Raw genomic sequence first — 113,669 nt, forward strand, 5'->3', positions numbered from 1 at the left:
GATAATCGACTGAGCACAGCAAACACGGCATGAATTAAATTCTTTTGCGCTGTTTTTGTTAGTACAATCTATCTTTTGCAGTCAGCAAGGCAACTAAGGCTGTCTATATTTGTGGCTTATGTATGATTAGTAACAAACAGCCACTAAATATATATGCAGTCATTTATCTAATTCTAATACTAAGATGTTTATTGTGTTATGTTTGACTTAAAAAATTGTATATTGGTGTGTACGCTGATGTTTTCTACTCTAAAACTACTTCTACGAGGCTACATTGCTTAACTACCATGTAATGCTGATACTGTAATAAAAGCAACATATATGTTCTTCTGTAACACTGCAAGTCTTTAGTCAGGTTTTGTAACTGAAGGTCTATTCTAGAAACACACCTGTTTGTTCTAGCCTTAGTTTCCGCAACTGTGAAGCTATCTATGCAGATCCCATACTGAGGAAAGCAGCTGAAATTTGGAGCTCACTCTATGCACACCAACAGCATAAAGTAACCATAAAGTAGAGCTTAAATAAACCTCAAACACCTCTTTGACCTTTTGACCTCCTCACAGAGTTTGTGTTCTATAAACTCTATTGACTAACAGCCATATTGAAGGTACTTACATGTATGTTAACTCTAAAGTCACTCCTCTACTTTCTATCACATTTCACTCTGTCTATACTTTCATGATTTGCATATATTTACTGCTACCCAGTTTTTAGTAGCCTGAGTTTGTATATTTAAACCGATTATATCCTATCTATTAAGACATTCTATCATGTTCATAAGAATACCAGTTTACTGCCTGACTCATTCATGTTTGATGGAAATAAACAGCATGAAAGGTTATATTTGTTAAATATCTGACATGAATGAGTAAATACTAGCAGCTGCTCAACAGAGATAAAATGAAACTTTGACTAGTTATTCTATTGTGTGACTCAAGACATTGTTATATTGGTGATATCTGTATACTGCATAAAATCAACCCTATGAGTTGCATTAAGATAAGGAGTTGTAGTGGATCTTGTATTGAGATATTAACTTTACATAACTGTCACTAGAATGGTGGAAGATTTACTAAAGGCTCCATATGTTCAATGCTATACAGTGTCTTTCATGGTATAGTTATCTGATATGGTATAGTTTCACGCTCTCTATAGTTTCATACTGTATGACATGAAACAGAGGCAGCAGCTTCCTGTTAGGCAGCAGTTGATAAACTGATAATATTGTTAAGCATGGCCTTGCTTGCTTTCATTAGCACAGCCTGCTGTATTTGTACATTGTAGAGGTTGTGTACTTACCTATTCTCCTGCTGTGGTTAATAGATATTATTGGTAGACTCAAAACCTACCATATTCCGCAACTAGGCTGACATGCTAAAGTAATATTGTAAAAGAGTGTCTAAAACTCTGTCTAAAACACTGTCTAAAACACTGTCTAAAGCACTGTCTAAAACAATGTCTAAAACACTGTCTAAAACACTGTCTAAAACACTGTCTAAAACACTGTCTAAAACTCTGTCTTAAACCTTGTCTAAAACTCTGTCTAAAACACTGTCTAAAACACTGTCTAAAACACTGTCTAAAACCCTGTCTAAAACACTGTTTAAAACCCTGTTTAAAACACTGTCTAAAACCCTGTCTAAAACACTGTCTAAAACACTGTCTAAAGCACTGTCTAAAACACTGTCTAAAACCCTGTCTAAAACACTGTTTAAAACACTGTCTAAAACACTGTCTGAAACTCTGTCTAAAACACTGTCTAAAACACTGTTTAAAACACTGTCTAAAACACTGTCTGAAACTCTGTCTAAAACACTGTCTAAAACCCTGTCTAAAACACTGTTTAAAACACTGTTTAAAACAATGTCTAAAACCCTGTTTAAAACATGGTCTAAAACACTGTCTAAAACAATGTCTAAAACCCTGTTTAAAACACTGTCTAAAACCCTGTCTAAAACACTGTCTAAAACCCTGTCTAAAACACTGTCTAAAACACTGACCAAAAACTTGCTGAAATGCTAAAAACAGCACAAAATGTAAGTTAGTTATAAACCTATCTATAGTATTATGCCCAGATCTGTAAAAGGGAGCTCAAATATGAAACTTAAATTGGCAAGAGGAGACAATTACAAAAGTGTTCAAAGATAGAGAAGTGCACTAGGACACTATATCAATGTATCAAAGACATTGTTTTTTTGTTTTTAGTCTATCTTTACTTGTTAGAAATATGTTTATTACTTACTAACTATACAAGTTTTAATATTATACGTATGACACAGTATACTATACATCAAAGAGTTGCTTCTTATACATTGTACCGCCTCTTTTCTTCTTAAATTGAATTTAAATCTTGCTGCCACATGCTTCAAAAAACATCAACTTGGAGCACATTTCATATTTCATCATAAAGTTTTGATGTTTTATAATCTGCATAAATCATATCTAGTACTTAAGGAACTATGGGGAAAATAATTATTTTAGTTTAGTATCCTGCAGAGCAAATACCATGAGCAGAATTGCGGTATCTGTATATGTTTTATTTACCATTTAGCGAAAATATTGTGCTGAAGTTTTTCGTGTCATCACCTAATCACCTATATTGATAGGAATACTGTCACCATCTACTTCTGAAGTTCCCTGTGTCATTCTCTGCAATAATTATTTTCTACCAACCAATCAGAAGAAGCTTTCTGTTCAAGTCATGTGTATCCCTCCCAACATTCCTCTTTACAATAAAAGGTTAGTTTTTCTTCATCTGACATTTTCTGCATGTACAACCTGCACCAGTTGAAGTGAGCTCTATGAGAACATGAAGTCAGCAACACTCACAACATCTATTGCTCTTGTTGTACTTATTGCTGCTGTAGTATGTACAGGTAAGATATGTGTGATCTTATTTTAACTTGAAATGATAAGTTTAACAACTCACAAACAAACATCCTTTACAAATACTGATCAACTCATCCAGCTAATGCGTTTTTCTGTAGACACTCGTAGAGGCAGCTGCACCAGGCATGAAGAATGTGATGACTCAGAATGCTGTCTTGCAGAATTCAGACTCAAACGTTCCTTTGTACATTATACATCTAGCACTTGTCAACCACATGGGCTGGATGGTGATGGTGAGAGGATATGCATTATACTTTCAGGAATTTTTATAATTACGGTTGCTGGGTTATATTTTTTCTCTTACCATATTTCACTCTATAGCATAGACTGAGCTCAGCTACTAACATTAAACACATCCTCTTTACTTGTTCCTCTCACTTCAAACAGTCTGAGGCTATATACATCGTCTATAGTAGAAGATTGTCAGACTTGTTGAACACTCATATGGTACAAAAACTATTAAAACTTTCTATGGTGTTTTAGTATGTTTTGCACAAGTATTTGAGCAGAACCCACATCTCTTCGCTTGTCCCTGTCACCAAAACTACGCCTGTTTTAATACTGATGGATTTGAGGTTCAAAATGGACAACGAGGTTAGTGAGTTTTTGCTCATGTAAATTTGCTGCAGTTACTCTAAGCTTGCTGTCTCTCATAGCGACTTTTCTCTTATTACAGGTCGCTGCCAACCACTCTGAAGAAATCATGGAGATGACGAGAGTTGTCACAACCTGACATTAAAGTTACACAATTTGTGCTTCGTAATTCGCTAATCTTCACTGACTTATTAAGTGTTGAAAATTTTGATGTATCAACAATAAACAGCCTTCAGATGAAAAATTTACAATTCACAGCTGGTAACTATTTTTAAGTACTTATAAGAACTTCTCTCCATTTTACATCGACTGCAACTGAAGTAGCAGCTGAACTAGAATATGTTCACCAAGGGTAAAACATATAACCTACAAGAATACAAGCATAAAACTCAAACATTCCAGACACCATTTATCCACTGTTTATACACTCTATAGACTACCTGTAACTGCTGCAATAACTGTTACCTTTACCTCACTATTTAAAAATATAAGAAAAAAGTCTACAGACATCACAATACACGGATAAATGAGAAACAGTAAACTAAACTGAAAAGGACCTTACAACTTGTCAAGGTAAATAGATGGATATTAACCTTATTTACACCAATGCAATGCTGTTTAGAGCAAATTAGACCTTGAGACAAAAACAAAAAATAGTAAAGTAAATGATGTGTATTGAAAGAGAAAGCTCTTTTGCATAACGCTGTTCTATAATGTAAATTGGTAAGGTGTTGGTTTCTGGTATGAGGTGCAGTGGTTTTCTGGGGAAACAGGAATGTAATAGATAGTCAGGCGGATCGGAGATACGATTTGAATATTTAAACAGCAAATATCTAAGAACACATTTAGCTCCTCAGCAATAAGAGCATTTAGACTCTGATCACAACTGTCCATATCAAGGAGCACAACTCTAAAGGATAATTTTTAAAGCGTTATAATTTTTCTTTATCAGTTTTTGATACAAAGGAATACCAGCTTGGAGCAGCGTAAGACAAAATGGACGATATATGATTTTGATAAAAGAGTAATAGGCCTTTGGTTTCACACCTATTTTTCTGATCTGTATTAGAGCATGAGTTGATGGTCTAGTTTTACAGATAATAAAGTCGACATAGCTTGAGAACCATAAATGATTGTCTTTTTGTATGCTCAGAAGCGTGACACTGTCAGAATTTTTCATGTTCACAATATTTGTAGTAATAGGAAAGGCCAGTTTAATATCTAATAACCAATTAAAAGAGCTACAACGATCTCTTGATTGTAACTTGAATAGCATCCAATGTATTGTATAGAAAACCACAGAAGATCACTTATATATTAACATGCCTGTTCCTTTACTTCACAATAAAAGTTACCTACTCAACCAGTTTTACTGTATAACCATAGATTATGGCTACAGTCACATCACACACCCTCAGACAATCATAAGAGTCATATTGCACACCTTCAACATCCAGCAGGTATGATGAAAGTTCAAAAGTGACATCTGACTTTAATAGACTTGGAGTAGTTTATATACCAAAGTACCTTTTACTAGATTATAAGAGGTAATTGAACAATAGACTACTATTACTAGGTCATTACTAACTAATCATGACATGAGATCTAATCATGAGATGTAATCATGAGATGTAACTTTTAATGACTAAAATATTATACGCTCATTCATCAAAACTGAAAAATCTCATCAAATGTACACAACCAGTCTAAGTTTGTAGAACAAAACAATTCATTTTACAAATACATCTAAAACTTGTGATATAATATATAGTTGAATTTGAACCCTAACTATAACCTGTAATATTTGTGTATACAGTTTGTACCAGCAAGTTCTTAGGCTATAACTTGGCTATATTTTGTCATACAAAGGCTAATTTAGCATGATAGAGATCCTGTTAGTTTTGTATATGGTACATATTGTTTGTACTAAGTGAGAGCAGTATGATTATAACATATTGTAGTTATTATCAGAGCTGTTTTACATGAATAAGTTTATATACTCAAGGAGTTGAGAGATCATTTACTGTCCACTGATAATAGTTTCCACTGTTTATAGAGATCATGGTAGTATCATATTTTTGTACCTGTATTTAGATAGCTGTTAAATAAGACTTAACTGCAGCTGTGAAATATCATATTTTGGTTGAAGTTGCTTTCTTTCGCAACATAGTTCCATATTCCTCTAAATATATCAATATTACATTGATGCATCATTATAAGTATTGTAATGGTCTTGTATACTGGTTTAGTATACAAGACCATTACGATACAAGGTGTCAGCCATGAGTTGCTGACACCTCTCTACATGAGGAAGAAATAGTGCTTGACAAGCACTGGCAGGTTGACAGGAGGTTTTGTATAAAACTATGAGCAATTGTCTCTGTCATGTTATGGGTGCCTTATAGCGAGTCAGCTGGCTGTATAGTAGTACCACTAAAACTAGTCAAATAGGTAATGAGTAGATTGCGATAACAATTGTACACCATCATACTGGTTTCTATTTGATAGTACAAATGTATCTTTTTGTTTCTGAATATTAATCTGTTATTGTGAAACTCTCATAGTTTAATTTTTTTGCAAAAAATATTCAGTCTTTTCACTGCATAATACCACAAATCCCTTATTACAAAAGTCTGAGGCAATAAATGATTTTTTGTTTCATAGCTTTGTGTGTTTTTCCAATCATTGCGCAAAATTAATGATAGACTCAGGTTGTACTCTAAATAATAATCATAGAAAAATATCCTATTTAGCCAAGCAAATGGTTGAATCATATGCTGCCTCAGGTGAAGAGCTGAGTGTTCAGCCGGTGTCACAGCTCTGTGCTGTCTTAAATAATTGTATGTGAGCCAGTGACATACAATATAGGCTTAGAGTTGGCAAAAGGAAATGATTCCAAAAGTGTTCGAAGATACTTAAAGAAGTGCACTAGGACACTTTATCAAAGACACTTGATCTATTGTCAGTTATTATCTTTGATCTACCTTTACTGGTAGAACCTGCTGAAATTATGTTATATACTTACTAGTTATACAAGTAATAATATTATACGTATGACACAATATCCTATACATCAAATAGTTGCTTCTTATACATTGTACCACCTCTTTTCTTCTTAAATTGAATTTAAATCTTGCTGCCACATGCTTCAAATAATATCACAACTTATTTTCATATTTCATCTTAAATTTTTGTTGTTTTATAATCTGAATAAACCATACTGGATACTACAAGTAACTCTGAGTAAAATCAGTATTTATTTTAGCCTTGTATTCTGCACAACAAAGACTTTTTGGTGACAAAAGCTTAAGATTTCTGTATCTGTTTACATTTTAGTAACTATTTAGCAAAAATATGTAGTCAATGTTTTTTGTGCCAGTACTTAATCATTGCATGTTAATAGCAAGGGTGTCACTATCTACATGTAAAGATCAGTATGCCACTCACTGTACCAACTATTTACTTCCAACTTATTAGAAGAAACTTAGTGTTTCATAATTCACCAAAGAATTTTGATGTTTCTTATAATCTGAATAAATCATTCTGAATACTGTAACTGTAGGAAAAATAATTATTTTACTCTTTTATCCTGCACAACAAAGACTCTAAACAGGAATGCTGTATCTGTATATGTTTTATTTACAGTTTAGCAAAAATATTTTGGTGATGTTTTTCATGTCAGCACTTAATCACCTATATTAATAGCAATTGTGTCACCATCTACTTCTAAAGATCATTGCATCATTCTCTTCAACAATTTTTTTCTTCAACCAATCAGATGAAGTTTCCTGTGATAAGTCATGCTTATCATCCTTTGATAACCTCTTTACAATAAAAGGTTGGTTTCCATTCGTCTGCCACCTTCTGCATGTACAGCCTGCACCAGTTGATATCAGCTCTATGAGAACATGAAGTCAGCAACACTCACAACATCTATTGCTTTAGTTGTACTTATTGCTGCTGTAGTGTGTACAGGTGAGACATGTGTCATTTTAACTTGAAATGGCAGGTTCAACAACTCACAAACAAACATACTCTACAAAAACTTATAAACTCATCCAGTTAGTGATGTGTTTTTCTGTAGAATTGTCCAGAGGCAGGTGCAACACGAATGCAGATTGTGGCTGTTCGCAATGCTGTGTTGAATTAGTCAGAGGTAAACGCTTTGTCCCGTTTGTTGGAGCTGGAGTATGTCGACCACTCGGACAAGATGGTGATTGTGAGTAGATATGCTTTATAGCTTTATGAATTTTTATAATTACCTTCACTCTATCAAGCACTACCTTCACTCTATCAAGCACTACCTTCACTCTATCAAGCACTACCTTCACTCTATCAAGCACTACCTTCACTCTATCAAGCACTACCTTCACTCTATCAAGCACTACCTTCACTCTATCAAACACTACCTTCACTCTATCAAGCACTACCTTCACTCTATCAAGCACTACCTTCACTCTATCAAGCACTACCTTCACTCTATCAAGCACTACCTTCACTCTATCAAGCACTACCTTCACTCTATCAAGCACTACCTTCACTCTATCAAACACTACCTTCACTCTATCAAGCACTACCTCCACTCTATCAAGCACTACCTTCACTCTATCAAGCACTACCTTCACTCTATCAAGCACTACCTTCACTCTATCAAACACTACCTTCACTCTATCAAGCACTACCTTTACTCTATCAAGCACTACCTTCACTCTATCAAACACTACCTTCACTCTATTAAGCACTACCTTCACTCTATCAAGCACTACCTTCACTCTATCAAACACTACCTTCACTCTATCAAGCAGTACCTTCACTCTATCAAGCACTACCTTCATTCTATCATATATTATCTATTACAATCACATATATGTAGGTCTGTTTTCATATAGCTGAATGCTAAAAGTCAGCCCGATGTAAATATAGAAAACAGGCTATAAATACAGAAACTCAAGTTATAGTTCACACTAAGACCAAATGAGTGCTGAAGTATTGTTTTATACAGCTATATGTGTAATGTGTATAATAGTTACTATATAACCCATACATCTGCATATCTATATACATATGTCTCAAAGTTTGTGTGTCGTTCCAGCTCTGGCTATTAAAACCTTAGAATAAAGCATTCGGATCGCAAAATATTTGATCTTGAACCTTTCAGTTCACCATTCTGACACCTTACCAACTCCACCACACAAGCTTGATACCTTAAAGCAATATATGTCGCTATATGAGAGCAAATACGCCAACTCTTTTGGTCACGACGCAAAGTTATGGCGTAACGTCACAGGGAAAGGGGTAGCTCTTATTAGTAAGCTTACTCAAATTATACTTTGGAAAGATACTAGGCTAATAGCATGGGGCAGGCAACTCTCATTACTTCTCATTGCTTATAAGCTTTTTTTTAATACACGAGCAATGCCGGGTAGCACAGCTAGTATAATTATATGGTGAAGCAATATATAATTTAGTTGCAATAAATGTAGCTATGAAATACAATAAGATACTATAACTTAACTAGTAATGATGCAGTCACATATTAATATGGTACTAAAAGGTATAGTGCTCTCTAGTTACTTGAGCAATACACAATGACTAAGAAAACAGTTATGCTTATCTGTTAGTCTGTTGTCTATCTTCAGGAGGGTCATTTTATGTGTAGGCATATATAAACTGTATACATATATAGATAGGGTATATATATATATATACTGTACATTTGTTTATGTATATGCGTATGTACATGTGTATGTATATGTTTATATATATATACATATGTCTATATATTATATTTATATATTATCCCACGACCAAACAAGTGCGAAGCGATTGATTGGGAGATTTATGATAAATGCACATGTGCACACAACTCCCGAAAAATTATCCGTTAACGGCCGTCACCAAACCCTTGCAACGAAATCCTATCAACAAATTTAACTATTTTTCAGTAAATTCGTTCAAGTATAATAATGATACAAAACGCATGTAAACATATTTAAATATGTTACCAAGCCTTTGAAAGGTTACCGCAAATTCCTAAAACTAACCCATCTGATCGGATTATACATAAATAGACAGATTAATTTGGACGAAAATCGCCACCAAACGCTTGAAAAGCTTGGTTTAATAAAGGTTAAGACTGGAAATTGAAACGCCGAGCGACAGAGAATAGAATGATAAAGTCTTGCGCATTTCACGAAAAAATAACGTGCACTTTTCACCAGTCTATAGCATTGTCGAATTGCCGAAGGTTTCGGCAATTAACATAGGAGTACAGAAATCGTTTCATTTTTGCCGATTTAAATTTTTTCATTTTCATTTTCATTTGCAGGCACATTTGAATACTTTCGTATTCTAACTGATGTCCAACGCAGTGTAAGTAAAGCAAATGACGATGATATTTTTTTAACGGTTCTTATGAGATTATTACAATAATTAATTATAAGTTTGGATAACTACAGAACAATGATTACGTAGTACAGATTTTCTAAAAATCTAACGCAGTGTAAGTAAAGGAATGACGATGATATTTTTTCTAACGGTTCTAATGAGATTATTACAATAATTAATTATAAGTTTGGATGACTACAGAACAATGACTACGTAGTACAGATTTTCTAAAAATCTATATAAATATCACAACTTCGTGATATTGTTAGCTATGACGTTTTGAAATGTAAACAAAATTGTGCATTGATTTTATATTATTACTATATTAATAATATTGGTTATTCTAATAATATCAGTGCATTTTACTTCTAATATTGGCCAATATTGCATTTCTCCTATTGCAGGGGAGAGATATAAACATATAATCTTTTCTTTTCATTATTGCTATTTGTTGTATATAATAACACCCACACCCAGTACATTACAGCTATCATTGCAGTTATCCTATTTGACTGCTAATATTGCATTTCTCAACCGTCAGTACCCTTTCTTTTTTCCAATATCACTTTGGTCGTGGGCTGTATGACAGTGGAATTTCTAGTATATATATATATTATATATATAACTGGGCGCAATTCCTAGGTCTCTGGTAGAAGACCCGAGTTAGAGCAGAAATTACCACCCACATGGGTTAACCGGGGTGAGGAAACAATTTATATATATATTGTATATATATATTGTATATATATATTGTATATTTGTATAGGCATATAAACTATTTACAAAGCTTTGCTGAATTCTTCAGAAGTCAACCGCACATTCTCACTTTTTGTAACCGGTATATGTTGATCACTCAGATAGGATGGTGAGAGGATATGCATTATACTTTTAGGAACTTTTATAATTACCGTTGCTTGGGTATATTTTTTCTATTTCCATATTTCACTCTATATTATAGACTGAGTTCAGCTACTAACACTGAACACATCCTCTTTACTTGTTCCTCTCACTTCAAACAGTCTGAGGCTATATACAACGTCTATACGTAAACACTGTCAGACTTGTTGGTCACTCATATTATACAGAAATCAGCTATGTCAAAAATTGTTTTAATACTTTCCGTTTTGTTTCAGTATGCTATAACCGAGAGCCTGAGCAAAACCCACATGTCAATGCTTGTCCCTGTCACCACAGCTACAAATGTATTGGTACCGGTCGTCTTGAGTATCATTCTGGAATTTGGGGTTGGTGTGTTTTCTGCTTGTGTAAATTTGTTGCAGTCACTCTGAGCTTGCTGTCTCTCATAGCCTTCCTTATCTCATTACAGGTCATTGCCAACCACTTTGAAAAAGTCATAGAGACGATGAGAGTTGTCACAACCTGACATTAATGTAACAAGTTATCTTCGCTGACTGGTTAGCTGCTGAATATTTCTGTACATCCATAATAAACAACCTTCAAATAAAGACTTTATGAATCACAGCTAGTAATAACCTTCTTTTGAGTACTTGCCGGAAAATTCCCTAAAATTCCTTTCAAAAGAACTTCTCTCTGTATTACATCTTCTGCAATTGAAGTAGCAGTTGAACTGGAATATGTACATCATGGCCAAAGAATATAAGCTATACAAGCCACACATTCCAGACACCATTTATCCACTGTTTGTACACTTCGTAGACAACCTGCAACTGCTGACATAACCGCTAATATTTTTTAATATCTTAATAGCCCAAGAAAGAAGTCTACAGACATTACCATAAAATGATAAATCAGAAACACAAAAACTACACTTCACTTAACAACCGGTCAAAATAAATGATGTTTTTAATTTCTAAGAACCAACTAAAAGAGCTACAACGATCTCTTGATTGTAACTTGAAGCTCATCCAATGTATTGTATAGAAGACCACAGAAGATTGCTTGTATATCAACATGCTTGTTCTTTTACTTCACAATAAAAGTTCCCTACTCAACCAGTTTTACTGTATAACCATAGAAAATGCCTCTGGTCGCATCACACACCCTCAGACAATCATGTGAGTCATATTGGACACCTTTGACATCCAGCAGGTATGATGAAAGTCCCACAGTGACATCTGACTTTAATAGACTTAAAGTAGTTTATATACCAAAGCACATTTTACTAGATTATAAGAGGTAATTGAAACTAATCATGACATGAGATCTAATCATGAGATGTAATTTTTAATGACTAAAATATTATTCGCTCATTCAAAACTGAAAAATTTCATCAGATGTACACAACCAGTCGAAGTTTGTAGAACAAAAAATTCATTTTACAAATACATCTAAAATTTGTGATATAATATAGTTGAATTTGAACTCGAACTAAAACCTGTAATATTTGTAGATACAGTTTGTACCAGCCAGTTCTTAGGCTATAGCTTGGCTATATTTTGTCATACAAGGGCTGATTTAGCATGATAGAGATCCTGTTAGTTTTGTATCTGGTACATATTGTTTGTACTAAGCGAGAGCAGTATGATTATAACATATGATAGTTATTATCAGAGCTGTTTCACATGCATAAGTTTATATAGTCAAGGAGTTGAGAGATCATTTACTGTCCAACAGTTACACTGATAAGAGTTTCAACTGTTTATAGAGATCATAGATGTGTCATATTTTCCAATCTGCCTTTGGATAGCTGTTAAATAAGACTTAATCATCGCTGTACAATACCATATTTTGGATGGAGTTGCATTCTTTTGTAATCTAGTTCCAAATTCTTCTAAACATATCATTATTACACAGATGCATAACTATAAGGATTGTCATGATCTTATATTTTGTTTGTTTGTTTGTTTATTTCATCAATAGAAAAACAGAACAAAAAATGAAGTAATAAACACATCACATGGTTGTCAACATAAGAGTGTATAATTAATTTCTAATAATAAACAATAAATATAACAACACAAAGGAGGTGATGATGAGGCCTATATGCAACGGCCAACCAATCAAGACAAGGCCCAGTTAGACGATAGCAGAAAAAAAAATAGACTCTCACTCCAGAAGATGAACTCTTAGACTTTTTTTTAATTCGGAAATAGTCCTATGTTTTTTAACATATATAAGTAGTTGGTTCCATAGCACCGATTCTTGGTATGTTGTTTTTTGATAACTGGCAGCGGAGCTAGATGGTAGAATGGGTAAATTTATAAAACTTTGTCTGGTAATTTTTGCAGGCACAATGTTTTGAAGATAATCTTGAAATGTTAGAAAAGCACGAAGCAAAGTACGATATTTATATAATCGAAAAATGTCAAAAAGTTTCAAGGTTTGGAAAAGCTCTTTAGTAGGATATAGAAAATCTATTTTACAAATAATACGAACCTAGCCTTTTTTGAAAAAGAAATAAAGGATTCAAGTACACAACTGGAGCATTTCCCCACACTTCAACACAGTAAATTAGTTTGGAGTTTACATAAGAGATGTAAATCAGTAGTATTCAGGAAGACAATGGGACCATCTAAACAATACCCTGAAATAGGACGTAATTTTAAATAAAATAATAATAAAATAAATGTGATATATAATCTAAATATATAATTGAATAAATATGGTGCCAATTTAAGTGTTTATCTAACCTTATTCCTAAAACTTTAATAGTATCAGATTTAGAGATAATTTGTGAGTTTATGTTAAGGATTTTATCAGTAAAATTAAATTTATTGTGGGGGTTTTGCAAAACAACGTATTGGGTTTTTTCTATGTTAATAGTCAATTTGTTTGAGGTACACCAAGTATATAAACTTTGAAGGTCATTGTTTAGATCATTGAAAATTATATATACATGTATGCTATATATTATGCTAAATTATATATACATGTATGCTATATATTATGCTAAATTATATATACATGTATGCTATATATTATGCTAAATTATATATACATGTATGCTATATATTATGCTAAATTATACTATATATGCTGGTTTAGTTACAGCAATGAATAGCTGACACATCTCTACACGAGGAAGAAATAGTCCTTGACAAACACTGACAGGTTGACAGGAGGTTCTGTATAAAACTATGAGCAATTGTGTCTGTCATGTTGGGGGTACCTTATAGTGAGTCAGCTGGCTGTATATAGTAGTGCCACTAAAACTAGTCAAGCAATAAATGAGTAGATTGTGCTAACCACTGTACACCATCATACTGGTCTCTATTTGATGGTACAAATTCATCTTCTTTTCCCTAAATATTAGTTTATTGTTGTGAAACTCTCATAGTTTATATCTTTTGCAGAAAATATTCAGTCTTTGTACTACATAATACCACAAATCCCTTATTACAAAAGTCTGAGGCAAAATTTTTTTTGTTTCAGAACTTTGTGTGTTTTTCCAATCATTGCGCAAAATTAATGACATACTCAGATTGTACTCGAAATATTAATCATAGAAAAATATCCTATTTAGCCAAGCAAATCATTGTCTCATATGCTGCTTTACTTGAAGAGCTGAGTGTTCACCTGGTGCCACAGCTCTGTGCTGTCTTAAATAGTTGTATGTGAGCCAGCGACATACAGATATGTATGTATTAAAAAGCGCTAATATAGGCTTAGAGTTGGCAAAAGAAGATGATTCCAAAAGTGTTTAGAGTTACTTAAAGGTTTACTTGCAACAAAATTTACATTACAGTTATTTGGTATCAAAAGATTCACCATGTCTTACTCTGCTGTGTTGTAGGTGCAAAATATGTGGAAATGTGATTAAACGCTCTTAAAAGCTAAAAAACGAACAGTTAATCGACACCATCACAAAACCGCCATAGATTAGAATCTCTTTCCAAAACGGCTCAAGTGGGACATAGATAAACGAGATGGCTTCTGTTTACACTTTCATGCAACCTCATTCGTCGAAATATTTTCGCAAATATACTTCAGGCATTCAATCAAACCATGTCTATTGTTGTTACGCGTCTATTTCATCGACATTGTAACGCTGTCACCTTCAGCACTGATATCTTGTTACCTACCATGAAAATTCGTTAAATTTTTTAACCTTAGCTCGAAGGAGTATATATCATTGTCTGATAAACATGACGAGCCTGTTGGTCAACAGCGATAATCGAAAAATGCTGCAGAAATTATTCGCGCTGTATGGCAAGAAGTATGGGTCACATGATCAGGTTACGACTAGATGAATAGACCAAGCTGAAATAAAACTGTAAAGTAGCGAGCATCTATATTTGATACGGGACTAGTGCTACGAGTTGTTTTATATTGAGCCTTTTATTGGCCTTTAATTTCACGTGAGACTTCATGTGTCAAAACAATAACCAAATGGATTAATTACGTCGAAGAAATAAACTGATTCCGATCTACAGCGGTTTCGTGATGGCGGCGATTAACTGTTCATTTTTGAGCTTTTAAGAGCTTGTAATCACATTTCCACATATTTTGCACCTACAACACAGCAGAGGAAGACATGGTGAATCTTTTAATACCAAATAACTGTAATGGGAATTTTGTTGCAAGTCAACCTTTAAAGAAGTGCACTAGGACACTTTGTCAAAGACACTTGATCTATTGTCAGTTATTATCTTTGATCTACCTTTACTGGTAGACCCTGCTGAAATTATGTTATATACATGTACTTACTAGTTATACAAGTAATAATATCATGCGTATGACACAATATCCTATACATCAAATAGTTGCTTCTTATACATTGTACCACCTCTTTTCTTCTTAAATTGAATTTAAACCTTGCTGCCACATGCTTCAAATAATATCACAACTTATTTGCACGTTTCATTTTTCATCTTAAATTTTTGTTGTTTTATAATCTGAATAAACCATACTGGATACTACAAGTAACTCTGAGTAAAATCAGTATTTATTTTAGCCTTGTATCCTGCACAACAAAGACTTTTTGGTGACAAAAGCTTAAGATTTCTGTATCTGTTTACATTTAAGTAACTATTTAGCAAAAATATTTTGCCAATGCTTTTTGTGCCAGTACTTAATCATTGCATGTTAATAGCAAGGGTGTCACTATCTACATGTAAAGATCAGTATGCCATTCACTGCACCAACTATTTACTTCCAACTTATTAGAAGAAACTTAGTGTTTCATAATTCCCCAAAGAATTTTTATGCTTCTTATAATCTGAATAAATCATTCTGAATACTGTAACTGTAGAAAAAATTATTAATTATTTTGCTCTTTTATCCTGCACAACAAAGACTAAACAGGATTTCTGTATCTGTATATGTTTTATTTACAGTTTAGCAAAAACATTTTGGTGATGTTTTTATGTCAGCACTTAATCACCTATATTAATAGCAATTGTGTCACCATCTACTTCTAAAGATCATTGCATCATTCTCTTCAACCATTAATTTTTTTCAACCAATCAGATGAAGCTTCCTGTGATAAGTCATGCTTATCATCCTTTGATAACCTCTTTATAATAAAAGGTTGGTTTCCATTTGTCTGCCACCTTCTGCATGTACAACCTGCACCAGTTGACATCAGCTCTACGAGAACATGAAGTCAGCAACACTCACAACATCTATTGCTCTTGTTGTACTTATTGCTGCTGTAGTATGTACAGGTAAGACATGTGTGATCTTAATTTAACTTGAAATGATAAGTTCAACAACTCACAAACAAACATCCTTTACAAATACGGATCAACTCATCCAGCTAATGCGTTTTTTGTAGACGCGCTTGTAGTCAGATGCAACACGGATGCAGATTGTGGCTGTTCAGAATGCTGTATGGAAATCGTCATTGGCCCAATTCGTGCAGCTAAAGTATGTCAACCACTCGGACAAGATGGTGATAGTGAGTAAATACGCTTCATAGTTTTATGAACTTTTATAATTACCTTCACTCTATCAAGCACTAATTTCACTCTATCAAGCACTACCTTCACTCTATCAAATGCTACCTTCACTCTATCAAGCACTACCTTCACTCTATCAAGTGCTACCTTCACTCTATCAAGCACTACCTTCACTCTATCAAGCACTACCTTCACTCTATAAAGCACTACCTTCACTCTATCAAGCACTACCTTCACTCTATCAAGCACTACCTTCACTCTATCAAGCACGACCTTCACTCTATCAAGCACTACCTTCACGCTATCAAGCACTACCTTCACTCTATCAAGCACTACCTTCACTCTATCAAGCACTACCTTCACTCTATCAAGTACTACCTTCACTCTATCAAGCACTACCTTCACTCTATCAAGCACTACCTTCACTCTATAAAGCACTACCTTCACTCTATCAAGCACTACCTTCACTCTATAAAGCACTACCTTCACTCTATCAAGCACTACCTTCACTCTATCAAGCACTACCTTCACTCTATCAAGCACGACCTTCACTCTATCAAGCACTACCTTCACGCTATCAAGCACTACCTTCACTCTATCAAGCACTACCTTCACTCTATCAAGCACTACCTTCACTCTATCAAGCACTACCTTCACTCTATCAAGCACTACCTTTACTCTATCAAGCACTACCTTCACTCTATCAAGCACTACCTTCACTCTAATATATTGTTTATTACAATTACATATATGTAGGTCTGTTTTCATATAGCTGAATGCTAAAAGTCAGCCCGATGTAAATATAGAAAGCAGGCTATAAAAACAGAAACTCAGGTTATGGTTCTCACTGAGATCAAATGAGTGTTGAAGTATTGTTTTATACAACTATATGTGTATAATAGTTACTATATAATCCATATATCTGCATATATATTTATATGGTAAAGTAATACAAAATTTAGTTGCAATAAATGTAGATATGAAATACAATAAGATACTATAACTTAATTAGTAATGATGCAGTCACATGTTAATATGGTACTAAAAGGTAAAGTGCTCTCTAGTTACTCGAGCAATATACGATGAATAAGAAACCAGTTATACTTATCTGTTAGTCTGTTGTCTATCTTCAGGAGGGTCATTTCATGTGTAAGTATATATATAAATACTGTACATTGTTTTATATATATGCGAATGTAAATGTGTATGTACATGTATATATATATATGTATATTAATTTATAAACATATGTATATATTTGTATAAGCATATAAACTATTTACAATGTTTTGTTGAATTCTTCAGAAGTCAACCACTCATTCTCACTTTTTGTAACTGGACTATGTTAATCACTCAGATGGGATGATAAGAGGATATGCTTCATATTCTTGAAAATTTTATAATTATTGTTGCTGGATCATATTTTTTCTATTACCATATTTCACTCTATATTATAGACTGAGCTCAGCTACTAACACGGAACACATCCTCTTTACTTGTTGCTCTCACTTCAAACAGTCTGAGGCTATATACAACGTCTATAATACATAAACACTGTCAGACATGTTGGACACTCGTATTATACAGAAATCAGCTATGACAAAAATTGTTTTAATATTTTCTGTTTCGTTTTAGTCTGCTATGAGCGAGAGACTGAGCAAAACCCACATGTCAATTCTTGTCCCTGTCACCACAGCTACAAATGCATTGGTGCCGGTCATCTTGATGTTATTTCTGGAATTTGGGGTTAGTGTGTTTTCTGCTTGTGTAAATTTGCTGCAGTTACTCTGAGCTTGCTGTCTCTCATAGCCTTCCTTATCTCATTACAGGTCATTGTCAACCACTCTGAAAAAGTCATGGAGATGATGAGAGTTGTTCCAGCATGACATTATTGTAACAAGTTATTTTCGCTGACTGGTTAGCTGCTGAATATTTCTGTACATCAATAATAAAACCTACCTTCAAATAAAGACTTTATGAATCACAGCTAGTAATAACCTTCTTTCGAGTACTTGCTGGAACATTCCCTAAGATTCCTTTCAAAAGAACTTCTCTCCATTTTACATCTTCTGCAATTGAAGTAGCAGTTGAACTAGAATATGTTCATCATGGCCAAAGAATATAAGCTATACAAGCCACACATTCGAGACACCATTTATCCAATGTTTGTACACTTCATAGACAACCTGCAACTGCTGCCATAACCGCTAATATTTTTTAATACCCTAATAGCCCAAGAAAGAAGTCTACAGACATTACCATAAAATCATAAATCAGAAACACAAAAACTACACTGCACTCAACAACCGGTCAAAATAAATGATGTTTTTAATATCTAAGAACCAATAAAAAGAGTTACTCTGATCTCTTGATTGTAACTTGAAGATCATCCAATGTATTGTATAGAAAACCACAGAAGATTACTTGTATATCAACATGATTGTTCCTTTACTTCACAATAAAAGTACCCTACCCAACCAGTCTTACTGTATAACCATAGATTATGGCTACAGTCACATCACACACCCTCAGACAATCATGTGAGTCATATTGGACACCTTTGACATCCAGCAGGTATGATGAAAGTCCAACAGTGACATCTGACTTTAATAGACTTGAAGTAGTTTATATACCAAAGTACCTTTTACTAGATTATAAGGGGTAATTGAACAATAGACTGCTATTACTAGGTCGTTACTGACTAATCATGACATGAAATCTAATCATGAGATCTAATTTTAAATAACTCTGAAACATTGTACTTCCATGCATCAAAACTGCAAAACCTCATCAGATGTACACAATCAGTCTAAAAGTTTGCAGAACAAAACGATGCATTTTACAAATATATCTAAAATATGTGATGTAATATAATTGAATTTGAAACTTAACTAAAACCTGTAATATTTGTGTATACAGTTTGTACCGGCCAGATCTAAGGCTATAACTTGTCTATATCTTGTCATACAAAAGCTAATTTGGTATGATAGAGATCCTGTTAGTTTTATATCTAGTAGATATTGTTTGTACTAGGTGAGAGTAGTATAATTATAACATATTGTAGTTATTATCAGTGCTGTTTCACATGCATAAGTTTATATAGTCCAGGAGTTGAGAGATCATTTACTGTCCAACAGTTACACTGATAATAGTTTCAATTGTTTATAGAGATCATACATGTTTCATATTTTCCAATCTGCCTTTGGATATAGCTGTTAAATAAGACTCAATCGCAGCTGTATGATACCATATTTTAGTTGGAGTTGCATTCTTTTGTAATCTAGTTCCAAATTCTTTTAAACATATCATTATTACACAGATGCATAATTATAAAGATTGTCATGATCTTATATTTTGTTTGTTTGTTTATTTCATCAATAGAAAAATAGAAAAAAAAGAAGTAATAAACACATCACATGGTTGTCAACATAGGAGTGTATAATTAATTTCTAATAATAAACAACAAATAAAACAACACAAAGCAGGTGATGATGAGGCCTATATGCAATGGCCAATCGGTCAAGACAAGGCCTAGTTAGACGATAGCAGAAAAAAATAGACTCTCACTCCAGAAGATGAACTCTTAGACTATTTTTAAATTCGGAAATAGTCCCATGTTTTTTAACATATACAGGCAGTTGGTTCCATAGCACCGATTCTTGGTATGTTGTTTTTTATGACTGGCAGCGGAGCTAGATGGTGGAATAGGTAAATTTATAAAACTTTGTCTTGTAATTTTTACAGGCACAATGTTTTGAAGATAATCTTGAAATGTTAAAAAAGCACGAAGCAAAGTATGATATTTATATAACCAAAAAATGTCAAAAAGTTTCAAGGTTTGGAAAAGCTCTTTAGTAGGATATAGGAAATCTTTTTTACAAATAATACGAACTAGCCTTTTTTGAAAAAGAAATAAAGGATTTAAGTACACAACTGAAGCATTTCCCCACACTTCAACACAGTAAGTTAGTTTGGAGTTTACATAAGAATTGTAAATCAGTAGTATTCAGGAAGACAATGGGACCATCTAAACAATACCCTGAAATAGGACGTAATTTTAAATAAAATAATAATAAAATAAATGTGATATATAATCTAAATATATAATATAATATATAATTGAATAAATATGGTGTGTCCAATTTAAGTGTTTATCTAACGCTATACCTAAAAATTTAATAGTATCAGATTTAGAGATAATTTGCGAGTTTATGTTAAGGATTTTATCAGTAAAATTAAATTTATTGTGGGGGTTTTGCAAAACAACGTATTGGGTTTTTTCTATGTTAATAGTCAATTTGTTTGAGGTACACCAAGTATATAAACTTTGAAGGTCATTGTTTAGATCATTGGAAATTATATATACACGTATGCTATATATTATGCTAAATTATATTATATATGCTGGTTTAGTTACAGCACTGAATAGCTGACACATCTCTACACGAGGAAGAAATAGTGCTTGACAAGCACTGGCAGGTTGACAGGAGGTTCTGTATAAAACTATGAGCAATTGTGTCTGTCATGTTGGGAGTGCCTTATGGTGAGTCAGCTGGCTGTATAGTGGTGCCACTAAAACTGGTCAAGCAATAAATGAGTAGATTGTGCTAACCATTGTACATCATCATACTGGTCTCTATTTGATGGTACAAATTTATCTTTTTGTTTCTAAATATTAATCTGTTGTTGTGAAACTCTCATAGTTTATTTCTTTTGCAGAAAATATTCAGTCTTTTTACTACATAATACCACAAATCCCTTATTACAAAAGTCTGAGGCAAAAAATGATTTTTGTTTCATAACTTTGTGTGTTTTTCCAATCATTGCAAAATTAATGACATACTCAGATTGTACTCGAAATATTAATCATAGAAAAATATCCTATTTAGCCAAGCAAATCGTTGTCTCCTATGCTGCTTTACTTGAAGAGCTGAGTGTTCACCTGGTGCCACAGGTCTGTGCTGTCTTAAATAATTGTATGTGAGCCAACGACATACAGATATGTATGTATTAAAAAGCGAGTATATAGGCTTAGAGTTAGCAAAAGGAGATGATTCCAAAAGTGTTTAGAGTTACTTAAAGGCTGACTTGTAACAAAATTCACATTACAGTTATTTGGTATCAAAAGATTCACCATGTCTTACTCTGCTGTGTTGTAGATGCCAAGTATGTGGAAATGTGATTAAAAGCTCTTAAAAGCTCAAAAACGAACAGTTAATCGCCGCCATCACAAAACCGCCATAGATTAGAATCTCTTTCCAAAACGGCTCAAGTGGGACATAGATGAATGAGATGGCTTCTGTTTACACTTTCATGCAACCTCATTCATCGAAATATTTTCGCAAATATACTTCAGGTATTCAATAAAACCATGTCTATTGTTCTTACGCGTCTATTTCATCGACATTGTAACGCTGTCACTTTCAGCACTGATATCTTGTTACCTACCATGAAAATTCGTTAAATTTTTTAACCTTAGCTCGAAGGAGTACATATCATTGTCTGATAAACATGACGAGCCTGTTGGTCACCTGTGATAATCGAAAAATGCTGCAGAAATTATTTGTGCTGTTTGGCAAGAAGCATGGGTCACATGATCAGGTCACGACTAGACGAATAGACCAAGCTGAAATAAGTAGCGGGCATCTATATTTGATACGGGATCTTCGGTAAAACCCGAAGTGTTTGTCATAAACTAGTGCTACGAGAAGTTTTATATTGAGCCTTTTATTGGCCTTTAATTTCACGTGAGAACATCATGTGTCAAAACAATAACCAAATGGATTAACTACGTCAAAGAAATAAACTGATTCCGATCTACGGCAGTTTCGTGATGGCGGCGATTAACTGGTCATTTTTGAGCTTTTAAGAGCTTGTAATCACATTTCTACATATTTTGCCCCTACAACACAGCAGAGTAAGACATGATGAATCTTTTAATACCAAATAACTGTAATGTGAATTTTGTTGCGAGTCAACCTTTAAAGAAGTGCACTAGGACACTTTATCAAAGACACTTGATCTATTGTCAGTTATTATCTTTGATCTACCTTTACTGGTAGAACCTGCTGAAATTATGTTATGTACTTACTAGTTATACAAGTAATAATATTATGTGTATGACACAATGTCCTATACATCAAATAGTTGCCTCTTATACATTGTACCACCTCTTTTCTTCTTAAATTGAATTCAAACCTTGCTGCTCACGCTTCAAATAATATCACAACTTATTTGCACGTTTCATTTTTCATCTTAAATTTTTGTTGTTTTATAATCTGAATAAACCATACTGGATACTACAAGTAACTCGGAGTAAAATCAGTATTTATTTTAGCCTTGTATCCTGCACAACAAAGACTTTTTGGTGACAAAAGCTTAAGATTTCTGTATCTGTTTACATTTAAGTAACTATTTAGCAAAAATATTTTGTCAATACTTTTCAAGCCAGTACTTAATCAATGCATGTTAATATCAAGGGTGTCACTATCTACTTCTAAAGATCAGTATGTCATTCGCTACACCAACTATTTACTTCCAACCAATCAGAAGAAACTTTGTGTTTCATAGTTCACCAAAAAATTCTGATGTTTCTTATAATCTGAGTAAATCATTCTGAATACTGTAACTGTAGGAAAAATAATTAATTGTTTTGCTCTTTTATCCTGCACAACAAAGACTCTAAGCAAGATTTCTCTATTTGTATATGTTTTATTTACTATTTAGCAAAAACATTTTGGTGATGTTTTTCATGTCAGCACTTGAGTACGTATATTAATAGCAATGATGTCACCATCTGCTTCTAAAGATCATTGCATCTTTCTCTTCAACCATTTTTTTCTTCAACCAATCAGATGAAGCTTCCTGTGATAAGTCATGCTTATCATTCTTTGATAACCTCTTTACAATAAAAAGTTGGTTTCCATTCGTCTGCCAACTTCTGCATGTACAACCTGCACCAGTTGACATCAGCTGTATGAGAACATGAAGTCAGCAACACTCACAACATCTATAGCTCTTGTTTTACTTATTGCTGCTGCAGCATGTACAGGTAAGACATGTGTGATCTTATTTTAACTTGAAATGATAAGTTCAACAACTCACAAACAAACATACTTTACAAATACTGATCAACTCATCCAGCTAATGTGTTTTTTGACGACACGCTTGTAGTCATATGCAACACGGATGCAGATTGTGGCTGTTCAGAATGTTGTATGGAAATCGTCATTGGCTCATTTCGTGCAGCTAAAGTATGTCAACCACTCGGACAAGATGGTGATAGTGAGTAAATACGCTTCATAGTTTTATGAACTTTTATAATTACCTTCACTCTATCAAGCACTAATTTCACTCTATCAAGCACTACCTTTACTCTATCAAGCACTACCTTCACTCAATCAAGCACTACCTTCACTCTATCAAGCACTACCTTCACTCTATCAAGCACTACCTTCACTCTATCAAGCACTACCTTCACTCTATCAAGCACTAATTTCACTCTCAAGCACTACCTTCACTCTATCAAGCACTACCTTCACTCTATCAAGCACTACATTCACTCTATCAAGCACTGCCTTCACTCTATCAAGCACTACCTTCACTCTATCAAGCACAACCTTCACTCTATCAAGCACTACCTTCACTCTATCAAGCACTTCCTTCACTCTATCAAGCACTACCTTCACTCTATCAAGCACTACCTTCACTCTATCAAGCACTACCTTTACTCTATCAAGCACTACCTTCACTCTAATATATTGTCTATTACAATTACATATATGTAGGTCTGTTTTCATATAGCTGAATGCTAAAAGTCAGCCCGACGTAAATATAGAAAGCAGGCTATACAAACAGAAACTCAGGTTATGGTTCTCACCTAGATCAAATGAGTGTTGAAGTATGGTTTTATACAACTAAATGTGTATAATAGTTACTATATAATCCATATATCTGCATATATATTTATATGGTAAAGTAATACAAAATTTAGTTGCAATAAATGTAGATATGAAATACAATAAGATACTATAACTTAATTAGTAATGATGCAGTCACATGTTAATATGGTACTAAAAGGTAAAGTGCTCTCTAGTTACTCGAGCAATATACGATGAATAAGAAAACAGTTATACTTATCTGTTAGTCTGTTGTCAATCTTCAGGAGGGTCATTTTATGTGTGGGTATATATATATATGTATATATATATATATATATATATATATATATATATGTATATATATATAAACATACACATGTACATACGCATATACATAAACAAATGTACAGTGTATATATATATATATATATACATATATATACACTGTATATTTGTTTATGTATATGCGTATGTACACGTGTATGTATATGTTTATATATATACATATGTCTATGTGTATATTTATTTATCAACCTATGTATATATTTGTACATACGTATAAACTATTTACAATGCTCTGTTGAATTCTTCAGAAGTCAACCACTCATTCTCATTTTTTGTAACTGGAGTATGTTGATCCGTCAGATAAGATGGTGAGAGGATATGCTTCATAGTCTTGAAAATTTTTATATTTACCGTTGCCGGGTTATATTGTTTCTATTTCCATAAATCACTCTATATTATAGAGTGATTTATGATAATACTTTCCATTTCGTTTTAGTCTGCTATGAGCGAGAGACTGAGCAAAACCCACATGTCAATTCTTGTCCCTGTCACCACAGCTACAAATGTATTGGTACCGGTCATCTTAATGTTATTTCTGGAATTTGGGGTTAGTGTGTTTTCTGCTTGTGTAAATTTGCTGCAGTCACTCTGAGCTTGCTGTCTCCCATAGCCTTCCTTATCTCATTACAGGTCATTGTCAACCACACTGAAAAAGTCACGGAGATGATAGGAGTTGTTCCAACATGACATTAATGTAACAAGTTATTTTCGCTGACTGGTTAGCTGCTGAATATTTCTGAACATCAATAATAAAACCTACCTTCAAATAAAGACTTTATAAATCACAGCTAGTAATTATCTTCTGCTAAGTACTTGCCGGAACATTCCCTAAGATTCCTCCCAAAAGAACTTCTCTCCATTTTACATCTTCTGCAATTGAAGTAGCAGTTGAACTGGAATATGTTCATCAATGCCAAGGAATATAAGCTATACAAGCCACACATTCAAGACACCCTTTATCCACTGTTTTTATACTTCGTAGACAACCTGCAACTGCTGCCATAACCGCTAATATTTTTTAATATCCTAATAGCCCAGGAAAGAAGTCTACACACATTACCATACAATGATAAATGAGAAACACAAAAACTACACTGCACTTAACAACCGGTCAAAATAAGTGATGTTTTTAATATCTAAGAACCAATTAAAAGAGTTACTCTGATATCTTGATTGTAACTTGAAGATCATCCAATGTATTGTATAGAAGACCACAGAAGATTACTTGTATATCAACATGCTTGTTCCTTTACTTCACAATAAAAGTACCCTACCCAACCAGTCTTACTGTATAACCATAGATTATGGCTACAGTCACATCACACACCCTCAGACAATCCTATGAGTCATATTGCACACCTTCGACATCTAGCAATTATGATGAAAGTCCAACAATGACATTTGACTTTAATAGACTTTAAAAGTTTATATGCCAGGCAATAAAACTTTGATGTGCCTCTCACTAAATTTAAAAGGTTATATAGGAATAGCAATTATATAGAAATAAGATTCTAACTTCATAAGTTTGATAGAAGCAGTTGTTGGTTATAATAATCACAATATAAAAATATAAGACTTGGTGTAGATTATAACATTGTGAACCATGAAATGTCTTAAACAAATACTTACCTATAATACAAATAAAAAGTACAAATATATATACAAATATATAAATGTATATACATTGTATTTGATTTTTATGTATGTATATATAAGCGTGTATACATATGAATATATATAGATACAAATATATCTATAAGCAAATACGCATTTATAGTTGTAGCCTAGTGATTGCGGTCATTTCTCACAAGTAAATTTAATTCAATGGCACAATTTATGGAGTTATCTGCCCCATGTTAAAAACGTATAAGCTGACCAATTCATTGTACTACTACAGATCTTAAGGACCTTGCTAGGACATGCTTCAAATAATATCACAACTTATTTTAAAGTTTCATAGTTCATCATCGAGTTTTGACGTTTCTTATAATCTGCATAAATCATACCGAATACTTCCAGTAACTGTGGTGAAATGCATTATTTATTTTAGCCTTGTATCCTGCAGAACAAAGGCTTCTTGGTGATGATAGCATGATTTTTGTATTTGTTTACATTTAAATAATTATTCAGCAAAAATATTTTGCCAATGCTTTTCAAGTCAGTACTTAATCATTGCATGTTAATATCAAGGGTGTCACTATCTACTTTTAAAGATCATGTCATTCACTGCACCAATTATTTTTCCAACCAATCAGAAGAAGCTTTCTGTGATAAGTCATGCTTATCATTCTTTGATAACCTCTTTACAATAAAAGGTTGATTTACATTCGTCTGCCACCTTCTGCATGTACAACCTGCACCAGTTGACACCAGCTCTACAAGAACATGAAGTCGGCAACACTCACAACATCTATTGCTCTTGTTGTACTTATTGCTGCTGTAGTATGTACAGGTGAGACATGTGTGATCTTATTTTAACTTGAAATGATAAGTTCAACAACTCACAAACAAACATACTTTACAAATACTGATCAACTCATCCAGCTAATGATGTGTTTTTTGTGAAGACACTCGTGGAGGTAGATGCAACACGGATGAAGATTGTGGCTGTTCAGAATGCTGTGTTGGATTCTTCAGAGGTAAACGTTTTATCTCAGTTCTTGGAGCTGGAGTATGTCAACCACTCGGACAGGATGGCGATGGTGAGAGGATATGCTTTATGTGCTTATAAATGTTTATAATTACCTTCACTCTATTATATGTTTCTATTACTATTACATATATGTAGGTCTGTTTTCCATATAGCTGAATGAAAAGTTTACCTAAAGTAATTATAGTCCACAGGCTATAACTCACAGTGAAATCAATTGAGGGCTAAAGAATTGTTTTATAGAACTACTAGCTGAATGTCTGGCGGGCAAAGGTAATAGAATAATTACCCAATGAATTTGAGTAACTTACCTCGTAAGCTAATAGTCTAAATTTTTACTAAAACAATAGCTATGTTTGAAGCCAGCCTAATAATCATTGCGTTAATTAGGCATAATGATCCACCATGTTAGCTAATAACCCCAAGCGGTTTAAGCCTGAGTAGTTTAACTGATGTAATGAATGTCATCACAACCATTTATTACTATGGTCAGTTGGACATCGCAGTGTAGTGGATTAGATCGCTGGTCTGCAGACCTTGAGGTTTCTAGATCAAATCCTCTATGAAGAGGATTTTTTGTTGTTATATTCTAATCGCTATAACTAAACACAGAGACGACAGAAAACAAAAGAGCAACAAAAAACAAACACTGAAATTCATATATATTTATGTGTATAATAGTTACTGTATAATTATTATATCTGAACATATATTTATATTGTGAAGCACAATAAAAATTTAGTAGCAATAAGTGTAAATATGAAATACAATAAGATACTATAACTTAACTAGTAATGATGCAGTCACATGTTAATATGGTACTAAAAGGTAAAGTGCTCTCTAGTTACTCGAGCAATATACGATGACTAAGAAAACCGTTATACCTATCTGTTAGTCTGTTGTCTATCTTCAGGAGGGTCATTTTATGTGTAGGTATATATAAACTGTATATACATTAATCTATTTAGTTATGTATATATATAGTTATATATGTATGTATATATCCATATTATGAGTATATAGTATAAACTGAGCTCAGCTACTAACAGTGAACAAATCCCTTTGCTTGTCTCTCTCACTTCAACCAATTTGAGGCTATATATACAGCGTCTACACTTACACATATTTAAAGGTATTAGACAGTAATATGATACAGAAATGAGTTAGGTTAATGTTTTTTTTAAAACTTTCAGTGCTTTTTAGTCTGCTTTGACCGAGACACTGAGCGAAACCCACACGTCAATGCTTGTCCCTGTCACCACAGCTACAAGTGTGTTGGTATTGGTGTAATCGAGGTCCCATCTGGAAATCGAGGTTAGTGCGTTTTCTGCTCGAGTAAAATCTCTACTGTACTCACTCTAAGCTTGCTGTCTCTCATAGCCTTCCTTATCTCATTACAGGTCATTGCCAACCACTCTGAAGAAATCATGGAGAGGATGAGAGTTGTCACAACCTGACATTCAAAATGCACAACTTGTACCCTTCTGTTCAATAAGCTGCACTGCCTTATTAAGTTCTGAATATTTTTGTATATCAACTATAAACAACCGTCAGATAAAAAACAGTTAAATTACAATATCTAGTTATCACCTTCCTAACATATAAATATAGCTAATGTGTCCGTTGCAGAACCATTGTGTTCTTAAGTTTCTATATACATGTATACATAATTTTCGTGCGCCTAAATATGAAAAAGCTCTTAGTAAGTTGGGTGCACACGTGGCATTCGTGGCATTTGTATACATGATCAATCTGATATGACACTGGTCCTCTCACCAGCTGTCACCGGTCACACATGATGAGAATGTCATTATTATTTCCTTAACTGTCATATTGATGAAGATCCATGCATCCTGCAAGCACTCAACAGGTATGCCTGGACGACTACGAGGAACAATATAACTACAGATTAGCTTGTGTAACATCTCCAAAAAAGTAAACAAGTTTATTGCTTATTTAAAAAACAAATAAAAAATTTGCAGTCAATCCAACTACCATCCTGTACCCTACATATCTGATCATGGAAATGGAAATTTCTCTCAAGTCTTTGCTATGAAATGTTTAGCTGGGCTGGATGCTTGGCTTTTCAATCCTATATAGTTCACTAACAAGGATAAGATGTCAGAATGGTTCAACCTCAAAGCCCATTGGATGGAGTTACGACCCCATGTGTCTGGCTGCTCTATGGCTTTCGTTTGAAGATGCTTGGGCAGCAGGCCCAGAAATGCTTGAACAACGGGCATATTATTAAATCTCACAGCCCAGTGCAAAGCATTGCGACCTTTTAAATCGCAGCTAGTAATTATCTGTTCTTGAGTACTTGCTGGAACCTTCTCTAAGATTCTTTCCAAAAGCAGTTCTCTCCATTTTACATCTTCTACAATTGAAGTAGCAGTTAAACTAGAATATGTTCATCAAGGCCAAATAATATAAGCCATACAAGCCACACAATCCAGACACTGTTTATCCACTGTTTATATACTCCATAGACTACCAGTAACTGCTGCCATAACCGCTAATATGTTTTAAAGATGTGGTTGCGTCAAATTTAAGTTGATCTTAAAAGAAAGCATTTTTTTTTCTCTATCAGTTGATATGTTGTTTGTTGTGTTACGCGATCGCATTGCCAAGATATTTGAAGATTAAAACCGAAAAAATCTGATCGCCGTAAAAACGCTCAGGCCACAAAAACGTGCCCAGACTTGCCCAAAATGATGTCACGCGTTAGGCAATGTCTCTATCTCTCGTATTCACATCGGCTATTTGCGATAAAAGTCTAGTCTTACGCGGCTCTATTGGCATATATCTTATTTTGTATTTGCTCATGTTGGCTAGAATAAAATTTTAAATCCTGCTACAGATGCATTATTATGAATGTTTCAAAGGTCTCAAATAACGAAAATTGAAAATTTGTTCTACTCACTTTCTCCAAATGTTGTGTAAACATTTGGGTACCGACTACCAATTCTACCGGTCTACGGTAATTCTGTCAAGTCACTATGTAGAACGCGGTCTTTGTGTCAGCACAGTTCTACAGCTACCCATACTAACGATATACAGCCTCTTATAAGCCCCGCCCACATTATGCCTGTCGCCTATCTTTGGGGCGGGGCTGTATATCATTGCCTACACCGTCTACGTACTAGTTTCTTACTAGTAGTATTCTTACTGAATACTACCGAAGTGAAATAAGCAAGCCACGTCTTTGAAAAGAATATAGACAGGGATAGAGTTTTAAGGATGAGAAGTCTGCTGCAAACTGGATTTGAACTCACCTTCTCCAGTTCTGCGGACATCCATATACCATATCCAATTCACTACAATATTCTGCAAATCATGTTTTGCATTATCTTCAACAATATTATTTTATTATATAATTTTTACAAGCAAAAATATTTTCATCTCGGCATAAAACTTTTATTAAAAATATTCATCAAGTCGTGGCCACTCAGATAGTATTAGCTGATACAATAAGACAAATTCATCTACTGCAACAAACTCAAACAAAACATCATGGCTTATGCAGCACGCATTCAAGTCTCTCTTTCCCCTTTATGGCAGTTTCCACACTGACAAAGCTTCTTCGGCTGGTGGGACGACATAAACATTCTGTAATCAGTAAAACAAATGCAATAAATATATGTCATTCATAGATATGTCATTCTAAAGCGTATCTATTGACAGCTTCCAAATTGGGAGTTAAATAGATTGCGAGTGTAAGTTTAAAAACGAATAAACATTTAATAAAGGCACAAGCAAGCCAAGCCAACGATTCGAAGCTTTGGTTCTGGAAATTAAAGATTTGCAATGATCAATCGATTTTACCCACTTCCTACGAGTGAAAATAATTGGTAATCATGACTCTAATTTACCAAAGAAAATTCGAAAAAAATATTAAAGCTAGGTAAAACGGCAGATAAGCTATGAAGTGATGATTGGAGATAGCAAAGAATTATCATTTTATTAATTAGTAAATGTATTTATGACTATAAAAATATTACATTTACTTAAGTATAGAAGACTCTAAGTTAATTTACCTCCATTCTGTCTTCCTCTGCAGCAAAACGCTGCTGACGCCTGTCAACAGCCATAGGCTGTCTACTCCAATCTTTTACTAAAAGTTGCTCAAATAACTCTGAGTCACAGTCGCTATACAAAACTATGTATAACTTAGTAATTGTTGAAATGCTTTGAATCAGTAACGTTGAGAATTCTCTAACGATGAGATTCTTCGAGATCACAGACAACGCGTTTTACGAGTGATAACATTTATTACGGCCTATATAAAGATTTCGCGCTCATGATTGGCTAACGAAGCGACCTCATATTTATCGCTTGTGGTTTCGTTTCAGATATCTTGCTTGTGGCGTCACGAAAGAGGCACCCGCTGGAATGTGAGCTTTTTAAAAGAGGGCCTCATTCAAACGCATATATCTCTGGACAAGGTTGGTCTACAAAGACAAAAATGGCATCAAATTGTAGCTGATGTTTTAGCCTTTTATGGGTTTTAATTTCATTAAATTGAATTTTTTGACGCAACCACATCTTTAATATCCTAATAGCCCAAGAAGGAAGTCTACAGACATTACCATACAATGATAAATCAGAAACACAAAAACTACACTGCACTTAACGACCGGTCAAAATAAATGATGTTTTTAATATCTAATAACCAATTAAAAGAGTTACTCTGATCTCTTGATTGTAACTTGAAGATCATCCAATGTATTGTATAGAAGACCACAGAAGATTACTTATATATCAACATGCTTGTTCCTTTACTTCACAATAAAAGTTCCCTACCCAACCAGTCTTACTGTATAACCATAGATTATGGCTACAGTCACATCACACACCCTCAAACAATCATATGAGTCATATTGCACACCTTCAACATCCAGCAGGTATGATGAAAGTCCAACAGTGACATCTGACTTTAATAGACTTGGAGTAGTTTATATACCAACCAACAAAACCCCTCTCTAAAGGGCCGCTTGCTAGATTTTAGAAGATGAAAAATGAACAGCCACCACCGACTGTTAAAAACAAATAGTAACCTTTCCGATTTCCAGTAGATTTGGGACACTATAGACAGATTCACAATGATCGTATTTTTATGCTGGTTGCATGTTTTAAAAATCTTTTTTTACAATATAATGGTTGCTTGTTAACCTCATTCCAGACTACCGTAGGTTTAATAGCGTATTGATTATCATCTTTGCTTGACAACATGCACATCAAGCAGGCGGTGCTAATGAAAGCAAACAAGGCCAAGCTTATCAATATTATCAGTTTATCGACAGCTGCCTAACAAGAAGCTGCTGACTCAGTTTCATGTCATACAGTATGAAACTATAGAGAGTGTGATACTATACCATATCAGATAACTATACTATGAAAGACACTGTATAGCATTGAACATATGGAGCCTTTAGAAAATCTTCCACCATTCTAGTGACAGATAGGTAAAGTTAATATCTCAATACAAGATCCACTACAACTCCTTATCACAATGCAACTCATAGGGCTGATTTTATGCAGTATACAGATATCACCAATATAACAATGTCTTGAGTCACACAATAGAATAACTAGTCAAAGTTTCATTTTGTCTCTGTTGAGCAGCTGCTAGTATTTAGATAATAACAAATAGATTTGGCTCCTTACAGTGCCTCGCGTTGCGTGTTCATAACTCGAGTTGTGCAACTCGAGTTGTACAACTCGAGTTGTGAACACGCAACGCGAGGCACTATAAGACGCCATAAATAGAACCCTTCATAATAAATATTTCCAACAAGTATGGATGTGTCAGACGAGAGTGACATTCTTTCTCCTACATAAACATGGTAAGTCAAACAGATGGTGGAAGCCCAATTGCCAAGTCAAGCGTGCTGCCTATGAATGTGAAATGGTGGTACCTTGAAGCCTTACCAGACTTTTTGATAAAGAGTTCAATGCAGGTGTTTGTCTCATGGCCATTGGTGCTGTCCTCATACAATAACATCTCTGCCACATCTTTCATGTGAGAGTTGATATAATTCTCAAGCCTCTCTGTATCACCTTTAAGCAGTAATAGCCACATCTCTTTGCCCGAGCTCTCCTCCGACTCACATTCATCCATGTCTTTATCAGTATGTGACTACTGTCCTGTAAAAGCAGCAACTAGCGTTTGTTATTGAAAGCAGCACATTCACATGCTGCTTCACATTTACATTGTGTATCAAGTGCTTCAAGGATCACAGAGGGTTTAGGTAAAAATAAGTATATTTGGTTTGAACAAACCAAATATACTTATTTTTACCAATTATCTACTACATAAACGGCAATCGTTGTCTGTCTGCGTGCGTGTTTGATTGATTGAGTGTCCGTCTTATAGAGTACCGTACTTTTCGGACTATTAGCCGCTACTAGGTATCTAGGGCGCATTAACGGGAATCTCCGGTAAGTACACGCCTCTATACAACCTATTCATCGTTTGCCGTTTTCACACAAAAATGACAAAAATTTTACATCTAGATTCTCTCACCTTCGATCAGACAAAGACACTACAATATTTTATTCTTACATAACATATCGTCGTACCAGTATCGTCGTGTTCAGAGTTTTGATGGATAGCTGTTGGTGGAACAGTAACTTTTTTATACACACACTTCTATGCAAGAATTCGTATTATTAATTCAACATATTCACGAATTTTGTTTTCTCAGTTCGTATTAATTGTATCATTACCGAATCATCTCATATTGAAATCGTAGCAAAACAGACTCAATTTAGCTATTACTTGCTAATTGTTTCACTGCTACATCTAAACCTTTTTATAGTCGTTTTATTTTTTAAAATTTATTTGACCTGCACGAAACATTTTTCTCAATATATAAAGTTTAAAAGTTGTTTGACAAAGTAAGTTTGAAAACCTTTACAATTGTTTTAGGTAGAATGGCAAATGTTGTTATATGTTAAATACAAATCAATTTTCTGTTCACAGACTTTTTTATTACACGGGCAACGCTGGGTTGTACAGCTAGATGTATTAGCTTACACATCTTTCCTTTTAAACCTAACCAATTAATTTTTCGTAATTAATTTCACATTTTACAACAAACATTTGTAAGATTTATCGTGTAAGATTGCAAGTAGCAGTTATTCTCCACGCTCTTATATTTACATACATTTACATAATTTGAGAAATATATATATGGATATATAAATTTAAATTCTCTTATTACATTTATAAACTTCTTATGACTTTTGAAGTTTTTTAAAGTTTGTTTCATCGTTGTTATCATTTCAACTTGCATTCTTTTAAACATAGGTTGAGTATCGTGTTTGAAGTTTAAACATTATTCATTTTCCTATCACTGTTATTATTACTTGATTAGTTTCCAATCTTTATTAGTAATATTATTCTTTTATTCAACCATTTTTGGTAGACATTGTTCTAATAAAATTTCAACTACAAAATACTATGATACTCTGTCATATTTTTTAGTATAGTCGTATTCAAAGAATTGATGGATAGTTTCTGGTGGGACGGTAACCTTTTTATACCCACACATTTTTATGCAAGAATTGCTACTATTAATTCAACATATTCATGAGTTTTATTTTGTTTTCTCAGTCTGTATTAATTGTATCATTACCGTATCATCTTTTATTGTAATTGTTGCAAAACCGACTTAATTTAGCTATTACTTGCTAATTATTTGAAATTTACATCTAATCTCTTTTACAATTGTTTTATTTTTTTAATTTATTAGACTGGCAGAAAACCTTTTCCTCATGATATGAAGTTTGAAAGTTACAGTTTTTTGACAAAGTTTGATAAACTTTACAGTTGTTTTTATTTTCTCTCAAATTATTTCAACTACACAAAACACTTTTCTCATGATAGGTTACCAATCATGTTTTCTCATGTTACCTATGTAGTTTGTGTGTTAGAATGGCAAATGTTGTTATGTATGTTAAATACAAATAGATTTCCTGTGCAGACTTTTTTATTACCCGGGTACAAGTACAGTTTATGGTGTAAAATGTTGAAAAAATACTTTACCGAAGTTGTTTTCTCTCCTTGGAGCAGATTAAAATTTACATTATTTTATTTTAATGGGAAAAATTGTTTCGGATCTCAAACAACTCGGTTTTCGAATTACCTTCTGGAACTGATTATGTTCGAGAACTGAGGTTCACTACGTTATCAAAAAATATAGGTCGCTGAAAGTTATGAAATTTTAAATTTACATTGGTTTGAAAACCTTTACAATTGTTTAATTTATTTTTAAATCAGTTGTCCTGCACAAAACCTTTTCCTCATGATATGAAGTTGGAAAGTTGTCGTTGTTAGAAAAAGTTTGAAAACCTTTACAGTTGTTTTATTTTCTCTCCTAATTTATTTCAAATACACAAAACACTTCTTTCATGATATGTAGTTTGAAAGTTAGAATGGCAAATGTTGTTATATGTTAAATACAAATCAATTTTCTATGCAAAGACTTTTTTACTACCTGGGTAACGCCGGGTAGCACAGCTCGGCTTGGGGCCATGGTGTGATAACCCGTTGCTAATGTCCTTCTTAGCAATGTTACCCTTAGGGGGCTTATTCTGTTTAAGCCAAAGTTTGTAGAACTGTTTTTCTACCACAAGATTTAATACTGCGATAACGAGACAGAGGTCGTATTTAAGAACAGTATATTTAACGATCTATATTACTTAGCGAGAATGTATAACAAAATATGATCGTAAGAGTATCAGTATGAATGTTTGAACGAAAGACTCCCCACAAACAAGATGGGATTCCCTTATATAGGAGAGTATGACTTACATAAAATATGTGTGGCATGAGTCAAACACAAGATACAAAAAGGTTGCAGAATAATATTTACACAATTAATTTTGTTCCAGGCGCACAGACAAAGATAAGCAAGCGGATGCGGACAGATCATTAGCGTAGTTGGAATGTTTATGGAGGCTGACACGAATGGTGACACAGACAGTCTTGGCAGCAAAAGATGTTGGTCTTGTAGTAATTGTCAAATGATGAAATGTTATAGAAATGTGTTACGTTCTTATCTTTTGTGTATAGTAAAATAACAACTTAATGTATAAAAGATATGTAGCTCTGACATGAGAGTTGTTCTGACATCGGTATGTAGAAACCGCAGCTAGGCAGAGGCGAGATGAAACTAGGTCATAGTCAAGATACAGGTATCTTACACGTGGCGTCACTCGGGGATGCGCGGGATAACTTTTTCGCTCCGAGTTCAGTGAGAGTCTCCAGGCGTGGCTTTTCGGATGAATGAGTTGGCGAGTGCGAGGCGATTGACTGCGAGGCGATTGGTTGCGAGACGATTGGTTGCGAGTGCATGTTGATTGATTGCAAGATGAGTGCGAGGTGATTGATTGCAAGGCGAGTGCGAGGTGATTGATTGCAAGGCGAGTGCGAGGCGATTGATTGTGAGACGAGTGCGAGGCAATTGAGTGGAAGGTGATTACGAGGCGAGTGGGAGGTGATTGCAAGGCGAGTGCGAGGCGATTGATTGCGAGGCGATTGATTGCGAGGCGATTGATTGCGAGGAGAGTGCAAGGCGATTGATTGCGAGGCGGGTGCGGGCTGATTGATTGCAAGGCGATTGATTGCGAGTGCAAAGCAATTGATTGCGAGGCGAGTGCAAAAGCGCGATTGTCAACGCCAGGCGGGTAAAGACTGATCAGCCGAGGCGAGGGCTCAGCGGCAGAAGTACGCTATCGTCAACTGCAAATATAGACGGGTATGAACGGATGCATGAATCTAGACACATGAATCTAGAATATTTACTAGATTTTATATGCATCTAGCTGTAAAACACATTGCAGATTTCTATTGTTCTCCCCAACATGTATATGTGCATGCATACTCTGATCAGGACAACAATTTCAGTAGACTGCATATTTGGAGTTGTTTTACAGTATGAAAGACAACTCTCAATAAACCTTGTGCTGCACGTGAGTATGTTCCTGTAGGCGGGTAATGCAGCTACATGTAGTTACTTATAATTCAGGCTCAGACCTGCCAACCCAAGAGTGGGGCAATGCGTGAGATTTGGTTTTGGGGCAATTGATGTATCAATGATAGTATATATAAAATTTTGGAAATTGGGGCAAAAATCTCACGCATTTTCATTTTTTCTTTGGGGTGATTGCGTGAGTCTCACGCCCAATGCGTGAGAGTTGGCAGGTATGTTCAGGCTGCTAAAGAGAGTATTCGAGTTTAGGCAGAGTGAAATGTAAGACAAAATAGAAGAGCGATTTTAGAGCTAGAGCACCTACAATATGGTTGTGAATTAAAAAGCTTATAGAACACGAGCTTTTTGAAACGGACAAAAGTTGTTTGAGGTATATCTAAACATTTCTGCAGTTACTTTTTCCTGTTAGTGTGCATACGGCGAGCTTACAATTTTAGCAAATTCCTTCAATTTGAAAGCCGTAACGATAGCTCCTAATTTTTAGTAACTAAGGCTAAAACCAACAGGCATGATTTTGAACAAATCTTAATCAGTACATCTAATTAAAAAACTTGCAGCGTTAAAAAACAATATTTTCCCATTGATGGCCTTCATTAAAACATCAAAACTACATGGTGGTTGTGTCGAGCACCGTGACCTTATAGAAGCAGTTACGAGTAAGAAAAACAACAGAATTTTCTCCAACTTGCAATATTTTTTAATATAATACATGACAATTTACCCTTTCCGAGAACATAATTGGACAAAATGATTATATTCAGTGGTCCCGGGTCCTGTCAAAAATTGTAAAAGAAATTCACATTTACAATGTGAAGTAAGTTCGGGCGGATGTCTGTGACCTCCGTAGTGTTTACATCACACCGTTTACAGTTTCTGGAAAAAAATTATTGTACACTGCTGTATGTTGTATACGCATTATCATTAACTTTTCCTGTTTCACTGTTTTCGCTGACTCCCTCTATTCACGTAGCTTATTTGTGCGAATAACCGCAACTACATGTACTCGTAAATAAGGTCGTGCAGTGCAGGTACGTCTTTCTAGTCATCAGTTGGAAAATTTATTTGGCATAGACGTACTATTCTGTAAATATAATTAGGTTATCATCGAACAATTCGCGTACAACAAATTTTGCGTAGTGGTTCCACTTTGTTAATCTGTGAACACATGCCCGCGTAGTGTTTAATTAAAGAATATTCGCTACTATTTTTAACTGTTACATTCTTACAAAATATGGAAAATAATCGTTGGAAGTACTAATTATAACAAAATCATGGTCAAAAGTTTGTATGTTTTAGTTTGTACAACAATCTAATAATATATTTGCCAATGCTCAAGGCATCGTAAATACAAAAGTAATCAGAAGAATTATAACATCTGGATTCAAGTTTATGCTATATGATAAGACAAATCTGGAGAAACACACAGAAAATATGAATAAGATAAGTAATGATCTTGGATCGGTCAGAGTTTTTGAGGCTTGGAGTAATTTTCTGCAGTTTCAAAAAATTAAATAGTAATGTGTTTTAGCCAAAACAATCCAGATCAACCCAATGAATGAAACCATCTGCTGTATCAATTGACGTGGGAGTCTTATGACAAAGAAAATCTCGAACTGGAAACAAGCCGGTGATGCATGCAATGTGCAGCATCATAGAGCAAAGAAAAAGCTAACTAAATGATGCTTCACAAAGAAAAAGTGAGGTTTCATTGACAACCAAATTTGTAAACCTTGCATCAAGGCTTTCTACTACCTTGTAATAAGAAATCATTAACTAAAAATTAATTTGAAATATGATGGCAGAAAAACTACTGATCATTCAATGACGTTTTTGGAATCTTCTAAAGAAGCTCTTATATTATATAAACAGTTTGATGTTGCAAAGAAAATACAAAAATTGTTCTCTCTATTGATGTAATGTTGAATATCCCGTCAGAACAAAGCCTCTCAAATAATTGAAGAATAGCTTATCACCAAAACTCAACAGACTGAGTAAGCATAATCCTTGTCTCAACATAGGGCAGACGGCCCTCTATCTCTCACATATTTATAATGCTTTCATTTCCCAAAGCAAGTTACTCTTGCAACAGAAAACTGCAAACATAGCACCTATTCAAAAGGCCTGTAATATGGATTGAACGGGCGACTCTCCCCCGTATATCTCTGATAAGCATGTCATGTACAATCATTGAACAGATATTCTCAGTCTCCTTCAGAAATTGGAGACTGATTACACAACAGGCAAAGTAGCTTCAGCAAGTAATCTGTGAAACCCTAATTAGTGGGCATTTTTCACGAGCTCATGACCCCTACAGAAAGCTGTTTCATTTTTATCAGGACGAACAGATTGCTTGAGAGACAAACTTTAGCCAATGACATCAAGTCACCTTAACATGTGAAGGATTTGTATTGCATATATGTTTGTATTACATATATCTTTTAATAGCTATGTGTGGCACCGACAAGGCTGTCATACAACTATAGACAAAATTATATGAAGCATCAACTCGACTTCCTAGTTCAAAAAGCTAGCAGAGCACGTGTTCTGACTGACTGTTACATGAACTAATTTGCCTGCACTAAGCTTGTTTTTTATTATACCCTGTTGAGCTCTACTGAGACTTGCTATTCACTTAATTGATCTGTGTGCCAAGCTTTGTATGTCTCTTCAAGTCAACATAAGGAGTTTATGTCCATTTGCCAGTTTGATTTATAAAATCGTAAGCACCATCCGTTTTAGTCACTTTTTTGTCATGAACGACAAATATTTTTTTACAATATTTATTCTTTCACATTTCATAGGCAATAAATACCAATGTTTGTTATCTAACCTTTTTTATCTTTTACACAACGAAGAAGGCTTTTTTTCATATTTTATACAACCAAAAACAGAATGACAATGCCTTGGACTGGTAGTTGTCATACTAGTGGTAGTATGTATAGAAGTCATTTATTTTTCATCAATGGACATCACAATTCAACCATCATAATAAATTTTAATGCCTACCCAGCTTACTACAGCTCTGCTTATAGCCTTTATAAATCATTTTCAATACTGAATATTTATTAATAAAGGCTAAATACAGTTAACTAAGAATTATGCTACAATCCTCACAGCTACAACTTCATCGAGTTTTAGTTCACCAACAGCTAAAATTCATTTAATCATGTGCTACAATTGCTGAAAACTAATAGTTAATCCTTAAGACAATTTTATCAAAGCTACCCAGTACTGGACACGAAAATTGCTAACAGAGACGATTTTAAGGGCAAGATTTCTTGAACTCAACTTTTTTACTTAGATGTCGAATTTTAGCACTCTTTTACGATATATGTATTCTAAATTGTTGAAGAAACTGCCTTAAGAATGTTGGAAGCTCTCACCAATAATGGCATCAGCAAACTTGTTATGGGTATGTATTCGATGAATTCATATTGGAACATCTATTGTACAAAACTACAAAGATCTATAAACACTAGTTATTCTCATAGACATTTCTTGGCTGGACTTATGAAGAAGAATTAGCTTCAAAGAAAGGATATAACAATCTGTTTGTAGGACAATCTGTTTGTAAGCTGCTCTAATGATTCTCTGTCTATACATTATCATACCAGCTGAGTTTTTGGATAGTTTGTATGGACAACCTTTCAGCCAGGTAGCCTCGTATCAGAAAACTGAGATGAGTATATATTATGCACACTTTATATTGGATACATTGATGATGCCACTTGCTGGAAAGAAGCCTGAAAAGGGTCATTCTACTCAGGTTAATGAGACAGATAGAACATAATAAAAAAGTTGTAAACCAAGTAAAACAAGTTGTAACTAATTCCAGAAATATTATTGCTCCACCAACATGTTATGAGTCAGAAGAGAGATGAAAGAATGGTGTGCAGATACTTCTATAACAACATTTATTGTATGAATAACACTCGTATACATCTTTTTGTAACAAAACACCAAAAATAAATAATAAATGCACGTTAAAAATCACAGGACGGGAGGAATTCTCGATAAAACATGAATCTACTTCAAAATGAAATAAAACATACTTGATTGCAAAAAATATTAAAAGACACTAGTAGATTTGTCTTGAAAATTGCTCCCTGAATATGGACAAATGTTTGAGTATAACCAAAACAGTGAAATAAATATTGGTCTTGAAGCAGTGTCTTTGTGGTATCTGATTGCACATTCTTACCTCAGCAATGCGAATGTTTAGAGTTGAACTTTAAGCTTGAGAATGATATGATTAAGATGGAGTGGACGGATCAGACAACAGGGCCATTGTGAGAATGTGACAGGGAAACCTTAGAAGTTATATTGCCAAGACTAGGCTGGTTAGCGGGCTCAGGAATTTGGCCTGATTCCATCGTGGTAACAGAGGGGGTTTGAGGTTCAGATGCTTTTTTCAGATGAAAATCATCATCTTTAGCTATTTCAGTTACGGATGCTTCTTTTGATGTCTCGGAGACTGCTGATGAGTTAACTTTTGTATCGGAGGCAGTAGCTGGTGTTCTCGTGTCAGAGGAATTAGCTGGTATACTTGTATCAGAAGCAGTCGCTGGTGTTCTTGTATTAGAGACAGTTGTTGGTATACCAGTATCAGAAGCACTAGCTGGTGTTTTTGTATTAGAGGCAGTTGCTGGTATACCTGTATCAGAAGAAGTAGCTGGTGTTCTTGTATTAGAAACCGTTGATGGTATACCTGTATCAGAAGCAGTAGCTGGTGTTCTTATATTAGAGGCAGTTGCTGGTATACCAGTATCAAAAGCACTAGCTGGTGTTCTTGTACTAGAGGCAGTTGCTGGTATACCTGTATCAGAAGAAGTAGCCGGTATCTGACAGCAGCACAACATTTGGGTCTCTAGCAATTGAAAGCAAACTCCATGGACCTATTAACTATACTATATACTATAACTATCAAGTATAGTTAATAGGTCTATGTCAAACTCCTACATTCAATATTTTTTTTCATTACCAATCAATGAAGACTTACTTTCCGCTATGGTTTCCTGCTGACCATCTCTGTTTACTGGTGCTGATGCGCTAAAATTGCTTGATGTTTTTTCAAGTAGTTGCAAGCCCTGAGCTGGGGATGACTTGCGAAGGGTCTCAAGAATCTGAAGAGTTGCTGTGTAACAGAAGAGGTACTGGTCCTGAAAAAGAAGATCAGTCATCTAAATGTATGAATTTTTTAAAATATGAAGTGAAATTTGAGGCAATATTTGGCTCTTAGTAATCTTCTAACATGCCATTTTCCAAGTTTTAAGGGCATCAGTCTTGTAAGCGAAAGTGAAGTTGGTGAAAATAGAAAATACTTTTGAACCTCCGCATAGCTGAGTCTATACGTCTCTCTCTCTCTTTGCGTCTCCATGGTAATGTAACCATAAAAAACTGTTTATTGATTATTGTTACCATATTGATTTTAATTTTTACACATAACTTAGTTTGTTCAATTTTGTGCAATACATTTGTTTTAATGCCGTTAAATTACCTGTTCAGCATTTGCCATTAAGTTTGTGAGCTGGGGAACGGATTAACTAAATACAGTCATACTTCGCGTTAAATTACCTGTTCAGCATTTGCCATTAAGTTTGTGGGCTGGGGAACGGATTAACTAAATACAGTCATACTTCGCATTAAATTACCTGTTCAGCATTTGCCATTAAGTTTGTGGACTGGGGAACGGATTAACTAAATACAGTCATACTTCGCGTTAAATTACCTGTTCAGCATTTGCCATTAAGTTTGTGGGCTGGGGAACGGATTAACTAAATACAGTCATACTTCGGCTCCCAAATGTTTCTGATCTTAATCAAATCAAACTTCAACCAGAAGATTCGATGCTCTTACATTTAAAACTTCGACCAACAGTTCAGCTTTTGACCAAAAGAAGCCGAGGCTAGCTTTTAATATCTTACTGTACTTAAAAAGTGCTACAGTTAGTAAAAGTAGAAGAAATTTTTCCGCTGTGCTTGTTTTATTTCACATGATCTTTGCTAGAAGAGGTGCTGATTCTTCGCTGTGTTTGTTTTATTTCACATAATCTTTGCTAGAAGAGGTGCTGTTTCTTCGCTGTGCTTGTTTTATTTCACATGATCTTTGCTAGAAGAGGTGCTGTTTCTTCGCTGTGTTTGTTTTATTTCACATGATCTTTGCTAGAAGAGGTGCTGATTCTTCGCTGTGTTTGTTTTATTTCACATAATCTTTGCTAGAAGAGGTGCTGATTCTTCGCTGTGCTTGTTTTATTTCACATGATCTTTGCTAGAAGAGGTGCTGATTCTTCGCTGTGTTTGTTTTATTTCACATAATCTTTGCTAGAAGAGGTGCTGTTTCTTCGCTGTGCTTGTTTTATTTCACATGATCTTTGCTAGAAGAGGTGCTGATTCTTCGCTGTGTTTGTTTTATTTCACATGATCTTTGCTAGAAGAGGTGCTGATTCTTCGCTGTGTTTGTTTTATTTCACATAATCTTTGCTAGAAGAGGTGCTGTTTCTTCGCTGTGCTTGTTTTATTTCACATGATCTTTGCTAGAAGAGGTGCTGTTTCTTCGCTGTGTTTGTTTTATTTCACATGATCTTTGCTAGAAGAGGTGCTGATTCTTCGCTGTGTTTGTTTTATTTCACATAATCTTTGCTAGAAGAGGTGCTGTTTCTTCGCTGTGCTTGTTTTATTTCACATGATCTTTGCTAGAAGAGGTGCTGATTCTTCGCTGTGCTTGTTTTATTTCACATGATCTTTGCTAGAAGAGGTGCTGATTCTTCGCTGTGCTTGTTTTATTTCACATGATCTTTGCTAGAAGAGGTGCTGATTCTTCGCTGTGTTTGTTTTATTTCACATAATCTTTGCTAGAAGAGGTGCTGTTTCTTCGCTGTGCTTGTTTTATTTCACATGATCTTTGCTAGAAGAGGTGCTGTTTCTTCGCTGTGCTTGTTTTATTTCACATGATCTTTGCTAGAAGAGGTGCTGTTTCTTCGCTGTGCTTGTTTTATTTCACATGATCTTTGCTAGAAGAGGTGCTGTTTCTTCGCTGTGCTTGTTTTATTTCACATGATCTTTGCTAGAAGAGGTGCTGATTCTTCGCTGTGCTTGTTTTATTTCACATGATCTTTGCTAGGTTACGCTACCACAAACTTTTATTATTTTCTTTAGATTACAACATCACTGTAGGCTAGCCTGAGCTACTTTAACATTTATGTTAAAATTGGTAAACGCATACAAGACGTTCTATTATTAGAATATAACACAGTCTATTTCTCCACTTTAATATTTATAGTATACAGTACACAAGACACTGAATTAACGAGACTGGAGTATGAGTTGCTACAGACACAGCAATAGTCCCCCTAGTCTTGTCTATTAATAAAATTTTACGAGACAATTACAGTATTTAACATATTATCCGCTCTCTTAGTACAAATGTATACAGTTTATGGCGTAAAATAGTAAAAAATGCTAAAAAGGTTTCTTTCTAGACTGGGAATGGCTTAAAATTATTTACACTAATTATAATTGGGGAGAATAGTTTCAGATTTTTTGAACAAATTGGTTTTTGAACAGACTTTTAAAATGAATTATGGTCAAAAATCAAGGTGCTGTACAGTATGTTTTCATATGGAATATTTGCTGTAAATTATGATGGTGTTGACAGACAAAGCAAATCTCGCGGCTGATTAACTTGACATGTAGGAATATGACTGTATTCCAATTACATGTATGTCCTGTAAGATCTATTAAAATAAATAAGCAGGGACCTTGATTGACCTCAAATTAACCAGATGAAAAAATAACCGCATTTCATAACAAAAAAAGTGACATACAGTGCCTGTGTCTTACCTTCGTCTGTATCATACCGGGTCTTTGTTTTCTCAAGTAAGTGACAATCTCATTGATATCAAATTTGAGGTCTCGCTCAATGGAGCCTATCACCATGTCAAGGGTGATGAGAGTGCCAGTGCGTCCTATGCCTGCACTGCAGTGAACCAGTATAGGACCAGTAGTGTGTAGCTTGTGCATGACCCTCATGAACTGAAATAAATAAAGACACTGTCACACACTCATCAGTCATATCATACGAAACACTATACATCACTGGGTAAACCACTGGAGTTGAGTTTATATGTTTTTAATCTCAGCCGTAGTAATAAGCATATTCAGTTACACATTGCTCGTATGAGTAAACCAAAAGAGCCTGTAACCAAAAGGGCCTGTAACCAAAAGAGCCTGTTGTCCCACAATGAACATTCCAACTACATGTACTTGAATTATCAAGTAGAAGAATTTAGGTGACGGAAGCTCTAGTTGTGTTTAGTAAATTGCAGCGGCCTATTTTGATGGAATGTCGATCTCAAAACAAACCAAATTTTGGCAGAAGAAAAATCTATAGTTATTCTACTTTAGACTAGCCTGTATGTAGATGCTTATAACAGGACTAAGTACACGTATCATACATATGGTTAATATTATATAAACAAAACTTATAATTTCTGACTAAAAGTAACAGAAAATGGCAGACCTGCAGTAGTGGTGTAGCCGAGTTTGGCATTCCATGGTCCGGCCATTTTGTGTAGTTCATGTGAATAACCTTCTTTGTCTCATTTGTTTCTACATCTCTCACTTCGAGGTGCCGCACATCAAAGTCATCAAGACTGAATAACTTAGTGAGGGTTACTTCGTAGCTAAAAATAGACAACAGATTGTACAACATACAAACGTTGCACTTTATACAGCACGCGAGCCTTAAATTTATAACCAGCTCTTGGATGCACTTAATTTCATAATTAATGCAGTTCTATACATTTAGATACTACTTTACCTCTGTTCGATATAAAAACAACAGTGCAACAAAATCCATGTTTTGACCAAGTTAAAACACCCGTATTCTGCATTGTGAGCAGGCAACTGCATAGCAAGCCTACAATCACAGCATTCATTAATTTGCTGAAGTACTTAATAGTTACCTACAATGAAATGTGAAACATTCAAAGATTATCTTAATCTCCCACCTGAGCTCTCAAGTATGTTTGTTTCAAACTTTTCAATTTGTATGTTCATGATATGTATATGTGTAGTATATGTACGAAGGTCAGTCAATAAATAGTGGAAATCTTGTCATAACTTTCATTCTATTTTACCTAATAATTTAATATGTTCTATGTGTTTATGAATGAAAGTTGCTATCACATACCAAAAAATTCAACATTTTTTACAACTTTTTCATATTATTTATATTCAAAATGGTCGCCAAGCTAACAACATGCTCACTCAGAGAGCAAAGAGCTGTTACAAGATTTTTGATAGCTGAACATGTAAAGCCAAGTGTTATACACAGTAGAATGAAAGAAACAGTGTGGAGAAACCAGCATGGCACAAACATATTGCTATAGGTAGGTTGATGAATTCAAGAATGGCCCAGAAGACATTACTGATGAGCCAAGAATTGATCGACCAGTGGATGTTTCAACTTCACACACAGTAGCAGAGGTGGAAAAGTTGGTAAAATTTGATAGAAGACTCACTATGGTACTGCTACTAGTACTAGGTACTGCTGCCCATACAGTGGCCAAAATTGAAGAACTGGGCTGAGGCGTGTTAGTTCACCCTCCTTATAGTCCAGCGATCTTCATCTTTTGGAACCGTTAAAAAAACACATCCGAGGCAAGCAGTTCACTACTGATGCAGGCGTCATTGAAGCAGTGCGTAAATGGTTTAGAAACCAGCCGCCAATATTTTTTTCTGTAGGAATTGAGAATCTTGCAGAAAGGTAGCACAAGTGCATTGAAAAAGGAGGCTGGAAAATGCTGGAAAAGGAAAAAAATGTAAAGCTCTACTATATTGTTATAAAATGTTATGACAAAATTCCCACTAGTTATTGTCTGACCCTCGTATGTGCAAACATATTTAAACGTATGTTTGTACATATGGTATGAATGAGAGTACATGTATATAAACACACCTGAATGTTTCTCTGTACATATAATAGATCTCTATACACTTTGAGGGTCACTCACGCCAAATTTTGAAAGAGTTTATCAAAGTATAGATATTTTTTTATCATCTAAGATTTGGTTTGTTGCTTTAGGTGACCTGGCTGCCAGGATGTTTCAAGATTAAAATCGGCTAAACTTGATCACGATTAACACACTAAAAAAAGTGGGTCCAGACTTCTTCAAAAACGATGTCAGTTAAGATAACCATGTCTACGCACATATCTGCTGACATTCAGTGCTAATCAGGTGTCATATACATATATATATATATATACTTTGTATGAACCACGGTGTAACCAGTGATAGTCTGATGTAGATAACAGCTTGTACTCACCAGTCATACATATTCATAGGAGTGTAAAGTGAGTCCGGCCAGTATCTATGACATTTGACCTTTCCACCTTCAACATCCTGTGTCACCATGGCTATAACGCTGATGTCTTGCTCCAGAACCATTTCCCAAAAATCATCCGCCGTATGAGGCATAGGACCCTGAGAAGCTATGTAGTGGTAGAGATCCGAACCAAAAGTTCTCTGCACATGACTCGCGTTGATGTAGTCATCTTCATTGTTGAGTTTGACTCGAGTAAGATCATCTGCATAAGACAAGTGATCATCGAGTGTTCACGTCTATAGTGGATAAGTTGTCAAGGTTTAGGAAGATTAAAATTAAAGGTTAAATTGACAATTCATTTTGGGACCTGCTCTGCATGTTAAAACCATTGTATGTTGGATCAAATATTCTCATAAGAATGCATCGTAAGGCGTTTAAATTGTTCCGCAGCTTTAAGACCTATCCCAGTTCTTTCATATGTACTGGAGATGATTAAAAATAGCAACTGCCTTATAGAGAGATGTAAAGACATATATAGAAACTAAGGAAATAAGAGACACCAAAAAAAGTGAACGAACCAGCTAAAGACTCAACTGAAATTGAAACTCATGTAGATGTGTTTTTATTATTTTGACATGATAAAAACTTTTAAAGTTTCTCATTTTAATTTTCATGTTCAACCTATTTACTTTATTTGGAAATCATGATGCTAAGCAAACTTTGAAAGCCTGATGTTGAAAATTACTCCAAGTGCACGCAGCAAATATGTATTTGCTCAAATGCTATGCCACTCCTGCCCAAATTTCAATGTTGAGGCAATCGTAAGCAGTTTCGATGATACTCACAGGGTAGAACATTTCTAAATCTATTTTTTGATTTGTTATCCTTGAGCTTTCCAGTCTCGCAATAATCCGTTGGTTTGATTGATTTGAGCTCCTTGAACTCCTCAGACGTGTCATCACTCGCTATCTTAGTTAACAGATCTGCTATGACACCCTCGAGGTAGTTATTTGTGTAGAGCCCGTGTAACGGGGTGTTTATCAGCTCCAGTCCCTCGACCTGCAGCAGAGACATGACTCTATGACATCAAAGCAGAGACCTAGCTCTATGATATCAACGCAGAGACATAACACTATGATAAAAAATAAGAGACATAACTCTATGATACTAATGTAGAGACGTAACTCTATGATATCAAAGGAAAGACATAGCTCTATGATACCAAAGTGGAGACATAACTCTATGATACTAATGTAGAGACGTAACGTTATGATATCAAAGGAAAGACATAGCTCTATGATACCAAAGTGGAGACATAACTCTATGATGCCAAAGCAAAGACAACTCTATGATATCAAAGCAGAGAGTTGTTTAGTTATCAGTCAAGTACATGTATTGCGTTTTATCAAAAGTTGTTTAAGACACCTTTTTAAACTTGACCCAATTTGGAATTATGACAAGAGATTGCCCAGTTCATATTTCACAAGTAATGGAGTATACTGGGTAGAGGCAAGGATAAGTATGGTAAACCTACCCATTCCATAGAGATTTCTATAGCGAAAGGTCCTTCAAGTGTCTCCTCCTCTACTTTCTCGCTGTCACTTTGAATATCTACCGACTCCGAGCTAGCTGGATCTATCAAAAGCTTCTTGTACACAGCCATGGGTTGCAAATCTTTACTTGGAGATCGTTGCGGCACCCAGGACTGGGAGCGAACTCCAGCCGCATTGGAAAGCCTATTGCTTTTGTCATTGTAAAGGTGGGCTGGCAATGTTAACCGCCTTAATCGTTTTTCAATAGCCTCCGTTTGCTCCGCCAAGGAGCCTAAAGAAACAAGATACAAACTGCAAATTTTGATAAACGAACATGTTCACACTACAGCTATTAGTCATGATTGTGTGATTATCCTAGCTCTAGTCATATGGTTGGGTGATCATCCCTAGCTCTAGTCATATGATTGGGTGATCATCCCTAACTCTAGTCATATGATTGGGTGATCAACCATAGCTCTAAACATACAATCGGATGATCATCCATAACAGTTACTGTAGTCATACGATTGGGTGATCATCCATAGCTCCAGTCATATGATTGGGTGATCATCCATAGCCCTAGTCATGTGATTGGGTAATTATCCATTGCTCCAGTCGTATAATTGGGTGATCATCCATAGCTCAAGTCATGTGATTGAGTAATTATCAACAGCTCTAGTCATATAATTGGGCACTTATTCACATTAGTTTCTGTGAATGTTTACATATGTACATGCCAATGGCTTGTTAACAAAAGTCATGAAATTACAGCAATTCATATGAATTATGTCTATTTTCACAGTTGCATACACAATAAGTTCCCAGAAGAGAATGTAAAGGCTTTTGACAAGTACATTTTAGGTGCATTCACTAATAGATCCTCCGTTACGCAAATCAAATAAGTGATGGTAAAATTATTTCCTTTTTGCTCAAAAATAGAAAATTGGTGCACATAGACTACTAGATGATAAAAGTGAAGTACCTATAATAGCAAACATTGTAAAACTGGAATGATGACAAAAGCAATAAGAAAACTATAAGCATGCAGTAGTGGATAAGCTATAACAGCTGCTATGTGCGGCTAGTTCAGGACTCAAGATCACCATTGAATGGGTAGGAAAGAATGAAACTACATGTAAACTGAAGGTCACCGTTGAATGGGTAGGAAATAATAAACATAGATGTAAACTTAAGATCACCGTTGAATGGGTAGGACAGAATTAACATATACGTAAACTCACTTTATGAACGGAGGACCTACCTGGTATAGCACCGCCATCGTAATTTAATGCCTTTTCTTCCGGTGGTTGATCAACGTATGTGCTTTCTTCGACATCTGTATTGTCAGTACGATCATCTGGAGCAAACCCTGCCCATGCACGGAATTGTTTTATAGCTGAACAGAGTGCTGAGCAAAACAAATAATACAACTAAACTACAAGCTTTTATGTAAGTCTTGGTTCATTATAGTTAATAAAGAAATGCAATAAAACAAGATAGAAACAGTAAAAACAGATAAAGGCAGTATTGAACACACCCGATGGACTTACCTAAGCAACTATTTGAAACTACATGTAAATGTACTTCGAAGCATACCTACTAACTGCATAGATTAGACTTCATTGTAAAGGTAAATACTAAGAGGATTCTGCCCCACAAATCGAGGCAGCAATTGTGTATTTTTAATGGCCAGGTAAAAAACTAATCTAAATTTTTTAAAATTTTGGCCAAAATTTAAGTTTAATTGAAGTGTTACAAATCAAGCAAACTGTGTTGCATTTTTTAAGATCATGTAATGTGCTGACAGAGAATTATAGATCTATGCGAATACCTACCACACCCCATCTAGAGGTATAAAGGTGAAGGCCACAAGAGCCTAAATTCCATTGCTCAGGTCAGCATATTTATGATAATAGATCAAACTATTGACCAAAGTATAAGTGGGCAAAGCATGACTGAACTGATGACATCACTGGTTTGCGTTACCATAAGAAATGAGTGAACAAGACGTGAAGACAAGACGAGGGCGATTAGTAAAGCCAAAACTGGAACGACTAGGCCTGTTGAGCTGAGTGTAAAAAATGATGCTTGCTGTAGTGGATGAGACAGATTTCTATGCGATGTCAACCACAAACTCAGCTCAAGTTTATTAGAAAACAGTACAAGCCCTCTTTCTAAACAGTGCAAACTCACTGGTAGAGTGCATGTTTTCATCACTCATCACATGATCTGTATCGGACTCGGAACTGTGTTTGACATTGGAAAGGGGAGACCTCATGTCGCGCCGTGTAAGACGGATGCTCGCCTCTAAGTATTGCGACTCATCTGGTAAGTCAAAATCAAAGCTGCTTTCGTCCGTTAGAGAATCGCTGGAGGGTTGACTCAATGGTGTGCCTGATCTGTTTATCTCATCACCGAGGTGCTGAATGGCAGCAGATAGATCGTCACCGCCTGCAAAAACATGCCGTTCATGTGATACACACCATAACATGGAGACCAAAAAATTAATGCCATTCATACAATACATAGGAGTGATAATAGGAGTAATAATAGCAATCATACGTCATGAAGGCAACGCCAGACAAAAAAAGTTAGTTTGTCAGAAACAAGATGGATGACGATGAGGAAAGGCCACGATGAGATGCAAAATAGCATACAAAGATAAGCTAAGGCTAATCACTACATACCGTCGTACTCGGAGTCTTCATCTGTTGTTGTGACTGACGGACCAAAGATTCGCCGTGGCGCAGTTCTGCCTACTAACTTCATCTCATAGGGGCCGTCACTAAGCGCCCCCAACTGGTCGTCACTATGCCTACAGAGATATAAAGTTGTAAATGCTCAAATACAGCTGATGCTTATTATGCTGGTGGTTGCATTAACGGTTTTAATTGCTAGAAGGACTTGGTGAACTCACAGAAGTCCTTCCTCTTGCGTGAGTGCTAAGTCCTCAGAGTAGCTGTCAGTCTTGTCCGCCGCTAGGATGAGATTGACCTCTCTGTGACATTGCTTGAGAAGACCAGCGCATAGGGCCTGAATTTCAGCCTCTGTATCCGCTGCAACCTCCTCTCCATTTATCTAAGAAAAAGAGGACACATGAAGTAAGCAATGCGCCTCCATCAGCAGCCAGCGTCTGCGACTGAGTATTAATTACACTAACTAAAAATATCTCTCACTGACAGAGATGCTGTAAAAGTGCAGATATTTAGAAATTGATTGATGCAATGACACCTACCTGTAGAATCCTGTCACCCACACTGATTCTGCCATCTGCATGAGCAATTCCTCCCCTAGACACAGATTTGACACACGCATACACATTGCCTCCCGCTTGTATTCCGAGCACACTAAAACCAAGGCTAGCTTTCTCATTTGGTTTGTTAAGGGTCACAGCGTAGACTTCCTAAAAGAGATATTCATTGGTTTAACTAACAGCATTGTGAGAGCAATGTCTAATGGCACACACTTACAAAGATGTTACATAATGGATTACACAAACGAGGTAGTGCTGCCTGTTGCTTGTTGCACAAAAATTGTAGAACAGTTTACTTTAACAAATAATTGCAGGCAGCTAAAGACACACCTCAGTTGGAGGAAGCTTGAGGCTGGTGTTTCTGCTGAGCACAGGGGTAGACAGGAAACTCTGGTTGGAGTGAGTTGAATCGTGTCGTGAAAGATGAGTGGAAGTATTGCGAGACAGTCCTCCAATAGGAGAGCTAGAGGCCGCATCCGTAACTGTCCTTTGTGAGTCACCTCTTGTCAAGTCGATTGGAATACCACTTGAGTCCTCTTCATCTGACATCACCACACTGTCTCCCCAAGAGGAAAGACTAGCAAAAAATTGCATGTGATGAAAAGATACCTTGATCCATAACCTATTGCTGAATGTGAGGAAACACCAGGATTCATAACCTATTCCTGAATGTGTGGGAATACCAGGATTCATAACCTATTCCTGAATGTGAGGGAATACCAGGATTTATAACCTATTCCTGAATGTGAGGGAATGCCAGGATTTATAACCTATTCCTGAATGTGAGGAAACACCAGGATTCATAACCTATTCCTGAATGTGAGAAAACACCAGGATTCATAACCTATTCCTGAATGTGTGGGAATACCAGGATTCATAACCTGTTCCTGAAATTTGGGATGTTATATGTTAAAAATTATTTTGTGTAGCAGCAAGTAGTCTTGAAACTTTATATTCTTTTGTCAAAACATGTGTATGGAGAGGCGATTGTAAGTCAAGGTTAAACTGTAACACTGTGAAGAGAGAGAGCAGTAACAAGTTTCATAACACAACTACAATAAGATGGGTGTGCTACCTTTCCTTGAGCGAGGTGTTAGACTGAGGTCTATCATGAGGAGACTGAGCTTCAGGCAAGTCTTGAACAGCATCCCCTCCCTCCTCTTCACCACTAGAGCTTTCTTGAGATGGAGTATTTATTCTTGACTCTGGCAAGTGGTCACTCTCTATAGTTCTCTCGAGTGTCGAGTTGAGGTCACTCTGACTAGGAGTGTTTATGTGAGAATCAGGAATTACACCTGGAAGAACATTAAATCAACGGTATATATAGTAGCTTAACCGTATAGTATTGCAGATACGTGCATGTCATGGCACAATAGCTACACAGTATGTCTGTATTGGATAATTTTCAACATATGGCTATGTCAAACCAAGGCTGGTCCAACATAAGGTTACTAGGATATAGGAACTATTCATGACCACATGGAGCTGCTAATTACTAACTACATGTAATCCTTGAAGTTCAAAAGGTTTACAAATAAAGTTGAAACATAACATTCTTTAAATGTATTTGATTAAACACTCAATGAAAATCAGGAATATAATATGAAGTTTCTACTGGATATTAAATATATCAATTGAGATGCTACCTTGTCATATACCAAGTGATACTATGGTGGTGTCCTGCAGGAGTTGTACCATCTTAACGCTGTAAGTTGTAATAAAATTACCTACAGTGTAAATTGCTGTTTTAGTTCAGCAACACAAAAGTATGCAATAATTTATGCCACACAACCAGCTTCAACTCAACTTGAAATATTAAAAAAATTTGATTTGTTGTTTTCATCAGTTTTTTACCCTTGTTATGTTCTTGAGTTCGCTAGTAAGAATGAAATTTGAAAAATATGCTTGTTGATTGGCTTGTGATGTGCTTGTTCATTCTAAATGCTGGTATCTTGTGATGAAATATTAATCGATTGAGTTTACTGACTCTTAATGACAAGGAAATGATAGCAATAGCATAAAAAGGTGCAAAAACAATGTACTAGCTAAGAACACAATTTACTACTGAAAAGAATACAATGTAATAACTATATTGCAATGTAAGTGTACAATACGACAGTCACGCAGTAGTTTGTTAGCATAACATGGCTGGCACATAGTAGTGCAGGTATGCAGTATTGCAGCTATACAGTAGTGCAGGTAGACAGTAGTGTAGGTATACAGTACTGCAGGTAGATAGTAGAGCAGGTAGACAATAGTGCAGGTAGACAATAGTGCTGGTATGGAGCAGGTAGGTAAACAGTAGTGCAGGTAGACAGCAGTGTAAGTAAACAGTATTGCATGTATAAAGCAGTGCAGGTATACCGCAGTGTAGGTATACAATAGTGTAGGTATACCGCAGTGTAGATATACATCAGTGCAGGTATACAGTAGTGCAGGTATACAGTAACATAGGTACACCACAGTGTAGATATACATTAGTGCAGGTATACTGCAGTGTAGGTATACATCAGTGCAGGTATACATCAATGAAGGTATACAGTAGCGTAGGTAAACAGTAGGGCAGGTAGAAAGTAGTGTAGGTAGACAGTAGCATAGGTATACAGTACTGCAGGTAGATAGTAGAGCAGGTAGACAATAGTGCAGGTATACAGTAGCGAAGGTAGATAGTAGTGCAAATATACAGTAGCGTAGGTATACAGTTGTGCAGATATACAGTAGCGTAGGTAGACAGTAGCGTAGGTAGTCAGTAGTGCAGATATACAGTAGCGTAGGTAAACAGTAGCACAGGTATACAGTAGTGCAGGTATACAGTAACGTAGGTACATCACAGTGTAGATATACATTAGTGCAGGTATACATCAATGAAGGTATACATCAATGAAGGTAAACAGTAGGGCAGGTAGAAAGTAGTGCAGATATACAATAGTGCAGGTAGAAAGTAGTGCAGGTATACAGTAGCGTAGGTAAACAGATGTGGAGTTGAGATGAAGTATAAAGTTGACCTTGCACCAGCTCTGCCTCACTCTCTGTGTCTGATGACCAGGTGTCTTCAATATCATCTGGCACATCCCCTTCCACAGATGAGAAGTCTTCCTCAGACATGTCACTACCGTGTGTATCTTTCTCAGTAGCAGCTGGTAAATGTGGAGCATCTACGATAATTGTTTCTGATGAAGGCTTAGCCACATCTGTACCCTCAGTTGGGGGAGAATTGGCAATATCTGTACTATCTTTCGCACTAAAGCTAGGAACATCTGATGTTCCACCTATTGCTGAATGAGCAACTGTTGTCATCTCTGTTGCACTCTCTGCCATTGGTGGAGTTGATGAAATATTTGTTTCCTTTGACATGGCAGCCAACTCAGCAGAACTTCCCGATTTCTGAATATCTGGTGAATCATGACCGGTTGCTGCCATCACATATTCTGTCAGCGCCGGAGACTTTACTATCTGCAATGGTTCCTGTAAAAATATGAGGGAGTTGATCACCTGCTTCTCACGACACCTAGTACACGATTTTCCTTTAAATGGCAGTGGTTTTTCATCCATGTGAGCCACACTCTGCACACTGCCTGCTAGCCCTGACTGCCCTGATTAGCCAAGCTATTGTGCACATGGAGCCTTCATCAATGATTTTTATGGTGCATTTTTCGCAATCGTCGTACTTGATAAAAAATAAAAATAAAATTCAAATTCAATTCAATATATGAACATAAAATAGTGAAAAAAAATTTGTAAAACTATAATTTGGTGAATAACGTAAAATAACAGCTTGATGTCCCCGAGTAACAAGCATACTGGTATTTTCGAAATATTAAATCTTATCAGAAAGAATCTGAGCATCAATAATAATCTAGAATGTTCTCTGAACTCCTCATAATGATGAGTCTAAACAGTTATAGTGGTCAGAATTGCCTAAATAGTTGTAGCCTGTGATCCATCAACTTTATAATACCTCTTCTTGTAAAATACCCTAGTTTCTGTAAAGCTACTATAAAGCATATTCGAGCATATCTTGCTGACATACCATTAGCTCTGGCAGGCTAGTCTCTGGTTGTGATGAAGAGCTGACTTCATTTACAGATGGAAGGTGGGGAGGACTTGGAGACGTCTCCGCACCTTGTGAGCCGAGAGCCAACGCGTGGGCTGCTGCAGCCACATTCTTTAGTAAATTGTTTGTCCTGGGAGGCTTAGCGGGCGCATCAGATGAGTCTACTGGGCGTAAGACGGTTATGCGTACAGTTGTAGGCTGGTTCTTTATCAAAGCGACTGCCGCAGGGTTGCTTAGCTTGCTGATGTTCAACCCATTTACCTGCGTGTGAAAGAGAAGCGCATAAAACCTCACACGCAATCAAGCCATTATAATCTATATAGGATTTACACACGCTGTTCTCTGAACAACAGTGAAGCGATCAAAAATCAGGCCTTAATATGACCTAGCATTGTATTAATACTCTGTTTAGGAGAGTAATTGTATAACATACATCATAGTCCAGGCTAGTGATACACCAACTTTCTGCACAGTTTGTAATCATATTGTTCATGACCGATCAGGCCAGTAATTAGTATCAAATGAGATTTCTCTTTTTTAAATATTTTAATGCGTGACTGTCAATAAAAGCATGGAAAGTGTAATTTATACAAATGAAACTAGCGAAATCAAATTTAGTTGAATCTACAAAAGACTCTAATCAGACAACTCCATCCACTGTGTTTCAAGTGTGTCAATCTGCAAGCTTCATGTATTTAGCAACACTACCTGAATGTCTGGCATTGCCTGGGTAATAAAAAAGTCTTTGCACAGAAAATTTATTTTTATTTCATATATACAACATTCACCTAATCATACTTTTAAACTTCATATCACGAGACAAGTGTTTTTTGTGCAGTTCAAATGAATTAAGAGAAAAAATAAAACAACTATAAAGGTTTTCAAACTTTTTCAAACAACTGTAACTTTTTAATTTCACATCGGGAGAAAAGTGTTTTGTTGAAAGAGAAAAAATAAAACTGTAAAGGTGTTAAAATATAAATGTGAAATAATTAGCAAGTAATGGCTAAATAAAGTCTGTTTTGCTACGATTACAATGAACAATTATTTGAAATACAATTACGGTATATGATCTTGATTCGTTTTAGTTTTGGCATCATAGGAATAAGAAAACAAATTTGCCCTAGTATGGCGAGGATGAAAAAGCATGGCGCTTCGTGGGTTAAAGTGAAAAAGATCTTGGGGCGTCATAACCTGTGGGCGTACTATATTATTTAATACGTAATTTAGCGTGTGCAATTGGGAAAAAGGTTAAAATCATATGATAAGAGCCATTGGAATGGTAAGAACAGCGTAGCCTTGTGATTAGATGCGCGTGTTCACAATCTTGTGGTTACAATCTTTGGGAGTTCAAATTCAGCACGAAACGGAGCTTTCATTTCTAGATTCTAATAGCTGTAGCTGGACAGACAGAGATTGACAGAGATTGACAGATGACGACACACTTCAAGATTTATATAAATTTCCAATCATAGCAAATTTTCAAAGTTGCTAATAATTTTCAAATTTTCAAAGCAAGTCTCCCTTGCTTTATTAATAAATGTTGAAAACTCTTATTATTTAGATTAGTGTTGTGCAGCAGGCGGTTCGAGGGCTGCATAAAAGATGGCCGAAGGGCTGCATGTGGCCATCTTTCATTTAGGTTGTAGGTAGAAGGGAAAGTCTCCAACAAAACTCATATGTGACGGTAAGTTCTGGTTTATATCAGGGTTAGGCATGGCTGCTGCATGTAAGAAATTTGATCGGGAAGGACGAATTTTTAACAATGAATAGAAATGTAAATATTTTGTACAGCAACATTAAAAACAAATATATCTGTTAAAAATATATATCATCACAATATCTGTTGTCAAAGAGTATAACGTATGCCGCCATTACACCAATCATCATGCTTGTTATGATCAGTACCAAGAGTGAGAAAGAAAAGAGAACTAGGATTTAATGTCTCAAAAGCTGGTGGGCCAGCAACCACACCACCTGCTACAATGTGTTGAGCAAGAAAGCTACCAAATGTAGTCTTGGTATATCGCAAAAATTGGAGAGCGACAGTTACCATTTCAGCATGGCGAATTCGTAAAGAAACGAATGTGTATTAATCATACCGTATATACATGTATTTTTATGCCTAATAAAATGAATATTTGTTGTCATTTACAATGTGACAAAAGTATTTGTTATTACTGCTATTTGGGTAGTAGAAAGAACATACAGTAGAGTAGGCCAAGGCTACAAATATACATAATTTCAGTTAACCGTGTCTGGAATTATTGTAACTTTCCAAACTATGCGACAGACTTGAAGCTTTCTCTTTTAGGTTCTCACTGCGTTTGTGGAAGAATTTTTGTCCAGAAAGAAAAGCAGCTCTTGAAAGTAAATCTCTCTCAATATATATAGTGGCTAGAATGATTGAGTCATCAGGTGATGACATTCAACATACAGCTTAAACTAGCAGCTTCAGGGAAAACAGCAGCACATTTCTTCACGCTGGCAGCATGTCACCACATTCACAAGTAAACTTCTGCTGTGGAGGAGACAACTCGAAAATGGAATCGGTTCACACTTCAAAAGCCTTCAAGAGCAAATGCAAAATGCAAACAATCTTGTTGATCTTGTTCCGTATGTTCAGATAGTCACAGGTCTTCATGATTGGTTTATTAGGAGTTCGGCAATTCAAGGGACTCAATACAAACTCTTCTCTGATCCCTACAGTGTTGACCCAGAACATGCACCAGTTGATATACAGCTTGACTTTGTAGAACTCCCATGTGATGACCACCTCAAGCAACACTGTGAATGTCACATACTTATCGAGTTTTATCATGATTTCTTGCCTCAGGCCACATATCCCAGTATATATAAACATGCCTTGAGAATGGTGAGTATATTTTGTTCAACATATCTCTGTGAAGAGTTTTTCAGTAAAATGAAACACAAAAAACAAGTATCCCACTTGCCTTATAGATAAGCACCTGATGCAACAACTCAGAGTTGCATCATCGACAACAAAACCTGACATTGCGAGAGTTTTTCTTTTGCTGCTTTCGAGCAAAAGCTGTACCAAGTTTCTCACTGAAATTTGCAAATAGCCTTGTATACATATTCCTAGTGCAGGAACATGACACTTCTCCGAATAAAACAGGACAGTTTATTTTTTTGTACATTGTGCACATTGTATGCACACTTTTATCTTTGATACAGTATCTCATACATTCATAATATAAATACAAGCACCAAACAAACATGCTATCTCAAGTTGTATATTTCTCTTGCTTGCTTTGAAATTATTCTGCAAATTATTCACAAAACTTGGCCATTTGGAATCGACACAATGATTCATGTGGCCATCACTCTAGAGAGGTTGAACATCCCTGATTTGGACAAATCAACATAAGATTAACAATAAAAAGTACGTATATCAGCAGAAGTTGTCTTCCCTGCTTTTTCAGTAAATTTTCGATTTAAAAAATGATGATATCAGCAAACATGCTCTTGTTTTCTCTCTATAAACAAGTTTTAAAAGAATAGTATCTACTTTTTGAATCTGCTGTGAATTAACCTGTAAATGCTGAACCAAGTTCAAATATGGAGGTTTATGGAACATGAGAAGACAAATAACCAACCAACCTCAAGAAGCCTGTCCCCAGCCTTAAGTGTTCCGTCAGACAGAGCAGGGTCTTTGATAATTTTCTTGATATAACATCCACCCAGCGTTGCTGCTCCAGCAACTGAGAACCCCAAGCCACCAAAGCTGTCTTTTTCCAACGTGACGGAGACAACCTTTAATGGTATTTGACACACTTTTTATATTAAAATGTCTTGAGTCAGATTCAACAGATAGTAGTAACTAGAAATTCCCCCTGTCATACAGCCCACGACCAAAGTGATAATGGAAAAAAGAAAGGGTACTGCCGGTTGAGAAATGCATTACAGTAGTAGCAGTCAAATGGCACTGCAGTGCAATAGGATAACTGCAATGGTAGCTGCAATGGTAGCCGTAATGTACTGGGTGTTATTATGTACAACAAACAGCAATAATGAAAGGAAAAGATTATATGTTTATATCTCTCTCCTGCAATAGGAGAAATGCAATATTAGAAGTAAAATGGCAAGCTGCTGTGTAATATACACAGTTTGAAAGTTGGTTGTGTTGAATGTAGAATGGTTTTGACAGTGATCTGTAACACAAAGCAAGGAAGTGTGTCTGGAAGTTTTCTGCAAACAGGATCAAAATAAAGAAATGTTCTTGTCATAAAGGGGCGTTGGAGTTCGGCCCTAGCTTGTACATAAGATGTAACGAAATTTGGCTAATGTTCTAGATAATTTAATGAAAACTTCGGTAATTGGACAAAAAAACATAGGCTGATAAACTGTGTACCACATTTTCGTACCTGTAAATCAATATTGCAATGTCGTAATGTTACGATTTACTGAAGGTAAAACAAACGATCTACGTTTATTACAGAAACCTTCGGCAATTGGACAATGCCATCGACTAGTGAGATGTGCACGTTTTTCTACTATCTGTCGCACAGCTTTATGGGCGTTTTGTTGGCCGGTCTAATTTTGATTAAAAAGGCTTGTCAGGTTTTAATGGCGACTTTTGGCTAAATGAATCTTTCTAGTTATGTATCATCCGATCAGATGGGTAAGTTTTAGGATATTTTCAACAATTTTCAAAGACTTGGTAACATATTTAAATAGGTGTATAGGTGTTTTGTACCATTATTATACTTAAACGACTCCGAAGAAAAATGGTTACCGGTAAATTTTTTGATAGGATTTCGGTAAAAGGGTTTGGGTATGGCTGTTGGTGGATACTTTTCGGGAGTTGTGTGCACATATGAATTTATTATAAAGCTCCCAAACACACTCGCTCCGCTCGTGTTTGGTCATGGGTAAAATAAACTTTCTTCTAGTAGCAAGCTGCAATCCTTTGAACAATAAAAAGATTCCCTTTCTGATTTCAGCTAAAACACTCACTCTTGGTGAGATGGAGTCCTCGGTGGATGGCGATGAAGACCGCGAAAGACTGGATATGCTGAAGACAACTGGCTGAAGCTCTGGATCAGGCATGACAGCAGGTGCTTCAGGCAGTGATGAGTTAGGAATATCAGCTGTGCTTGAGCTGGTATCAGAGCTCCCTGAGCTTCCAGAGCTTGACTCATCTTCTAATAGAACAAAGAAGTGACAAACCAATGGGTAAAAAACAAAATGCATATCCATTGGACCAGCACTAGTAACTACTATAATAGGCTCTATTAACTGTAACAGAGTCAGCCGCGAGTCTGAGCTGCCCAACAAAATAAGATACACAAAAGTGCTATGAACGACTTTCAAGACATGCCTGAACCAGTAGTTGTTGTGCTCTCCTCATCACTACCCAAATCCTGACTGGCTGATACAGCTAGCCTCTGATCACTGATTGCTATAACTTCAGGTTCTCTTGGCAGCCTCTGTCCACTCTGGCCTATTGAGCTCCTTCGAGAAAGGAATTGTGGAGAGTGACTCCTAAAAATGAGAAGACGTTACAAACGGTAAGAGGTAAAAAGCAGAACCTTTGCGGTTATCATCAGATATAGTTTTCTCGTTAAAACTATCCCTATATAACATTAGTTATCTCAATTACAGTGGAGTCTTTGTGTGTCACTTCAAGTAAATTTGTAAAAATCCACCAGTTTTTAACTTTGTTTGATTTAGGTTATTCAGCGCTTGACTAAATATAGTGTTACATGAGTTTTAGTAGCCTGTCTTGATAAACTGTTGTTTCTGCGGAGTTGTCCCCCCTCACGCGGGTAAGCAACACAACAGCTTGTCACAAGATGTACTGCAATTGATGCATCAGCTGCACTTATAGGGAGTTGTTCTCTTCCGTCTATGCGGCTTGGTTGCAATGTTATGTCGGTTGCTCCATTGGTAATCATAACGGATTTCGCGCAGAAATTTATGTAGAAAAAAATAAGATTACAACGTTTAACCAGCGACCAGTCTCTGCGGTAAACTTTAGTAGAACTTGAGAACTTAGGCAACAACAGCGACTAAACATGTCATTATTTGTGCGCTCAGTCAGTTTAACTTCTATTTTTGTATCAGTCAGTTTTATTTGTTCTTATGGATTTTATTTTCAATTTATTTTATTCTTAAGTTTTACTAAAGTTTACAACAGAGTTGTAAACAACCAACAGTCTTTGGTTAAACGTTGTAATCTTATTTTTTCTACATAAATTTTTGCGCGAAATCAGTTATGATTACCAATGGAGCGACCAATATAACATCGCAACTAAGCCGCATAGACGGAAGAGAAGAACTCCCTATAAGTGCAGCTGATGCATCAGGTGCTGTACATTTTGTGACAAGCTGTTGTGTCGCTCGCCCGCTCGACGGGGGACAACTCCGCAAAAACAACAGTTTGTCAAAACAGGCTAGAGTTTTAGTTAAAAAAGTGAACTTTCAAAGTTGTCTCCCTTGCTTTGCCAATCAAAGTTGGAGTAGAAAACTCTTATTTTTTAGTTCTATTTAGACCAACCAACAAATGATCAACTGTAATATGTATTTATATCAGCCAAAGATTTCTTTTTTGCCTTTTTAGTGAATTTTAGCTTTAAAAAATTGATAATATCAGCAAACAGGCTCTTGTTTTTTTCTCTATACCAAGTTTTAAAAGAAGGGTATTTACCTTTTAAATCTGCGGTGAATTAACCTGTGCTGATGATCATGATACATGTAGATCAAACATAAAAAAGGTTAGTTACTTTTCAGTAATATGAATCAGATTTTAGGAAACAGCAGGAAAACTATGGAAGGTAAACACAGAAGAGCCCTTTCTGGGTAGGGGTCAGCATACCTGGATGTACGAACAGATGTGTTGTCATCTAGCATGTCATCTAATTCTCTGATCGGAGTAGGAAGGCTGTAGTCTACACCCCGTCTTGCTTTCAAGCTAGCCTCAAATTCTTGAACTGGGGGTGACTTAAGGGCTGTAAGCACGGTATCCTTGCTTGTACTCGATTCCTAAGTGAGAATTGCAAATATACAAACGTGTAAATGTTGTATGAAATGAAAGAGTAGTTGGTGCACACGAGATGCTGACATAAAGATGTTACTAGCTCTCGAGTCTTTGATGCCATTTTGTAACATACAATACATAATCTTTCTTATAATCATTAGAAACACTGGTTTTGTACAAAATAATAGAAAAAGATACACTAAATGTAGAGTGAATTATACTATAATATAAAATATAAAGAACACTTAGCTGTGAGTCAATCACAAGATACTTGTTTCAATCAGATATAAATCCGCACTTATCAGGCGATAATTTCAGAAATTTATTACTGGATGTGAGCAGATCTATAACTGGATGTGAGCAGATCTATAACAGGATGTGAGCAGATCTATAACTGGATGTGAGCAGATCTATAACTGTATCTATATATCTAAAACTCTATCTATATCTATAACTGCTTGAAACAAATTTGTGGTGATTGACTAACAGCTGTTTATACTTTATATTATAGTAATCTTTCTTATATGCTTTTGTTTGTTGTTGGAGCTCAAATTTTTTGATAACACTGCTTGCTGCATTAGGCAGCAGAAAAGGAAACGGCAGGTCAGCAGTTGAAAGATGAGAAATATGACGATGTACTAAAGGAGATATGGTAACAATAACGATAACTTGGCTGTAGAGGTCACACCATGCTGGAATAACACGTTAAAATTCAAAACTTGGCAAGTAAATATTTCCCAGGGTTGTGCAAACAACGTGATGGTCTACGCTTTATTTATTTGTAAAAAAGAATTAATTGAATGCCTAAATTTAATATTTCTCACCACAAATGACTTAATCAATAAAGCTTTTGTCCAGAAAAGGCACAACAATTGCTGCATTTAGCTCCATAATTTCAATAATTTATCTTATAAAACATGAACGTGATTTAGGATCTCAACCTGAATGCTCTCTAGTGTATGCTGTTTTAATCAGCAGACTTATTCAACTGTCGCAACTTATCCTCCCTCTAGCAATGCTCATTAAACATGGCAGCAAGGTACATGCAACAGCCGATATAAGATTGTAAACATATATAGTAAATAATGCCATCAGCAAACAGGACAAAGATTAGATAGAAGGAATCCTGATAAGACAGTAACAGTTAGAATGGCCAGGAAAACTATCATGTCTTCACTGCAATACCTGAGTGCCATATGTAGCTGTGGATGTGGCTGAAATGGAAGACCTTGCATCATTCATATCAGAAGCTGACAGTCTGGAATCCCTGGAATCCCCTGAATCAGTGAGCAATCGCGACGGGCTGCTGGATTCTACTGTAGTTTGTGATTCATCAAAACTGCGCGCAGATCCTCGGTATGATTTGCTAAGAGTCGGCTCATTTGATTGGCTAGCTGAAAATTTTGTCATAGACTGGGTAAGTGATGCGCTGCCAGAAGATTTGGTCAAAGTAGAGTCTTGCGAATGCGTCTTTGTTAATGTAGACTCTCTTGATTGGTCCCTTGAAGTCTGTCGTGTCGCCGGTTCACCAGACACCTCCTCGAGTTGATCTCCTAGAGATGAGGATGACATAGCTGCGTCAGGAAGTGGTGAGAGGAGGCGTGGGTCAGGTCGGCATATGAAGAGTTTGACAATCGCTGGTGCAGTCCTCAGCACTTGAACAGTTTCCTGCAATTCCAACTGCTAATCATAGCAAAGCCTAGCCATATCACAAGGTAGGGATAGACAACTCCAGGACACAGGTGAGGCACAACCAAAGAAACAGCACATAAGCTGAGCCAAAGGTGCGCTGTTTAAGATTACCATAACAGAGTATCAATATGCAGTGAAAAGCTTCATGATTAAATTATTTTAGCTTTGATACTAATAATGCAGAAAACTGTTGAATACTGTGAGACCATTGCAAATGCGATCACCTTATAATCAGGTAACTTTAAAAAGCAAAATGGCAGCAAATGAGTAAACACAATGCACTTAATTAGATTAGATGCAGTTTGATTGAAAGTAGAGCTAAAACTTATATTATATTAAGTTTAAGTTTGTACACATTAACTATATTTAGTGCAGTCTCCAGGCATATGGCTGCATGTATGACAGAATAGAAATATTAGTGATATCGTGTGACCTGAGAAGTCTTGTCATTCTGTTTGAGTGAAAGTAATGTCATGTGTGTGTAACATGGTCTCATAATTTGATACTGTTGTCTTTGAGTTTTAAAATCAGTTAGTTTATGAAGATATATGATATCTTATATCTTATATATAGGTAGCTTATATATCTACTATATAAACGGCAATCGTTGTCTGTGTATGTATGTATGTGTGTGTGTGTCCGCCTTATAGAGTACAGTACTTTTTGGGCTATTAGCCGCTACTAGGTATCTAGGGCGCATTAACGGGAAACTCCGATTAGTGCGCCTCTATACATAACCTATTCATCGTTTTTACACAAAAATCACGTGATCTCTGGTTAGCGCGCCTCTTTGCGGTGCCCAACGACACTGTTCCGTTTTAAACAGCAAAGTTGCTGCCGTGTTAAAAAGCACCGTCCTGAGTTCTGCGGCCTATACAAAGGTGCCTATACAGCTATACAAATGTACTACTCATTAAATAAAATAAATTAATGAGTAGTAATTTACATGCAATTAATATTTACTGTCAATATGTACCAAGAAGGTCACGTAAATGTTTGTTTCTTGCGGTCACTGGAAAAAATGCGGTTCTCACCTACTAAATTTCCACATCAAAAAGTTAAGTACTTCTTATTTAATGTTGTATTGTCTATGTCTCTATGATTTGCCACAATTTCAATACATAACCCTTTCACTTGCGTCCATGTACAAATTTAGCTATCGGCCTACTGCCAGCCATTTTGCCGATATTGCTTCATACGTATACAATATTTTTTCAATTTGAAACTTTATCTAAAATGTTTGTTTTGGTTATAAATTTCATTTTGCCAACATGTTAACAAGCACTGCTATGCAAAAAAATTCCTTGTATCAATACTTTGTGTGTTGATAAAGCGATGTGAAGCTACAAAGCTAAAACTATCCTCTACATTGTTCCTTATTCTTACAAAACCATTACTTTCACCACCATCAGAGTCAGTGCTGCTATTGCTATTTTAATTATCTGTGTAATCACAAAAATCTGAGTCGGCTATAATGTCATCAACATAAGTAGTTATTTGTTTTCTAACTTGGACGCATTTAATAAACTTGCTCAAAAAATGTTCGTTTTTATGTTGGAAATTCTCAAACAAAGATTTAAAATTAAACTTTAGGCTAATTTTATAGAGAAATCTTAGGTCAACACGGTCACTAGCATAAAAGTCTTATAGATCGTTGGTTATGTCATCAACGAATAATAAAATTCAGTTACTAGCAATTGCTGAGACAGTCGCATAAATGTGTCTATGGCGGTTGACCATAGAAAGCCATAAATGAGTCTACTTCAGTGAAAGGGTTGAAAACGTTGGATTTGCCACTGTTTGTGATAGTAAACATGTTCATTTCCTTCCGCCGCTGAGTTACTTTTACTTTTTTTTCAGCTACGAGTACCACAGAACTACAGCTACTACAGAAAGTGCACGGGCACTCCGAGCGCTGCGATAGGCGACGGTGAGAAGAAAGTGAGCAGCGTATATTACAAAAAAGCACACCATCTCATTCACTTTTAGAAACGCTTGAAGCAGTACAATGCCTCCAAAAAAGCCTACTGCCCAAACGCAAGAACAGATTGATTCCCGTAGAGTAAAAGACCGAATTCGCAAAGCAGCAGCTAGACGAGCAGAAACCACTGAACAAACACAGGTACATCGAGAGCAGGCCAGAATAGATGCTGCAGCTGCTAGAAGTGCGGAGACTGCTGAGCGACCCAGCAGCGGCTCAAATGGCTCAGAACAGCCGCTACAGTGGCCAGACGTGCAGAAACCTCCGAGCAGATGCAGCGGCAACAAGAACATGATGCACTAGCTACAACAGCTGCTCGGCGAGCTGAATTTTCAGAGCAGATGAACCGCCGACAACAGCAAGATGCACTAACTACAGCAGCTGCTATCAGGCGCCGTGTATGGGCAGAAAACTTCGCACTTGACTACAGTTCTGCAACACAGAATAGGGCCAAATTTTTCTATGGGACGAATGTCCAAAAATGCTCCAGATGTAATGCCTTATGTTGGAAAGGCGAGAGGCCATATATGTAGTTTATATAGTAAATTTTATTGACAATAAATTTTATCAATTGTTACTGCTGCACAGTTTATATATACCATGTCAAAACACAGGCTCTAGACAAAGAACTGGTGAGTCATGATTAGTGTTTTAAACATGTAGAAGTCTCAATTCAATAAATGCTGGTGATAGCTTAGCAGTGCAAAAGCAAAAATATTTTCTACAATTTCTTAAAATAAATATGTAAAACTTTTCAATACTGCCAGTTTGAAGAACTTCAGTTTGCCTAGCAATGTCAATTTCATTATCAGTTCTGTGTACAAAATTAGGACAACTCCGATTTGAGTGGTTCGAGACTGGTGCATTGATTAGCTGTAGAACACATTGCATATTTCCATTGGTCTCTCCAACATTATTGACATGTACGTCTGCATATGTGTATGCAGCCTGATCAGCACAAAAATTTCAGTAGATTGCATATTTGGAGGTGTTTTACAGTATGAAAAACAACTCTCAATAAAACTATTGCTTAAAGTAAATCTGTTCCCGAACACGGGTAACGCAGCTAGTAGATATATAAGATATATAGTAGGTTTAAAACAGAGCCATGCAAAATGAGATAAAATTACTAACAAGAACAACACACAAACACAAAGGCATTGACACAGTTATTACAAATGCATTGACACAGTTATTATGAATGCATTGACCCAGTTATTACGAGTGCATATGACTCAGTTATTACGAGTGCACATGACACAGTTATTACGAGTGCATATGACACAGTGATTATGAGTGCATATGACACAGTTATTACGAGTGCATATGACACAGTTATTACGAGTGCATATGACAAGACCCAATACTTACATTATGCGACAGACCCTCGACTGACTTATCATTCACTCGTAATATAATATCTCCGACATTCAGCTGACCACTGAGAGCAGCAGAGCCGCGAGGAAATATTTTTTTCACTCTCATCAGGGATGCACTCGAGTCAGTTGATGTGCTCCGTCCTCCACAAACACTGAATCCTAATCCGGTTTTACCCTTTGTTAGCTCCACAAGCATGCATTTACCTGTTAAAGAAATAACCAAATGTTTTAACATTTTTATAGGTGTACAGAATTATATTCATAGAACAGTCAGTCATACATTGACAGCTTCTACCAGCCAACAGCTTACCCTCTCTTACTACAGGCAGTTTCTCGATATCTGGTGTAAAGTTATTAATCTCAGCACGAGGTGTGGCTGTAGAGTCTCTACTTTCACTCATTGGACTAGCTAGGTCTGGTGAAGATGTAGGCCTCTTGCTACCAACCTAAATACAAAACAATAATAATGTCTACTCTGTTTACTGGTGCTGGCTGGAGAACTTTTTCCACATTGGGCTCTAATTGGCGACAGTAGCAGTCATACCCCTAGATAGCATGTTAATTTGTTTTAAATCTGCTTGTATGTTGCATCTTGTAATCTTGTACCGTTGTATGTTGCAGCACATATCCCCATAAGAACACATTGTAACCAACTTAATTTGTTCCATACTTTAAAATAACTTCTTAATAACTGTAGAGCTATAAACATTAAGACTGTAGAGCTATAAACATTAAGACTGTAGAGCTATAAACATTAAGACTGTAGAGCTATAAACATTAAGACTGTAGAGCTATAAACATTAAGACTGTAGAGCTATAAACATTAAGACTGTAGAGCTATAAACATTAAGACTGTAGAGCTATAAACATTAAGACTGTAGAGCTATAAACATTAAGACTGTAGAGCTATAAACATTAAGACTGTAGAGCTATAAACATTAAGACTGTAGAGCTATAAACATTAAGACTGTAGAGCTATAAATAACAATAAAACAAATGTATTATATAAAATTAGGCAAAAATAAAACAAATTTAAATACATGCAAAAACAAGATGAATAAAGTAATACTCTAATGAAACAGGTAAACAGAAGTGTAGACTCGATAGTGCACAGGTTTGGTGGTACAAGTGGGGATGAAACTGAGGAACTTTACTAAAACTTGTGGAGTTGAAACTAACTTAGCTTGCATACTGTTTACTATATTTAAATTTCCCCGACTTTTCACTTCTACTTTTGAAACTGAAAATTTTCAAATAACTCTGAACGTCGTATGTTGGAATTACTCTCGGTGTACAGTCCAATATCATCATTAAATTCTCATCAGATGTCAGAAGATTTGTATGATTGAGCTGATCGTAAGAAGGGATTGACTGTAGCAACTATAGTAGTAATACTACTGTTCAACCAAAAGTGACGCTGAATTTTTATCTCTCGACATTAAAAAATGTAATAACCATAATAACATAATAATAAACTAACCAGTGATGAAAAATGATTTAACATTTTTTTAGAAAGATTTGAAGATTTTGAAAATAATTTAATCGCACACCTGAGTGGCTGGTGGCTCGCCTCTCTGTAGAACAAGGCTAACAGGGTTAGATGCACTTCTCAGAGTCTCTACGGCTTGCTTGTGTGTGACGGATGTAAGATGGATGGAGTTGACACTCATCAACCGATCACCTATCCGCACACGTGCTGACATGTCGGCAGCACCTCGTGGCACCAGTGACTTAACGTAGATGCCTCCGTGTTTCACACTCGTGTTGATGCCTCCCTAAAGTTTTATAAACTCTAAATTATCCTGTTTTCATATCCAAGTAAAAGATTCATATTTACACACAAATTTGCTAAAAATTCACCAAAGCCCATAACGTTCATTATAACATCCCTATAGTAATTCTAGAAAACTGGGAAAATATGTTAGTACTATATTTTAAATGTTTTGGTGTTTATGTAAATATTGATAATCGGCATTGAAATAAAAGGTAGAATCAATAAAAATATTATATATACCACATAAGTTTAATAGACTCGTTAGTTAAATAAAATAAAGTTTGTTTTATCTGCAGATGACGTACTGTTACATTAAGGCCAAGTGATTGGTTTATTTTATGCAAGGTCAGCTCATACGCATCTCCCGCTTCCAGACGATCATCTATAGGGGTCTTTAGTTTAACTTGTAGACCACTGGGTTCAATAGGGGTGCTAGTCAGACTGTCCCCTGAAGCAGCGCTGTAAAGAGAAAATACTCAAAGCTATGAAGGTTGAGCACGATTATAGTAAACATATGCATCATATACTGCTAGAAAAATCATCACAGGGAAAATTCTGTCTAGTGATTGACTAACAGAGAGTGGCCAGAAGGTGTCATGTTTCTAGCGAGGTTGGGTGCAGGGCCTGACATCATCTCAGAGATCTCTTCTGAGAGTTCATCAGAGTCATAAGAGAGAGGGGGCTGAGAGGATTGGTAATCTGGTTTCCGTCCTTGCATCTGCTAACAGACAGAAGCCTAGTCATAATAGTAATAGCCCGATAGGAACAAATATATGTTTGTGCAAGCTATAAGCTCTTTAGGAAAAGAGGAGCCTACAGAACTTTTCACTATAGAGTAAGAAGGGACACTATTGTGTGGTTCATCAATTGACTATAGTATAAAGTACAATTAATCTACCTGTAAGTTAAAATTCATATATCTAACATCTTTAGACTGTAAGTTGATATACTTTTACAAGAGCTTAATTGTTCATTTTAATAAAGTTTTTCTGAGCATTTAATCAAAACCAACACTGTGACCGCCATGCTGCTAGTAAGCATAGCCAGTTTATGCTAACCTTCAAACTCAGTGCATGTTAGCATGAGTGTTAAACAAAGACCACTAAAAGGCTAATTTTATAACACAGGGTAAGAATAGCCTCAAGGAAACATGCTAAACTACCAATTACAGTAAACTGTAACATTCAGTTTAAGGAACTAGTTTCTCCCACAATTCCTGTAATAATAGGAACTGAATAATGGTTAGGTATATGTAGGACTTGTAGGTAATGTCTTATGCACAGCTAATGTTAGAAGCAAACAACAACAATTTTCTGTTGCAATAGATGCAGATTCTCGTTTGTATTTCCAACTGATGTCAAAGTTATTGTAATAATAAGGAACTAAACTGATGTTTGGACTACTCGGAGAGTTGCTATATTACTATTAGAAGCCATAGATGGACTTGTGTTTAATCATTCTACAGTACTATGGGCTATATATAGTGATTAGTTATCATTCAACTGTCACTAGAGCTAACTAAACACTGCAGGACATTCTCATCTTAGAGTTTACTGATAAACTGAAATCATCTGATGATGCGTAGTAGGTCGTCTACTCAAAATATCAACGATATGATACACTCATAATTACTCACATGAGCCTCAACTAACTGCATATGCCTACTGTTATTGTTGCATATGATTACTGTTATTGTTGCATATGATTACTGTTATTGTTGCACACATGTTTACTGTTATTGTTGCATATGATTACTGTTATTGTTATATATGATTCCTGTTATTGTTACTTATGATTACTGTTATTGTTGCATATGCCTACTGTTATTGTTGCATATGATTACTGTTATTGTTGCATATGATTACTGTTATTGTTGCACACATGTTTACTGTTATTGTTGCATATGATTACTGTTATTGTTATATATGATTCCTGTTATTGTTACTTATGATTACTGTTATTGTTGCATGTGGTTACTGTTATTGTTGCATGTGGTTACTGTTATTGTTGCATATAATTACTGTTATTGTTGCATATGATTACTGTTATTGTTGCATGTGGTCACTGTTATTGTTATATATGATTCCTGTTATTGTTACATATGATTACTATTATTGTTGCCTATGATTACTGTTATTTTTTTCATCATCAAAGGAAGAAGGAACTTAGCCAGTAGTTGGCTGTGCAAATGTTGACCTGGATGACAGAGAACTAACCAGATATATCCCAGAGAGTTTTATTAGCATGCTGAAATTATAGCCCTAGTCAGCTATCGGAATGGAAGACTACCTACCTCAGAAGCAGCAGTAGTTATAACCCCTTTGCTAGATACATCAGACATAGCGGTGGTGTCAGATTCAGTATCTCTGCTGTACGAGTGTCCATGCCACAGCCCGTTTTCTCCTGTAAGCTGGCTAACATTTAGGGAATTGTACATATCACTCTCATGCTCTGATAGAGTGCTGCTCACGCTGGGGGAGTCAGCATTAGGCATCTGATAACTTTCTTTATTCTCATCACCCTTCAGCCCTCTCGTACTATACCTAGTCTGAGAGGAGAGATTAGCCTGAGCTGGCGCAATGGCGGTCTTATGAACAGATAAAGCTTGCGCTTTCTTAGTGGGAGTAGCAAATGCTGACAATCTCCTGCTGCCTGTATCTGATGTTTCGGCATCAGTTGATGACATAGACCCTATGTGGGAGGAGTGAACTCCTCCGGCAACATGTTTGCTTACAGCGGGAAGAGTTGAGACATCTTCAGCATCCGATTCTCCTGTGCTAATGTCATCTGCAAACATAAAAATAAAACATGCCCACCAAGTAGAATATGGAGTCAGCGGTTGCCTTACAACAATGAAAAGGAATGGAAAAGTTATGCTGAGAAAGAAGTATTGTACGTAAATTGCCATGAGAAATAGAAATAGATATTCATCTGCAGAATATGTGAATGTCTAAGTAATAGGTAGAGAGTGAGAGGTTTCATGAACGTGTGAAGGATATACCTATGAAGAGCGATGATAAATGTGGGACACAAGACACCGAGGGTATATGCACACAGCTTGTATAGAGCATATACAAAACAGGTGCATACGTTTAGTACATGTTGAAAGGCTGCTTTACATAGAAGGAACATTTACAATAATCTGGTACACTTAAAGGCGTGTATAATAGGTAATTGAGTTGTGAATTGTGCATTGGGAGAAACACGTGGTATGTGTCATGTGTACACGGAGCTCAGGGCTGATCAGTCTTTACGCTGAGACTTGGTGACAAACTGAAACACTGTTTCATATCTTACCGTAGACTCGAGGTGTCCCTTCCTGACCTGCAGTGCACCGAGTCAATTAAATAAGTTATAACTAGCTTTTCAATAAGAAAGTCTGATGTCACTCAACCGTACACAGCTTTTCCACTAACCTATGTTGGTAACAGTTGGAGACTTCAAGACACCTGCTCGAGGTGTTGATGGCTCCTCCGAGCTGATTCCATCTAGCTCTTGCTTGATTGTTGATGAGTCCAGTCTTTGAGTCTGCATAGAGAGCTTGATGTCATGGGTTGGTGAAGAAAGTTGTATGGGTGCCTGTAGACTGCCCCGCTGCCTTGGATGATATTTAGCTAGCCCTTGTTGATACTGCAAACTCATCTCATCGTTCGTATCCTGTGGGCCAGCCTTAAGCGCCGCCACTTCGGCATCGAGCTCTGCCCTCAACTGCGATGAGAACAGAAGGTGAGACTGAATGAAGCAATGACTGGTGACGAACATGAATAAAAACAAAAGCAATTTCACTTACCGCCGATCGTATCAGTTCGCTTTCCATCAGATTGGGAGTCTGAGACCTTGGAGGAGTGTGCGATCCATCAGTAGACTGATAGCCTGAGGGCGAAGGTTCATCAGAGTTGGAAGGATGAAGAGAAGCTCGATCAGTCACATCAGATATAGCCTGAGAGATTATTATCTCTACCACATCATTAGACTTCTTGATGAGTTCCATCGCATGCGCTTGGCTGATTACTGAAAACAATTGGCAGACTATATAATGATCGTGTTAATTTATCGTGCTACTTACCGCAATACTAGCGCATTGCGGTAAATAGTAAGCACTTGGGTTAATTTCAGGTATTGTCATACAGCCTTACAGCTGTCATCATCTTGCAGAATCAGAATCAAGTTCCAAAATCAAGTTTCTTCAACCGTCAAGATCAAGATGATTAGGAGTAAATAAACTTGTTTTACCTAGAAACAATTTACCAACTTCTCTATCAAACATGCTACACCCTCCTCACTAAGCTGCTCCACATTAACATATGCTCATGAAATTGGGTTGGGTTGCTCTCTCAGTATATCTATTAAAATTTTGCATGCTAGCCACAGTTACTTATTTCTAGCTCACATGTTTCTTTCAAAAAACTATACAATCAGAGAGGCCATGCAATTTGTGGGATTATTGCTGTTGTAGGGTACTGTCACTAAGCGATGACACCTGTAAAAGGTTGACAATTATACACGGCTCAAATCACATGCACCATTTTATCAATGGTGTCTTATAAGGCCTGTACTAACCTTCAGTACTTCGGCCATTGATGGCAACGATTCTATCTCCAACCCGCATGAGGCCATTGCGGTGTGCCGGGCCTCCTGGCACCAGAGAAGCTACAAATATTCCCGAAGATCCTCCTCCAGCAAGACGTATGCCAACACCCGCAACAGGGTCTCTCTGAAGCTTGACAACAGTGAACTGCTTCTCCGGGCTGTCAGAAGGAATGGCATCAAACCTCGCGTGCAATGAATCTGTAAAAAGTGACAACACAGTCTCTATAAGCAGACAACAAGAGAAGACAACTTGGAGCTCAAGTAAGAGATCTAGGCAATCCATACTAAATTATATTCTCGCATACAAGCCGATTATAAAGCGCAAAATTTTTTTTACCAAACTGAAGGTCCGGCTTATATACACATAATTCTGATTAAAAGCAAATGAAATGATATTATACTATATATGCCATGATAAAAATGTGTTTTGGCAACCGAAACTAAGATGCAAACATGTTATCCATTGGCTTAACGTAAACAGATGGCTGCTTCCTTTCAACCAAGTAGAGACACAGTAGATTAATTATACAACTACATACCAATCAGAAACATTTTGTACTAAGTCTGCAAAGTACCTACGATGTGTTACAATTTAAAAGGTCGGCTTATATGTGAGATAGGCTTATATGCAAGGGGGGGGCATATGGTAAGTGTTACATAGGCTAGCCCTATTAAATATTATAAATATTAAAGACAAATACCCCATTTTCAGCATATAAAAATAAAGAACACATTCTACTAATTGAAAACGAATCTTATTCAAGTGTAGAAATACCTGAGAGAGTTTCCTCCATGTTTGGCGGACTCAAGCCATGCTCTGCAATACCCTCCACTATAGATTCCTCTCCTATCTCTTTCCGCCTGCTACTAGGTCTTGCTAAGACATCACCCGCAGTTGGTATAATTTGCTGACTCACCGTGCTTTTAGCCGGCTGTATGTCATACACACCTGTAGATTCAGGGTCTCCCTGATGAAACTGATAGGACGAGGCCTCATCGAGCACCTATCACAAAGTATAATGATGATCCATAGAACATGCATGTCACCAGTTGTTCCGTATGTACAATCCTACAGTAGCAGAGTTTAACTGCTATTTGTCTCAACAAATACTATAAGTTTAACATAGCATACGGAGACTTTATAAACTAAACTAATTATCACCGATGATGATGAATCAGATTTTTAAAAACCTGTAAAACGAATGCAGCATAGGTTAGTAACACTATATAGCATGCTGATATGCTAGAAGTTTCTGGAGTCATACCTCTCCATCATAGACATCATCATCATAGTCTTTTTCGACTTCGTAGTCCTCCTGTTCATAATCGGTCATTAGTGGGACAGCACCTGCGGCGATGGCTGCTTGGTGATAGTCTCCCCTTGTCATACTCTGCACCTGGTAAGTGTGCTGCTCCTCTGACAGCCAGATCAAGTACTTGCATCTATATAACATGCAGCAGTACAACTGAGATCTTGGATAGCAATTTTGACACAAAAAATACATTATTTTGGAAACTGTAGAAAATATGAAATACGGTCAAGTTTTACTTTTTGTATGACACCTAAAAAGCTAAAAATAACTTTGTATGACTCATACAGAGTTAATATCATTTTTATACGACTATATAAAGCTAGCACTTCTTGAGAAAGAGTAAAACAAAATCTCATTTTTTCTTTCGTACTAGCGGCTATGTTGAACTAACCTAGCTAATCAAATTTGATCAAAATATGGAAATAGCACCAACTTTGTATGATTCATACAGATCTAATACTATCTTTTGAAAAAGCACCTTGCTGAGATACTCAAAACAAGTGACCTCAAACTCATGCGGTAGAACTCACTTTTTGTACGACTCAGTGTAACGATGAATCTTGCTAGGATCATCTGTATGAAGATGAGGCTTGATCGTAAACTTCTCCTTGTTGAAGGACAACTTCTCTATGTTGTCCCACGAGCATCTCTGCACAATCAACCTAGTCATAACAAGATCGATAAAGTATAAAGCTGTCAGTAAACTCACAGAGTAACTAGAAGAGTTTCCTTTTCAACTTAGAGGACGAGTCGTTTTCTAGCAAATGCACATACCTGACGATTGTGGTGATAGACTAAATTTTTACTAACTTTTTGTCCATACCACAAGAAAAAATGTGTATTAAAGCATGTTTAGTGATCATTTTTTACACCTTTTATTGCATCTATTATTTATGACCACAACTTTGTCCCTATACAAAACAAACTTTACATTTTGCTCCTAAAAAGTAGCAATTTCTTGTTTTTTCAGTTTAGCAATATTTTATACACTACAGCGCTGGTTCTGTTGGTGCCTTTTCATGTCCTGGCCTGATTCTGAGTTGTGGTCTCACGCATGCATGTTTGAATTTTGGCTTTGCTCCTCGGTGGTTTGCCGAATTTTCTTTGGTGAAGCGGTTGCCTATCTGTTTGTATATATATATTTCTATATATAAATCTCAATGTTTTTCTGTCTGTTGTTCACCTGTCGTTCGCCTGTCCGGTTATAGCTATAAAGTTTTAGGAAGGAAAATTTACCTTCATATTGGATTTGAAGTTTTGAACTCAAATCATTTGCATCGCAAGTCTACTAACAAGCACGTAACCACAAGGCTAAGCCGTTCTTATCACACCCGTCGCTTTCACCATACACTGTATATCCTTTTCAGGATTGCAGATGCTAGAATATGAATTAATACAGAGCGCCCTCGGGTTAGGATGCCCCTGTTATAAGATTTTTTAGCCTTACGATATAAATATAGAACATAACATTTTTTGTTCTCACCATGCGAAGACAAAAAAATTTTTCGATGTTTTTCCGCCATACGATATCAACATACTTTCTCTTGAAATTTGGCAGTCGGTGACTGATTATAGTCGTTATAAGTTATAATATAAACAAAACCGAAAGCAGATAAGTTATAAAATTGTAGCCTATGACAAAGTTGAAGTTTACTAAAATACATACTAAAACTCAGCCCTAAGTATTTGTTTAGTAAGCTAAATTCATTTAAGTTAGATTCAATGTTTATGTTATACGTCTGTCTCAAAGGTAAGAGCTCCCTACGGTACATGCTGCACGTCGTACATTGTATTGTTACATTTTATTGTAGATCATAACCACTTAATACACTAAAGTTACTGCAGGTAACTTTAATAGTTACTAAGGTTAACATATTACTGTGTTACTAATTTTTAATATGTATTTTAGTATATAAAATTTTGGTGATTTTTATCAGGGGGGGTTTGCATTAGATAATTACTATGGGTCTCTATACCACTTTATGCAACATTTTCGCCTTTCGATGCCAACGCTGAAATGAATTAAAATCATATAACTGTACACCAAATAATTTTTCATTGTAATCGTAGCAAAACAGATTTTATTTGCATTTTGCATCTACATTTAAACATATTTACAGTCGTTTTATTTTTTCTCTTAATTTATTTCAAATATACAAAACACTTTGTTCATGATAAGAAATTTAAAGGTTACAGTTGTTTGAGAAAATTTGAAAACCTTTACAGTTGTTTTATTTTTTCCTCAATTTATTTGAACTGCACAAAACACTTTTCTAGTGATATAAAGTTTGAAAGTTAGAATGGTTATTGTCGTTAAATGTTAGACAAAAAACATTTTTTGTGCAAAAACCTTTTTATTCCCCGAGCAACACCAGACATGTAGCTAGTATATTTATATATGAGAGGTGCAACAACATTAGCCTTAGTGCAAAGCTCATCACTCTTGTCATTTGAGAACTCTTGTGTCGCATACTGACTTTCTTAAAGTCTGCGAGGCAACTTAGTTGTTTCATGGCAGAAAGTCAACCCTCATTGGCATTGGGAGTTATTTCCCTTTCCAGCTCTGAGCTGCACTGATGAGGCTTCAATAGCCGAAACAGTATTGTCTGTACCATGCATGTATATAACAGTACTGCCTGTACCATGCATGTATATAACAGTACTGTCTGTACCATGCATGTATATAACAGTACTGTCTGTACCATGCACGTATATAACAGTACTGTCTGTACCATGCATGTATATAACAGTACTGTCTGTACCATGCATGTATATAACAGTACTGTCTGTACCATGCATGTATATAACAGTACTGTCTGTACCGTGCATGTATATAACAGTACTGTCTGTACCATGCATGTATATAACAGTACTGCCTGTACCATGCATGTATATAACAGTACTGTCTGTACCATGCATGTATATAACAGTACTGTCTGTACCATGCATGTATATAACAGTACTGTCTGTACCATGCACGTATATAACAGTACTGTCTGTACCATGCATGTATATAACAGTACTGTCTGTACCATGCACGTATATAACAGTACTGTCTGTACCATGCATATATATACAAACTAGCCGAATGCCTGGCATTGCACGAGTAATAAAATCACTAACCTATAAATTTTAGTAACTTACCTCGTAAGCTAGTAGTCCAAATATTTATTAAAATAATGGAGGAGTTTTAAGCCAGTTTAATAATTGTCACATGTAACGATCAAATGTGCTAGTTAATAACCCCAAGCAGTTTAAGTGTGAGTATTGTAACTGATGTAATGAATGTCATCACAATCATTTATCACTGCGGTCAGTTGAATGATCATAGTGTAGTGGTTTAGACCGCTGGTCTTCAGGCACAGAAGTAAAGAGATCAAATCCTGTGTGAAGCAGATTTTTCATTGCTAGACTTTAATCGCGAGAACTGGACACAGGGATGACAGATAAAAAGACCAAAACTGAGATTTGTAGATGTATATACATTGAACATATATATTCATGTATATGTATATACATATATATATGGCTGTAACTAAACTAATGGAGAAATTCATGAGCATGATATCGAGACCATTACCTTTGCTGGCCTCTCTTCTCAGCGAGTGCCAGACCTCGAGAAGCAACTCCAACCCAGGAATGAGAGAGGGGATCATTGCGAGCCTGGAAGTAGTGAAACACACATGCAAATGTTGGAGGAGGCTAAAAACTTTCTCTCAAGAGGATACTCAAGGCCTTATTGTCAGCCTCCGTACAAAGACCTAGCCAGGTAATTAGCCATGGTAGCAGATATACAATTACATATACAGTGACTTCAAATATTTCTAAGTGTGTGGACACGCTACAAAAAATGATTAGCAGACGAAAACAAACTCTCACCAATGTAACAATGTATTGTATAAACTATGAGGTTTGTGCATTGCCCTTGAGAATACTCACCCTGTATGCGCTGTAGAAATGTATACCGTATTCATGCAGTTCCATAGCACCCTGCAAGAGCAATGCAAGCCTGATACAAGAGAGAATTGGTACTGTAAACTGATATATAATTTTAACTGCCTTAAATATTTGGAGATAATGTGTACAGTAAAATACTTCCTACATAGTGACAGCGTTATCAAAATAAAAGTTGAGAATTCTCCACGGAGTAGCTCAACCAATGTGTCATGTAGGATTCACACCTCAATAAATTTGTATTCAGCTTCTGTTACAGTAAGTCCAGAGCAAGCTGCATGCTTGTTGATTAGAACCTGTCGGTGCTTGTCCATCTTTTTCAGTATCCTTCAAATTATAATCAATACCGATTAACAAAATTGTTAACAACAATAAGAGATAAACTGTTGATCAGCTAAAAAGTGAAAACACGGTGTATGAGGTTTCAGGTGAAAATAAGAGTTAAGAGAGAATAGGATGATTACAAGGCTGCCCATGCATTCATGCTATAACAACGATGAACATGAGTTTTGCAAACTCACAAACTGTTTCGATGCAACAGAAAGATTCCGCAGTGAGTAGTACTCTCCTTTAAATAACTGGCAGTATACTGCATCAAACTCGAGTACAGTACTTAAGCCACTCTAAACCACTTGGTTATGTTATCAAGGCAGAGTTGAGTTATTTTACAACTAACACAACAAAGTGGGTAAATTATTAGCTTTACTAGCAATAACTTAAAAAATTTACAAATGGTCAATTAATTTAAATACCAAATCATGTGTCACACAGCACTGAGTCACACAGCACTTAGTCACACAGCACTGAATCACACAGCACTGAGTCACACAGCCCTGAATCACACAGCACTGAATCACACAGCACTGAGTCACACAGCACTGAGTCACACAGCACTGTGTCACACAGCACCGAGTCACACAGCACCGAGTCACACAGCACCGAGTCACACAGCACCGAGTCACACAGCACCGAGTCACACAGCATTGAGTCACACAGCAGTGTATCACACAGCACTGTGTCACACAGCATCGAGTCACACAGCACCGAGTCACACAGCACTGAGTCACACAGCATTGAGTCACACAGCAGTGTATCACACAGCACTGTGTCACACAGCACTGTGTCACACAGCACTGAGTCACACAGCAGGGAGTCACACAGCATCGAGTCACACAGCACTGAGTCACACAGCAGTGTGTCACACAGCACTGTGTCACACAGCACTGAGTCACACAGCAGTGTGTCACACAGCACTGTGTCACACAGCACTGAGTCACACAGCAGTGTGTCTTTGATTCTCTCTCATTTAAAAATTAAATTAGAATTCTAGTCATTACCACTGATGATTCATTCATCTGGTAAGAAGTGTAGAAACAAACTATTACCTGACCAAAAAGTCAGGTACAAGCTGACTACACCTGTACAGCTGGTACAGCTTGTCGATGACAAGCTGAGGGAAGTGGAATAAACAGTGACATGGAAACTGCAAGGATTATTAACTGTCCTACCTTTGAGGAAAGTAATAGCTGACAATGAAATAGTTGAGGTGGTGCTTGCTGATATCATAGTCTCCATACTCGGCCTGCAAGGCAAGGCCCGTAAGGGTGATGAGCTCTTTGTCATCTCCTCTCAGTCTATCCTCCACAATATCTCTCCTCAACTGCAGGTAGAGTAAGTGCTGCGTGCTGCGGTGCCTGTAGATACAAAACCAAAATAACTCAGTACTTTTAGCGAAACTGTTATTCAATAAAAACTGCAATAACAGAAACATTACATGATTCATTTAATATATGTCTAAAGTATGTCTGTCTAAAGTATGTCTAAGGTATGTCTGTCTAAAAAGTATGTCTAAGGTATGTCTGTCTAAGGCATGTCTATTGTATGTCTATGTATGTTTAAGGTGTTTTTGGCTAAAGTATTTCTAACGTATGTATAATTTAAGTATGCCTAAGGTATGTCCATGTATGTTTAAGGTGTGTCTGTCCAAGGTACATGTATGTCCAATGTATGTCTATTGTACGCATGTCTACGGTAAGACATGCCTTTTGCTATGGTGAGAATAATTTTTAAACAAACCAATACTAAGACTCAAAAAACTCACTTGATCATTGAGACAGATCTGACATAGTACTTGACCCTTTGATGAACAGTAAGCGCTCCACTACCTATCGACTTGCCTCTAACAGATTTTTTTAGATTAGGTATGTATTTTTCTACCTTCTTTTTTGAGTCTAGAAAAATATGCTCTCCACCTGTAAAACAATAGAATAGTCTGTTGATTTTTAAAATAAAAGATAGCCTACAGAAAACACAAATAAAACAAAGTACAAGCTCTATCTAGAGCACAGAGACCAGAGTAGAATGGAGGGCGTTAAACAGACCTACCCATGATATGGGTGAGACCAAAGTAGAAGAACTCAGGCAGTTGAATCTCTCTCAACAGTACATCAAAGAGAAGCTGTCCAGTAGTGGTTGAGGGGCAATAGAGTTGTAATCTTTCTCCATTGAGTAATTCTATGAGAACTGAAACTGTGGCGGCTTTACTGCTTGACTTTTGCTGAAAGTAGCACAAATATATACATCAACTATAGACAACTCTTGGTTAAAATTTTTAAGATGTAGACATGACCAACCACACAGAGCAATATGAGTTTGGATGTCATTCCTGTCACCAGCAGTGGGCATATTTAGGGAATTGAACCTGTTGTTTGTGGGTGAGGCATGCTGGACCACGGCGACTCTCTTTAGTTATAAGAAGTTACTAGTAACATGAGTGTGCGCAGTCATTACATAATTATATGTTACATTTAACCTTGTTGCAGTTGAAAGTGTTGCCAACGCATAACCAGACATAATGGCAGAGTTGACAAGGGTACTCAATAGGTTGATGCTGATTGTTGCTCCATCTACACAGCAAGATATCTTACCCTCTGTAGAGGCCTAACTTAAACCGGTACTGAAACCCTAATCAAACTTCAAAACATTTATAAATTGGTAAATACTTTTCCAATATCCTGCTCATAAAGCGGAATCAGAATGATGACATTGTGAAACGTTTTAGATGTTATTTTGTGATAAGAATAGTGATTCACAAAGTACTTGGGAGCATAGACTGTGGTGACGATAATAATTTAGACATCAATATAAGCATTTGTTTCCAGTTTTATTGAATATTACAATTTTTTATTATTTTGGTTTAAACTTCTGGACATAATCAGTGTACAGTATTTATCACAATTTGAATTATAAATTATCACTATAATATCACTTTGGCACAACTAACATTATAATATCCCAACTCTCTACCGACTCCCATATATTTAGAACCAGCAAAATGAGTACTGTTTAAGCAAGGAAAACCTGAGTAAGATCACCTGAGAACATATTTACAACCAGCTCCACGGCGGACATGTTCAAAGACAGGCATTCCGATTCAAAATACTCACCGGCAAGAAATCTTTAAGCTTCCTGATTGGCTTAGCTGCAAGCCTTACAAATTCTGGACCACCTTTCATGCCCTAACAAAACAAGTTTACATCATTCTTCATTCTAAAAATCAGTAATCAGCATAATTCACGACTTGTAAATACGACTACTATACAAATTGCAACTATACCGCTTACGAGAAGACAATTCCATTAACATTAGATGACCTAATCGGTCCAATTCTTTATTTAATAAATCATGCCATGCATTTGCTCACCTGAAATACATAAAGAACTCTGATACAGTGCATTTGTACACACAAATGATAAGAGAAATCACTAAACACAAGTAATACCTTGCTGGCACTAGGTTTGCTTTTGTTCACAGATTTGGGACGTAATTCCTTGCGATCACCCGAAGGTCCTCTAGGGGCTCTCTGAACAGAGTCCTGTATGACAGGAGTCAGCGGAGACCTTTTCTGAGGGTAAAGGTTGAGCTCAGCGCTAGACTTCATGGCTTCCTTTATTATTGGATCACTCAAGGCTCCGTCGGCTTCATCTATTGTCTCACTGCAATGGCCCAAAAATGGTTAAACTGCAGATAACAATGCGCTGTGTTCATGTTGAATTTTGGGCTCATTGCTAACCAACAAACTATAATAATTTCTTAGAATCAAAATTCTTGAGAAAACGTAAAACAAAGTCTTACTTTCTTTTTCGTACTAGTGGCTGTTTTAAGCTAGCCTCGCCCATTAAATCTTAGTAAGTAGATGGTTATCATGAGAGGATAACTCTCTATATGAATTAAAAAACGCTACAACATTCAAGAGCTATTCGTTACTAAATGGTTAGAGATTCCTATAATTGACATTCTTCAGCATTTTATTATTTAAAACAATATTTGACACTTTCAAACAACAGCAGCTGTCCACAGACAACCCACTTACTCAGACATGAAGCTAGTAATCTGGCCCTCTTTGCCATATTAAGGTTTTCATCAAAAATAAAATCTGTGGACCTAATGACGAGTGGCTTACAGATTCCTCTTACCCTGCAAGTGCTGGGTGAGCACTTTTGGGTCTATCTGGCAGATAACTGCTGTGTGGTCTCTCCATCTGATACGCGCTGTGTGGTCTCTCCATCTGATACGCGCTATGTGGTCTCTCCATCTGATACGCGCTATGTGGTCTCTCCATCTGATACGCGCTATGTGGTCTCTCCATCTGATACGCGCTATGTGGCCTGCCCGGGGGCCGTGACCTAGGCAAGGGCATGTAGTTCTCCTGATTGTACTGACGGGGATGAAATACTCCGTGATGTAAAGAGTTGGCAGAGGCTTGCAGGTCACTGATATGATGCAACTGCTGCTCATTCAGGTACATTAGAGGGTCTACTAGATCCTCATTGCTTATGCTCTGCCTAAGTATCAAATAAGGAGATGATAGAATACAGAGTATAATAAAATATGGATATAGACAAGGATATGACTTACATATATAGGATAGTCTGGGGCGAACAAGCAAGGTTATTGAATAAAAAAGGGAATGATGAATGTGAATGAATAAAATGAGCAGCAAGCGCAGCTGAACAGGTTCTAACATACCTAATGGCTGTAAGCAAAGACCGGCGCTGAAGCATCCTTTCGTAAGCATGTTGCAGATAACTGTCACTCATGACAGGTGCTGTAGGTGCTCTAGCTGTCAAAGGATTGTTCAAATGAAGAGCTGGCATAGATTTGCGTAGACCCTGCAGCAATTTGCTTCCAACACCAAATTGATGTCTATGGGATGTCTGGGGTATATTAGCCGATCTATTATGCAACCTAAGTTTTGCTAGCCTCAGACTGTCCTCTATGGCCATGCTTTGAGTAGGAACAGATTTGTGATGAGAGGGCATGTGCAGCCCCGCCTGCTGATGAGCAATCACAGGCTTAGCTGAAGAAGAGTGACTGAATGCGTCTTCTGTGGCTGCGGAAGTGCCAACTGGTGCAGGGCGTATATCATATCGAGATTCTAAAGTGGTATAAAACATCCCTTACAGCCTGCTGCATTTAATACAAAACAAATAAACACTACTTTCAAGAAAGCCAATACAAAGGAAGCAGCACAATAGAAGTACATTAACTAATCATAAAAGTGAGCTTGTGAAGTCTACCAACAAAGAGAGACTAGCATGCATGCGGACAGGCGAAAATACAGTTTAAAAACTGTTGAAATATGCCTGTGATGCACCTGATGTGTATGTAAAAAATAAAGAGTGATAATTGTACATTTGGTAATAAGTGGCTTTGTGTTATGGGAGCCTTATTTTACCTTGGTCAACTTCTACTTAATCACAGCGAGGGGAAAGAACAACCTTTAAATCGCTGGTTGCCCAATCAGAATTCATATAGCGCAACGAGGATTAATCAAATTACAAAATTTGTTACAAAAACTAAGGAACTCACCGCGACTAGCATGAGGAGACGAGGTAATGCTGGAGGGGTTAGATAACTGGCCCAAAGAGGAAATCTACAGAAAGACCACAAACCCTTACTAGCCATAAAACCACTAGCTTACGCTTCAAATAATATTATCTATAATAAAAGACTGAGAGATTTCTAAAGCGCATCTACATGTCGATCACAAACAGCATTATCTAGGAATCCTTTGGATATTTCTACATCAAGCTTGGAATAGCGATGATAGATATAATATGATTGTAGCTTGGCCAAGCCAGCTGCCATTCAGTAAGCAAAGACACAACAATCTTGAAACAAACATGGATATCACCTGTTCAAACATAGAGACTGCCCATAGCTACTCCACCTTACTATTCATAAGTTTTTATAGACACAAGAAAATTTTTAACTCATATTTGGTTATGAGGGTTAACAATAAATATTAACACTTAACAATCCGTAACTTACGTTGTCAGCGGATCCGAAGACCAGCTCATACATTCTCATGATGTGGATGCTAAAGGACTCGATCATGTGACCAGCGGTGTGTGATGAACTCAGCTGCATAATCTGCGTCAAGGTGAGACGAAGGTCTGCATTCTCCTCACACATATCTGACAAGATGGCATGCAGCTCAGTGCTGATGTCCAGATCCTGGTAAAAAATAGGAATCGAATTCATATGTCCTAAACATGTATTATTCAAATGTAGGAGAGTTCTATATGACCTCCTATCCATGGCGGACATCCTGATAGAAAAAGGCCTATGATGGCTGGGAAATGTGCACAAGATGGGTCATGAGCAATTGCCAAGAGAATTATTATATTCACAACTCTACGAAGGAAAGAGAAATCAGGGTAGACCCAGGCTGAAATACAAAGCTGTAGCTGAGTGTAACATGAAGCTGAGGGAACTAGACACAAAAAGAAGGCAAGAGAAGATGGAAAACTGAACTGTATGAAAGTCAGTGAGAAAGCCTAAACCACAAGGCAGTCATTGTCGAAATGACCGACTGTAAGAGAAAGAAAGATGAAGGGCTGAAAAACAAGTGATTCAACTTTTTAGCCTATGATTTCCGCCAATAGCCTGACTTTCTAAAGCCCATAACTTAGCTTTATTATAAACATATGAGTATGGTGGGAGGGGGGTGGGAGGTATGGCCTTCCACTCAGCAGAAAAAACATGAGCGAGAAATATTGAAATAAAGCTTCTCTTGACTAAACATGAAGTGAACTAGCGCTATTCAAGGACAATGTCTGTAACAATTGTGTCAATACAATTGGACAGCTTATACAATAGAATTCCTCTAGAGGATTAGCAGCAGTGAAGTTTACAGGCTACAGACACAATGAAGTCATAAACAATTGTTGCGTAATGCTGTCAGAGTGAAGAGCGTAGCCTAGGGCTAGTTATAGCAAAGAGGAGGGTATAGTTGAGGAGAGTGTAGGTTAGGAGAAGGTATAGATAAGAAGGGGGTGTGGGCTAAAGGAGATAGCTTTATGAAAAATGTAGATAATAAAAACATGCAGGTTAAAAAAGGAGATAGTATCGGAAAAAGTAGAAGAAGGGTTAAAGAAGAGTTGAGTGAAGGTGTAGCTAAGAAGAGGGGGTGGATCAGAAAAAAGTGCAGTTTAGGGAAAGGGGTAGCTTAGAACAAGAGTGTAGCCTAGGAGAGGGTGTGACATAAGAGATAGGTTCACATAAGGGAAAATGAAGAAGTAGATTAGGGAAGAGTGTGTATAAGAAATGGAGTAGCTTGAAATAAGGTGTGGCTAAGAGTGAGTAGATTAGGAAAGATTGTAGCGTAAAAAAAGGGGAACCTTGAAGCTGAAGAACAGTAGACGCTAAATAAAAGGCATTGCGACTTGCTAGTTTTAGCCTCAGCTTTACAATGCACACTTCTCAAATCAAACTGGAGGTATCAGACACGAGTGAAACTTTTTGTTTTTGACATTCATAAAAATTATGTCTTATTATGGCCCTTGCAGTATAAATTGTAAACTTGTTTAGTGTTCTTTTTTAACTTTACTCGAAAAGCAAATTTTATTTGAAATGCCATTGCAGTATTATAGAGTTTTTAATATATATCAACCTATCTTCACTCGATGAGTTCTGGATTTCGTGTTAAAATACTATTCGCAACAATCATAGGAGAGCATAACATACAGAAAGACGCCTTAAAAGTTTCTGGAAAATCTTTAAAGTTTCTGTTGAGAGCTCGTGTTTCTGTTATTGAACAAACTACTCACCTCATGCTGACCTCTGTTGTAGTCCGCTGCCTTGTACAGACTCATCCCCAAAGCAAATATCCATAACTGAAAAAAGCAAAAAGCAAGGAGCACAGAGGAATGTATGGCAGTAAAGTGGTAAAAGATGTTTTGAGAGGGTAGAGTGAAGTTAACAAATTTAATTTATTCACCTGCCCAAGTTTGTCTTTCTTACAATTAACCCTATAATTCTACATTTTTCTATGAAGTCACAACATCTAGCAAAATCATTTATGCTGAGTAATTTTTTTCTTTTAAAATATACTTTTTTTTAATTTTACACAATTCAAACAACTTACAGAGTTAAGAACACAGATAACATACTTTTTCTAAACTAGACTCAGTTGGCGTCGAACGAGCTCCTGTTCGCCACTCAGGAGCACAATAGTCACTGTTGAGAAACTTATCAGGTGACATACTATCCAAAGTGACCTTTCCATCTGGTCTCATGTATATCGTGCTTGGTGTAGGAAATATCCTAGGCATTTCTCTTTCCAAGATATTCCCTGTAGAATGTAGACATTTGACATTTTCATGCACCAAGTGAACAGACCAAACAATATTTTGTAAAATATACATGCATACAAGATTGCTGTAAAGTTTAGTTCATTTAAAAGAAGCTTAAAAGAGAGTGAACTGAAAGAAGGATGAAACAGAAGAGTCAAGTCACACACATAGAGAGAGATAACCAACAGACAGCTAGGTGAGTGTGGTTTCTTGAAATAATACAGTATCAGAAAGAGTAAAGAATAATATAGAAAAGAAAACCGCATGTGGTCTCTTCAAATATAACATGAATTTATGAGGTAAAAACAGCTAGTTTTGGTGGGCTGATTAGCCTGAGTGATGAATAACAAGACAATAAGAGAATGTGGCGTTCCGCACAATGTGGTACAACATACTCACCTCTATTATGTGTCATCACTTGATTAGAAGGAAACAGACTAACATAAGTAGGATGTTTTCGCCTAGCGATCTTTCAAACTATAGCAATAACATGTATTTCAGATATTAAATTTTTATCAAGAAAGTGATGAGAGGAATAGAAATCAGTAGGTACCTTTAAAAAGGACATCTTGCAAAGCCTCCGCTGTCACAGACAATACACTCCAAAGTTCCGATTCACTAATGGCACAACCTTTCACTTCCAACACATCCAGCAGGCTTGCAAGTGCAGCCATTAATCCTGGCATCTTTACTAAGTCCACCAGCTGTGGTCACATACTTGTCTCAGTTTATCACTTAATGTACTATAAATAGGAGTTCATGATTGCCTGCCAAAGTCTTTTGCAAAATGAGCCAACAGGTGTGCTGGTGAATGAAATTTTATGCTGGAGAGCTAGCATTACCTAAAAGGGTTAAGTTAACCAACAATATAAAGAAAATATTTTCAGTTTTCAGGCATTTATATGCCCATTAGGGCTTGGCCAAATGCATTTAGAGATAACTTGTATATTTTATTTGTAGTTTGTACTTGAAAAACCAACCAATTTATTATACTTATCACTATTTTGATGACACTAATGATAATAGATTAGCCAATGATGTTTTAGAACCTATTTAGTTGATGTTCTTAAAAATTATTTCATATCTTTACTTCTACTACAGACATACCGGATCACTGTGAGTTACTTTTTGTGAACATAATATAACTCTGAGAGCCAAGTTATTAGCTTGGTTTTTTCTAGCTGCAACTATTAACATTTTAGATACATCATTACTGTATAATATTTTGTATTTTTTTGACATTGATGCCAATACAAAGAACCAAAGTGAATCCAATGTCTAACCGTATAAGCAATCATTTCTTTGAATAGATCTAAATTATACAAAGCTATTTTAAATAAACAAACCTTTTAAAGCTCAGCAAAATCTTTTTTGTACAATAAACACTAGCATATAAGATTAGTAGTCTTTGGCTACTAATCTAAGGACTACCACAGATTCCTGAATTATTGTCGCTTTATGGCAAATAACTTGCACCTACAGAGTGATACACTCAAAAACTGTAAAAACACCATATAAAATCATTCTGTAGTAAGCCCAAACTCTATCTCTAACATCAATGAAAGGTTTAGTGCTGTATTAAACAAAAATGTGAATTAAAAGCAAACTACAATATCTTTACTGAACAAAAGATTATCGGTTAGGTGCATGTTACTGCTCAGTTTGATAAGACTGTCAACGCATTATTCAATAAACTTTTTGATTTTGTTGTTCATTTGATCGAGTAACTTTTACAAACACTTGAAACAGATGAACATTTGTTGACAATGAGTGAAATATTTACTTATTCTATCGCTGTCAGTTGTAGTTTTACAATATTTTTTCTCAATAACGAAAAGCTATGGGTGACGTCAAGCAGTCAAAAACCTTCGCCAAATTACTCTAATTTCGATTATAAAACTTTCTCAAACTTTCATAGCCTATCTGATCAGTAAAAGAACAATAAAATTTATACTAGTCAAACGAAAGTGGCTACTTGCAAAGTATCAAAATGGGTTCAATGGTAACGCGAACACTAAATTGGCGTAGGCCATTCTTGCCGTTCGTCTTTTCAAGATTTTAGTGTTTCATAGATGTACCAAATGAATTGCTTGTTCTGTAAAATCAATCGTTTGTATTGTCTCAATTGTTTTATGTTAACAATTTTATTGTGGAATGGTGGTTATACCTAATTAGCGAGGCAAGCGTAAATAATGAAGTGAAAGCGAAACAACTTCAACGATGTAGGCGTGAGAACTACGCTATTCGTTGTATGGATTAATGATATACCGACATATGTACATGTAAAAATACTCGATGTATGATAATGAATGGTAATGAAATTAATATCAAAGTTTTGTTTAACTTTTAGTGTATGAACTGAATTTGAAGCTTGCTACATCACCCACGCTGTACCTACTTCATTCCGGTTTTCCGAAGACGAAGCTCTGTCATGGATGGATATGGAGAAATTATGTTATGCATAACTAATCCAAATCAATTGTGTTCAACAGCATCAGTGTTGAATTTGCGTTGTCATTTTATTTTGACTATTGTCAGTTTGTGTACTTTTGCTTTGTCATATGGGAACTAATTTGATTATTACTGGTTCAGGTACAATTGAAGGTGTTATTATAGGTGGATGTAGGGAAATTATGTTATGTATAACTAATTCAAATTTACAAGCATCACCAGTGTTGACAATGCTTTGTCATTTTATTCTATTTTGACTAAGTTTAGTTTGTGCACTTTTGCTTAGCTTGTGAGAACTAATTTATTACTGGTTCAGGTACTAGTAAAGGTGTTAAGCTATTGTAAACAATACTGGTATTTACCAGTAACAGTCACTTCTTTATTCTATAAGTCAAAGAATTAAATACACACATAACAAACTTCTAAAGCAATAATATTAATGAAAAAAAGTTAGAATAGCTAATAAAAGTTACATCCTTACTTGAACAGTCGTTTCTGTTAGTTTGCTCAGCCCCTATGGTTGGGAGGTCTCGCCAGCCTAACGAGAGTCATGACAGTTTCTAGAGTAGAAAGGGTAGAAAGTTTCGACAGAAGAAAGTGGCATAGAAAAGGTTCAGCTGATAAAGTAGAATGAGGCTCCATAAGCAGGGGAGAGAGAGGCTCCTCAGCAGGCAGAGAGGGAAATCCTCTAAGCAAGCCCTCGGGAAAGAGAGGGAGCTCTGCAGACTCTTGGGAAAAAAGAAAGAGAGAGCTTTGCAGGCCCTTGAATAAGAGAGAAAGAGAGACTGATTCATTGGAGCTGTTCTCTTTTATAAATGTCTGGCATGTGGTACGGGTAGCCTGTGACAGTAGGTTGAGTGTTAAGGTTCAATCCTTTATGTCAGGCGTGTGAAAATATCTTGTTTGCGTAAGTTTTCAGCTAGTGCATGTGATGTAGAAATGTAGGGTGGAGGTCATGACTTACTCCTGATATCTAGGTCGTGTTTGACAGAATTGGTAGATCTGTATATGTGTACTCATTTGATTCATCTCTTATGTTTCTTCGGTGGTTTTCTAATGATGGTGGTTGGTAGGTTTAGTTGCTTCGACATCCCTTTTGGCATGTTCTCCATCTGGTGTTTACGCAATTTTTATGATTGATTCCTTTAATTTTGAAGTTTATGATTTGCTTTTGGCGTTTTTTAATTATTGGATCTTTTGATGTCTTTGGGCGTCTTGCTGCTTGTATGTATTTAATGCTTATCTTGTGGTGTTGCTGCGTTCCCTGTTGGTATGTTGTTTTTGCAATATCTCTATACAACAGTGTTAACTTATTGTAAGCAATACTGATATTTACCAGTGAAAGGTACTTTTTTATTCCACTAGTCCAACAATTAAAACAGACAACTAACAAAGCTCTAAACAATAATATTAATGACAAATGGTTAAAATAGACAATAAAAGTTACACCAGTTTTCATCCGTGTTTGCTTGCTCAGTCCGTACGGGTGCGAGTTTTAACAGTCAAACTAGAGTCATGGCAGCCCTTACATATAGAGGCTGGGTAATTGAGATGGTGAAGTGGAAGAGGATCAGCTGATGATGAAAAAGAAAGCTCCATAGGTAGAGAAAGGATAGGGACTCCAGAGGGAAGAGAGAGGCTCCAGAGACAGATGAATGTGCCTCAGCAGGCAGAGGTAGCCTCAGTAGGTCCTTGAGAAAGAGAGAGAGAAAGATTGATAGAACGATGCTGAGTTGTTGAAGCTGTTCTCTTTTTATAGATGTCTTTGTTAGCCTGTGAGAAGGTGTTTAGGTGCTCAGGTTCTGTGCTTTATGTTGCAGAAGGTTAGCAATTGAGTGAACTTGTCATAAGTACACCATGGGAGTTTAATGATTGGAAATGATGACTAACTCCAATTGTCTCGGTCGTGTCTGGTACAGGTCTGATATCTTTTAATGGTTTTCTGGCATGTCAATTGATGTCTCTTTTCTCATGGGCTACTTCTACAGGAGGGTTTTAAGCTGCTTGTAGATGAGTATATGATGACTGTCTTTATTGCTGGTTCTCTGATGTATTAGGTATCATGTTTATTGTAATATTGCGTATGTCTCTGGTGTTTAGGCGTTTCTCCATTATGCTATCTACTTTTGCTAATACTTTTATACAACAGCTGTACGCCAGACCAATTGCGTATACGTCGCATTAAGTTCAGTTTTTAGCTTTGGTAACAACACAAGTTTCATGATAGTATGTGTGGTTGGTAAGCTTATATTGGGTATAAGTATTTTAACATGTACTTGTTCAACTCAATTCAGCTCAACCTCCTACAACATCTAGTAAAAAAAGCTTCTTTCTGGACATTTTGGTAGTTACTTTTTATGTAGCTTCCTTATATATTTATAGACATATCAGAATAGTTTTAGTAGCTACACAATTTATTTACCAGGTTTTACTTCTGGTACTTCATGGACATAATTCTATAAAGCTCATTCTGTCAGGCAGTTGTTGTAGTGCAACTAGACTTGCATATTAAGGGTTGTTTTTCCTTAATATGTTTGCGTTACGTGTTACGTGTTTGCGTTAGCAAAATAAACTATTAATAAAGCTACAACTTTTCTAGTTCGCCTCTAGCCACTGAAGATCCAAACACAATAATAGGCACTACATGGTGACAGCGTGTAGGTTTGGTGATTTCCATGTCAAGTGATCCCAGGTGAACTAAAGAGACAATTATTTGACTCAAGTGCTGAAGATGGAGAAACTGACCAAGCTGTTCCTGTGAGCTTTAAGTGGACCTACAACATGTCAACAGTATATCAACATGTCATACAACCGCCTGCTACAAGTAGTATACTGCAAGATAAGGAGTAAAGTTACAGGTTATTTGTGTCAAGCTGGATAACATTTTATATACTTACTGAACTAGACAAGCGGCCAAATAAATACCAAACGTTTACGCTAAAACACTGTGTAGGCATTGAAGCAGGCAAAATCATTGAGACAAGCCCACAGTATTAGGAAGATTTGTGTAAAGTGAATGATATTCATGAAATCTTACATGTGTACTGTGTCGGAGAACGTAATGTCATACATGATCGATATCTATTCAACTCTACATCATAGATTGAGGAACAGTTGTTTGAGACATTTTATCTTGAGTTGTGTCAAAAGGTCCCGAAAAATTTGCTAATGTAGAAATGGTAATGTAGAATCAGACCTAATTTGAGACAAGATTATTTTAGGCATCCGTGAAGACAATACTAGGGAAAAGCCGCTAGCCTTTGGGAATAATCTAACGCTGGAAGAAGCCGGGAAAATCTGCAAATCACAAAAACTGCTGCAAAGGCTATAAAAAATATCACCTCGCAAGCACTCATCTTTAACTTGCCAAACTAAACCAGTCAAAACCCTATCCCGCTCATCACGACGACAAGGACCAGCTCATGCAGGTAAATCAAGTAGTAGTAAATTATGCACATGCAGCTATTGACGCTAATGCAGCCAATGGCGGATTGTAGATAGTTTTTTGCACCCTGTTGTTATGCTGACACTTTCTTTAAGGTTTATATAAATATTATCACATTATTTTCTACCATTTCAATGTCATTTATGCAGCCTTCTCTTCACATTGTCTACACAGGGTACTGTGTTCAAATGGACAAGCCTTGGTTGAAGCAACTTAAAGAGCACACTTGATCCCCATGATTGCATTTTAGCTTTTCCTATTTTGGTTTGAATATGTTTGTCAAACTTCAGATCTGTTTGCAAGATGATGCTGAGGTATTCAGTTGCATGACTAATCTCAAGCGTTGTGTACATACTCATCATTATGCGATGAAGTGACTTGATTGAATGGGAGAACGAAGCATTTCTCAATGTTGAAAGACACGTATATCCCATGTTTTGGCTCATCGTTGCAGGGCATCACGTATGTCTTCTCCTTTATGCAACTTATATTAATTTATATTCACATTTTCTCTATGTGTGCATGATGTTCTACAAATGAACATGGCTCAATAGACAAAGCTATAGGGTTGCTGTCTCACAGAGAGGCTTATCTAAGTTTTAAAAAAAAAACAAATTAAAAGCAAAGACTGATGCTATAGAGAAGCAAATTCTGATAGAAGTTCTGTTCTTTTGTATCAGCCATTATAGTCCACAAGACAAAGACTAAAAATTGAACCCTCTTGCACATATTGTGCTTTTACCATGTGATGTGTATGTGCTATCCAGTGGTCCCTAAATAAACTATAAAAAAGTTTCATCTCTACATCTAGCTGCTGTTGGATCTACAGAGTTTTTCTGAATGATTTCATTGCTAAACAAAGGGATAACACAGTTTGAGCATCTAAAAAGTTCCACAGTCTTCCATAATCATCTATGAAAAGTGACAGCTTTTAGGTTTTCCTACGCTTTTATCAGCTGAAACTTGCAGGTGTCTGAGGAATGAACTTCTGATCATTGTCAGATGCTTGTTTAAAGGTGTAAAACATATATGTTATTTGTCCCAAATCTTGTCACAGTTATTACTATTCTAGAACTTTGTTAGTTTGTGTATTTATAAGAAAAAAAATATAGGTTATAAAAATATTTTTTAAGTATTGGAATAGCATAGCACCTTCACTTAGTCAGTCTTAGTGTCTCAATCAATACTAATTAATTTCTTCATACAAGCTCGCTACCACTAGTAAGGTCATACAACCTTTAGTGATACTCAATCATGCTCATACAGTCTTGACATAGTCTAACCCACTATATCTGACATAATCTATTGTAGACCTCTAACAATGGAATAACTGTGGTCATACTCATTACATCAGTTACAATACGCACGCACGCTTGAAGCGCTTGGTAAAATACTATTGGTTATTACTAGCACGCTTGAAGATCATGATTGCGTGAAAGATCATTAGGAGTAACGGAATGATTATCAAACTGGCTTCAGATACGGCTCTTATTATAGTAAAGATTTAAACTAGCTTAAGTTACTAGCTTGAGTTACTTCAATTCATTGGGTAATTATTTTATTACCCGAGCATGTAATAATGAATACCGGTGTGAATAAAAATGTGAATACTGTGTAGTGAAAAATAGTATAATGTGTATTAAGTATTCAAGTTGAATATTACTTATTGAGATTTATGCAGCAGTAACACTGTGTTAGAAGTGAGCTAGCCCTGGGCCGACTCTCAGATCCAGTCGACTCGGACCGAACAGCCGAACTTCTGAGAAAATGACCGAATGGCTCAGAAGAGGGAGCAGCCAAGCCAGTATATACATGTAAGAAGACCCGTAAGAGAGAGAAAGGTAGAGCATCTTTGCTCCTTGCTATATATGTGTGACTGCAACATATTCCTACATGCAAATATAAGAATATCCATTTTGAACACAGGCTTGTTTTTGATCAAAATTTTGTGCATCACAGAGGGGTCTTTCCGACTTCCTTTACAATAATAAGAATAACCCTTCATAGTAGTGTAGTTGGATTGACCTTAACTTTATTTCACTACCCAATGCAGACGAAAGAAAATCAGTCGTGCAGAAAAAAATTACAACATGCTAGTTCAACAGTATTTAAAAAAGAAAATTTTCTGATATAAGGGTGTTTTAGATGTAGGATGAGCATGTTCATGTCTGGTTCCACAATAATATCTCACTACCAACTACTGTAACTTTTAATTTAGTGACCCCCACCATCTATATTGACAGAAAATCCTCACAGGATAAATATCAGTTTCTTGTGATACAAGTATCACAGCTTCCCTTCTTTTTCTTTGAGTAAATAGCATAAATGTTGTAGTAGCACAAAGGTTTTACTACTAGATAGACCCAGCAGTAGAAGCAAACATCTATATATAATCTATATATATAATCTATATAATACAGTCAATTACGGAGTGAGTAATTATACAAACAAATTTTTAGTAGTTATATGTTGCTTCACTTAACAATAAATGCAAGGAAAAAGAAATAAGTAATACCTGTTCATTCAAAAATGGGCGAGCTTCCTTTGTTTCTGACCATGTCACAACCAATAACACCACTCTACTACACTTGTACGAAACATATATCATAACACATATTTTTCCGCTAGACTATGGAGTATTTGCACCAATCGCCATTAAAGATTGGCAGATGTAATCAGTATGTGCACAATTATTCCATAGTGTGTGGAATAGGGTATTTGGCATCGTGAATAGCACGCCGGTGCGCAGAATCGAGTTTCCAAGTTCAATTACAACGGGAAGCAGTTTTTCATTCCTAGAACTTTATTGCTATAATTGCACACACGACAGACGACCAACAGGCACTGACATTTATGTATACATGTATATTTAGATTAACGAATTGTGGTTTTCTTCATGAGATAAAAACGCATTAGAATGGGTGTCTGCTTTTCGTATGCGTGATCGATAAATGATTGTAGATGGAGTTTTTTTGCACGCTGTCAGACTAGGACTATGTCTTAGCAATCTACTCTGGTGAAAAGACTTCATGCAAGTATATTGTATCTGCATGAATTTCCTGTTTCTTATCTTTTAAAAAGATTTTTTTGTTGTTGTAATATTGTTTTACTTTGGTGAGTGTTTTAATATCAGATCTCTTCTCTGTTATCAAATAATTCCGTTTTCCTCTTTCATTCTGCTTTGACTCTGCACCCAGCTGACTTACGCAACTTCTCACAACGTTGCCGCAAAACTTAATTAGTACCTAGAGTTTATTTTCACTAATACTAAAAATGCTGCAATACCTACATATATATAGATCTCAAAGTCTGTCGTTCAGTGTGTCCAGCTATAGTTATTAAAATCTAAGAATGAAAGATCTGCTTCATGCGGGATTTGATCTCGGAACCTGTTATTCACCAGGCGATAACCTAACCAATTAGCTACATGAGATCCAACCCAATCATTAGGCGAAATGAGTCATTGTCAGTTAAAATTATACTGTATATACTTTGCGTTAAAGCATTGTCACTAAAGCTTGCTCTCACAGCTCTTATTAAGTTTAGCAATACGGATAGAAGCTTACTCAAATTAGTCATTGACAATGTGCCAGGCTAATGGCAAGCAACTACATTACCTGCCACTGTTTAGAAGCTGTATTTAATACCCATGCAACGCCGGAAATTCAGCTAGTCTATTGTTATTATTAGGAACTATTGTTTCAGCAGAGTCTACAATAAGCTATAAACAGTTCACCTTCTTTTGCCTCTCGGCCAAACCTTGAAGTTATCCTCTACAAATTTTCAGTTTGTCAGCATCATTTTTTAAAAATTCATTAGTCAAGTAATTTTTAACTGGTTTATACAATATGAATTTTGAGCCACGAGCTTTAAGCAGAGCTACGCTGGTGCTACAGAAATTGGTAGCAAACATTTTTTCAGTCTTATATGACTAAGAAAGTGCACACAGAGCTAGGCTTCGCTTTCTCAATTGATGCATAAGCCACTCAATCAAACAACCTTCGTTTGTAATTTCATGAATATAGACATTGCAATGCAAGTCTATTCACCAACACAGCTGAGTGCATGGCTAGTGACTGCTGGCATCAGTAAGTAAAACAAGATTCTCCCTAGTGTCATGTTTCATATGACCGCTCGTTCTCAGTTATTTTAGCTAGAAATAAACGATTAAATTTAAGCCTTCGAGTCTATCAAAATCTATTAACATATTATTCATAATTTTAATTAAGATGCAAGCTCGATGCCAGCAAAACCATTGGTATTTGTCTGTTTTTGTCAAGACACTGCAAACCAAGGTATATATTGAACAGATAAATTTATGGGTGGGTCAAGTTTACAAAGAAGCTCTGTGTCTATTCTAGACCGAGCTAGAAGCATCATTGCGATTCTACACTGTTCAGCGCCTCAAAGTAACTTCTAAAACAGGATAAAAAACAAATGGATAAGTTGTATGGATAGGTTGTACAGATAGTAAACCCCCAGAAAATGGTCTCCATTAGGTGAATAAAATCATAACAACAATCTACTCACTATGGTGCATCCAACCATAAGACTCTTGAGAGTCAAACTCATTGATATGTGTGGAAGTAAGCTACAGGAGGATTACTTCAGTTATAACAAAACACTTGGTACACCATTTTGTCTTTTTTCTAAAGGACACACAAGTGCATTTTTCATAAAGTAATAATTACAGACAAACACGAAGCAAAAAGTTAACCACAGGATTTCTAATATCCTTCAGATAAGAAATATGCCTTCTTTGGTGAAAAAGCTGCGCAGGTAATGATGCCCTCCCATCGAGAATTGCACTTATTTCTTAGCTTCTTCCTTATTGTCTGCCTCTGCGGGATGGTTCTCTTCGGGTTTCATGGCAGGAAACAACAAGACTTCCTAAAAAAAGTAACTACTGCAATAAACACGAGGAGACGGAATCCATCTTCTAGTTTAAAATTGTGAGATGCAATACAAAGAATAACCACACTATTAAACATCGATATGCAATATACATGTAAAAATGTTCTGAGTAAAACTTTTTATTTGCATCGAAATGAAAATATTTGACATGAAATACATTTTTTATAGATAATTGGCTCATTCAAGAGTTTAAAACATATTTGACTAATAAAGTCTTAGCTTAGAAAGTCTTTAATGGTTGCTAGCACAGGATCCCTCGCTTATTTGTAGTAGAAGCTTTGCAGCTCCCCAACATGAGTTCTCTAATTATGCGTTAAATGAATATATTTACATCTTAAATCCCATAGAAGTAGCCGCAATAAGCTCTAGGTATGCGAGGCAGAAAAAATGAGAGGCAAACAGCATCATTTTATCTATGTTTATGTTTAATTCTGTAAAGTTGAACTTTTTTGAATAGTAGAGCACTATAAGGGATACTATTACTTTCGATACATTTGCAAAAAATCAAAAATGATTGTGAAAAGGCAAGAAATGTGATACGAGCGAAGAAGGGTTATATAGTCTTAAAAACTTAATATTACATATATATATATATTTTTGGAGCATGTATCACAAAGTTTCACTTTTCACAGGAATTTTGAAACAAATTATCTGTAAATAAAAAACTGAATTAATGTAGCATTTAGAGAAATGAGATACTGATTCACTAACCAATCACAATAATTTCAAGGAATAACTGGTGACCACCCATATACAAACTTACGCTATGATCAAGGAGCCTTTTCCTTGTTCTCACATTTATTGTCTATTTATGTAATTTTATAGTTGATATCTTAACCTTTTTTATTTCCTTCTTAATAATTTGATCAATAAACTTATTCCCTAAAGGATTACTTTAAACAGTGAGCTCAAGCATAAACCCACACTATCGATACTAACAGCAAATACTTAGTTATAAATGCATAAAACCAAGACGGCTGCAAGGAAAAATTTGCAATATAGCAGACAAATTTTTTGCCTTAATGTTGTTAGAGTCGGTGAGGAACATGGTGAGTCTGTCAATTCCCATGCCCCAGCCTGCTGTTGGTGGAAGGGCGTACTCCAAAGCTGTACAGAAGTTCTCATCCACGAACATGGCCTCATCATCTCCAGCGTCCTTGTCCTTTGAGCACAAACACAAGCAAGTACCAGCTGTTGGTTGTCAGCCTAGCTGTATTTGCTAAGAGAGTTGTGTGGCACTGATTATGGAGTATTTGTCCTCTAGCGAACAGTATGAAGAAAATAAAATGATACACGTAAAATATATAAAAACACACTTAAATAAATTATATTAATTTAAAAAGTTATTTTAGTTTAAATTGGCCTAGCTGCACATCTCGACCATTCCTTGTATGGCTAAGAATACACCTCAATTCATCTGCCCTTGAGAAAGGGCAATAAAAACCATTTTTTACTGATTATCACTTCATTTATTTAGCTGTTTACCTATAACTTGTTTTTTACAATTTTGTACAGTAAAATGAATTAAATAAAATACAATGTATTCTTATATGAATATTTGCTCCATCATACAATGGTCTGAACATATGAAGTGAATATTAGAATGGATACGTGCCGCAGTTTGACTGTACACACACACTACATTATCCATTTGATTAGAAGAACTCGTTTATCAACATAATTACATGAGTACAAATATTTCCTCAGCAGGAAAACAACAAGCACACTGCCTTGAAAGACTATAAAGAATCACATTTATTAAACACCATTTAAATACATATGAGCAACTTTATACAAATAAAAAAATTAATTTGCAGAGGTTTAAAAAATTTTCTTCTAAGCCATTCCTAAAAAGCTCTGTAAATAGTTTCTAGAGCATCTGTATCTCTTTACAATGACACCACACCTCTTTGATATGCCTTAAGGAGAGTAAAAACAACATCTTAATAATTCACACACATGATAAAATAAAGTTCAATAATAAATCCACTTAATAAATGAACTCTAATATCAAGTTTAGTTATCTATTACTGTATTTTTCAATAGTTTATCGATATAGAAATCATTAGAGGCCAGACTCAAACTACCATTTACTACAACTTACATTTATCTATTATTAGCAATAGATCATCTAAAAACTTTAAAAAACTCCATATACAACTGCAACTAACACATAAACTGACAATCATACTTGCAATGTTGATTTTTGATTCACCCAGGTCTATCTAATGCTTGTAACAAACCAAAGCTATTGGACCATTCATCAAATGTAGAAAGTGAAGGATTTAGCTAGTACTTAGACATCATTGCTTATGAGTAAATGGAACAAGTCAGTACATACACATTTTGACAAACTCAAAGAAGCTTATCTATCTATATAAATCTCAAAATCTGTGTGTACTTGTGTAGTTCGGTATGTCTAGTTATGGCTATTGAAATCTGTGTGTACTTGTGTAGTTCGGTATGTCTAGTTATAGCTATTGAAATCTGTGTGTACTTGTGTAGTTCGGTATGTCTAGTTATGGCTATTAAAATCTGTGTGTACTTGTGTAGTTCGGTATGTCTAGTTATAGCTATTGAAATCTGTGTGTACTTGTGTAGTTCGGTATGTCTAGTTATGGCTATTGAAATCTGTGTGTACTTGTGTAGTTCGGTATGTCCAGTTATAGCTATTGAAATCTGTGTGTACTTGTGTAGTTCGGTATGTCTAGTTATGGCTATTGAAATCTGTGTGTACTTGTGTAGTTCGGTATGTCTAGTTATAGCTATTGAAATCTGTGTGTACTTGTGTAGTTCGGTATGTCTAGTTATGGCTATTGAAGTCTGTGTGTACTTGTGTAGTTCGGTATGTCTAGTTATAGCTATTGAAGTCTGTGTGTACTTGTGTAGTTCGGTATGTCTAGTTATGGCTATTGAAATCTGTGTGTACTTGTGTAGTTCGGTATGTCTAGTTATGGCTATTGAAGTCTGTGTGTACTTGTGTAGTTCGGTATGTCTAGTTATAGCTATTGAAGTCTGTGTGTACTTGTGTAGTTCGGTATGTCTAGTTATGGCTATTGAAGTCTGTGTGTACTTGTGTAGTTCGGTATGTCTAGTTATAGCTATTGAAGTCTGTGTGTACTTGTGTAGTTCGGTATGTCTAGTTATGGCTATTGAAATCTGTGTGTACTTGTGTAGTTCGGTATGTCTAGTTATGGCTATTGAAATCTGTGTGTACTTGTGTAGTTCGGTATGTCTAGTTATGGCTATTGAAATCTGTGTGTACTTGTGTAGTTCGCTATGTCTAGTTATGGCTATTGAAATCTGTGTGTACTTGTGTAGTTCGGTATGTCTAGTTATGGCTATTGAAATCTGTGTGTACTTGTGTAGTTCGGTATGTCTAGTTATGTCTAGTTATGTCTAGTTATGGCTAGTTATGTCTAGTTATGTCTAGTTATGTCTAGTTATGGCTAGTTATGTCTAGTTATGTCTAGTTATGTCTAGTTATGGCTAGTTATGTCTAGTTATGTCTAGTTATGTCTAGTTATGTCTAGTTATGTCTATTGAAATCTGTGTGTACTTGTGTAGTTCGGTATGTCTAGTTATGGCTATTGAAATCTGTGTGTACTTGTGTAGTTCGGTATGTCTAGTTATGGCTATTGAAATCTGTGTGTACTTGTGTAGTTCGGTATGTCTAGTTATGTCTAGTTATGGCTAGTTATGTCTAGTTATGTCTAGTTATGTCTAGTTATGGCTAGTTATGTCTAGTTATGTCTAGTTATGTCTAGTTATGGCTAGTTATGTCTAGTTATGTCTAGTTATGTCTAGTTATGTCTAGTTATGTCTATTGAAATCTGTGTGTACTTGTGTAGTTCGGTATGTCTAGTTATGTCTAGTTATGGCTAGTTATGTCTAGTTATGTCTAGTTATGTCTAGTTATGGCTAGTTATGTCTAGTTATGTCTAGTTATGTCTAGTTATGTCTAGTTATGTCTAGTTATGTCTAGTTATAGCTATTGAAATCTGTGTGTACTTGTGTAGTTCGCTATGTCTAGTTATGGCTATTGAAATCTGTGTGTACTTGTGTAGTTCGGTATGTCTAGTTATGGCTATTGAAATCTGTGTGTACTTGTGTAGTTCGGTATGTCTAGTTATGTCTAGTTATGTCTAGTTATGGCTAGTTATGTCTAGTTATGTCTAGTTATGTCTAGTTATGGCTAGTTATGTCTAGTTATGTCTAGTTATGTCTAGTTATGGCTAGTTATGTCTAGTTATGTCTAGTTATGTCTAGTTATGTCTATTGAAATCTGTGTGTACTTGTGTAGTTCGGTATGTCTAGTTATGGCTATTGAAATCTGTGTGTACTTGTGTAGTTCGGTATGTCTAGTTATAGCTATTGAAATCTGTGTGTACTTGTGTAGTTCGGTATGTCTAGTTATAGCTATTGTCTGGGTGCACTTGTGTAGTTCAGTATGTCTAGTTATGGCTATTGAAATCTGTGTGTACTTGTGTAGTTCAGTATGTCTAGTTATGGCTATTGAAATCTGTGTGTACTTGTGTAGTTCAGTATGTCTAGTTATGGCTATTGAAATCTGTGTGTACTTGTGTAGTTCGGTATGTCTAGTTATGGCTATTGAAATCTGTGTGTACTTGTGTAGTTCAGTATGTCTAGTTATGGCTATTGAAATCTGTGTGTACTTGTGTAGTTCGGTATGTCTAGTTATGGCTATTGAAATCTGTGTGTACTTGTGTAGTTCGCTATGTCTAGTTATGGCTATTGAAATCTGTGTGTACTTGTGTAGTTCGCTATGTCTAGTTATGGCTATTGAAGTCTGTGTGTACTTGGGTAGTTCGGTATGTCTAGTTATAGCTATTGAAGTCTGTGTGTACTTGTGTAGTTCGGTATGTCTAGTTATAGCTATTGAAATCTGTGTGTACTTGTGTAGTTCGGTATGTCTAGTTATAGCTATTGAAGTCTGTGTGTACTTGTGTAGTTCGGTATGTCTAGTTATGGCTATTGAAATCTGGGTGTACTTGTGTAGTTCAGTATGTCTAGTTATGGCTATTGTCTGTGTGTACTTGTGTAGTTCGGTATGTCTAGTTATGTCTAGTTATGTCTAGTTATGGCTAGTTATGTCTAGTTATGTCTAGTTATGGCTAGTTATGTCTAGTTATGTCTAGTTATGTCTAGTTATGGCTAGTTATGTCTAGTTATGTCTAGTTATGTCTAGTTATGTCTAGTTATGTCTATTGAAATCTGTGTGTACTTGTGTAGTTCGGTATGTCTAGTTATGGCTATTGAAATCTGTGTGTACTTGTGTAGTTCGGTATGTCTAGTTATGGCTATTGAAATCTGTGTGTACTTGTGTAGTTCGGTATGTCTAGTTATGTCTAGTTATGGCTAGTTATGTCTAGTTATGTCTAGTTATGTCTAGTTATGGCTAGTTATGTCTAGTTATGTCTAGTTATGTCTAGTTATGGCTAGTTATGTCTAGTTATGTCTAGTTATGTCTAGTTATGTCTAGTTATGTCTATTGAAATCTGTGTGTACTTGTGTAGTTCGGTATGTCTAGTTATGTCTAGTTATGGCTAGTTATGTCTAGTTATGTCTAGTTATGTCTAGTTATGGCTAGTTATGTCTAGTTATGTCTAGTTATGTCTAGTTATGTCTAGTTATGTCTAGTTATAGCTATTGAAATCTGTGTGTACTTGTGTAGTTCGCTATGTCTAGTTATGGCTATTGAAATCTGTGTGTACTTGTGTAGTTCGGTATGTCTAGTTATGGCTATTGAAATCTGTGTGTACTTGTGTAGTTCGGTATGTCTAGTTATGTCTAGTTATGGCTAGTTATGTCTAGTTATGTCTAGTTATGGCTAGTTATGTCTAGTTATGTCTAGTTATGTCTAGTTATGGCTAGTTATGTCTAGTTATGTCTAGTTATGTCTAGTTATGTCTATTGAAATCTGTGTGTACTTGTGTAGTTCGGTATGTCTAGTTATGGCTATTGAAATCTGTGTGTACTTGTGTAGTTCGGTATGTCTAGTTATAGCTATTGAAATCTGTGTGTACTTGTGTAGTTCGGTATGTCTAGTTATAGCTATTGTCTGGGTGCACTTGTGTAGTTCAGTATGTCTAGTTATGGCTATTGAAATCTGTGTGTACTTGTGTAGTTCAGTATGTCTAGTTATGGCTATTGAAATCTGTGTGTACTTGTGTAGTTCGGTATGTCCAGTTATGGCTATTGAAGTCTGTGTGTACTTGTGTAGTTCGGTATGTCTAGTTATGGCTATTGAAATCTGTGTGTACTTGTGTAGTACGGTATGTCTAGTTATGGCTATTGAAATCTGTGTGTACTTGTGTAGTTCGGTATGTCTAGTTATGGCTATTGAAATCTGTGTGTACTTGTGTAGTTCAGTATGTCTAGTTATGGCTAGTTATGGCTATTGAAATCTGTGTGTACTTGTGTAGTTCGGTATGTCTAGTTATGGCTATTGAAATCTGTGTGTACTTGTGTAGTTCGCTATGTCTAGTTATGGCTATTGAAATCTGTGTGTACTTGTGTAGTTCGCTATGTCTAGTTATGGCTATTGAAGTCTGTGTGTACTTGGGTAGTTCGGTATGTCTAGTTATAGCTATTGAAGTCTGTGTGTACTTGTGTAGTTCGGTATGTCTAGTTATGGCTATTGAAATCTGGGTGTACTTGTGTAGTTCAGTATGTCTAGTTATGGCTATTGTCTGTGTGTACTTGTGTAGTTCGCTATGTCTAGTTATAGCTATTGAAGTCTGTGTGTACTTGTGTAGTTCGGTATGTCTAGTTATGGCTATTGAAATCTTGGAATAAAGAATCTCTATCACAGAAGATATGATCTCGGGACCTCCCGTTCGCCAGGCAAATAGATGCCTTACCGATTTAGCTAGGCAAGATTGATGAAATCGCTGGGCGATATATGTCGCTACGTGAGTGAACACACGCTACTGCTCTCCATTATGGCGCAACATCATTATATGTATTAGTAAGAGCTTACTTAAATTAGCCATTGGCAATGTGCCAGGCTAATGGCAAGTGACATTGTTTATAAGCTGAGTTTATAAGTGTGGCATTGATATCACTGTTTATAAGCTGTTTTTAATACCCGTGCAATGCCGGACATTCTGCTAGTATTGTATACTGGAGGCTGTGCAAAAACCAGATGGTGACCTGGTACATGTAACCTTCACAGTTATGGCCCAAGCAGATGTCTTGCTTCGTCACAAAAAATGTGCTTCTTTCTAAACCAAAATTTTAAAAATCAATAATCGCAAAAGATCAGATAGAGCGCTGACCTTGGCTTGTTGAGTAAACCGTTCCCTCTGAACGATTGGATCATTAAGTTCTGTATAGGCATTGCATACCTCCTTCTTGGCTACAAACAGCTCAAACCTCTCAGTCAGGCCCTTCACACTCCGGTGCCTACAAGCATGACAAACATGACGAGATGCAACATGGTGGCGCATGACCGGTATCCTCGAAATAAGCGCAACCGTGAGACTCACCATTTGGAAAGAGGGCTCATCACCTCTGGATGGTCACAGATGAAAGTTGGGTTCACGCAGTTCACTTCAATGAAATCACCAACAAGCTGAAATCATAATAATAACGATAGTAATACAAGTTGAAACCATGGGCGACCGATCAGCAGCTTAATACCAATCGGTTCATCTGGGGATTTCATGATTACCTAATCCTATCAATGCCACCAAATTTCTCACTCTGAAAATACCACACTAAGAAATCAGTATGAAAAATGTTTCCAAAACAAGATATGATAGATATGAACTTCACAGATTTATTTGTGGCCATTCGATTGTGGTCTCACCAATGCCATTGATAAATACCATTCACAGCTTTTTATAGCCCGCAATTGATCACATGTATATTCTAATTGTAGCCCGCAATTGATCAGATGTATATTCTAATTGTAGCCCGCAATTGATCACATGTATATTCTAATTGTAGCCCGCAATTGATCACATGTATATTCTAATTGTAGCCCGCAATTGATCACATGTATATTCTAATTGTAGCCCGCAATTGATCACATGTATATTCTAATTGTAGCCCGCAATTGATCACATGTATATTATAATTGTAGCCCGCAATTGATCACATGTATATTCTAATTGTAGCCCGCAATTGATCACATGTATATTCTAATTGTAGCCCGCAATTGATCACATGTATATTATAATTGTAACCCGCAATTGATCACATGTATATTCTAATTGTAGCCCGCAATTGATCACATGTATATTCTAATTGAAAACCAGCCTGTACTTCTCATAAATTTAAACTTTTTTAAATGATAACTATGAAAAGAGTTTATTCTAAATGCATTGCAATCTGTGTGCAGTGTGTTTATTCTAAATGCATTGCAATCTGTGTGCAGTGTGTTTATTCTAAATGCATTGCAATCTGTGTGCAGTGTGTTTATTCTAAATGCATTGCAATCTGTGTGCAGTGTGTTTATTCTAAATGCATTGCAATCTGTGTGCAGTGTGTTTATTCTAAATGCATTGCAATCCGTGTGCAGTGTGTTTATTCTAAATGCATTGCAATCTGTGTGCAGTGTGTTTATTCTAAATGCATTGCAATCTGTGTGCAGTGTGTTTATTCTAAATGCATTGCAATCTGTGTGCAGTGTGTTTATTCTAAATGCATTGCAATCTGTGTGCAGTGTGTTTATTCTAAATGCATTGCAATCTGTGTGCAGTGTGTTTATTCTAAATGCATTGCAATCTGTGTGCAGTGTGTTTATTCTAAATGCATTGCAATCTGTGTGCATTGTGTTTATTCTAAATGCATTGCAATCTGTGTGCAGTGTGTTTATTCTAAATGCATTGCAATCTGTGTGCAGTGTGTTTATTCTAAATGCATTGCAATCTGTGTGCAGTGTGCACAGAATTTGATCTGCAAGGGGCCCATAAAAGTTGTTGTTGAGTATGTTACAAGGTGACTGCAACGTGTTCTGCTCATTATTTTTAATAAACTTCACGGACAAGTATTTCCAATGATCAACTAACTTATATATATTCAGATAAAGTACATCAAGGTTACTTGGATACCGTTTAGTTTGAGGTTTTAGAAATCGATAGAAGGGACTTGCAAAAGCCAATTGAAAACGCCATGATGGATTTAGATGTACAGCAGTAACAATTCAATTGTTATTTTTACTGCGTATCTCCATGTTGCGGGGTCGAAAAGAAGCACATGTGCTCACAGAAGAAGATGATAGAATAGGCACCTTGTCAAGAAGTCTGGCTGAAGTACGTGGGGCAGTGCATTCGACCTGATGTTTAGCACAAAGATGATCAAGGAATAGCCTGGTTTCTTCAGTGTGTAAGGAGGTCGGGTCAGGAAATTTGACTTCTAACTTCTTCTCTAGCTCTTCAATCATGCTGACTCTTTTGAAAGGAGGCGTGAAATCAATGGATAGAGGAGGCTGGTCAGGCCCTAATTCATGGTACTCAACTTTGTAGCCTCCGGTTATAGCCTTCACCATTCCTGAAACACAACAGTATACGACATATAAGGTAATATAAGGTACAGTAGCTACAGTGAGAGAAAGATAAGTACCTCTGAATGTCGCATACATTAGCTACAGGTGCCACAGATAATACTGTCTACTCCTGGGGTCTGCAACCTTTTCCACTCAAAGAGCCATTTGGACCAGTTTTCCGCAGGGAACAACGCAGTGGGAGTCACAAATCTCCTTTGGTATTTTAAACTTGAAAAAAAATTGCATGTAACACTTTTGTTTAGCTTTTAATGCTTTTATACCATGTTTACACCATAAAACAAAAAGGTGTGTCATGTATAATGAATTAACTGCTGAAAAAACAAAATTACACTTTTGCAAAGAACAATAAAAATGCTAATAATCACTTGAACGTAACATGAAAATATTATGTTGTTTTTAAGGTTACTTTCAAGAAAAATTGCAACTTCATGTTTAATTCAGTCCTTTAAACAAAACGCCGAACTTAAATTCTAATAGAAGCAAATGTGCTATGTTTTTTCTGTGAGCCATCATTTGGCGCGTACGGTGAGTAAGCTGTCAATCTGAATAATAAAAGACAATTTATTCAAACAATGACAAAATATGAATATATGCAAAATAGCCAATTTTCGGCACAATTTCAGTCTTATTTTTAAAGTCCGTGAACAGATGCTCAGAAATCTTAGCGAATGATTTTTTTATATATTCTCCATCGAGGAACGGCTTTCCATGCCTGACTATTTCTTGAGCGGCCACAAAACTAGCATATGTAGCATGATTTTTGCTCAAATTAGCCTTACGCATCAGTTCAGAAATGGCCTTTTTCCTCTCATCTCTCTCTGGATATTTTTTAGCAAAGGCTGCGTGTTTATTCTGAGAGTATCTTGTAAAATTTGACATTTTGTTGCTTGCAAATTTCTTATTACAAGCAAACTGGTGAACCAGTCTCATCAGCAGTGAAAGCAAACGAATCAGTCCGCGTAAGATTAAATGTCCTATTTTATTATGTAACTTGTCTTAGTATTCGCCATAGTTCACCTACCACGGGTATAAAATACCAAAAAGTCTCGTGCCTGCTGGTGTAATTTTCGCAGTTTTATTGGCGCATATTAAGCGACAATGTTTGATTTATCACCATAATTACAATTTTTTAAATTATATTACAAAATCAAGTAATAAAACTTTCATATTTCATTAATTACTTAGCATATAATAAAAAACTAAAAAGGAAAAAGACTCTAAGTCGGAGGGAGCCACAGCGAGAGGATAAAGGAGTCGCATGCGGCTCTGGAGCCGCGGGTTGCTGATCCCTGGTCTACTCAATAAAGTCTATAAGCACCTGATGTGATTAATCCAGTCGCCACAGGCAAGATCTATGAGGATTAAATGTCATGTATCATAAACTGGAGACAAAGAACAATTCCTGATATTTATTAAGAGAAGTGCTTGATGCCTGTGATTGGTTGTAGTACTGCTGTTAATGCAATAAGGAATTGGCAGCAACTTGCTGCCTGGGATATAACTGAAAATTTATTTGCTATTCTCTAAGACAGATAGATGATAGAATACAAGACTCCCAATCAGAAGAAGCCGGTACACTCACCTGACAAAAGGCTCTCTGTGATCTGCATAAGGTCATTATAGTCAGCGTAGGCCATGTAAAACTCACATATAGAGAACTCGGGATTGTGTGTCATATCTATGCCTTCGTTTCTAAACACTCTACCAACCTGAGAATACATGAAATACAAACCCCTTCTCACCAGAGACACTCAAGGGTATGATTATAGCATTTCATTGCATACTGAACCAGCAGCTGTATTAGTACACATGGCAAATTTAGCTTCTACAAATGTTGCTAGATACTGAAAGTTAACTGGTCGATAGCAATATCTTCCTGTAACATACCTCATAAACTCTGTCGAATCCTCCAACCACAAGCATTTTGAGATAAAGCTCTGGAGCCACCCTCATATACTGCTTCATGTTTAGATCGTTGTGATGAGTTATAAAGGGTTTGGCAGTTGCCCCTCCTGGTATGCTATTCATAATTGGTGTTTCCACCTAGAAAGGTAGACAAATGCTAAACAACCTCACTGTGTTATGAATACAATTCATAATCACACTGGAAGGCATTATTCTAATATGACAGCGGAATGGGTGCTATAACACAGGCTGCACATAGAATAAGTGCACTGATTAAATGCTTTGCTACTAACAGCCCAAGGAGGTGATAGTACAGTACCTGTACAATGTGAAACTATAATAACTAGAAATTCCACTGTCATACAGCCCACGACCAAAGAGATATTGGAAAAAAAGAAAGGGTACTGATGGTTGAGAAATGCAATATTAGCAGTCAAATGGCACTACAGTGCAATAGGATAACTGCAATGGTAGCTGTAATGTACTGGGTGTTTGTATGTACAACAAATAGCAATAATGAAAGGAAAAGACTATATGTTTATATCTCTCCCCTGCAGTAGAAGAAATGCAATATTGGCCAATATTAGAAGTAAAATGCACTGGTATTATTAGAATAACCTATATTATTAATATAGTAATAATATAAAACCAATACACAATTTTGTTTACATTTAAAAACGTCATAGTTTTTATAATCTCATAAGTATAATCTCATAATCTTAAAATCTCATAAGAATCGTTAGAAAAAAATATCATCGTCATTTCCTTTACTTACACTGCGTTGTACATCAGTTAGAATACCGAAGCACTCAAGAGTCTAAAATGTCAGTTACTTTGAAATCGGCAAAAATGAAACGATTTCAGTACTTCCACGTTAATTACAGAAACCTTCGACAATGCTATAGACTGGTGAAATGTGCACGTTATTTTTTCGCATGCGCACGACTTTATCGTTCTATTCACTGTCATTCGGCGTTTCAATTTCCGGTCTTAACTTTTATTAAACCAAGCTTTTCAAGCGTTTTGTGGCGATTTTTGTCCAAATTACCGTATATACTCAATTATAGGACGCACTTTTTTGACCTGAAAATCAGCCGACATTTCACCTGCGTCTTATAATCGCAACATACCACGAGGGGCCATGTGTTTTTATGAAGCAGCACCGATTATCAGGCCACTGCTATACCGTATACCATGTATATGAGAGGGGAATGGACGCTCGATAGACGGAAGACAATCGCGGCGATTTTAACTGTTTTTAACTCCACTTATTACTCGCAATATAAAAAGAATATGAGTAAGCCAGTCTTGACATTATAGAATGATTTAATTCATTACGTTAAGACTATTTTTAATAAGCCTAGCTAGTAGTGAGCTGAAATTTGTTTCTTCACGTGTCGTCTCAAAAATCTGACATGTTTCTGCTTTCCTATTGTTTACAGGTGTCAATTGCACTCGCGAGGTGGCAGCAGTGGTCAATTGCACTCGCGAGGTGGCAGCAGCGTCAATCACGGGGGGGGGGGGGGGGGGGGGGGGGGACGCGTCATTCGATACTTGTGAGAGGGCGGAAGTGCAATTAAATTTCTTTGAAATTGATGATCAATAAACGATTTTGACAACAATTGTTTTGAGTTATTTTTTTATCAAAGACTAGTTGCGTGAGTTGCTAATCTTGATTTCAAGAGCTGCTCAGTCAGTCAACTGAGCCCTAAAAGTGAGAAAACAATCGATTGATCGTGCGAAAATTTCACTTGTGAAGAGGTCAATTGAAGTGCGTCCTATACTTGAATTACCCTTTATTCTCAATAAATTGGCTGAAATTTATGCTGCGTCTTATACTAGGGTGCGTCCTATAATTGAGTATATACGGTAATCTGTCTATTTGTGTATAATCCGATCAGATGGGTAAGTTTTAAGATAATGCCGACGGTTTACAAAGACTTTGTAACATATTTAAATAGGCTTAAATGTGTTTTGTATCGTTATTATACTTTAACGACTCTACAAAACGATGGTGGAATTTTTTGATGAAATATTTAGACAAGGGTTCGTCTCATTGTTGATGAATACTTTTCGTAAGTTGTGTGCGCATGCATTTATCATAAAAACTCCCAAACTTCGCATTCGCTCGTTTGGTCGTGGGACTACCATAAAACCTCTATTTCAACGCCATGACGCTCTATTTGTTTAATCCCTCCCTTGAAAAATAAAATAAAGGTTTTACGGTATATATACAATGAGATGATGTTATATTAACTATATGTACAATGAGATGTTATATTAACTATATGTACAATGAGATGTTATATTAACTATATCTACAATGAGATGATGTTATATTAACTATATGTACAATGAGATGATGT

At 36.2% G+C, this 113,669-nt stretch overlaps 9 protein-coding genes across 11 annotated transcripts in view; 5 read left to right on the forward strand and 4 right to left on the reverse strand.

Moving 5' to 3' along the window:
* The first annotated feature begins 2,766 nt into the window (after positions 1 to 2,766).
* LOC137385836 (uncharacterized) lies at positions 2,767 to 3,657 on the forward strand. The gene is made up of 4 exons (XM_068072410.1): positions 2,767 to 2,876; positions 2,988 to 3,122; positions 3,373 to 3,483; positions 3,566 to 3,657. The coding sequence occupies exons 1-4, from the start codon at positions 2,810 to 2,812 to the stop codon at positions 3,583 to 3,585; spliced, it is 333 nt and encodes a 110-aa protein (XP_067928511.1). The 5' UTR covers positions 2,767 to 2,809; the 3' UTR covers positions 3,586 to 3,657.
* A 3,687-nt stretch (positions 3,658 to 7,344) lies between these two features.
* Positions 7,345 to 11,567, forward strand: LOC137385610 (U8-theraphotoxin-Hhn1d-like). Its single transcript, XM_068072108.1, has 4 exons — positions 7,345 to 7,458; positions 7,568 to 7,702; positions 11,004 to 11,114; positions 11,198 to 11,567. The coding sequence occupies exons 1-4, from the start codon at positions 7,392 to 7,394 to the stop codon at positions 11,215 to 11,217; spliced, it is 333 nt and encodes a 110-aa protein (XP_067928209.1). The 5' UTR covers positions 7,345 to 7,391; the 3' UTR covers positions 11,218 to 11,567.
* Positions 11,568 to 16,307: 4,740 nt separating this feature from the next.
* LOC137385300 (uncharacterized) lies at positions 16,308 to 18,677 on the forward strand. The gene is made up of 4 exons (XM_068071740.1): positions 16,308 to 16,457; positions 16,568 to 16,690; positions 18,327 to 18,437; positions 18,521 to 18,677. The coding sequence occupies exons 1-4, from the start codon at positions 16,391 to 16,393 to the stop codon at positions 18,538 to 18,540; spliced, it is 321 nt and encodes a 106-aa protein (XP_067927841.1). The 5' UTR covers positions 16,308 to 16,390; the 3' UTR covers positions 18,541 to 18,677.
* Positions 18,678 to 23,594: 4,917 nt separating this feature from the next.
* On the forward strand, positions 23,595 to 26,184 carry LOC137410537 (prokineticin Bm8-f-like). The gene is made up of 4 exons (XM_068095969.1): positions 23,595 to 23,742; positions 23,865 to 23,975; positions 25,353 to 25,463; positions 25,547 to 26,184. The coding sequence occupies exons 1-4, from the start codon at positions 23,676 to 23,678 to the stop codon at positions 25,564 to 25,566; spliced, it is 309 nt and encodes a 102-aa protein (XP_067952070.1). The 5' UTR covers positions 23,595 to 23,675; the 3' UTR covers positions 25,567 to 26,184.
* A 1,039-nt stretch (positions 26,185 to 27,223) lies between these two features.
* LOC137408771 (astakine-like) lies at positions 27,224 to 29,106 on the forward strand. Its single transcript, XM_068095357.1, has 4 exons — positions 27,224 to 27,368; positions 27,484 to 27,618; positions 28,770 to 28,880; positions 28,967 to 29,106. The coding sequence occupies exons 1-4, from the start codon at positions 27,302 to 27,304 to the stop codon at positions 28,984 to 28,986; spliced, it is 333 nt and encodes a 110-aa protein (XP_067951458.1). The 5' UTR covers positions 27,224 to 27,301; the 3' UTR covers positions 28,987 to 29,106.
* Positions 29,107 to 29,605: 499 nt separating this feature from the next.
* Positions 29,606 to 38,507, reverse strand: LOC137408753 (uncharacterized). 2 transcript variants are annotated; one of them, XM_068095340.1, is made up of 3 exons: positions 38,365 to 38,507; positions 33,498 to 33,713; positions 29,606 to 29,943 (listed from the first exon to the last, which is right to left on the reverse strand). In XM_068095340.1, the coding sequence occupies exons 2-3, from the start codon at positions 33,685 to 33,687 to the stop codon at positions 29,606 to 29,608; spliced, it is 528 nt and encodes a 175-aa protein (XP_067951441.1). In that variant the 5' UTR covers positions 33,688 to 33,713; positions 38,365 to 38,507. The 2 variants fall into 2 exon arrangements, with proteins under 2 accessions (XP_067951441.1, XP_067951448.1); XM_068095347.1 differs by lacking the exon at positions 38,365 to 38,507 and adding an exon at positions 38,286 to 38,335.
* A 2,943-nt stretch (positions 38,508 to 41,450) lies between these two features.
* On the reverse strand, positions 41,451 to 55,833 carry LOC137408212 (tyrosine-protein phosphatase non-receptor type 13-like). The gene is made up of 15 exons (XM_068094662.1): positions 55,680 to 55,833; positions 53,750 to 53,969; positions 53,005 to 53,251; positions 52,657 to 52,824; positions 52,339 to 52,499; positions 52,109 to 52,236; positions 51,615 to 51,872; positions 50,683 to 50,790; positions 49,424 to 49,713; positions 48,735 to 48,948; positions 47,899 to 48,151; positions 46,082 to 46,244; positions 45,403 to 45,594; positions 42,564 to 42,723; positions 41,451 to 42,380 (listed from the first exon to the last, which is right to left on the reverse strand). The coding sequence occupies exons 1-15, from the start codon at positions 55,777 to 55,779 to the stop codon at positions 41,836 to 41,838; spliced, it is 3,207 nt and encodes a 1,068-aa protein (XP_067950763.1). The 5' UTR covers positions 55,780 to 55,833; the 3' UTR covers positions 41,451 to 41,835.
* Positions 55,834 to 56,668: 835 nt separating this feature from the next.
* LOC137408286 (tyrosine-protein phosphatase non-receptor type 13-like) lies at positions 56,669 to 89,739 on the reverse strand. Its single transcript, XM_068094787.1, has 36 exons — positions 89,607 to 89,739; positions 88,871 to 89,052; positions 88,529 to 88,594; positions 86,748 to 86,933; positions 86,286 to 86,349; positions 85,443 to 85,851; positions 85,094 to 85,258; positions 84,890 to 84,973; positions 84,196 to 84,409; positions 83,861 to 83,932; positions 82,800 to 82,971; positions 82,516 to 82,666; positions 81,923 to 82,108; positions 81,214 to 81,711; positions 80,642 to 80,741; positions 80,400 to 80,450; positions 80,041 to 80,123; positions 76,991 to 77,122; positions 76,413 to 76,590; positions 75,923 to 76,151; positions 75,118 to 75,345; positions 74,348 to 74,568; positions 73,974 to 74,265; positions 72,851 to 73,344; positions 71,133 to 71,275; positions 70,863 to 71,016; positions 70,350 to 70,558; positions 69,853 to 69,931; positions 69,094 to 69,229; positions 68,776 to 68,987; positions 64,917 to 65,399; positions 63,570 to 63,736; positions 62,073 to 62,236; positions 61,709 to 61,896; positions 60,353 to 60,505; positions 56,669 to 56,989 (listed from the first exon to the last, which is right to left on the reverse strand). The coding sequence occupies exons 1-36, from the start codon at positions 89,737 to 89,739 to the stop codon at positions 56,669 to 56,671; spliced, it is 6,999 nt and encodes a 2,332-aa protein (XP_067950888.1).
* Positions 89,740 to 99,235: 9,496 nt separating this feature from the next.
* Positions 99,236 to 113,669, reverse strand: part of LOC137395350 (lysine--tRNA ligase-like) — a 22,809-nt gene continuing 8,375 nt past the window's right edge. For both annotated transcript variants that reach the window (XM_068082222.1, XM_068082223.1), the window contains 7 exons: positions 111,286 to 111,441; positions 110,981 to 111,107; positions 109,123 to 109,382; positions 107,375 to 107,460; positions 107,165 to 107,291; positions 100,882 to 101,025; positions 99,236 to 99,839 (listed from right to left, as the gene is read on the reverse strand). In XM_068082222.1, coding sequence (XP_067938323.1) covers positions 99,759 to 99,839; positions 100,882 to 101,025; positions 107,165 to 107,291; positions 107,375 to 107,460; positions 109,123 to 109,382; positions 110,981 to 111,107; positions 111,286 to 111,441 — 981 coding nt within the window. In that variant the 3' untranslated portion in view covers positions 99,236 to 99,758. The remainder of the gene's footprint in view (positions 99,840 to 100,881; positions 101,026 to 107,164; positions 107,292 to 107,374; positions 107,461 to 109,122; positions 109,383 to 110,980; positions 111,108 to 111,285; positions 111,442 to 113,669) is intronic.

This window comes from Watersipora subatra, chromosome 1, assembly GCF_963576615.1.
Source record: "Watersipora subatra chromosome 1, tzWatSuba1.1, whole genome shotgun sequence".
NCBI lineage: Eukaryota > Metazoa > Bryozoa > Gymnolaemata > Cheilostomatida > Watersiporidae > Watersipora > Watersipora subatra.

Coding starts and splice junctions, on each gene's coding strand:
- LOC137385836 (XM_068072410.1), top strand. CDS start 2,810: ATGAAGTCAGCAACACTCACAACATCTATTGCTCTTGTTGTACTTATT. Junction 3,123..3,372: donor ACATGGGCTGGATGGTGATG/GTGAGAGGATAT, acceptor ATGGTGTTTTAG/TATGTTTTGCACAAGTATTT. Junction 3,484..3,565: donor GGTTCAAAATGGACAACGAG/GTTAGTGAGTTT, acceptor CTCTTATTACAG/GTCGCTGCCAACCACTCTGA.
- LOC137385300 (XM_068071740.1), top strand. CDS start 16,391: ATGAAGTCAGCAACACTCACAACATCTATTGCTCTTGTTGTACTTATT. Junction 16,458..16,567: donor TGCTGCTGTAGTATGTACAG/GTAAGACATGTG, acceptor CGTTTTTTGTAG/ACGCGCTTGTAGTCAGATGC. Junction 18,438..18,520: donor TGTTATTTCTGGAATTTGGG/GTTAGTGTGTTT, acceptor ATCTCATTACAG/GTCATTGTCAACCACTCTGA.
- LOC137408753 (XM_068095340.1), bottom strand. CDS start 33,687: ATGGATGAATGTGAGTCGGAGGAGAGCTCGGGCAAAGAGATGTGGCTA. Junction 29,944..33,497: donor ACTCTTTATCAAAAAGTCTG/GTAAGGCTTCAA, acceptor CTTCAATTGTAG/AAGATGTAAAATGGAGAGAA.
- LOC137385610 (XM_068072108.1), top strand. CDS start 7,392: ATGAAGTCAGCAACACTCACAACATCTATTGCTTTAGTTGTACTTATT. Junction 7,459..7,567: donor TGCTGCTGTAGTGTGTACAG/GTGAGACATGTG, acceptor GTTTTTCTGTAG/AATTGTCCAGAGGCAGGTGC. Junction 7,703..11,003: donor ACTCGGACAAGATGGTGATT/GTGAGTAGATAT, acceptor GTTTTGTTTCAG/TATGCTATAACCGAGAGCCT.
- LOC137408212 (XM_068094662.1), bottom strand. CDS start 55,779: ATGTCTGAGGAAGACTTCTCATCTGTGGAAGGGGATGTGCCAGATGAT. Junction 53,252..53,749: donor AACACCTCGCTCAAGGAAAG/GTAGCACACCCA, acceptor ATTTTTTGCTAG/TCTTTCCTCTTGGGGAGACA. Junction 52,237..52,338: donor ACGCAAGAGGAAGGACTTCT/GTGAGTTCACCA, acceptor ATATCTCTGTAG/GCATAGTGACGACCAGTTGG.
- LOC137408771 (XM_068095357.1), top strand. CDS start 27,302: ATGAAGTCGGCAACACTCACAACATCTATTGCTCTTGTTGTACTTATT. Junction 27,369..27,483: donor TGCTGCTGTAGTATGTACAG/GTGAGACATGTG, acceptor TTTTTTGTGAAG/ACACTCGTGGAGGTAGATGC. Junction 27,619..28,769: donor ACTCGGACAGGATGGCGATG/GTGAGAGGATAT, acceptor AGTGCTTTTTAG/TCTGCTTTGACCGAGACACT.
- LOC137410537 (XM_068095969.1), top strand. CDS start 23,676: ATGAAGTCAGCAACACTCACAACATCTATAGCTCTTGTTTTACTTATT. Junction 23,976..25,352: donor ACTCGGACAAGATGGTGATA/GTGAGTAAATAC, acceptor ATTTCGTTTTAG/TCTGCTATGAGCGAGAGACT. Junction 25,464..25,546: donor TGTTATTTCTGGAATTTGGG/GTTAGTGTGTTT, acceptor ATCTCATTACAG/GTCATTGTCAACCACACTGA.
- LOC137408286 (XM_068094787.1), bottom strand. CDS start 89,739: ATGCCAGGATTAATGGCTGCACTTGCAAGCCTGCTGGATGTGTTGGAA. Junction 83,933..84,195: donor GCAAACCTAGTGCCAGCAAG/GTATTACTTGTG, acceptor TTGTTTTGTTAG/GGCATGAAAGGTGGTCCAGA. Junction 60,506..61,708: donor AGGACTCCATCTCACCAAGA/GTGAGTGTTTTA, acceptor ATACCATTAAAG/GTTGTCTCCGTCACGTTGGA.